General features: G+C 41.9%; 4 protein-coding genes across 13 annotated transcripts in view; 3 read left to right on the forward strand and 1 right to left on the reverse strand.

The window, feature by feature from the left end:
- Window positions 1-15,502, forward strand: part of slc8a1b (solute carrier family 8 member 1b) — a 211,994-nt gene extending 196,492 nt beyond the window's left edge. For both annotated transcript variants that reach the window (XM_049600990.1, XM_049600989.1), the window contains exons 10-11: window positions 7,894-7,997; window positions 8,198-15,502. In XM_049600990.1, the coding sequence (XP_049456947.1) occupies window positions 7,894-7,997; window positions 8,198-8,470 (377 nt within the window). In that variant the 3' untranslated portion in view covers window positions 8,471-15,502. The remainder of the gene's footprint in view (window positions 1-7,893; window positions 7,998-8,197) is intronic.
- Window positions 15,503-33,691: 18,189 nt separating this feature from the next.
- LOC125903828 (uncharacterized) lies at window positions 33,692-39,110 on the reverse strand. Of its 2 annotated transcripts, none has more exons than XM_049600994.1 (7): window positions 38,956-39,110; window positions 38,420-38,667; window positions 37,284-37,478; window positions 36,886-37,052; window positions 36,607-36,756; window positions 35,079-35,251; window positions 33,692-34,992 (listed from the first exon to the last, which is right to left on the reverse strand). In XM_049600994.1, exons 2-7 carry the CDS (start codon window positions 38,603-38,605, stop codon window positions 34,550-34,552), a joined length of 1,314 nt encoding a protein of 437 aa, XP_049456951.1. In that variant the 5' UTR covers window positions 38,606-38,667; window positions 38,956-39,110; the 3' UTR covers window positions 33,692-34,549. The 2 variants fall into 2 exon arrangements, with proteins under 2 accessions (XP_049456951.1, XP_049456950.1); XM_049600993.1 differs by having other exon boundaries at window positions 36,886-37,055.
- Window positions 39,111-50,402: 11,292 nt separating this feature from the next.
- thumpd2 (THUMP domain containing 2) lies at window positions 50,403-57,983 on the forward strand. Of its 2 annotated transcripts, XM_049600991.1 has the most exons (11): window positions 50,403-50,613; window positions 52,762-52,900; window positions 53,129-53,653; window positions 53,795-53,931; window positions 54,096-54,173; window positions 54,338-54,390; window positions 54,627-54,714; window positions 55,093-55,164; window positions 56,258-56,372; window positions 57,110-57,230; window positions 57,517-57,983. In XM_049600991.1, the coding sequence occupies exons 1-11, from the start codon at window positions 50,503-50,505 to the stop codon at window positions 57,857-57,859; spliced, it is 1,782 nt and encodes a 593-aa protein (XP_049456948.1). In that variant the 5' UTR covers window positions 50,403-50,502; the 3' UTR covers window positions 57,860-57,983. The 2 variants fall into 2 exon arrangements, with proteins under 2 accessions (XP_049456948.1, XP_049456949.1); XM_049600992.1 differs by lacking the exon at window positions 55,093-55,164.
- Window positions 57,984-59,921: 1,938 nt separating this feature from the next.
- Window positions 59,922-120,817, forward strand: LOC125903824 (mitogen-activated protein kinase kinase kinase kinase 3-like). Of its 7 annotated transcripts, XM_049600981.1 has the most exons (36): window positions 59,922-60,149; window positions 78,870-78,927; window positions 80,148-80,238; window positions 80,448-80,512; window positions 80,681-80,736; window positions 82,126-82,173; window positions 82,576-82,618; window positions 82,848-82,920; window positions 84,049-84,180; window positions 85,171-85,233; window positions 85,388-85,469; window positions 85,971-86,087; window positions 86,536-86,610; window positions 90,353-90,431; window positions 90,585-90,643; window positions 94,736-94,798; window positions 97,890-97,942; window positions 98,330-98,368; window positions 101,046-101,120; window positions 103,675-103,726; window positions 103,855-104,242; window positions 106,674-106,786; window positions 107,518-107,559; window positions 108,303-108,387; window positions 108,492-108,571; window positions 108,696-108,756; window positions 108,923-109,040; window positions 109,538-109,596; window positions 109,813-109,916; window positions 110,305-110,476; window positions 110,577-110,645; window positions 110,731-110,823; window positions 110,984-111,054; window positions 113,008-113,063; window positions 113,160-113,207; window positions 114,754-120,817. In XM_049600981.1, the coding sequence occupies exons 1-36, from the start codon at window positions 60,051-60,053 to the stop codon at window positions 114,839-114,841; spliced, it is 3,069 nt and encodes a 1,022-aa protein (XP_049456938.1). In that variant the 5' UTR covers window positions 59,922-60,050; the 3' UTR covers window positions 114,842-120,817. The 7 variants fall into 7 exon arrangements, with proteins under 7 accessions (XP_049456938.1, XP_049456939.1, XP_049456941.1 ...); XM_049600982.1 differs by lacking the exon at window positions 113,160-113,207; XM_049600984.1 differs by lacking the exon at window positions 86,536-86,610.
- The last annotated feature ends 2,210 nt before the right edge of the window (window positions 120,818-123,027 follow it).

Raw genomic sequence — 123,027 nt, forward strand, 5'->3', positions numbered from 1 at the left:
ACTCTAGGTCTGAAAGCAGCCTTAACTGTGACTCACAAAACAGTGACTTCACACGTGTGTTGGGTCGGTATGAGAGAAAAAAAAAAAACGGTCCAGTTTTTGTGAAAAACCATATCAAGTCGGTAATACCAGATTTTCTGCACTTGGGGGCACAATTGACTCATTTAAAATAAAAAATGACCATACAGAGTGACTGTAACACGTTGTTTCTTTTATTCCTTACAAATAAATTTGCAGGTTTAGCTTACTCAATCAGTGCAAACAAGGGTTGCCTCCTTCGTCTGGCTCAAAGCCAAAGTGTTGCCATATTAGTGCATTCTTTGATTTCTTCAAGACTAAATTATCCACCATTATCGACACCCCATCACTGTTAAACAAAGTCCAGGCTACAGTGGAGACCCCCTAGCTCAGTCCCCGCCCCACCCCCACCCCGCTCTCTGTCCTGGTCGCTGTGCGCTTGGCGAAGAGGCAGACACACAGATTCGGGCGTACTATAAGCAGAGCGGACTCCGCAAGGAATGTCCGCAGTCATTCGGGCTTCCATAGTCGAGCGCACTTCTGTGTTGTAGTTTCCTGTAAAAAATATCCTCGAAAAATCCCCGCGATGTGAAAAATACATGCCGAGCAGTCTTTTGTGAGACACGGAGTCCGTGCGGTCGTAAAATCTGAGCTTTTCGCGCACAGGGCTTGCGGACGTCCACTTTTGGAACGGGATGACCTCCGAGGAGTCCGCTTCACGTAGCTACATTCCGCCCGAGTATGTTTGGCCACAGGCTGTAAAATGACCTCTGCGGTCCAGTCGGTCTCAAAAAAAAAAAAAAAACCCGGTCCAAGACGGAGTACCAAACCGAATTGGTTTGAATTAAGGGGCTTTAGTCTGTAATGAAATGTCTATGGTTATTAACATTTACATATATTAAATTGTGGGCTTTGGTCTTTTATAAGCACTAGACTTTAGGCGGTACTTCTATATGTCAGTATTCATTTGATTCAGAAAGAAAACATTTAGATTTTGTAATTAAATAAATAGATTAGTTGATGGCAAACTAAGACTTTATTAAAACCCAAAGAGCCCTGCACATTAATGAATTTTTCCCACTTAATTAAACATCTAAAGCAAAAAAACAAGTGCTCCACTTGAGTTTGTTCCCTGCTGTCATGCTGAGAGAGTTTTCTACCATGACTGAGCCAGTGCAGCTCCCAGTCTCTCTGGTGTGTCTTTATATGTTGAACTTTGTTAGAGGAAACAGTGCAGTCTGCAGACAGCAGCATGGATCATCCTCTAAACGTGAAAAATGAGTGGCGACTGCAACGGCCGACTAAAAATGTTTTAACCTTGGCCCCGGTCTCCTGCCTCTGCACACACACACACACACATGCAGACATACAGCACATGCTTGAATACTAGATGTATAGCATGCAGACACATAAGCAGCTGCGCGACTGTAATTACTTTGAGGAACAGAGTCACACACTTATATAATTGCAGCATATTAAAGCTTGAAATATGCTTTACCCACTGCACACACACACACACACACACACACACACACACACACACACCTGTTCTGTGACCACCATGTGTTATTAACATGGGGCTATTTGTCATGTCAGACTCAGGTGGTCTCTGTCCTCCCATTTAGGGAGCTCTGGGATAAAAGTGATGTATTACATACCATCTTACACACACACACACACACACACACACACAAACATATGCACACATACAGAAAATGTAATATTTGAACACACACACAAACAGAAGTACAGGCTCGCCAGCAGCTGCATTTGCAGACAGACACACACACACACACACACACACAGCTGCTTGAAGCAAAGAAATGCACACACACGTACACGCACACACTGTGTAGAGCTGCAGAATGGAAACAAAGTGGTTCAGCCTTTCTGAGGCTCTCAGCCTTATTAACAGAACCTCCCCTGGCCCCCTCACACACACACACATACGCACACACTCACACACACACACACACACACACAAACACACACACAGACACTCTCCCCCTCACAGAGAAACAGACCTCAAGTTCTGTGGTTATTGCAGTTAATAAAACCCATCCTGTGCTGTGGTTCCATGATGATTAACCTCGTTTATCACAGTTAGCCAGGCCAACTCACACACACACACACACACACACACACAGATAGGAAACAACAGGAGTGGAGCTTTTAAATGCGAATTAGAAACTTAAGAAAGTTAAATTTGTTGTTGGTTTGGGATTCAGGCAAAGCCTCTGAGCCTCATCAGTTTATGAATCCAGAGTATATTTAAAGCAGCCTGTGTATCATTTCATGTTGGCCTCAGAAACTCAATCAATACATTTAAAGTGAGGAAAAGGCACCATGAGACTCTGTGGGGAGGAACAACTGTTATATAAGTATGACAGAAGTACTGTGCGATTAATGCTGGGTCTGGACAGAGGATTTATTATGACACAACAGATATTAAATCTAGACTGACTTTTGCAGAAACAGAAGCAAACTGCAGCAGTGTAAATGACTTCACATGTAAGCATGTTTGATCTTTTCGAAATTTGTGGTGGCAAAACTGTCCCCACACCTCAAGGGCATTAAAGTCATTAAGGGACATTAAAGTGGCATTAAAGTCTTAAGAAGACCAAAATGGAACTACAGACTTCCAGGCACAAATCTTTCTGCTGATCCAAAGAGAACTAGAGACGATGGCAAAGGTGAGCCGGAGGATCATCAGTAGAAACGTGTCTCGCGGATAAGGACACATTTTCTGATTCAGGGAAGAAACCACTACTGATGCATTTGGTTTGACAGAAGCCAAGAAAACATTGGTTCAAAAGACTTAGCTCTCGTATTATTGTGCAGCAGCAGTACAGCCTTTATACGCAGCTGGTCTCTAGAGGTTGAAGAGGACAGGGCGGTAAAAGACATCAGGAGCCAGTGATCATATAAACTGAAATCACAGTGTGGACTTGAATTAAACAGGGAGGGAATTTAGCAAATTTCAATCTTATAAAGGCATTCATCAAGGAAGTATGGCAGACAGATGAACAAAAAAGCAAACTGGACATTGTGATGTTTTTTGTTTGTTTTGTTCGTCAACTGATTGATCAGTAATCAAGTAATCATTCGTTGCATAAAGCTGTCCTTTTAGGTCAGCATGATACTCAGCCAGTCATTGTTAGTGTGTAATGGTACCCAGCGGCGTCAGGGAAAAACGCTGCGGGACAACAACATAAGTTAAGGTGGCGAAAGTCCGAGCAGGGTGGGAAGGGGTGGTGATGGATGGGTTCAGCAACCACCTACTTTGACCCAGGAGGCCAGTGTTCGCTTCCCATATAATTGTAAAGCCCAATCCTGTTCTTATATAAACCCAACCACGTGCTTTTGTTGCCTGAACATAACCATGTGCGTTTGTTGTTAAAGGAAAAAAAATGTCAATGCACGGTGTCTTGCCGACGTAGTGCGTTTATTTAGAAAGAGACTGTATGCAAACTGTACATTTCTTGTGAAAAAGGAGGTGTATTTTGAAAACACACCATGCATGTAACAGGCTGAGGTTGACATGGCGTCCCAAAACGTCCACAGCCAACGCACCCAGGGTACCTTGCACACCATATTTCGACATGGAACGTCCATGACCAAGCTTCAGTATGTGGCGAGGTCGGAGTGAGAATGTGTTGTGTTCACAAACATTGATCAAACTCCCCTTGGTCAAAATACAAAATCAGAAGCTTCCCCAACTCGCAAAACCAGTCACAGTTGCGTCAGTCGTCCAACACTTTGATGTACCCTCCTGAGACCCTGACCTTATACGTCATTCTACTTAACTCAGACCTGTTGTCCTCATTCGTGGACACTTCTTTGTGCCATCTAGTGGTAGTGAGAGCTCAATACACTAATCCATGTAAAAACAAGATGGCAGCCATCTCTGTCAAGTCAGTCTGCAGCCGATCCAGACAGAAAAATGGACAAAACCTGATCAGATTTTATGGTTGAAACTTGATTATTTATGATTAATAATGTTTGTAGTTTGATATGGCAACACAGTTGACCAATTTTAGCAACAGTTAAAAGATGAGACGTTGTTAATTAGAACATACTTGTTTACAGACATTGGGATTTTATTGTTTCTCATTTGGGGACATTGGGACTTTACTGTCATTGACAATGTTTAGTTTTTTATACTTGTCAGGTCCTACTGATCCCAAATAGCTAGGAGAAATTAAAAATGCATACCAAACAAAAGTTCAGGTCTCAGGAGGCTAGAGCAAAATGTCTCACACAAACTTCTATGAGAGTGTTTTCAGTATTCAATTTTCAGAGAAGACAATTTCTTAACATTTTTAACCCTCTTAACTGATGTCTAGCATCACCATTTGCTCAGTTTTCCCCTGGCCAAAAACTTGATCCATAACGAAGTATCACACCAACTAAGGGCCACATTTCCTTGCAATGTCCTGTGGATATTTGTAATCCCAAGAGTATGGATCCTAACGTTTCTGATGAGCCCTGATCTTTTCTCTATCGCCACCGCCAGGCAAAAATGTCTCCATGCAGAGAGACTGCCAGAGTGCCTTGAGCACATTAGTGCCCTCCTGTGAGTCCTTCCATTTTAAAAGGCAAGAGGGAAAAGGGAGCAGAAAAGACACAAATGAGAGGTGGAGGGAGAGGATGTAGAGCAGACAGATGAGGCAGAGAGAAAGAGAGACCCTGGTTGATTGACAGTAAGGAAAAGGAAAAGGGCAGAAAACTCTCCAGGGAGGCATACTCTCACAGAAGGAGCTGCAGCGTGAAACCTGTTTCACACACGGACGCACACACACGCGCACCGCTACCGAACATGCAAGCACCCACGCACTCACCCACTCAATCAGGCACACAAGCACTCAAAGACCAATTGATGCACGCAGACTCACACAGGCATCTGCCAGCTGGTGGAGGCATGGCGTCAGATTGGAGCCAGGTGGCGTCGTTCACTGCCACACACAGACTGTGCACATGTATGTACTGCACACATGCAGGCACACAGAAATAGTGCCTTGATAGACACACACATACACACACACTTAAGCTAAGCAGGCCTGTCCTTTAAGCTTTAAGGTGTGTTGGAAGATTTATCTTTGCTGGACTCTTTCTTTTGGTCCGTTGCCTCACCCTCCTCCGTCCTCTTCCGGTCCTCCCATCATCCTTTTTTCCTCCGCCAGTTTGGCTGCCACTTCAAGAAAGCCCTTCCTTGTGTTTCCTCTCCATGTTTATCTCCTTTCACTGTATCTGGCAGATTAAAGCAGGAGGACATGAATGACTAACGAAGGGAAGATGGCAGGAAAATTAGTACGAGATAACAGCGCTAACTGACCATTTGGCTATTTGCTCAGTCTTTGTGCTCTCAGCGAAGAGCCTATTGTTGAGATTTGGCACTGCTCCTTTCAGTACCCCAAGGAAAATTGCCCCTTTGGAGCTGCTGTAGTTTGGCAAACATGAAACCAGGAGAAAAAAAATGGGACTAAGCAGCACAATGCTGGTCCTCCATCAGGCCAAGATTTGTTTGCCCCTGCAAACTGAGATCCAGCCTTGTAAATTATTGATCTTGGACCAGATTCAGCCTGTTCTGGCTGCCAGCAACAGAACGCTATAACAGGATTAAAGATTGTGGTTTCTAATTTAAGGTTCCCCGTCTAAATGTGGAAAACAGGATTTGCACAGTGTTCTGTATTAATAATTATAAGTGTTCCGCATTCATCAAAAGCATCCTTCTCTGTCAGCGAGTTCTTGTGTAACTCACAAATGGCTGCATGTCGGAGTCAGGAGTTCAACTCCAAGTGTAAATCTGTTTGCACCGTTGAACATTCAGTCAGTAACACTTAATTTACACTGAATGCACATATTGTATTCTGAAGGGCACAGCACTGTGACTCTGCCAAGGGCTCATCTCTCTGTAGCCTTAACTTTCCAAGTCAACACTGTAGTGGTTAAATGACAGAACAGTTATATAACTGTAGTAGTAAAGTTTGGTCTGATGGTTTGAAAGGTTTTAAAGGTCACAATTTCACAGAATTAAATCTGTTTTCCATTACAGATATTATTGCCATACAAATTAGCATAGCAACCTGGACTTTATTTTTTAATTATTCAAAACTTTCCGACTTAAATTATCAACTTCAAAGAGCACAATGTGTTCCTATGCTTAGCGCAGAAATAGTTAGATATCAAGGTGTGTGTGTGGGTAGAAACTTAGGTTGGTGTAGTCATTGTTCATGTAAAGGATGCTGTAGGACTTTAGTTTACTAGTAATATGGGAAAGGATTACTTACTTGCTTTTTATGTTGAAGAACTGCCAAAATATCTAAAACAAGCCCACTCTCTCTGTTAGTCTTGTTTGCAGATGATCTAATCTAATCTTACCAGAGAAAAAAACAACCACAGGGGAATGTAATCTCATCCCTACTCGTCATATTTGGCCACTTGGGCTGATTTAAATCAGTGGTTCTTAAATCCAGGTGTGCCGTGGGATTTTGTGATAACAGCAGATTATTATTACTGCAATATTCAACTGGGCCCATAGAGCCCGGTCTCACTCCAAAGTCATCGAAATCCAGCGCCTGGGCAGTGACTTGCGGCATCAGAAACCAATGAAAAAAGGTGTCCTTTAATGTCGGCATGATAACGCAGCTGGTAGCTGTTATAGTTTAACGGTGCCCAGTGGTGTGAGGGGGAAACGCAAACTGACAAGGACAAAAGTTAAGGCGGTAAAAGTCCGGCTAGGCCAGGCAGGAGGGGTGGTGGATGAGTCCAAAAAAACACCGACCTTCACCTGAGAAAGCAGTTTTTGTAAGATTATAAAGCCAAACCCTGTTCTTTTTTTCCCCAAACCTAACCATGTGTTTTTGCTGCTTAAACCTAACCACGTTGTTGTTAGTTGTTGGAGGAATTTTGAGTTTATTTTGAAAGTCACTGTATGTAAACGTTAAATTTCCTGTGAAAACGGAAGTGTATTTTAAAAGGAGGCAATCCATGTCGCAGGCACAACTTGACACGGTGTCCCAGAACATCAAGAACCAACATACCCAGGGTACCTTGCACGTCATAGGAGAGATAAGAGTGATAACACATGTTATAGAGTCTATTGTGCACAGATATAAACAGGTGTGCCTTTGGATTTTGACTTGCCCTTTGGTGTGCCTTGGGCACAAAAAAGTTTGAAAACCACTGACTCAAATAATGCCAGGGGTGGGCAGCCTTTTGCATTGTATCTTGACGTAAAAAGGGTTGACTATAAGAAAGGGTTGGCGGTTACGCTTAGGCACCAAAACTACTTGGTTATGATGAGGAAGAGGTTGTGGTTGATGATAGTCATGTGTGGCAACTCATGAAAGGGGTTGGCAGTTAGGTTTACTCATCAAAATTATTTGCTTATGGTTATTCACAAGTCGCTATAAAACACCCAGCTTTGAGTGGCACAAACGCCACAACCAGTGTTGTTTGTTGGTCTCGAGCACCGGTGTCCAGGGGCAAAGTCTCCTGTTTGTAAGACCAATCCACCTCCCCTCCTGCCCACCCTGAGCAGACGTTCATGCTCTTTAAACTACGTCGGTTGCTCTGAGCATCTGATAATGCAGTGCAATGCAATAATGCAGATGGGTTTACATTGGAGTTGATAAAAAGCACAGACGATTGACGGCGCCCCTGACGTCACTATAATGATGCCGGTGGCCGAGACAATGCCTAAGTAGTGTATTCTGACACCCTAGGAGAGACCAGGCTGCACTAGCTAAAATGGTTCCCCTCATATTTTCAGTAAGGCAGGGCACCTTTAATGAGCATCCATTGAGTAACGTGTTGATGGAAAATGCAAAGTGTGCCCAAATTTGATCTCCCTTCTTTTCTTTCCCTGCCCAGATACCTTTGCCAGCAAGGTCGCTGCAACCCAGGATCAGTATGCAGATGCATCCATTGGTAATGTGACAGGCTCCAATGCTGTCAATGTTTTCCTGGGCATTGGGGTGAGTCCAGCTCATTTAAACATGATTGATTGATTCATAACTTGTGTAAAGGCAATGGTGCTTGTCATAGTGCCATAGAAGGAATTACTATAATTTATTTGTATTAATGTATATATGTTATTTCTTAGGTGGTATTCTTTAATGCTTCCACCATTATAAACAGTCATGTTATTCAGTTTGATTCTGCTGGTGCTTGACAGGTGGCGTGGTCCATCGCTGCCATCTACCACAATAGCAAGGGGAACGAATTCAGGGTGGATCCGGGCACACTGGCCTTCTCCGTCACGCTCTTCACCATCTTTGCCTTTATCGCCGTCGCCACGCTGATGTACCGACGGCGGCCGGAGATCGGTGGAGAACTGGGAGGGCCCCGGACATCGAAGGTTCTTACCACCATGCTGTTCATCAGCCTGTGGCTCCTCTACATCCTCTTCTCCTCACTGGAGGCCTACTGCCACATCCAGGGCTTCTAAGATGACGGGAGATGCCGAAGAGAAGGGTGGGACAGAGAGAGAACATGAAGGAAGAAACCAAGGGGAGGTGGATGAATGGAAGGATTTCGAAATTAAGGCTGTCTCATTGATCTATCACTCCCTCCCTTTACGCAATAGGTTGAATGACGGATAAATAGATGGATGTACAGATGAAGAAAATGGAGGACGCATTAAAGCATCTAAATACAGAACGGAAGGAAATACGGATGCATGGAAGGACAACAAAAATTATAGGAGCTAGAGAGATAGCTCAGAAGATGGAACGAAGGAATATGTTTTTTGTCTTGATTTATAAATCCAAACCAATCAAGTTGTCTTAAACCCATCCGCGTTTTAAATCCATAAAACAAATCCCCAAACATACATGAAATCAAAATGAGTTTTAACAAAACAAGGGAGTTAAAACACACCAACACAACACCATATGTCCTCAGATGTGTGGCTTCAACAACAACACTCCCATTAGTCCCCCCTCAGTTGGAGTAGTGCGACTCCCACGTCCAGCTACAGTAACAGGCGAAGAAACAGAAAAGGACAGAATAACTGTATCAGTATGTTCATGCATGACCAGACGATACTGAAAACCACAATCAGAAGAAACCGGATGTATTGCCACAACTGTTTAATGACAACAAACTGTGTGCGTGCTGGTGTGTGACTGTGTGTTTCTGTGCTCGTGTGTTGTGGGAAGATGGTCAAGTACTGTGAAGAAAAAAAAACGCCTCTCGTTTCGCTGTCGCTGCGTGAGACGGAATATGCTTTCGTATTCAAGGTCTTTTTGACTCTCCCAGCCTGTAGAAATGCCGAGTGAGACTCTTTCGCGGGAGGGCGCGTTCAATGAAATGAAACGTTCTGGACGTCACTTAGGTGAGAAATGTAAATACAAAGAGCTGAACGTACATTACAGCTCCACTGTTTTCCTTCTGAATGTCTTGGTTACGCCATGCGCTCCTGAACGGGCCCTCTTTCTGTTGCTTTATACAGTAGATGTAAATGATTTAAGGTCTAATTTGAATCAAGAAGGGGTTAGCGTGCTTTTACCTTTAATAAGGCCGTGTCTGAGAGGACAAAATGGCCGCTCTACCGTTAAAAACTGTTAGAGATTATCATTGCATAAATATCTAGGTTAATCTTATGTGTGTTTTCGTTTTGGTTTTTTTTAACTGTGGAATCTGGTTTTCCACCAATGAAATTACCACCATCGTGTGTCAATCGTAACATTGCAATAGACTTTGAAAACGTAGGTACCGCCCTCTGTGAAACCTCATCGGCTGTCTGTTTCTTTACTGCCTCTGTTAACGTTTTTCTCACTTTGATGCCGCTTTCCTGTAGGTTCTCTCATTATCCCTGTGTGTCTTAAACACCTCCCCCTTGGCTGGTCAGTGGACCAATCAAAATCCTCAAGGGCTTTGTAAGAAACAACTAACACTAATCCCTAACCCTGACCCTTGATTCATAATTCTTCACATAGATTGGTCTTTAGGGGGCTATTTAACAAGGATTTGCATTCCTTGACATTACACACCAACTGCTCAGATGTTAGGAATTTCCCTCAAGGGAAATAACAAGACAACATGTCAGCTTCATTGAGTGCAGACTTTGTCAAAACAAGGATCCAGAGTTACCTAAATATCAGCAAAACCAACCCGATGATCCCAAGTTCTCGATCGGACAAGGATTCAACTTTTCTTGGAGTCTTTCCCACTTCATTACAAAGATCGCCTATAAATTGCGGTCAGCCTTATTTCAAATTAAACCATCCATGCAACATTTTTCAACGGGCCGCCTCCTCTCTGCTTCTTAAATAAACTACCCTTTAGGCATCATGATCATGAAGGCCTTAACCCAAAGGAAGCAATGACATATATTGTTCTTTATTCAAGGGCAAGTGTTTGCTTTTGACTGAAGAACTATAATTTAAACTATGTGATTCACTTCTTCATACTGGCCTTGGAAATCAACCATTGAAACTTTGCATTCAGCCAGTTTTGAGTCTTAACAAAGGAGCCATCAGATGAAGGAATAGTCAAATTATTTGCTGCTGGTGGAGAAGTAGGCTTACCAACTGATATAGGTAAATAAGTATCATCTTACTTAGGGTGCATTCGACAACCAGACTCTGTTTAACAAGCTCACAGAGGTTTGGAGACAATTATTTGTGTAAAAAATAGCAGTATAAGATATTTTTTTTTACAATCTATTCGATTGGCTACCCAGCCCCCAGAAACTGCCCCCCTTTAGGACCTGTATCACAAAGTGAGTTCAGCTTGGTCATGCTTTCTTTTGGTCACACTGGCAGTTTTGCATAACCAGTCTTAAGCGGGATTTATACTTGTGCGTCAGACCTTATGCCGTAGCCTACGCATTTATACTTGTGTGGTGTTGTGTCTTTGTCACTCTGCAGTTACACCTCCAAAACACTAGTTGGCAACAAAGGTTTCTGTGAAGTGCTGTAAAGTTTAGTTGAAAACACACATGCGTGTTCAAAACACACATTAAACACACATTAAACATGGCTTAATAGAGACAAACGCAAGTACACAAATCAGCTTCGCTATAACTCACAGCATTCACAGACAAACACTTGTCTTTATCTGGACACATTTTCCCCACAAATACGACATGCTAATGTTATTAGCACAAGCCTATGGCAGTTTACATTGTATAAATTAGGCTAGCAGCTAGCAAACTTTTTCTCTACTCCTATGAAACCAGAGACAACAGCAACATTTAACAAAGGTAATGGTACAAAATTTGGCTCCATTACAACTCACAAGGTGCACTGACAAAACAACTGTCTTATACTAAGTTTGTTTTCCAAACATACAACATGCTAACATTATTAGCACAAGCCTATGGCATTTTACATTGTATAAATTAGCCTAGCGACTAGCAGAGATTTCTTCTGCTCATATGAAGCCAGGATAAATCACACACAAGACTTAAAATGCTATTTTTGTGGAGGCTTTATTGTCTTCTCAATTTATTGTTTCTTATCTGTGAAATTAAAGTAAATAAAAGCTTCGTTTCCACTGAGGGAAATGGTGTCAGCTTACAAAAGTAGACAGGAGGTCTGCGTCGCCACGACACGTAGTTAAAGTTCTGGGGAGGCGCACATAAGGCTACGGCGTAGGGTACGGCATCGATTCAACACAGAAGTATAAATTCCGCCTTAGATAACCAAGTGGCTCTATCAAGATGGAGTTCATACCTATAACATGCAACATTAACAGCTTAAAAGGAGCATGTTTAGTGTGAGGTGATATGCATTCATGTGAATCATTATTAGATTGGGTATGCAAAAAGATTTTCTACTTGTGCTATCAGAAGTAGAGTGCAAAGAATAGCAACATTTGAACAATGAGGAGTTTCAGCACAAGTGTTTCAGCTACAGATGAAGAGTCCTGTTATAAAGCCAGAGCGAATGTTTCCTTCCTCTCTGATATAAGACATTATGGAAAGCAAAGTGATTCTTCTGGTGTGTAAACATTTCACACTGTGCTCATTATTACTTGTGCTTTAGTCTATTTAAGGCGCCTGTAGGAGTGATGATGACTGTGTTTGTCAAGGTGATGCTCATTAGTTGCGCAGCATGAGTTACCATTTTTGATCTAGCCCGATCAAAAGCAAACTATTCCTAACACCAGAATACCTTGGTTAAGCTCAAAGTGTATCTGACTAATCTCACTTTATGATACAGGCAGTAACAGGATAATTGAAGTATAACAACACACATTGTCTCAGCCCTCTATGAAATGAGCTTGAATTTGACCAAAAGTCTGCATGCATGATAGGACAGACGTTTCCATCCAGAACACTGCGATGGCCTCATAGGCAGCTAAAGGGTTTTGAAAACACTAGGTGTGCTGTTTCAGGACATGAGCTACCAAACATGATCTCACGTAACGGCCAAGCTTCTTTGAAAACCCTTGTCAAGTGCTGAGCTAGCTAAACATGTATCAATGAAACTGCAAAAGCAACTGATCGACAAACTGACACTTACCAGACGCTCACTGGCTGAGAATCTTCTTTCAGGATTCAGTCACAGACAAGACACATATCCTGAGAATATTTCTGGGTGTATTTTTAGCCAAATGGGGCGGGAAACACAAAAGTGGCTCAAAATCTTGTCCTGAAGTATGTGTAGAATATAAATCTTCCATCCTATCTTGACTGTCAGAGAGGTTTACACTTCAGACTGTTAACTATTTTACTCCAAAACTGCAGAGATCTCAACGTTCAGAGAACTTACTGTATAAATAGGCATTCTAAAAAGTCCATAGTTTGTTGAATGGCACTATATGCATCTGAATTGGCCAGAATTTTCCTGCTGATGTTGTGTTTTTTTACTTGATGTATAATATAATAAGTAATATTTTAAATGTCATCTGTAAAGTAAGTAGTCTGGGCTAGATGTAATCCATTTAAAACTTGGCAAAAAAAAATCTTGTCACAGACAGCTTTCAACCCCTGTGAGAGAGTAGAGCTGAGCAGAGCCCTGGATTGGATGAGTTTGGCAAATCCGCAGCATCTTGAGGAGAACTTGTATTAAATTATTTAAATATACATAAATGTTCCAGTTTTTGTGACCTGGCATATATTAGTGATTCACCAAATGATGCACCTTGAATAGTAAGCACTCCGGAATACAAATCTCAGTAGGTGATGCGACACAGAGGTCAAGCAGCAAGTCTTGCATACTGAAATCTGGCCAAACTCACAACTCTAATGCTCCGACTTCTGTTTGCAGCACAATTTGGGAACAGCTTTTAAACAGCCACTTGCATTTGCCAAACTGTGCCCAATGCACTGCTCTCCGCTAGAGTAGCTGTTCTCCTGTGAAGGCCTTGGAGTGGCAGTTTACCCCTGTTTTGCCAAAGGGAAATCTTTCTATCAGAAACTTAGTATTTGCAGTCCGACCTGTAAAGGGTTTTCTAACCAATGGAGCTTTCTTAAAACACCAAATATTATTCATATTTCATTAACACTTTAAAAGGAGACTTGATGTTGTTTTAACCTAACCAGAATCTTTCTATTTGAATTTGTATGCATTTGTCTCTTCACTGGCATGAAGCTTAAGGTTTATACACTGTAAAAAAGTTATGCTAGCTTGTGCAAAAGAAAAAAAGAAAAAAAAGTAGAAAAAGGATAAAAAGAAATAACATTGTGGAAGCTGTTTGCATCACTTTTTGAGTAACTTCAACAGGGTGTAAATTATCTTTGATATCGCTAAATCGTGTTGGATTTACTGAAAACGTGCCTGCTGCCTAATCTGTCAGAGTGAACTCGCGCAGGAATGAAAAGCTTGCAGTAACGTAGTTGTTTGCATCAAAATTAGTTTGCCGCACAAATTTTTCCAGAAGCTAACATTTTTCATTAACGAGGAAGTTAGTTCTTTTTGCTACGCCAGCCTCGTCGCACCGCCTCTCTCAGTGTATCTACCTTGACTTTAAAGCTAGTCTGACGTGACGCTGATGGCAAATTAACGACAGCTGTTCAAAGCCACACAGGGTTCGGACCAAGGTGGGAAGCTAAAGTCGGCTAACACAATGTTAGCAAGTCTGATTGCTTTACCTGCCACGATTGTAAGTACCAGGTTGTTTCTTTGAAAGCAACTTCACCAGGCATAAAAAATCACATTTGAATTTAGCTTCCTCCCTTGGTTTGGACTTCTGAGGTTTGAAGGGTCAAAGGTTAGCCAGGCCAACGCTGTAAATAAAATACTAAGAGCAAGCTAGGAGTAGAAAACGAGCTACAGTAGACCTTTTTTATTCTCCTGTGGCGGGGTTTGAAGACGTGGGCAGGGGTTTTAAATGAAGGAAACGCATTGCACTGGTTCTTGTCGCTTATGTGAAACGGCTACTATGTTGTTTCGTCGAAAACACTAACAGAGTTGCTTCTGATGTAAACAACGACAACAGATTTTGTTTTTTGACTGATGTACACAATAATAATGTTGTACCTGATGTAAAAAAAAAAAAAAAAATACAACAGTGGTGAATCAGTTGTGAATCATTTACGATGTTGCTTCTGATGTGAAGATTGATCGTGCGTTCTCCGTTGCGTCGTTCACTTCTTAACCGACTGTCTGTCTGACAGACTGAGGAATAAAATGAATGCAACACCAAACAGACAGACCAACGAAAGTAAGGACAAACACCCCCTGCTGGTACAGAGCCGAGCGGCGTCGTGCTGAGATGTCGCTGCGGCAATTAATGTACTGTTGGGAAAAACTTTACCAGAGCTATTCTCTACCCTTAAAGTAACATTTAACGATGTAAACGGATGATAAAGAGAGGAAGGAGGAGAAGGAAGACGAGGAGGAAGAAGATGAACATTAAAGGAAAAAAACAAGAAGTTACAGCCATACATTGATTTCTGGGTCAGAGAGATTGAAATGGACTTCTCCTGCCCAGCATGTGTATTGTTATAGTGTCTATCTGTCCCTCTGTGTCTCTCCCTCCTCTTTCTGTCTCTCTGCTGCCAAAGCAACCAAAACTGGCGGCGATCCTTTCGTTCTGTCTTTTCTTCCCTTCTCCCCGACTCCCTTTTTGCCTCCCGTCTCCCTATGCCATGTTTTCCATATTTTGGAATGTCAATGTGCTACTTGTTGACACTGTGCATGAATGATAACATGTCTGTATATAGTTATAGAGAATCGTATCCCATTCCCCCGGTGTTGACAAAAAAATGGTTTGAATGTTGTACAGATTCTGGTTTTCTGCTCATCTTTTATTCTGTTCAGTTACATTTTTTTTTTAATGTACGTAGAGCTTAAAAACAGTATGTTTTTAATTTAAAACGAAGACGTAACTTGCACATTGATTAATTAATTAATTAATTAAGGGGTTGTTTGTTTGATTGTTTTTGTTAAAAAGGCAATATCTGCTGTTATTGAATGAGAGCTGAGATCTTAAAGGAGTTATGTATCTTAAATAAATAATCTATACGGAAGCTGCATGGATTATTTGTACGAAGAAAAAAAAAAAAAAAAAAGACACTGCTTGCTACTTCTAATACCGTGACTGTATTCTCTGACAGAGGGCGAGGAATACTGTATGTACATCTAAAGGTTATTTTGTCATTAAAGAAATAATAATAATAATAATAATAATATTGTGTATATACTGTACAGTGTTATAAGTGAGGTGGACGACGTGGCCATCATGCTAACCGTAGAGAATTAATTCTACATATTTATTTAAAGGAAAACACTCACTACACTCAAGAATGACATATATTGCCTTTTTGGAGAAGTTTGCTTAAAGTTTCTCGCTCCTCTCACTCATCCTCTTTCTTCTTCTCTGGATGGTTTATCCATTTGTTTCCCGTCCATCTCTCCCTGTGGTCTTTTTTTTTTTCTATCGAAGGGGTGGTTTCTATTTCAGACGGGTTTCTTATTCTGAGTCATTGTCACTCTTTCCGTCTGTCTGGCTGCTTATCCCGCTGACTCAACAGTATCTCCAAACCAGCTTGTATTCACCTGTCTTCGTACGCGTATATCCATCTATGGTCGAGTACAATATATCTGCCCGTGTCCCCATCTGTCTCGCAAAGGATCATTTGTCTCTACTTGACTCACCATCTGTTTGATTCAGAGCCGTCTGTCGCTTTCCTTGCTCGCTAAATCCACGTCTTTGCATCTTTCTTTCCTTTATCCCTTCTTTGCTTCCTCCACCTCCACACTTTTCCCCCTCCATCCGCCCTTCTCTCCGCTCTCACAGGGTGTACTTTCATGTTTGTCAGTTTGATTTGGTGTGTTTTTTAAACCGGAACAGTAACCGCAACAGTTATAATGTTGATAATAATAATGAAGATAATATTTTGCTTTATTTTTTTTGTTATGTTTTGGTTTTTTTGCCGCTGTCCTCTGTGTGTGCGTGCGTGTGTTTTAATTTAGTTTATTTCTATTAATTTTTTGTTGAACACCAACTGATCGGAGGAAAGTTGTTGTATGTGTGTTGCCACTAACTGTGACTGCTCTCCATGGTACTTCTGATAAAACCAATAAAAGTTTGGGATACCCTGTTTCAGAGACCCTGCGACTCCACTGCCTTTCTAAAGTGTGTCCGTGAGTGTGTGTATGTGTGTGTGTGCATTACATTCAATCTTTAATGCACAGCTTTAATATGAATGCTTAATTATTATGCAAATTGCCATTAGAGCTAACATTTCCATTTAGTGGAAGTAAATGGGCAACCAGCTCTTTTGTGTGTCGCTGCCTCTTCCTCTATCTCACACTCAACCTGCCGCACGAACAAACATCCATTTTCTTTTATATGTTCAGACTATCGACGCTGTAAATGACATTTGTCTGAATGGCTGACATCTCATTAACTGTCGTCTGACTTGTTTTGTCATTGTGTCAGAGATGGAAGCAGCGGCTGCGTCGCTGTGATTAATTCTGTCTGTTTTTTCATGCGTCATGTGGAAAAAATAATGAATGTGCATTGTCTCCGTTTGTGCTGCTGCTGCTGCTGCTGCTGCTTCTCCCTTTAACACACACTGTACACTCGACAATCTTTTGTCTGAGCAAATTCACAGCAGATAAATTATTACTTTGTACTAAAAGAAAAGCTTCTTTTAACCTACCAAAAGGAAGAACATTAAAGAGAATTAAATGTTTGACTAATGGACTAATTTAATCTGCTATCTACATCGGAGCAGATTTAAATGAACTGAACAGAGGACAATGAGGCTCTTGCACAGCTTCAGTTCTCAGCAGCACCTACTGTGTTATTTAGTTTGTCACATATTTGGAGTGTTACAGGGTGAAAGATTTGTTGATCCTAACAAATCATTCATTTCTACTGTACGCAGTGTGAAACAATTAGGTAATGGTGTGCAATGACCTGTTACCTTCTGGTGCATTCATGAGTCCAATCTGATGCTCTACTCTAAAATGAGAGCGCTGTTGTTTGACGTAACGAAGCGTTCTATTTATAAATAAATTACCAAACCATCAAGTTAATCACACGTTCACACCGCTTGACACTCTGGATAACCAAGAAGTACATTCCTACAGCACTCTGAATTTCCTAACACTCCAGTATGAGCCAGAGTGCACACCTGCACTCGGAGCGAGTATTTCCAAACACATCCTCTGTTTTATTCTGGTTAACACTGGTGTGTCTGTGTGTGGAGTCAAGAAAGACAGACACGCACAGCTCAGTCGCCAGAAAAGAAATGTTAGCATGGTACGTTTCTGCCAACACATTCTCACTCCGACCTCGTCATATATTGACATATGGTCATGGACTTTCCACGTCCAGATACGACATGCAAGGTACCCTGGGTGCGTTGGTTATTGATGTTCTGGGACACCGTGTCAACTTCTGCCTGTTACATGCATTGTCTTCTTTCAAAATACACTTCTGTTTTCACAGGAAATGTAATGTTTACATACAGTCTCTTTCAAAATAAATGCACTACGTCGGTACAACACCACAAATTGACAGGTTTCTTTCCTCCAACAACTAATGCACGTGGTTAGGTTCAGGAAAAAAGAACAAGGTATGGCTTTATAATCTTATGGGACGTGAGCACCCAGGTGAAAGTTGGTGTTTGTTGGACCCATGCACCACCCCTCCCACCCACCATACTGGGACACCTCAATTTTCATTCTTGTCATGCTGTGTTTCCCCCTGACGCCACTGGGTACCATTAAATTGCCTCCATTAAAGGACGTCTTTTTCGTCTGTGTCTGACACCACAAGTCACCGCCCAAGCACTGGATTTCGACAACTTCGGAGTGAGACCACAAATATGTTACCGTTGCATATTTCATTCACATCATCAATGTTTCTAAGGAGACATACTATATGAGCTGACTGTGTCATCTGGAGGTGGAGGGGGTGGTGGATGGTGTGTCACTTAGGTGAGACACCTGAACTAATATTTGTTTCAACCTGGGCCCTATTTTCCGATCTACTTTTGTCTAAATGAGTGATAGGATGTTCGATATTTGACCTTTCTCCAGTACGAAGCTAGGGCTGACCTGCCTGCAGCCCGTGAGCGTGCGCTATATTAAATAATAGGGCACTCAGACAGCGTCAAACAACGTGAAAATACGTCTACTAAAAGTGCATTTTTTTCACACAGATAGGCTCGGATTGTTAGTATAATTATCCGACAACATAACGGAAAGGAGAAATGAACGTCTGTGTTTACCTTTAGCTGGATTTGGACATGTTCCTCTGCCTGTTGCTGCTCTCTCTCTCTCTCTCTCTCTCTCTCTCTCTCTCCTCATTCAAATGGCTCATCCAGATCCAGTTGGTCAAAATCGGGTAAAAATTCTGCCATGTTTGTTGAGGCAAGTCAAAACACTCACTCAGAGAGTGAAAGTCTGGCTCTGAAATCTCACATCTTGCGAGATTTGAGTTGTTGCAGGAAGTTACCGCTGGAGTGAGCTTACAAACACGAGGAGTTACTCTGTTTGGAGTAGTCATGGCTGAATTTTTACCCGATTTTGACCAGCTGTATCTGGATGAGCCGCCCGTATTTATTTGAACACGGAGTACACAGACGTATTTTCACGTTGTTTGACGCTGTCTGAGTGCCCTATTATTTAATATAGCGCATGGGCTGCAGACAGGTCAGCCCTAGCTTCGTACTGGAGAAATGTCAAATACTGAACATCCTATCACTCATTTAGACAAAAGTAGATCGGAAAATAGGGCCCAGGTTGAAAAAACATTACTTCCCCTTTAAGCCAGAACATGATCTTTTCCTAACCTTTCCATAACCAAGTGGTTTTTGTGCCTAAACCTAACCACACGTTAACCACAGCATTGATTAAACATAACATTTCAACACTGCAAATGTAATGTATTCAGGGTTTGCAGAAACGTACAATGCCAACTTTTCTTTCTGGTGACTGGGTCGGAAACACAGCGGATGGTGGGAGTGCACAAGGTGAAGCAATACAAGGACAAACATATCAGTTTGCAGTATGCTGACTGCATCATGTCATTTTCATATTGACTAAAGATGCTTGATCATAAAGTTTAATTTCTAATAGACAGATTTATATATTAGGCCTGTGTCTAACATGCAAAAATGGCTCCAGACCTGACCCGACTATCTCAAGTGCAAATATTTCCAGTCCCTCTCTCTCACTGTTGTCCAGTATTCACTCCCATTTTATCCCTTCAGTCCACAGACTTATCCTAAAAAACTGGCTCTGGCTTACAAGATGTTTGACATTTTTCACTCTTTTTCTTCGACTCAAGTACCGCACAGTCAGGGTAACGTATTATTTGTGCTGTGAGCACCTGGTCTGGTTCAGAGACGTCTGCAGGATGAACAAAGCGTGACGTTAGCTCAGGCAGAGCACTGACGTCACACGTGCATTAGCTGATTGGCATCACCTGTTTTCTTCATGCTTCATAATCACCGGTGCACACACAGCTCAGTGGTTACCGCCTGACGTGTAACGTCTTCTCATATTCATACAGGTGTATGGCATGGTAATTAAAACCTGACACTTCTCACTGTTACTATGCTGATGCCTCTCACTGCCGCAGCTCCCTCTACCTCTCCAACCTCCTTATGTGCTATATTTGCCTGCCATTGTTGACTTAGATTTACGTGTTTAAAGGAGGGATTAGTTCTTCCACAGAATCCTCATTGCTGACTTGATTTGAAAAATCTAATCATGTTACGGTTAACTATAAATGGTCAATCCTTTGACGTCAGTGTCAAAATTGGCAGACGCGGAGAGAAGCAACAGAACGCTGTGGTACTCTCTCGCTGGACAGAGTCAGGCTGACCTTTCCAAGCCTTTGATTTAAACAAGAGCGCACTTCTAGTTGACCTTCCTGGTGAAGCGGAGGGTCAAAGTGGAGTTAGGCTGTGAAAATTACAACCTGCAAAGCTTTTAAACCAAATGGTATGGATGGAAAGGTCCCTGCTGGTCAGTAGGAAGCCTTTACCGCCATATAACATCTGACTGATGGATGAGTAGTGTTCGGTTGTTCTACGTCTCCCATGCTGCCACTGTGATAGATCGTGCCTTTTTCTCTGTGTGCAGAGTGACACAATTAAATCCCCCTCCTGTTTTTTATTTATTATAAACAAGTTCGTCTTTTGCGTTTAAGGTGTAAGAGAATCTGGACTGCTTACTGAATGTGTCTGTATGTGTCTGTAAAGAGACTATCTGTTGCAGTGTTTTATGCTGTTGCTGCTTGTGTACAGGTGTCTGCCTCGACACCTTTCATTGCCTGCCCGCTGCTGTGTCTGTCTCAAATCTCATTATGCTGTCACATTTGATTTCTAGACGGGCACTTGTCTGGACGGCCTCTGCTTGCAGGTTAGCATGCTGGGAAATTAGTGTGAATTTATGTCTGTATGTGTGCGCGTGCTGCTCCTGAATACTGAGTAATGCTTAAACTGTCAGAAAAGTCTGTGCCGGCTGTCAGACTGTGCACAGCCACTTAGAGAGAGACAGCAGGACCAGCCTTGATTTTCTCTCCACTGTTCGCTCCTCTTTGTTTTAGCTGTCTGTCAGGGCTCAGCACAAAGCCTATACATTAAGAATAAAAGTTCAGAAGTAGTTTTTTGAAAGAAGCTTTTGATATCCAGCCATACAAACTGTATGGGTATATCATTTAAGATAGAAGTGAAGCTATTTCTGCCCCTCTGGTTTCCTTGATAGCATTTCAAAGGTAACATTGTCGGACTGAGATGTTTCTCCTCTGGGACTGGTCCACCATTTGTCATTTTTTTGACAATGTTTTTGACTTTTATTGTAGTTCACAGAAATATCATGCAGGGACCAAATAGCCTGGCAACCAGATGAATCTTACAGCTCATGTTGTATTTGCTCTGGAAGATGCATCCTGTTCAAGCAGCAACCTCAAGGCTAAATAATGAAACTATCTTGGAAGTACCAAAAACTGCAGTTCCTTGAATGGCCACTTGAGGCTGGCTCTAGAAGCAGGCACGCCCCATAGATAACCACGTTAAAATGCCCAATTTTAAAACAGAAATAAACGTGTTTACAGCCTGGTACAGAAAACGGTTTTGGTCTATTTCAAATTTTAACATTTATGAACACTGTCCATATACATTTATTAAGGCTTAAAGTTACACATATTTACGCTGCAGTCTATAAGTCAGATCCACCCCTTGCTTCTCTACAGCTCCACCTATCTATCCATCCATCCATTTTCATCCGCTTATCTGGGGCGGGGTCACAGGTGCAGCAGGACAAGCAAAGCACCCCAGACATCCCTCTCCCCAGCAACACTTTCCAGCTCCTCCTGGGGGACCTCGAGGTGTTCCCAGGCCAGATAAGGTATGTAAACCCTCCAGCGTGTTCTGGGTCTGCCCCAGGGCCTCCTACCAGTGGGACGTGCCCAGAGCACCTGTAGTGGGAGGCGCCTAGGAGACATCTTGATCAGTCGCCTGAACCACCTCAACTGAGCAATAACCACTGAGATGGTTGCAGCTGATATGGAACTTCCTGTTGAAGTACTATTTTCAACTTCTGATGGCGAAAACGGCAACATTCGTTCACAGACATATCAATGTTGTCATTTTAAATTTGTCTGCTACATCATGATTGGTTGTAGGTCTATCCAATTGCACCCACAGGTATTTCCATCTACTGTAAATAACGCCGCTTGGAAATGGAAAATGTACTGAGAGGTTCCAGACTAATTCACATTGTGGATCTGGGGGCATGTGCAAGCCTCATTTCCACACCCACAATTAGCCATAAATGAATGTAGAAACTCCCTGAAACATCAGATTGCGTCCGCTCCACCATTCATTACACCCGTCAATGAGAAGAACAGCAAAGTAGACGTGCAGTGCTATTTTACCCATTGTGACGCATCAGTGAGGTTCTCCAAGAGCTCCAGAACAGCTGTCGTTAAACATGATCATTACGCACAGCTGTACGCCAGTTACTCTTGTCTGTCCCGCCCTCTGTGTGTTTGTTTCCTTCCTCCTATCTGTGTAGGATACTTAGAGACTGTGCTGTTTTACCTGAAGCTAGATGAGGATTAACATCATTTTCATTTCTGTGTGTCCAGAATGGGTTCAGCCTTGCTTAGCACAAAGACTGGAAACATGCTGACGTAACACAGTAATGGAAAGTGCTTCTCTGTGTGGGTCGATTTTTATTTTATCTTCATGTGTGTCTGTTAATGCCACTCTTCCACCGGTATCCTTCACAAGCCTAACATTAAAAAAGTAATCTTCTAGAGAGTGTGGACGCTACCCTGTCTACATCTAGAGTATAACAGAGAAAGTGCACACAGACTCGTTATGTCTCAATATGTCAATCCAACATTGATTCACAGTCTAGACATTCACTTGGTTCATACATTTCTTTATTCTTTATGCCTTATTTCTGTCTCTGAATCAGACAGTATTCGGTCCTGTCTCAGAAGCCGAGGATGACAGCATGTACAGCGCTGGAATAACAATGACTGTACACCAGACTTACACAGACTTCTTAATAGAAATATACTGTCAAACAGCCAGGAGAGGTCTGATGCATATTTAATTTAGAGTTCTGGTGGTGACAGTGTCCTAATGGGCCAAAAGTATTATTTTATCAAGTTCATTATTAAAACTGAAAACCTGCATCAAACTCTACACATACTTATTGCATAGTGATTAGATTTGATCTGAGTGTTGCTTAACTGCTCTAAATTTCTTGGCATGTTTAAAACAAATAGTTAAAGTCCTTAATCTTGCTTTTTGGGTAACAGGGGTATGAAACACAGATGTAGACTGGCTCATTGTAGATGGAAGAACATCAAACTGCTACGGCAGATACTCTAGAGCAGCTAGATTTGTCCAGCCTGATGGTTGAGGATGCAAGACACTATAGACCCTTTTACTGTTAGTAAACAGTATGTGGTTTTTTTGGTGGGCGGGGCTTAGCTGGAGGCAAAATAATTCTCCACAGACATTAGCTAGTGTTAGCTAGCAAGTTCTGTTGGCTTGTTTTAGACAGGAGGATGCAAGTGGTCTTCAGAAATACTCTTTCTAAATGCCGGAGTGGCTGTGGCACAAACTGGAAGATGTGTAAATTCAGAGCACTGCCTGAATGTACTGTTCGGATAACCAGATCAATGCACTCATGGAGTGGCACAACGCACTCTAGGCACTCTGTCTCGGGAGACGGAGCAGCAGAGCGCCGAGCAGAGTGAATGTGGGATTAACTTAACCGTTCGTTAATTCATGTAGTAATATAGCGCACTGTTTCTTCGACCAACAGGGCACTCATTTTCGTGTAGAGTATCAGACTGAATTTATGAACGTACCATGTCAGGTCACTCACTCTCCGGGACTGCGAGTGTTACTTTAATAAGTAAACACTGACCAACAGGACCAGACTGGCCGACCCGTATGCTCTCACTCAGTGGATGGATGATGTCACAGGATTGCCAAAGGTGGGATGGCCGCCTTTGTGGTTGATTATTATGCCAATCTTACGAAGGAGGACAACACTTGAACAGTGTCCTAGGTTCCTATGTTTTGCTATTGAAGCTAACATTAGCTAATGTGCTAAAAAGTTAGCATTATGGAGATATCCAATATTCCTCTTAATACTTCCCCAATTTCTAATTAGGTGGACATGTTAACTTAACTAACACTTAATACACATAATATGTTTCATCCCTCTGGGGGTGTTGGATAATATCTGGAACATTATTTAAATCTTACCTGCCTAGTTAAAGATTGTGTCTGTCCATGAAAGAAAGTGCATCCTCATCAGCCCTTAGTAGGTGGTGTCCCACAGGGCGCTATTCTTGGTCCCATTGTGTTCTGTGTCTAAGATTACATAATTTCTTGTTTTGAAATCTGTCCTAATTGTTATGCTGGTGATGCACAGCATGTTAAAACATGTATCTCTTATCGTTGGCATTTTCCTGAATTGATTATCCTCTTGTTGAATTACCCAGCTGTCCCACATCCTGTAGATCAAGTGGCATTTATGTGGTAGTAATGTTAGGCCTGTTGAATAAAGAGAGAGGGGAGGGCAATGTCTGGATGTCTGGGAAGGCCGGGGGTTAGGTTTTAGTAATGGCACTGTCACGTCTTCCTTCTGTGCCTGCGTGTGTGTGTGTGTGTGTGTGTGTGTGTGTGTGTGCGTGTGTGTTTAAAGCCATGTTAGAGCAGGTGTTTCACACACATGGCACGGATTGAAATTGAATGTCAGGCAAATACCAGAGCATGAACCCTCCCCCAGTACTGGCGGGGGTTAGAAAGCATCTCAGCCGTTATAACTGCCATTGTTAATGCAGTAGAATATTCAGACCACATTTATCTCATTTATTTATTATTGTTTATTTTTGATTTGCATCTAGAGCTGCCCAGAGTATTATGGCGTGGATTCAAATGTAGCAGATTTATCAGCTAAACATTCATTCTGTGAACTCTACTCCAGCGTGGTAAAACAAAAATAGGTTTCAAGATTAGTAATGCTGTTTATGCCAAGTTCCTACCCTACCTATGTTATGTAACTTAAAGATAGTAAAATCAGGAGAGAAAATTAGTCATCCTCAGCATTTGCTGTGTTATGGTTTCAGAATAATGAAGACATTTGGAGAACAATCAGATACAAGACAGGATGTTTTTTTCCAAGGCAATGATCATGTTTTTTCCAAATGATGCACATATTTGTAGGCATTTTATTATCTCAAATGGCTTGGGAAATACTGCATATAGCTGCTGTAAATAAGGGGAAAAAATTCCAGAGGGAGCATGTCCCCTGACTTCCCTAAACTTGAGCTGAGCCCTGAACGTTTACAACGTCTGGGTCCACCTCTGCTGCCTAGAGAGTGCGCTACAGTTGGGATTTAAACAACCCTGAACTACATTTAATTATTATAAATCCATGACCCATGATAGACTACATATACAAATTTTAAATAGTTATGACATTTATTGTATTTAGTCTGTGTGAGCCTTGCTGAAATGCACTAAATAAGCCTTGTGTTTATCAACTACTAAAATAAGGGATCCGGTCTTTTATTATTATTTTCTGAGTGATGGAAAAAACTACTATAGTATCATTAGAAAGCCATCACCCAAAGAGCTTTAGCATGATTAAGCTGTCTATGTGGAGTAAGGAAGACTTCAGAATGGTAGTTGAGAAGAGGGATTATTTTGTCTCCTTGATGGTGCAATTAACACGTTACAGTCTGCCAAAAGTTACTGCATTCACAAGTGACATTGTTAGAAAATCAGAGCCAAAAAAATAAAGTTATAGAGAGTATAATGTGATTTTGGCAGCCGATTTTTAGACGTCCACGAACACCCCAACGGTCCCTGCTCACAGCTGACAATAATGGACCTTTGATAAATAAATAGTTCACTGTGATAGATTGTCCATCTGAAGCGAGTTCCACGTCAGTGAAAGTTAAATAAATTGAATCCTAGCGCTGCCTTTGAAGGTGGGGAATCAATCTAAGAGCCTGTATGGCTCTGCAGTCATGTAAAATGTATGCAATTTGGAGTTAATGGGCTAAAACGTGCAAAAACCACCGGTATGGTGCTTTAACACTGAAGTCTTATTCCACTCTTGAAGCTGCACTAATCAATATTTTATATAATGATGATTGATCAAGTGACGTATAATGAGTAAGATGACACTCATAGTGACAAACCCATAAGATGATATAAGGTGATAATGTGTCAGATGTGTTTTCACCTTGTTCCATTGTCTCTAAGTGGCCAAACATCAATCGAAGCTGGGGTATGTAGTTTTCTGGAAAGGACAAGAAAAGGCATAATATGAATGTAGAGTGCACCAGGGATGAGTCCGAAAACATGGAAATGAGTTAGCATTTTTTTTTTTTTGTCTCAAATCGATTGTTTTTTTAAGTTAGATGCCTGAAATAAGGTCTGATACAAGTTTAAGAGATTTTTACCTTTTGTTTTATGACCTAAAATTCGTCAGTTAATACCCCACGCATGAATTTTGAAGCTTTTGGTTGTCTTGAAAAAGGCGGTTGCTAACAAGTGGGGAAATGAAACTACAGAACATCATCACGCCAAACATGGATGTACAGTCTCTTTGCAGTGGTGACCTTAAGTAATGCAACCATGGTGTCATTTGTTTACAGCCTAATGTTAGCTTTTTACTTCTGGTGATTGCATTTAGGCTTCAAAAATCATAAAAGTGATTTGTGGAGATTATCTTATTAGACAGAACATGTAAGTGTCATATACATTTCTTTGCCACAGAGCTTATTTTCTGCAATAATAACGCTAACTTTAGGGTTGGCCGACAGAAAAACCATCATCCCTGGAGCACTCTATAAACCCTCCTTCTACAGCTCTCCCCCCTCTGTCCTAAGCCCCTCCCACCAAATGAGTGCAGGCATATGCATGCGCTTCATAGAGTAACCCAGTGTTTCCCAGACATTGATATGTGCAATATTATTTCATTAAAGACCTCAGATGTGACAAGAATTAGCTAGCTACCACACCCCACAGTAGTCTGCTTCACCATGGAGAAGGTTGTGGCTCCAGAAACCGACCTCGAACTCAACAGTGACAATGGCTTGGTGGTTAGTGGCAGCGCCAGGTCTAACCTGGGTAACAGTAGCAATAGAGTCGGGGGCTGGCTGAGTTCAAGTTGCTGCAGACCCTGACTGGGGGTCCGTCTCTGGGGCTGCTGCCTGCTCTCCTACCTGCGAGGCGGTCTGTTGCGGCAGGGAGTGAAGTGGAGGACACACTGTGATTCAAGGCTCTTGCTAGCTACATCAACATGACCTTGAATTGGCCGCAGCTGTGAGCCTTTGGCTTTGATTAACAAAAGCTAAACTATTAGCAACATTTTCTCTCCATCTCTGAAAAATGTTACTGATGCTACAATACTGAAGCACGCTTTATTTAACTTAAATTAAGTCTGTCTTCCTTTGTTTTGAGTTGCTTTGCACTGTAGGCAGTTGTTGCCATGCTGGATTCTCTGCCTTTGAATTAGGCTTTCACCATCGGAAGGGACGTGCACGTGCATATGCATTTGTAGAACAGTCAATAGGAACGCCTTCTGTCTGAAATGACTTGTGATTGGCCAAAGTCTCCCGTCACAGGCTAGATATTGTAAAACCTGAGGACAGAGCCAAGAAGAGGAGCAGAAGTCTGGTTTTCTCTCAGACCACTTGAATTACAACATTTTCAAAGGTTATTATGGAAATTTTTCACAATGAAGTCAACATAAAACTGCCTACTGCAGCTTTACTGTGAAGCCATATTGTCAGGCAGGTTCTTAGTATGAGTAATGGGGTCCTACATGGACACACTATGTTCTGCCAGAGTTTGAACAGTTTTGATTATTCCTGTGTTTCCTTTTATCTCTGTGCTCTTGTCACTGGTTTAAATTCACCAGGGCTTGGTCAGGAAAAGGTGATGTCACATCCGTTCAGTGCACCAATCACAATTTAGCAACATTTGAATCAGAATCTGCTGGTCACTGCCGATCAAATCTGACATTTGACATTTCTTATTTAGTCTTGAATGTCAGATTTAAGATCCCAGCATCCATTATTCTGCTCACGCCTTCCTCTCTACCTCCCTCCATCCTGCTCTTCCTGTCTTTACATCTGATCTTCTTCTCTAACTCATTCTCTCCTTCCCTCAGGCTGTCACCCTCTCACCTCCCTCTTCCGTCGCTCCTTCCTCTCTTCAACCTCTCCGCCTCTTTCCGTCCCTTCATTTCTGTCTGGACTGCTCCTGTGCCCTCTCCTCTCCCTACATTCACAGCTCTTTCAATCTCTCGCTCTGTTTCTCGTCTTCCACCCTCTCTCTTGCCAGAAGTTGATGACCAAGTCCGCCTCTCTTTGACTTGCACGCACCCACACACAAGCACACACACAGTACTAAAACACAACTGAGTTTACACATCTACATCTACATCAGCTGACACAAACACACACACAATGCTCACACACACTCTCGACAGCACGGGTTACTCTGTGTCAGCGACTGTTCTCTGCTGAGAGGCTGTGGGCGGCGTGATGATGTCGAGTTACTGTGGCGATTTTCTGTTGCCGCGGAGATGCTCTCACGACAACAGACGAGCATGGCGTACAAACACAGACGCGCGCACCTACAACCGCACGCACACCTACTCAGGTCCAGAGAGGGGAGACGGGAAAAGCAACATGTCAACATGCTCTCAATTACACACACAGTCACACACATATAGAAGCAGACACTGAGGCTCTTCACTACACCTGTGTGTCCACCCACATAAACACAGGCCAGCAGCCAGTGTTACTTTAATAAGGACACTCTGAGCCTCCTCTGGTTTTAGTTTAGATGTGGGAGTCACCTTTTGACCTTTTGTCCACACGTGTCCCACCAAAGTGAGGAAGAGGACGAGGGAAAGAGAGGAACAAGTGACAGCAGCATCATGCAGAGCAATCTACATCCTAAAAATTGAAGGAAGAAGAATCTTCTCTTTATATCAAATAATGGGGTTCTTTTGTGACGTCTTTTGTGATTTGATTTTTCTTTCTTTTGTGTTTGTGTATAAAGACTCTTGTTTCTAGTTGAATGTTGCATTTTGGTTAAGTGGTAGAATTATGTTGTTTTGTAATCATTATTACCTCCGCCAAGGAGGTTATGTTTTCGCTGACATTGGTCTGTTTGTCTGTTTGATTATCTGCAAAATAACTCAAAAAGTTATGAATGGATTTTGATGAAATTTTCAGGAAAGGTGGATAATGGGACAAGGAACAGATGATTAAAATTTTGGTGGTGATCAGTTGAAGCAAAGTGGATAAAATGATAAACTAGAAAAGCACTCAGAGAGTGCAGACCTCCGCCAAGTAGGTGATATTCCCTCCCCCTCTGCATCAGATTTTGCAGCCTGCTTCACAACTAGGTTATTTGCATCACTATCATTATTAGGTTATATATGCCTATTTGCCTGGCAAATTAGCACCTGTGAGCCTGTGCGCAGGGCAAAACAATTTGAAGGTCATGGCAGCTTGAGCCTGTCAGCCTGTGCTCAGGGTGACGCACACTTTGAGTTACAGACACAAATCTTCTCACGCATTTGCGGATCTCACATGGCAGAAGAGTAGCAAAAATCATGTGTACAAAGAGAGCCAATTGAGAGGCCCGACTGAGTTACAGTAAAGCTGAAGACATAGCTATTTACAAATCTGTCTACAGATTTACAGATCTCTGTACACATTTGCAGATCATTGTACAGATTTACAGATTGCAATACACTTGCAAATCTGAATACAGATTTTTTTTACACATTTACATTTCTGATTATGCACACACAGATTCTATATACACATTTGTAGATTTTTGTACGCATTCACAAACTTTATTACGCTTTTACAAATTATTTTACGTACACATGTACAAATCTGATTCCGCACACACAGATTGAGATACGCATTTGCAGCTACTTTGCTACCAAAATGGCCCCATATTCTAGAATGGTTTCATCTCATCGTGAATCATTGGTCTGAACTGGGCTTTAAGATATTAGACTTTAGATTCAAGGTTTGTTCCATAAAATGCTGTTTTTAGTCTGTATAGATGTGTACAGACCAGCCAGGTCACACCGCTGCAACTTTTCTCTGCAAAGTCTCGTCGCAAATCATTGGTCTGACCTGGGTCTAATGTGTAGTGGAATAGGTTTTAAAAGTAACCCTCCCATTACTGCTGACAGCATCAACAAGAAAACTGCGTCTCCATCAGGCAAAAACTACCACCTGAATAATGCAGAAAAAAATGTCTCACAGTTGAACCTAATTGCTGACCCTGCCTTAAACCCTTGCTAAGCAAACACATGGTAAGAACTTTCTGCGTACAATATAGTGAGTTACATTTTGTGTTAGTTGTTACAACATGATCACTTTCTGACCTCACCCATTTCGAATCGAGCTTTTCCGTCATGTTCACTTTTATCAGAGAGCATAAGAACATGGTTTTATGAACCATTGCGGAGACAGGAGCCCTCAGCCATCTGTGTTACAGTGTTTCTTAGATCGATATAATCGGCCTTTTTCAGTTGAAATATGTTGAAATTTTCTCTGACGTGACGTCCTATACTTGGGTATGAAAGTGAGCATTTTACTGGGCTATAAATCAATCTGAGCTGAGCTGAGTTGCTGAGAAAAAAGAGACAGTATATGCTGCAAGAAAACCACAGAAACACAGATATTCCAGTGAGAGGGATTTTAAAAATGTGGACGAGTAGCTGGAGAAAGAGCTGTTTCTAAAGATCAAAGACAGAGAGTAGAGAGGAGATTAAAAATGCAAAAAGAAAAATTAACATGAGCAGAAACAGAGAGAATGAGTGCCAGTGATGCAATTTTATACGCTGCAGTTTGGTGTATGTGATTTCCATGTAGTGTTTTTCATCAGTGTGTGTACAGAGCCGGTCAGACTTACAGTACATTGGATAATAAAGTCACACTAATCTGATGGCTAGTTGGAGAAAAGGAAAAAAGGAGAGAGGGAGGAAGAGAATAAAAGAGCGCGAGAGTAATAACACCAATCAGACGGCATTAGCAGAGCAGAGACCAGTAATTGGAGCTGTGAAGTGTGACTCATCGACAGCTAGCGAGACCTGACACACACACACACACACACACACATAGAAAAACCATCAACCACTTTCCCTCTTTCTTTCTCTGCTGCAATCATTATTATCTTCTATTTGTCTAAGTAACTCACACACCTTCCTTTTTATGCACACTTAAACACACACACCCATAGCCACTCTGCCATTTTAATCCACTCTCAATATTTTGCACACCACCTGTTTTCTTTCTCTGATCTATACATACAGACATGCATGCAATCAAACATACTGCACCAACACAGACATATACGCACACACACTCTACTTTCCCGGCTTGACATTCACACAGTGCTGCCAGCGACGGCAATAACAGCTCCTTCCTGTGCCACTCGCCCACCTGCTGCATCGCGCACCATATTCCTGAGAGAGAAAGCATCTTTTCAACCTTTCTGAGTGAGAAACACTTAACAAAAAGTGCCATCTCTCCTGTGAGTGTCACTCAAAATGCCCCCTTTTTCAGCGGGCGTTTTCTTTCACATACATAAAGGAAATGGTCCTGTGCAGGTGGCGGACAGGTCATTGTGCTTGTGACCTTTCAGTATCAGTTTGGTAACATCAGAAAGTCTGAAAAGTCTGAGAAAGCAGCTGACGTTACTTAGATGTGGGGGTAAAAAATCAGTCCTGCATGAAAAGTCAAACCTTTAGAAAAGGCAGCTCACTGTGTGACTCTTTATTAGCATGAGCATAAATATGTGTCCTGATTTACAGGCTCAGGTTTGCACAAAGATAAGACATATGTGTTACAGTAGCAATCAGTAACCATAGAAACGTGTTTGCCATGGCTACGTGGCTGCAGAGCTGTGACTACAGACCTTGTAATACGCACCATCAAATATGATGATCCATTTCCAAATATGGATTTAAGGTTTGGAGGGGGATCTCTCTGGGGAAAATGAATTTAATTTGCACGTTATCATCTCTGTCGCAGGCTGTGCTAAGTGCATTTCTCCCTTTATTGGCACTGGGGCCATCACTCTGTGTATCCAAAGTCAAGGCGAGGCTGAAGTGTGCACATGCATGATTTATCACCAGGAACAGCTTTGATGATTTACCTAAACTTTTGGATTGACTCTGCCTGGGTGATCAGTGTCCAATCAGAAATCTTGAATTCGCAAACCTTTCACTTGATCTTTTTCTAAGAAATTCTCATTGATAATTGTTAGTGCCTTTCAACTGTATGGTGAATAACTTGTTGCCTGGTTGTTGTCTCCTCCTGAGATTTCATTGATTATTTAATTAAGGGGAGCCGTACAATAGCATGCCCCAGGAATGAGTCCCAAAACAGCCTATTCTCATTCCCAAGTCGTCACATATTGCTGTTGTCAGGGTCTTTCACATCTACATATTACACGCTAGGTATCTACAAAAGCACATTGTTATGTTTATGGAGCCCGGTCTCACTCCGCAGTCGTTGAAATCCGGCATTTGGGCAGTGATTTGCGGCGTCAGGAACCAATGAAAAAAGGCCTCCTTTAACTTAAGCATGGTACGCGGCCGGTTGTCGTTATAGTTACACAGCGCCCAGCAGAGTCAGGAAGAAATGCAACGGGACAAGGATGAAAGTTAAGGCGGCAAAAGTCAGACTGGGGTGGGCGGGATGGGTCCAGCAAACACCAACTTTCACCTGAGAGCACGGTGTTTGCGTCCTGTAAGATTCTAAAGCCAAACCCTGCTCTTTTTTCCTAAACCAAACCATGTGTTTTTGTTGTTGAAGGGAAAAAAAAACGTCAATTCATGGTCTTGTACTGACAAAATGTGTTTATTTTGAAAGAGACTGTATTACATTTCCTCAGAAAACGGAAATGTATCTTGAAAGAAGAGAACTTGATACGGCGTCCCAGAACGTCAACAACCATTGCACCCAGGGTATATTGCACATCGTATGTGGGCGTGGAAAGTCCATGACCCAAACACCAATATGTGATGAGGTCGGAGTGAGAATGTGTTGGTTTCGGCAACAGAAGCATGTGATTAGGTTTAGGAAAAAAACATCATGGTTTGGCTCTACATTCATACAGGAAGCAACGCCAGCCTCCCAGGTGAAAGTCCAGGGTTTGTTAGACCCATCCAGCAACTGTAGTGTAGTTCATTAATAGACTAACATTTAGGCTTCAGAACTCATAAAAGAGGTGTTCATTTGTGATGATTATCTTGCTGAACAAAACGTGTAAGTACAATTAATGTCAGTTTGCGACAGAGCTTATTTTCTGCAACAATCCAAAAGGGAACATCCCACTAGCTATTTGACGAGGGAAACCAGGGCGACACTAACTGTTGGCCTACAGAAAAAGGTCATCTTTGGAGCACTCTATAAGCATCTGTTCTGTCAGATTCTTTCTAGATTTTTTTTTCTGCAACTTTTTTCATGTTACTTTGTATTGTATTGATCAAATATACCATAGTTGCGCGGCCCACAGAAACATTCTGTGCAGCCCCCGAACGTGACGAAATGCACCTTAATGTGTTCATCAGTATGTGATCATCGCAGTTAACATGCTAGAGCACTGATGGGTGTGGTGGAGTGTGTATGAAGAGTGTTGGAGTCACAGAAAATGAGAAGGCAGGTTGTACAAAAGAAAAGACAAAATTTGCAAATGTGCACATACTGTATTCTTTTATTAGCTCTTGTTCTTCTTTGTAATAAATACAATGAATATGAAGATCATCATAACTTCTTTTTTTTCTTCTTTGCGGTGGTGTTGGGGGGGGGGGCAAGGGAAGCTTGCCCGGGGCACTGAATGTGTTAGGTCAGGCACTGCTCACGAGTGTTGTAGGAATTATGTTCTGTCATCAGTGCTAGTGCTGTTAGCCACAGTTAGCGATTTCAGTCAACAACTTGCAACTGCACTTTACCTGTGTGCCCTCAATTGTATGTTGACACCTATAGTTGCCCACTAATCGACTCCAGTCTGCATGTTTAAGTACAGGCTGTTACATCGTGTGTGAGTAGGTTAAAGCCGTGTAGCAGGTGGCACCATGTATGGTAGCCTCAGCCACCGGTGTATGAATGTGTGTATGAATGTGTGAATGTGACTCGTAGTGTAAAAAGTGTGTTCAGAAGATTATAAAGGTGCTATACTAGTGCAAGTCTATTTACCATTTAAACTGCCACTGGTGTGGTCAAAACTCTGAGAGCCTCTGAGGGTTGAGTTACCTTAATAAGCACCCAAATACTTTTCTTACAACTTACATTTATTGACTGACTAATATGTGGAAGTGAAATGTCCATGAAAAAAACCTTCACCCTGTGAAACACACTCAACAGAAATAACACTGAAATCCAGAGTTCTTATTCAACCAAGGCTGACACTTTGTGGGATAGCATTGCAGACAAACTAGCATTCAGCTTCTATCTAGCAGTGAGGTACGCTCTCTGAGTAAATTACAAACATTGCGAAACTCCTTCATGCCTCTGAGTTTGTTTCTCTTCAGTACAGGACGCACACCTTGTGATTGCTGCTGTCTACTCACGGCTTTTATGTGCTTGTTGCACTGTGATTGCGGCTCTCATCCGGCTGCGTCTCCGCAATACTCAGTTGCAATCTTTCATCTCTCTGCTCGCATTCCTCCCTCTCATCTCGTCTTCCTCTGCTTTCTGTCTTGTCCTGATTATCCTCTTTGTCCACTCTTTGTTCTCTGTCAGTGCTCGGCGCCCGGTCTTTCAGATGCACTCCACCACCTTCCTCTATCACATTTCTCACCCCTGTCTTGTTTGTACATCCCGGCTGGGTTCTTAGTGTTCTCAGATTGTCACTTGCCTTGATAAAGTAGTTCCTCAGCTCTGCCACAGGTCCGTTATCAGAGAACAGGTGGTGCAGGTATGCCTGGACATACTGATCTGAGGTGATAAGGTCCAAGTTAATGGAGGGGGACACAGTTGCAGAGGTGGTTTCGGGCCTGGAGACTCTCCATCTTCTCTCTGTTAAAGTTCAGTGTAGTTTAGTTTAATGCAGCTTGAGAAAGAAAGACAAAAGAAGTTTTCTTGGCTACTTCAAAAGAGTCTACCTGTGTCTGTCTTCATGGCAGATAAAGGGATGGTCACACTCTTTCCTGTCTCTCTGTCCATCACAGTGAGTCCCGTCATGGATCCATCTTCTGGCACCTCACTGGAGGGGTCACATGATGCCAGAAGATCTCCTCGACATTTCACCACGCACACTGTATTAGACTTATAACGCCTGTAATGAAGAGATGGAAGGGTTACAGGATACAACAGAAAACATTTTGGTGTCTAGTGGTCAAAAATCCATAGATGAAATACCGTTTTGGCTTTCATGTTTTATTTTCCTACTTTACTCACATGCTGTTGATTCTGTCATGATTGAAGATATTGCAGCGGCTCTAAATGTAAGCTCATAGTTTAGTGCTCGACTTTCCTGACAGTCTGATGTGCAATTTTTGGTGTTTACGCTGTCATCTTTGGAGCAGGCTGGAGAGCTTGTCTCATAGCAGACAGTCGAGCCCTGTGTGGCTGTGGTTTCCACTGTCAGTGTGCTTTATTAGGCTCCTGCTTTCACTGAAGTGCTGTGTGTTTGCAGACTGACAACACGGTCTCAACATCTTGAGTGTTTTGTAGTTGGACTGAGAGCTGTGTAGTACGGCTCCTGTACAGGTTTTCCACCTACAGTCTCCAGCTTCAAAACATCGTCAGATAAAAACAGACTCAGTGGCACTGTGAGTGGCTCATGCAATGTTATTTGTTGCTGCATGTTTTGATATTAAAAAATAAATAATAATAAGTTGTTACAGCTTTTTTTAAAACTTGTTTTCTTAAGGCCCAGACATCAAAGAAATAGTTGCGACGAAACCAACTGTTGGCTCATGTCACCTGTGTCTAAGCCAAAAAGTTAGGTTTGAAGACACCGCGAACACGACAGCTAACTGCTAATTAACATGTACGTTCTGCACCTACATGAGAGGAAATAACTCTTCATACCAGCAGGTGGCAGTTGTCAGTCAGAAAGGGAAACTGGAAGACGGACAGCATGGATTCAAGATGCTAGTTAGCTAGTTAGCACATTAATAACAATTCAATGGCGGCAGAAAAAAGGATATTTACCGTGTGCTAGCGATAATACCAACAATTATGAATCGTTTCTGCTAAGTTTCTTTAGAACTCATGCCCTCTTGAGTTTGGTCGTTGTTGTTTTCCTCTTGCTGTTTCTCTTCTTGTGCACTTAGTTGAACTGCCAATCAGAGTGAATTCATTCACCGACAGGCTCCGCTATCTCTGATGCTGAATCAACATGCTGGACCGGCCGAAAAACAGCCGACAAGGGCCGACTAGTGACAGATGCTCACTGACAAATGACTGTCAGCATGGTGTGTCTCTTAGACACTGACATCTCAGCCAGACAGGATGAAAATAAAAAACTTAATCAAGCTTACTTATCATGTCTCGGCCACATGGTAACCAACAAATACCATTCCCAACTTGTAGCCCACTTTGTAGCCCCACTAGTGACCCCACGTGATCACCTGATAAGACCTTCCACTTTGGTTGACTGTTAGATTCCTGCAGGTACTTAATTACCTGTAAGCAGGTATGATCTGTGTGAGGTCTTCCTTGTACTGCTCCAGTGAAGCCCTTGCAGCCAGGGGCTCAGCCTGACCCTCGAGACGAGCCAGGTGAACCAACATCTGGGTGTGAAAAGCCGCTCCACTTGCCCAGTGCCTCAGAGACCTGGAGGAATGGACAGTGTAAGACAAATCAAACAACTCATGACCATAGTTGTGTAACCACTGCACTGTGTCTATACTGAATGATACCATCCTCTACTCCACTGTGCTCACCTCTGTTGTATTCTCTCACCTGGAGTCACAGTCTCCTCCCAGCAGAGAGGTCTTCAGCTGGGTGAGGATGAGGCTGAGCTGGGCCTCGAGTCTGATGGAGTCCTGGATCAGCTTGTTTTTGTCATTCAAGTTGATCCTAATTCGCTTCAGGTACTCCTCCATCACCTCCTGGAGCTCCCAGACTCTCTGCTGGAGGTATACATGAATGCATGGAAACTGGAGTAGGTCCATAACTGTCTTAAATTTTCTGTGTCATCACTTTCTGGTTGCACTCAAAATCAAGACTTATAACAGTATTCTTTAGTGAGCTTGTTAAAAAAGTTGGCTGAAATGGCTCAGTAGATACACACAGGAATTTATTTCACCAAGCACTTACTTTTATAAATCCCCCTCATTATTTTCTATCAGAGGACTTACCTGGCATGACGATGACCCCGCTGACTTCCCTTTCACAGCTGATGACTGCTTCGATGATGTGTAGGCCATATCCATCACTATAGTGATCGCCAATCCCACCAAACCGGCCAGACGTGGCTCATCTGAGAAGGACGACAATCGGCTGATCAGATCCTTCAGATACGTTGGCGCCTTGTGCCCAATGTCACCTTGCAGCTGGGTAAGAAGAAATGAACAGATATTATTTGTGCTTAAGTGGTAACAAAATTCTGGCATACTGCTTCTTACCATCTGTCTCAATAAAATAAAAACGCCAGGTGAGAAGATTTCTCTTTCTCCTTTTTAAGAACACTGTTAAACTCCATTTTGTCATCATCATATTGTTCCCTATGGCCACTGTATTGATTTGTCGCCTTTTTACAATCCCCAACGGGAGCACATTCCTAATACTGAGTGGTGCTTCATTTTGCACAATCGCTCTTTCTTAACTGTCTCAAGGCAACACCATCTTTCTTTCCCCCTCCTGTTCATCTCCATCTGCGCTGCATGACTGAACAGATTTAAAGGTGGAATCAATGAGCAATTCAGCCGCTCAGTCTATTTCAGCAGGAACAGATCACCTCGTGTTTTGTTGTCATGTCTCCAAAATGTTTTGCTCATACGCAGCACTGGCATCAGTCATAAACATTGTCACACTTTCTTTCAAGTCTTAAAGAGACAGTTCACCATAAAATTAAGTAGCACATATTTTTTCTCTTCCTTGTAGTGATATTAATCAGTCTAGTTTGTTTTGGTGTGAGCTACCATGTGATGTCTGCTGTAACACTGTGCAGAGGGAAGCATGCACCACTAGCTAGCACCACTGACAATGAAACTCCCCACAACAAGGTCTGTGGATTATCTTGAGTAACCGAGTCATGATTTCTGAAAAGAGACATTGCTGTTGAGTTTTTCAGATGTACTTTTTTGTTTCTTTGAGCACCACAAGCCGAGTGCCATCTAGTGTCATTATATTGGAGAGAGGGCAGACATCTCTACGGCCTATATCTTCAACACTCGGCAACTCACACAAAAGCAATTTAGATTGATAAATAGCACTACAGATTGGAGTCAAAATATGTATTTTTGATTTTTGGGTGAACTGTCCCTTTAATAACCTTTCGTAGTTGTTCCTGGAGGCTGGTCCTGGAGTCAAAGCTCTCATCGTGATTGGCTAGGAGGAAAGGGTGGACGACTCCGAGGTCAGGCACAGCACCACCTTCCAACATGGCATCGTAGAGGAGAGAACCAATTATGTCCTTCAGCTGAGAAGGCTCTTCTTCTGATGAAAACAGCTGGCCCATGATGATGAGTGTATGTGTGTTGTGAGATACCAGAAAATATTCTTAATTTAAGGCAGCAGTATCTGAGGAAGAGCAGAAACAAGGGAGAGTACTAAATGGCAGATAATACAGTACAAAAACAAACAGCTTTCAATAACTGGTGCCAGTAGTGAATCAGATACTCAGGTAACAGTAAGAGTGCAATTATAGTCTCATTTCTTCTTATTTTACATGACTAGGAACACAATATCATATACCATGACTTTAAGGGTTTGAAATCAAGTTGTAAAAGTATTTAAAGTCTACACAAGTCAAGACATATGCATATATTTAATGAATCACATCAGCAAGACGTAACATTTTCCAAATACCTCCAAAATAGCACCCTAACATTTCACACTAACGTCCCAGCAGCAGTTCAGTCACATCTAATCTCTCTGTTACTGCAGTGACTTGTGTTTTCTGCAGCTGGCCTCTCCTCTTCCTCCTCGTCCACCCCGCCTTCTGCAGTCAAGAGATTAACCAAGACAACACAGCAGCAGGATGTAGCTCAGCAGTAAATCTAGACCTCCCCCTAGCTGCCAGCACCGTGAAATGCAACCCCTGTGAGTGCTGGGGACAGTTTGTCACGTCCTCAAGGCCAAGGGCGCCAGGCTGTCTCGGGTTTTGTCCCAGTAATCTCCAACTTTTTTGTTGCCTTTCTGCTGTTGGTGCCCGGAGAATTAAAAACCTATGAGAATAGTTATTTTGCACTCTTTCGTGTAGTGCTATCTTTAAGTGAAAGCATAATAGTGAAATTAAACTAATCCTCCTTGTGCTTAGGGGACTCCCTGGAAGAATCCAGAGGTCCTTGGGAATGAAAGTAATAGCTACAAACTCTTTATGGCGGTGTTAAACATTGAAAAAATAGGCCAAGGGCTTTCAGCTTTTTTATTTAGCTAAATGGAACAGTGGCCTTGGTGGTGGTGCGATGTTGACTTTTTTTTACTTGATAAAATATGGGGCAAGGGGATTTGGGATTTTATGTAGTGTGAGAGATGTTCTTTGTTAACTGGGACAAGGGCTTGTGCACAGTCAGGCCTCAGAGTGCTGTGTGTATTACAGCTGTAGGTAAATGAAATGACCCACATTGTGTGTGTTGGAGCTCAGTGGATGACTTGCCAGTTAATCACTTAGATTAAACCTGCTGGACTTTCCTCCTCATACTCAACTGTTTTTCATAATCAGTGTCTCAGTTATCAGAAGGATTTCATACAGTTATTTTATCGCCTTTCCATTTTTGTGTTCAGTGATGTGATGTCATCATGCCAAACACTATATCATTTATGCTGATGTCTAAAGGAGTGGAGGCCACACCGAACACTTTTTATAGGATTTAGCCTCTCTCATAATAACATATCATGACAATTTCATGTAATTACAATTCTTTAAAGCAGCTCTAATCAATGTTCTTATAATGGGGATGGCCTATTGCTCAGACAGCCCAAAATTCAAAAGCAACAGTAGTCCGAAAAATGTTCCAATGGATCAAAATACCCATTTCTCAGACAGCCCATTATCCCAAAAACAAATGACTATTGCTATGAAGTCCTGTTTCTACGAAAATACACACTCCCTGTAGTTAGACAACCCAGTCCCCAGAAAAATGTTTTGCATTGTATGCTTATGTAAATCACAGATACACATTTGTATATTATTATATTGCAAATACACAAAAACTTTCAACAACGCTGTGGTCAATGTGTGGTTAGGTTTAGGCACAAAAACCCACATTTGGTGGCACAAGAGCCGCTGGAAAAGCAGCGATGGGTTGATGAAAAACACCCAGGTACGGTGGCCCAAACACCACTGGGAAACAGAAACTAAGCAAGAAGTGTGTGTTTTCAAAGAAAATGCACTTCGGAGTGATGGGCAATTGTTTTCAAGATAATGGGCTGTCAGAGAAATAGGCTTTTGGTCCAATGGGACACTTAATGGACTAATGGGGATTTGGAATTTTGGGCAGTCAGTACAATGGTTTGGCACTTTTATATTAACATTGACTGAAATGTCTATATGTAATCTAAAAGGAAATTGTCATCCGTCTTTTTTCTGTTCTGCTTGAATCTATAGAGCATTTTAGCATCTCTCAGTTCATTGTGATAAACCCACTGTACACTATGTCGAGCACCAGACCTCCAAAATTTGCAATTTGATACTCCAGTTAACAAGGCGGAGTAGTTAGCAGCTTAATAGTCAGATATTTTCCTTCAATAGGTGGTGGAGACCAAACCAGAGCTGGAAGGAGAGTGAATGTTGACCTTATATTCATCAGGTGGCCGGATTCATGACTCTGAATGCTTATGTTGCTTCATACCTGCTGCATGCATCAATAAACAGCAGTTTCCAGCATTAGCCATGCCAGCTGTAAAGGTGATAGCATGTTAAGTACACTGGGTAGGACTTCAGCTTTCAGTTTGCAAACAGCATCTTTATCCAGCTAAATTCTCAGCTCAATGGCTTATACTTCACAAACGACCATTCTTAGTCCACCAGTTAGTGAGCCAAGCTGCACGTTCATCTGTGTTTTAGTTCAGTGGGTGGGACTGGGAGCACTGGGAGAGACATTGCATGCTCAATAATTTGTTCACATTCATGTTCATGTTCAATAATTAGTACACAGGGGGCGTGAGTCCTACTTGACATGCTGAGTCGCTCAAACCCGTCCCTCTAGGACCAAGTGCAAGGATTCAACATTCACTTTGCAAATGGCATCTTCAACTAACTCTCAATTCACTAATTAGCGAGCCGCACTGACCGTTCAGCCGTGTTTTTGTTCAAAGAGTGGGACTACACGCAGTCAAAGTTCTAGTCAGGAACTGAACAATTTGGTGAACAAGCCTTTTGAATAAAACTTTTTAATGAATGGATTCTAGTGATTCAGTACATTGAAAGCACTTGCTTTGCCCATCACTGATGTCAGTGTTGTGTCAACAACTTGTTACGCTGCCCCCAAGTTTTATTACTCAAGCAAAGCACTCAAAAGAAGGTCACACATCAAGCTGTGTCAAAGGTGTAGGGATGACATTGCTGACCGAACCCACAAACTGTTCCCCTCTCAGGTTTTACAAGAATATTGGACTGAAGTAGGCTAAATTATAGACATCATATTTCAACGCACACTCTCTTCAGAGTGCAGGAGCATTTATTTCAGGGCAGGACAGCTCAGTATTTATCTCACCAATCAGATAAGTACCTCTTCAGAATTGTAAGAGCAGCACTTAAGCAGATAACTGAACTTGGCAGGAACCAACTGAGCCACAAGTGGGAAAATGAGCCTTTTACACAGACGATGTTTTGACATGAAATGCACAGGTGTAAATCATAATATTAATGATCCATTTAGCTTCTTCAGTTTCAGGGTCCTGGAATGAAGGTGATAACACGTAGGATTAGGAGTTTGGTTAAATCCTTTGAATTAATGTGATATATAGCTTATATAAAAAAAGACCTTCTCCACCTAATTCCTGAGGGCGCTACTGTCAAAATGATTATGGGTGCAACTTGCAGTGAGATAGTGCAGGTCACAGTAAGCCACTTAATTGCACTGACTCTCAATGGTTAGCTTCAGAGGCTAATCTTGGTGGCTAACAGCCAATGGCACTTCTTTTTTATAGTAATTTGCCTTTATCTCAGCAAATACTGCTTTGTTTTTCTGATGTTAAATTAGCTTGTTCTAAAATGTCCTTGTGAGGCTCTGCTACCTGTTGCGCTGTCCCTGTCTGTAACATTACTAACAACCATACTAAGCTAAATGTTTTGCTTTAACTACAGTGTTGAACATGCAGCCATATTCACGGCATGTTGCTCGGCTTTAAAAAAAAATGCACTGTCCCTGACTGAAACAATACAGGACGTAATTAATCCCACATTTTCATGCACACCCTACTCTAATGCAAACACCCACGTTTTCACATGCTTGGTATGACATGAGAAATAATAAAACCAGGATTTGCTGAAGAGAGTAACACCTAGAATGACAGGTCTGTCACCTCATGTCAGTTCATGATATCCTTGTCTCTCCCTGTCTGACTGCATTCTCAGCCTACGTCAGAAAATCAGCTCAGCAGCATTCTTTGAATTATGAGTTTAGTCCTCTAGGCTGAGGATGTTTTATTGATTTACATCTTTTATATCATATAAAAAGAATGCCTGAAGTTACTTCTTTTAGTACTACCCTTTAACATTGTCTGTTGGTTTGGTAATCTGAGCCTTAAAAAAGTTGGATGAAGTGGTCAAGTTGTGCTGTAAGATCACTGGTGTCCCTCAGGGACATTAAAGTTTACCTTACCTTACCTTACCTTATCCTACCATACCATACCATACCATACCTTATCTTACCTTACCCACTCGTTCTGCGAAAGAGGATTAGCATACTGTTAGCATATTTATACCACCCAGTGATGGCAGTGTCGGCAGCCGGAATCGAGCCAGCTGATTCATCCCGATTCTGAGTTGTCATTCGTACCGAGTCTCAGCTGAGTCAAGCGAATGGATGCGGCCCTGCTAATTTCATCCGGCATGCCGAGTTTGGGCTGATGCTGGGCCAGGTCATTTTTGATTACGGCTCAGCGATGGCAGTGTCAGCAGCCGGAATTGAGCCAGCTGATTTGGCCCGAGTCTTGAGCATCATTCATGCTGAGTCTCAGTCGGCAAACTGGACCCAGCCTGGCTAATTTCATCCGGCATGCCGAGTTCAGGCAGATTTATGGCCAGGTCATTTTGGCTACCTGTGCATTGGGAAATGCTGACTCTGAGTCACAGAAGTCAAGCCCATATTCACACAAGTTATAATAGAGGCAAGGAATAAGGTGGATACCCTGAGAATTAACAGTAAACACTGGAATTATTGTAATTAATTAAAAGAGACTATATTTTGAGATGGAGGGAACTTGGTGGGCTCACTTGTTTATAGTAGGTATACCAAGGTGTCACAGTGAATTTGACAATGATATGTTGATGTTTAAAAAATTCAAGGAGGTGAAGCTTTACACAGCAGGCTCGAAAGAAACCACACATGCACCAGCACACACGCGTTTCCTCCTTCTCCCCATACATCTTCCTCTCCCTCCAGTCTGCTCTCCATCTTCCTGCTCTTCCCTGTCTCTCCTGGTATTGCTGATTTTGATAGCTTCTGTCAGTTTGATGCCGTGTTTACTGGTTGAGCTCTGCTGCTGGAGTGTGTGTCTCTCTCCCTCTTTCTCTGTCTGTCTCACTCTTACTTTCACCCTCACTCTCTCCATGGATGCTTGGCCTTGTTGACACACTTCACACTCCTCTGAGAGCAGTAAATATTTAAATGTGCTCACGTCACACGCATATACACACACATCAGCACTCTGAAGTGGGCACGGATGCACACATATACGCGGTTAAGTGGTGAAAATTTGTCGCTCCCTCCCTCTTTCGCTTTCACTCTGATTTTTTCGCTCTGTCTCTTTGTAAAGGTCTCATTACCATCTGAGAGTGAAGTGAAGATGAAAGAGAAGAAAGCAGAGGGGAGGGCGGCAAAGAGATGATGACAGTAGTGAGAGAAAGGAAAAGAAAAAAGAAAAGGAATAAAAGATAAAGTAAAGGTGATGGTGATAGACGAGAGGAGTTGGAGGAAAATGGCAGATTGACTCAACCTACCTTACACACACACGCACACATAGTCTGGCCTTTTAAATGACAGCCCTCTTGAAACCTCGCTGAATATTAATCATCACACACAGAATGTGTAATTTAAGAGATAATGCCACTTGAAACGCAGCTCTAATTTTCAATTAGAAAAGAGATGATTCAGGGAGTGGACCCTGTGACATTTACATCTGTGTGAGTGTGGGTTCAAGTGCCTGTATACACTGTGTGTGCATGTGTGTGTGTAGATCAGCATCTGAGTACAGTCAAAGACAAAGGAAAGTTCCTGTATGTGTGGGCGTCTATGTCCATGTCAGAAATCCACTGACTAAAGACCCTGCTCTCATTCATAGCATTTGTTTCAATGTCTCATATCCATATCCTATAGTGAGACATCTCACTCATGCTACTCTGAGAACCAGGGTTATGCAAGTAACCTAAAGTTTTGTTGTTTGGACCAAAGTTTTTAGCGCTTAGCTGGAAATAGCACCAAACCTTGAGTGTAAATTATGCAGTCTTTGTGATATATTTTTAATTGTGTGATCAAACTCAGTTCTTTGCCATTCACAAGTTAGTTTGGTCTTGCTTTCAGCCACATCTCTTAGCCCTCCGCATGTGGTCTCAAAGGGACAGTTCCACCCCCAAATCAAAAATACATATTTTTTCCTCTTACCTGCGGTGCTATTTGTCGGTCTAGATTGTTTTGGTTTTAGTTGCACAGTGTTGGAGATATTGGCCATAGAAATGTCTGCTTTCTCTCCAGTATAATGGATCTAGATGGCACTCAACTTGTGGTGCTCAAAGTGCCAAAAAATACATTTGAAGAACTCAACAGCTATGTCTCTTTCCAGAGATCATGACTGGGTACTTGTGAGTAGTTTCATGTTGGGACTATTTTCTTTCACCCACCGTGCAGAACCAAGTGAGCATTTACTGCTAGCTCACCTAGCTAACATGATTTCTGAAAAGGGACAGTGCTGTTGAGTTTTTAAAATGTTTTTTGTTTGTTTGTTTGTTTGTTTTTGGCACTTTGAGCACTACAAGCCGAGTGCCATCTAAATCCATTATATAGTGTCCGCATGGGGTGACGTTTTTCTGTAGGATGACGCAGAAGTTAGTGTTGCCCTGGTTCCCTCGTCACAAAGCCTATGGGATTTTCCATTGGATTTTAGATTATTGACGAAATAAATTCTATGGCAAACACATGTTTATGATATTTTCTTCAGCAAGATGATCTCATGACATGAGCAATAGTTTAGGGAGTCAGCACATGATTAAGAGCCGCACAGGAAAATTGCAGCTGCGAGTTGTCCTCTGAAATCGCTAACTGTGGCTAACAGTACTAGCATTGATGACAGAACATAATTCCTACAAAACTCATGGGTTGCAGTGCTGGGCCTAACACATTTGGTGCCCTAGGCAAGCTTCCTTTGCTTCCCATTTTAAGACACATGAAGGCTTCAAAGTTCATGAGTGGAATATTTACTGACATATTTTAAGTTGTAGAACAAAACATGAAAGTCTCTTAAGCTTGAGTTAACCACAGACCTTATTATCAGGCATTGAAACAAAAACCCATTGACTTTGAGACAAGGGAACCAGAAGTGCTAAAATGCTAACTTATTTCCAGGTTTCATTCCTGGCTCTGTTGGAGAGAAGGCAGACATCTCCACGGCCGATAACACTCCTAAACTCACATCAAGACAGTTTTTACTGATAAATAGCGTTAAATGTAAAAAAGTAAAATACTTGTTTATGGGGTGAGCTGTCCCTTTAAGTAATGAATTTCAGCCAAATGATAACTTGTGCACAGAAAATTCTGACTACTGGTCTCCCCTCACCCCACCCTTGTGTATTTAACATTTTACAGGCGACATTTATGCTATTGAACAAAAGTATATGGACACTCGAGGCTACTGGGATGCTCTCTCCCTTGTGTTGTAACTGCAAAATACATTTCTGGCTACTGAGCTGCTCTGACTCCCACAGATGTTTGTAATAATTTAAGCACCACTTAGTTTTCACCTCTTTTTCCTCAAAACAGGAACAGTTTGTTCTTTTTTCAAGCAGAGTTTTGTCACGTTAAGGTGAAATGTGTGTTTGTGAGTCTGCTTTTGTGAATCATCACACACAGAACTTTAAGAATATGCACTTTCATCTGGCATGGTTTGCAATTTTACCTTCACTGTTTGCATTATTGTCCCTTTCGAAACTCTGCCTAAAATCTACATTAATGCTTTGCAGCCAGTGCTGCAGTAATTGGTTCAAACTTGAAGAAGTTGTAAAACAAAGCTTATGTTTTCTGCGCCCCTCCGTAATGCCCACTATTCATGTATTTATCCTCTCCCCTCCGGTTCTTTTTCCCTCTCCTCTGTGCCTCTTTCCCCTCATCATCATCTCTCTTCCATCCTCCATCTTCTTTACCCCCCTCCCTCCCTGCGACCATTTATGGAGTGTGGAGGAGAATAAAAACAAGTTTAATGTACAGTAATACATCATGCCATGGCTGGTGTGCCAAGCGGCATCCATTTTGTGAAGCTGTTGTGTTCACTTAGCAGCAGTGAGGCTAATTATTGCAAATGGCAGCTGTTGAAAGGAGTATTAATGTGTCCTTTCTACATGGATACGTCCAGTATTATGGGCTGATGAGAGTAGTCACGGGCTAAAGTTTAAAGAGAATGAGAATGACAAAGAAACGACGTAAACTGGATTGTGTGTTGTTGGGTAAAAGCCCCATAAATCTAACTGTATTAATTTTAATTAAAGCTGTCACCGACTAAAGGATCTGCAATCATCATCCGTCTTGAGGCCCAATAATATTTATATGTGGAGCATTTTGATGTAACAGCTTTCTGACTGTGAGAGATTGTTATTATGTGACCCACAGTGTGTCCAGAAGCGTGTTTTCTACTGTTGTTGTGAGATCTATTTGATATTCCAAAGAAGAGAAATCTCACTTCATGTCTTTTTTTTGTTGTTGTTTTTCTAGATAAAGACATTATGGGCTAAATGGATAATGGAAGGCATTTTTCATATAAATGTAATGGAGCAAAAAAGTAAACTTGCATGACAGATTATGTTTTCGCTGTGTGGGGATTCTAATGACACAGTCTGAGCACTACTCATGAAATATTGCCCACACTAGGTCAGGAACAAGGAGAAAAATCACAACTCAAGATAATTCTTGAAGGCTTCATCTCTAGCAATACAGCAGTGACTCCATGGGGGGCAATGTCAGTCTGTCTCCTGGTCCACTTTGGTCCAGACTGAAGTATCTCAGCTACCACTGGCTGGATTGGATAGACATTAATTGTGCTGACTTTGGTGATCAGACTGTGACTTTTCATCTTGTGCCACCATGAGGTTGACGTTTGGGTTTCTAAGTTAAATGACTTCACAGCTATTTGGTCATCATTGCTGGACCAGTAATAAAATTACTGACTGACTTACAGATGAGGCTCAGCATGAGTCCATCAGGAAGACTTTCTTTATGCTTCATCCATTCACAATTCTCTCCATCCTGGTGTTCTCTCTTCTAGTTATCCAATTAAACCTCGCCACGATATCTATCAGCCAATCAAGGTGCTTCTGTCAAATTTGAAATCTGTTCCCCCCTCTGCTGCTGTTAGCTGTCATTTTAGGTAGAACCATCATGCCCTCCTCCACCCTGTTCACCTCCAGCCATTGTATGCAGAGTCCACCACGAGCTCACCGAAAACCCATTCCCCTTCTCATCCCTATCAACAGCACTTCTTCATCTTCTTCTGTATCTTCATCCCACCACCTGTACCACCACCAGCATCTAAGGGAGGTTCCCTATTCTACTATGCCTTCATCACCCTCCTCAAATACACCTTGATGGGGTCTAATTGCCAAAGACGTCACATTTCCTGCTTATGTGCACAAGTGTTGAATATTCTTTTCACTAAGGATGAGTCTCTCTTGACTGAATGAATGAATCCATCGGCAAACTCTTAATTCTTGTAAATAAGTTATTATGCTCTACTCAACAGAAGTGTCACTTCTCCTAGGAACCAGATAAAACTTTTGTGATTATCATTGTGTCATGGCACCATAACTACCTGTAGTGACTTTGCCGAGAGACACAGAAGTCTACCTGCAGCCCCTTATGAACTACATAACCGTGCAAAGGTGATCGGAGAGGAGTGCTTATGAAGCACGTCATAAACATTGTCAAATGCAATGGCAAAGAAAAATGCTGCATGCTAGTCTTTGTCTAAGGGTCTCATGAGACTTTTCATTCAATGGGACACACTATAAGGGGTAAAATGACAAAGTGTTGCGCTATTTGAGAACGCACATTTCGGCTTCTGATGTCCCAGGTTTGTTGGATCAGGCCAGTAATGGCTTAATGTTGTGGCTTTTGTTATAGTTCAACTTTTTTATGCATTGGAACTCATAAATAAATGTTACAGTCATGCAAGTCTTTTTAAAAAATCCTGATTTATGGTGGGTTTGAGTTTGGATTCGATTTTAAGGGGCGACTGGTAATCAGACATCAAATGTCAATTACTCATTTGGAAATTAAACATTCGCTCCCCGAGCCTTTTCTTGAACTTGATTGGGTGTGTTTGGATATCAATACATGGCAATAAAAAAATGGGCTAATGAATCTTGTGAAAATTAAATCCCCTTCAAATCAAATTGAGGCATATGACATCAATCTAAAGTAATACCCTTGTTCACTGGTTGTTATATAAACATATCATAATTCTTCACATTGTCTTGAGCATTCACGACACTGTGGCAGGCCGCACCAGTCTGTCAGCGTTTGAGGGTTTTATGACACAAGGCAACAGGCAGAACACTGTTCATCAAATAAAGTAAAAGGATTAAATATGTTTGGGGGTCATTAAAATGTCAGAGAGTGAAAAGAGGGAGATTAAAAAGTGTTAGAGAGAGTGTGGCGGGGCAGGAGGAGAGACGGAGATAAGAGAGATTTAGAGAGTGAAGTGCTGGATGCAGATAGAAGGAGGATCTCCCTGGAAGATAGAGAGAAAAAGTGAGAGTTGTGTGAAAGCACTTTTTCTCCTTCAGGGTTTATGAGAGGTTCCCTCAAAGCTTTAGAGGAACACCTGTTTAGAGCTGCCTCCAGGTAAAACACTGCAGCAGAGGTGTATGTATAGCATTTGTCAAAAACTGGTGTGTATTAAATGAGCGTATATGTGCATGCACTTACATATTTGCAGCTAGTTGTCTTGTTGCAAGTGTGTCTGAATACCTAATGTGTGCAGCATGTGTGAGGCATTTGGGTATTAAGTATGTATGTGTGTGCTGATAAGAGCTCTCACTCCATTCCATCTTCCATCCATCCATCCATCCATCCATCCATCCATTTTCATCCGCTTATCCAAGGCCAGGTTGTAGGGGGAGCAGGCCAAGCAAAGCACCCCAGACATCCCTCTCCCCAGCAATGCTTTCCTCCTGAGGGACCCCAAGGTGTTCCCAGGCCAGATAAGACATGTAATCCCTCAAGCGTGTCCTGGGTCTGCCCCGGGGCCTCCTACCAGTGGAAGGTACCCAAAACACCTGTAATGCAAGGCGCCTAGGAGGCATCCTAATCAGGTGCCCGAACCAAAAAGGTGCAGCGGCTCTATTCTCAACTCCCTCTGGATGTCCAAGCTCCTCGGCCTATCTCTAAGGCTGTGCCCAGCCACCCCACAGAGGAGACTCATTTCGACCGCTTGTATCTGCAATCTCATTGGTTCGGTCACTACCCAGAGCTCATGACCATAGGTGAGGGTTGGGACGTAGATTGACCACTAAATCGAAAGCTTTACCTTTTCACCACGACAGTCTGGTGCAGTGCCCACATCACTGCAGACGCCGTGCCAAACCAACATTTCACTTCCATTCGTGTATTAAAATTCATCACAAAGTGGAGGCAGAGAGGTTGGTGAATGTGTTGCTTTATTACTTCAATAGGCCATTATTATAAGGAATATTAATAAGAACAAGTCCGACACTTTATTACATTCATACTGTGATAAATGTTACAATTAATGCGGGTTAATTATGTGTATGAAACAGTTTCCAGTTTGTTCCATCAGTGAGTTTTTCCATTGTATAAGAGAGACCCCTGCCGACCAAGACGGGTCACTGCATTCTGATGACGTACTTCCGTTTCCGGTGTAAACAAACGAGCCAATATGGCGACTTTCACAGTGAAATAGGAGGCATGGCAAATTTCTACTGTCAGATATGAGTGTTAGTTGACACTGGACATGTTATAAAACACAATGGCTGAACCGAGGAGTGATGGGAGTTTCGTTCGCTACTACTGCACCGCCGGAAACGGGATGGAGACGTTTTTAATGGACGAGGTGAAGCGGAAGCTGGCAGCTGAAGATGTGAGTGAAGAGACAAACCCACAGTCACACCGGGTGTGCAACACTTCATTCACCATAGTTTAGTTTTACTGGTTTAATAGACAGATGTGAAGACGCCCTTTGTGTTGTGCCTGTGCTTTGAACCAGTTCGAGACAAAAACCTAGACTTAACTAACTTGTTAGCAGTGGTGGTAAGCAACTCAGTGCATGTATTCAACATGCAATACTTTATTGCCGTGTCATTGTAGTCGATTGGAATTAGTTTCAGTGAGAAATGAATAGATAAAATAAGTGAAATCCGAACCATTAAAAAGAATAAAACAATAAACACAGCAACACCTGTGGGGGGATTAGCAGCAACATCAGCCCACAGATAAAGTGCATAATAAAAATACAGTTTGCAGCCTCATGGCCTAAAGGGCTGGATCCATAGTGTTAAGGAGCTCTGGTTTGTGTACTGTTCTGGCATCTGGTTGTTCTGGTCTTAATGCTTCTCAGTCTTTTGTGAGAGGGGAGAAAATTAAGAGGCAGCTGGGTGGGAAGGGTCCTTTAAAATCTTAAGGCCTTTCTTTTGTAGCCTGGCCTTGTAGGTTTTTCTGGGGCCCTATTCACAGACGTGCTGAGAACACTCTCAGAGAGCTCCTAACTTAGTCTAAACAGTTTTAGTAAGGAGTCTTAGCTTAGGAGTGATTTAGGAAAGTTCTCTGAGCAAGGAAGGGACAGAATCTTTTATCTTAATGAGAAGGTGTGATTGACCCCAATGTTATGTGTTGCGCTTGCTTTTGATGTGATTGGTTGTCCTTTAATGAGCCTGCAAGGTGTTTCCACACCCAGTGGAAATAAAATGAACTGCAGACTGTGAAAATGTTGGCATAGATAGATAGATAGATAGATAGATAGATAGATAGATAGATAGATAGATAGATAGATACTTTATTCATCCTGAGGGAAATTCATATCTTCCAGCAGTATCCACAGATTGACCACAGATCTTTTAAGATAAAAGATCGGGAAAAATAACACTTTAAAAAAGGCATGCAGTAAATACTACTAGTAAATAAATGTTAGTGTGATCACTCTGCTGGGGCCGTATTCACAAAGCTTCCTAGTGCTAAGAGTTGCGCCTTGTGACAAACTTCTAGGAAGAGTCTTTGAAATGTGACATTTTCTTAAAATTTCCTCTTATGGTTGAGACTAGGTCCTTGACAAGATAAAAGTTATTCACAAAGTGTCTTAGACCTTAAAAGAGCTCCTAAGGTGAGGAGGACTTTTAAGAGATTCTTCATCAGAGGAGAAAATGGTGGAAACACAGAGAGGTCGGAGAAATATTCTCCAAACACTGGATGACAGTGAGTAAATGAAATGCTGCAGATCAGATCATGCAGGAATAATATTTGTGGCTGATGTCATTAGGGATACACACACATTTCCCACCTAAGGCCATCACACCAGAAACAATATGATCACAACACTGAGATATTTGGAAAATGGGAAAACTGCAACAGTGCAGCAGTGTTGACTTGAGTCTGTCTCAACCTTCCATCAGCAGAGTGACAATGACAACACTTTCACAGTCAGCAGTTCACTTCATTTCCAACTGGGTGTCCCCACCTTGCAGGCTCACAAAAGGGTGTGTCTGTGACAACCAATCACATCTGTTAAAATAATGCATCGCACCTAGCAACAGGGTCAACTACACCTCCTCACTAAGATAGAGTGATCCTGATACATCTCATCTCATAATCAATTTTATTATTTGTTTTTTTTGCCTCACCAGTTGCCACACTTGGTAAATATTTGGGATTTGTTATGTGGAATAGCACCTCTGCTCTTTTCTCTAAAGATTCATGTTGAATTTCAGAAAAGTGCATTATTTTTCATGATGTTAGTGGAGGTGATTTTGTTTCAGGTGAAGTGGACCCTGTCTACTATAAAACACTGAGGGAAACTGAGAAGTATCATCACCTGATTTATTTATTTTTTTATTGTAAATAAGGATATCAGTGTCCACCTCAACAATCTAGTACCGGTTCAATATCAGATTTCAGTGTTTAAGATATTTTGAGACAAGACCGTTACCAAAGAGGCATAAATATGTAATTGGCCTCTTGGCTCCAGAGTGAAGTCTTTACACACTGACCTGCCCTTCTTGTTGTTGTGTGTGTCCAGGTGTGTCAGATGCCAGGTAAGGTGTTGTTCAGCTCCTCAGCAGGGATCAACAGGGTCAGTGAGCTGAAGGCTGCAGAGAGACTCTTCCTCCTGTTGAAGCAAGACTCACCTGTGCGGCTGTCTGCCCACATCAGCCCAGGTACCAGCCTCACTCATTAAATACACAGATACATGTAGTATAAAACATGAGGAATATCATGCCAGATATTAATGAGATGCTCAGATCATCTAGGATGTCTTGTTTTACTTAATATAATTGAAAAGTGATTTTTTTAACAGATGAATAACGTAGAAGTAAAAGTAATGGCATCATAATAATGATTAACTGATACTGACTTTTATGTTGTGTCCTCCATAACACTCATAGCAAAAGCAGCCTCTGTGCTGCAGTCCCGACTCTTGGGTGACAGCAATCAGTGGACCAGTGCTGTAATGACATGGAGCCGCCTGCAGGGGGAGCTGGCAGCCAGAAGGACTACTGCCAAACCACAGAGCACCACTCTGGGAATGACAAGGAAGAGGGAGGGGGACAGAGGGAGTGAAGAGCCTCAGAGTGAGACAGTAAGGAGAGGGGGAACGTCGAGCAGAGAAACCTGTGGAGGTGAAGCCCAGACACTGGAGAAAAAGAGGAAGAGGGATGATGAAGACAAAAATGCAAAGAAAGAGGGAACATCTGGGAGAGAAAGAAAGAGACGGGATGATGAAGAGGGGAGGAGGATGGTTATGGAGTTTAGTAGCTGTGGACAAAATGGAAAAGAAGGAATCACATCAGAAACAGGTTTGTGTGGCAGAGGATCAGTGTGTGCCCAAGCAACACCAGGACCAGACCACAGTGTGGACAGAAGCTGCAGGAGGATGGATGGCACGGCTGAGGACTCAACTGTGGAACATGGTAATAACATTTTTTCTTTTTCAGCTTCAATTCAACATGTATTAATTACACTTACTTTTAAAGCTTTTCATTGCTGTTTGCTGATTTTATTTTCCTGTTGCTTTCCATTTACTTTGTTGTGTCTTCCTCCTTGTAATAAAGACAAGACTACTGAGGGAGGAGATAACACACTACTGCAGCTCAGGAGGATCAACCCAGAGCCTTTGTCTCCTGTGTCGGTCTCTTTTAGGATCAGCTGCAAGTGTACTGGATCTTTGTCCAGATTCTTCAGCACACAGGTATGTAGTGGAAGTTAAACTGCACATAACAAAGCAGAGGACAGTCAGAATGTTATCCATGACAGGTGTGTGTATAGATTAAGAATGAATAAAAGACATGGAACGAAAATAACTGTGTATAGTCTTGAGAGGAATATTGTGTTTGCATGCTGTGGCTAATACAGGAGGTGAGCAGAGTGATTGGAGTAGGTCTGAGCAGACTGCTGGGCTGGAGGGTTGACCTGAAGGATCCACAGCTGGAGGTGAACGATTTTTACTGTGTTCCTGATTATGTTCTTTATGTCTTTATGAGCATAAGTGGTGATATCAAAGTTATATATTATATTTAATTACAGTAACTGCTCCCTGTGCTCTCCTGCCTTCCCTTTCAAATGTAACATCATTGGTTGTTTGCTCTTGTCTGCAGGTGAATGTGTATCTGAGTGATGACCACTGCCTGCTGGGGATCCCACTAACCAGGTTATTGACAGACACACTCTTCTCTTCATTTAACATCCATGCAGTTTTCTGGGAGGGGCCATCATTCCCCTTAAAGATGCAGACTTTGAATAACAATGCCAGACATGATTTTTAATACAAATCTCAGAAGCACTGGATGTAGACGCTGTTGTGGGGTATACATGTGTTTCTTATCGCAGCTTTAATTAATTTGATAAGCAGTCATAAATCATGGGCCTCCTGTCTCTTTCCTTCAGGTTACCTCTGGCTAACCGGAGCTACATTAAAACCACAGGACTGAGGTCGACTGTAGCCTGGGCTATGACCTCACTGGCTCAGATACAGGTAGCCTGCTAATGTATTCTTTATTTATGGTTTCTACATTTGTGACCTCTGGCTTTTGTTTATGTGCTGTATGCAACTCAAAGGGTATTATTAAACAATGTAAGCATGGGCTTTCCTTTGGTCTTTGTTGTCGAGAGAGATTTTGTGATTCACAGCTTTTGTTTGTTTGACCAATCCCCTAAAAGACTAGACTCGTTAAATGTGACCATTGAGCTGTGAAGCTGCCTCAGTAAAGCTGTCCTCATTGTAAATATGTTTGCTGTCTGTGTGCTAAAGCATTTTAGTGTACAGTAGTCAGACTGTGATGTGATGCTGCCCCTCAGTCACAGTATGCAGTTAACCAACTGTATGTACTGTACATTATCTCCTGTTTCCCAGCCAGGCTTCTGTGTGGTCGACCCGATGTGTGGGGTGGGAACCATCTTAATAGAAGCAGCACAGGAACACAAGGTCAGGACAGAGATCTACACAGAGCTCCTCAGGAGTCCTGTATGTCTCTCAAGTGTAGATGTGAAGTTTTGAGGTTTTTGAATTGGACAAAACATATGAAGCATTTTAAAAATGGTTCATTCCTGGTGCACATGGCTGCATATTTTATACAGTTATTGACCGGTTCTCTGTTGTTTAGATATAAACTAATACAGTAATATTTTCTGGTCGCAATTGGTGCACATTTTCAGTTGTTTTCTGTGATTTAATACATTTTGTTTATTGATTACTTTTCATTTGACAACTCATCCCTGTTCAATTAAAATATGTAGGTTTTTGTTTTAAAAAATAAGTATCAAGATTTATACATTGCGTGTACTATTTAGTAATAGTAGGGATCACCCGACATGTTTTTTTCAGAGCCAGTACCGATACCGATTATTATGAAACAGAGATACTGATAGCCGATATTTACAACCGATATATGTCTGCTGTAAAAATCATTGATGACATAGAATTGAAAAAATAAACACTGACAAAGCACTACATTCATATGCAATTAAGCATATATTTATTCTGAGAACTTCTCCATTGAAACAGTACAGGTTATTATAACAGCACTCATAAAAACAGTAACTGAGGAAACGCTATCATGAGTAAGGAAACACCAGAGGCAGGATAAAAACTCAGAATAAAGAACGAAATAAGTAACAAAGTTGAAGAATATGCCAGCTGAATAAAAACAGATTAATAAAAATAGATAAATAAATAAATACAAAATTTAAAAAATAAAATGAAACACAATAAAATAATAATAAAATAAAGGAGAGCTCAATTAAAATCCAGGCTAAAAAGGTAGGTCTTGAGTTGGCTCTTAAGAGCCTAGAGTGGTACAGTAGGTGCAGGCAGTGAGAAGCACGCCAGGGCAAAACAGCTCAGCTAAGGAAAATAAAACAGTATATCAGCATATCGGTGGAAAAAATCACAGATACCAATGACCCTAAAAATTTATTTAGGAATCGGCCAGGCCGATTATCTGTCGACCTCTAATTAATAGCATGCAGTATGAACACCTTTACTATAATCTGATGTGTCACTCTCAATGGTTCTTCAGGCTGCCTTTTTCCTGGGTACAGACATTGATGATGGACAGCTGCAGAAGGCCGATGAAAACGTAGCATTTGCAGAGCTGGGAAACAGGATACACCTGCTGAAAGCTTCGTCTATGAGTAAGAAACCTGCACTGAATGATCACTGGAATAATGTTAAATATATGTGATCAAACCTTTTACATTAATGTCATGATCATATCCAGAGAGACCTCCCGTGGGTGCCTCAGTAAAATCAATTTCTAGGTGGGAGTTGTATGGTAATGTTGACAGTGCATGGTAAAAATATCCCTGTGTCCCTAAATTAATGATAATTGGTTACAGATGTCACACTTTTATCATCATATGCATGCCATGTTCAGGAATGTAAAGCATGCCTACCTCTGTGTGTTCCAGTGTATATTAGTTTGTACATGAAATTATAGATATGAAATTGCATCATTTATTGTTTTGAAATATGAAACACATTGGCTCAGAAAAATATATTGCCTTTTTATTACATTTGGCTGTGTTTTTAAATAACTGTCACATAAACATAAAGATAGCTCAAATTAAAACACATTGTGAGCGCTGTTAAAGCGTTCTCAGCATGATAAATTTGTCACACTGTTACAAATGGAGTCATTAATCCCTCAGAGGTAATGAATCGTGAATCTCAGGTGATGAAGCATTGCACTTAATCCACATCTAGCTTTTAGAAATTGCTTTTATTTAGCTTTTATTTAGTTGTGGGGATCCAGCGCAGCATGTTTTGGATGGGACTCAGTGAGTGGGAGGTGAGAGTGAACCCTGCTGTCATGTATTAAATTACCTCTTGGCTTGCCTGTCCTCCTCTGTGTGTGTGTGTGTGTGTGCAGTGCTGCCTCTGCCCAGTGCCAGTGTCGATGCTGTAGTCTGTGACCTGCCATTTGGCAAGAAGTTTGGCACCAAAACAAACATGGCTGCCAACCTGCCACTCATCCTCACTGAGATGGAGAGGTTTGTCCCAATGTGTGCCTGTTTCTATCGTTTCTTTTAGAACTGTTCAGTGAATCAGAAAATGGTACCAGTTTTTCTGTGTGTGTGTTTGTGTACCGTGCAGAATTCTTACCCTGTGAGTCCAGTTGCACATCAGAGTAGATCCTTAATTGTGTACAATGTAAATACTACATTCTGTCCTGTTACATTTAAAGTAAAATGAACACCTTTTAATTTGTTTGTAGACAAAAACATTGTCTATCCAAAAGAAAATGGTTCCAACTATAATCGTTGTTTGTGTGTTTAGAGTCCTCTGTATTGGCGGTTGCCTGGTTCTCCTACTGAGCCCCCAGTTATCCTGTCTCCTGAAAAAACTCCTGGCACAGAAAGACACCGGACCAGCGTTTCACCAGGGAACAAAGCCTCAAACCGGGATACGGGGCTGCCCATCTCCTTCTCCAACAAAGCAGCCGACATCCCAAATCCACCGGGAGGTCAAATCCCCACCTACCCAAGAAACGGACTCTCAGTCTGGGCTGCAGCACAATCTGCTTCCTTCTCTCTCCTCCCTGAAGCACCAGGCAACTTTTAGAGTCAGCTTAGGTGCGATAGATGGACTCATCCATAAATATGTCAAGATGGACTCTTGATCAGTGATGGTGGATGTTACATTTCTAAGTAATTAGTTGTCATGAAAATTAAGTCATTACAATGAAATGCTACACATTACTGGAACTACTTTGTAAGTCTGTTTGTTACCTCGCTGTTTTTCAATTGTAAATAATATGAAGGAATATATTTTTTGAAACAATGGTGAATTTTGAGTTTTGTGAGCTTTAAAATTTGTGTGAGCTGTGGATTAGAAGTTTTACCATTCGAGAAGTAAACCCTTTATCCACCTTCCTATCCTACCCCAGGTAGCCAAAATGACCTGGCCCAGAATCGTCCAGAACTCGGCATGCTGGATGAAATTAGGCAGGCTGCGTCTGGTTGCCTGACTTGGCATGAATGACGCCCCAGAATCAGGCCAAATCAACTGGCCTGTCTCCGGCTGCCGACACTGTCATCACTGGCCGTTATCGAAAATGACGTGGCCCAGCATTGGGCCAAACTCGGCATGCTAGATAAAATTAATTGGGACGCCTCTAGTTGCCTGACATGGCTAAGACTCGGCATGAATGACGCCCCAGAATTGGGCCAAATCAGCTGGCCTGTCTCTGGCTTCCGACACAGCCATCACTGGGCTGTTATCAAAAATGACGTGGCCCTGCTTCAGGCCAAACTCAGCATGCCGGAAGAAGTAAGGTGGGCCACATTCGGTCGACCCAGATTTTGCTACCACCAGCGGGCCAGAGCCTGTTTGGTGTCATCTGCTGTTTCATCCGGCAGCCGTGTCTCAGCCGGAATAGGCCTGTGTTTACAATGCTTAATCAGGCCCAGATTTGGCAACAATCAATCATCAATCATCAATTCGTCGAATAGGATCATATCTATGATACCTACATCTGGGCTAGATTTGGTAAAAATGAACAGGCCCAAAGCTGGCTCACACTTGGCAGCATGGAGCCCGAACACAGCCGAGTCAGCCGGCACTCAGCCATAATTGGGCCGAGTTCTACGGCTGCCTGGGACATACACATTTACATTTGAATCATCTTAGCTGCATTTGAGGGAACTTGACTTGCTCTGTAGGTCTTGGAGTAGTTATGTTCTTCAGAGTGTCATCAAATTCAACAAATAGACCAAACCAGAAATGTTCCAGCTTGTCTCAGAACTGTGCTATCTGTCCTGTCAGTAGCACTCAGCCCCAGGCCCACTGGTCCCTACTTAAGATGCAAATATATAATTACACTTACAAAAAGGCCTCAGTAATTTCCTGAGGAGTTTGGCACTGTGGTCTTTAGCAAACATCAGTCAAACAGGAGTTAATAGCTGGTCTTCTAATCAATACATATTTGGTGCTCTTGAGAGAACTAACGACACTGATACGATGTGTGCCCATGTTCATGCTCAAGATGCAACACGTCAGTGCAACAGTGTGATGAATTTTCAATATTTTTGGACGTCTATCAGGCAGGAAAAAAAAGTTATATTAGGCTTTTGCAACATACATTTATTAGTATGATCAGTTCATTGTCAGTTTGGGTCTTTTGTTGACCAAAATTATAGAATATTAGCAGCCTTAGCCTGTAAGGAGACTGAAGCGACAACAGTGAAGTTTTCTGTAACAGGAGTTTTGTTTTGCCTGTAACACAGACCCCATTAGCTGAATCACAATGTTGCCATCTGCTGCTGTTTAGCCCTGCTTAGCCCAGTTTACACAGAAGGGCCAGACAAGGCCACACGGGGCTTATGTTTTCATTCATTTCCCTCTTAGATGTAAACTTCCTATGTTTTGCTGCCTGTGCAGATTAGAAAACGTGGCTTCACCTTTGCTGTATGGATCCAATGGTGCTGGGATGTAATACAATCAATATAGGTGTGGGTTAGAATCAGGTGTGTGGTGTTTTATTGCCTGACTTTTTAATTTAACCCGCACAAACAAATTAACACGTGTTTTCTTTGTGGTATTTTATAATAGTTTTATTACCACAGTTTTGTCTTGAAATTAGCCGCAATGTTAAATTGTAGCTCCATCTCCCCAGTCAGACCACACTCCATGGAGAGGGTACGCCATGATGTCCATTGCGCATGCTCAATGCGCAGTGGAAGCCATGTTGGAGCTACAGTGGACTCGGACTGGGATTTTCTGACGCCGTATGTTTTTCCTAAAATATCTGTTCCCATACATTGTTGGAGTTCGTCAACCGTGCGCTATCGGCGCCGTAATCGGCAGTGGAAATGATGAACTCCAGTGTCGACCTGTCCCGGCGGAATCCGCAGGAGGATTTCGAGCTGATCCAGCGGATAGGAAGCGGCACATACGGCGATGTGTACAAGGTAAAACTGCAGTGAGGGGAAGGAGCCACACACTTCCATTATCGGACACACACTGGTTAGACGTGTATAGCTTGCCTTTGCAGCCCTTCAGTGTTGTCATAACAGTAGAAAACAAATTATGTGGCCATTATGAGCACCTTTGGGAAATACGTGCCTGTTCGTGTCGATGTTTACTGATGCAGCAGCTAATCTGCTGCCCTTGCACCAAATTCCATTATCGGACACCTAGCCAAGATGATGTTTGATGACTGTTATTGTTTTGGCCTTTCTCCTCGGCTGTCTGCTGACATTATAGACACCCAAGTTATCCACAAAGAATGCCAGTCACTAGTTAAACTAATTGGTTGCCGATAAATTATCAGTAAGCTAAGCTAACGTTAAGTTTAACCTTTAGTCGGAACTCGAGCGCTTAGCTTTAACGTTACGTTACGGTAAATCTGATGTTTGTCGAGCAGAAATCAGTTTGTGGCTGCTCTACAAGTGTGGGTCGTTGTAAAGAATTAACGTATGCTACAGCTACATATTCACACGATTTGGACTGTGGCCATTATCTAAATATTAAGCTAAATATTAACCGTTAAAATTAATGAACGACTGACTGAGACGCGTCCAGTAAAATACGTTTAGCTAGCTGTCCGAGAACGGACGCAGCTAGCTTGATAGCATCAAGAAGCTAACTAGGCTTTTCGCTGATTTGTGACAAAATAACAACAAGCAGTGATTTGTTACCTGTGTGGGAGCACAAACTAAAGCAGAGATAACTTAGTTAAGTCACTATTAACCGTAATGCTGCATAGCTTTTGCTGAATTTCCCCAAACTGTCCCGGTTTTGTCCTGATAGATTGACAGCTGCCTGCCTGGAAATCCAGTTTGGCTAAAGCGCTCAGGGCAGAGCAAGCTACAACAACAACAACCATCATTTCAACACTATTTATTGCTATTATTCACGTTTTAACACCAGTAAAAGCTAACAATTAACTATTAAAGAACTGGGGTGTTCATTTCTTTGTAGACTGTATGATTTATGTCACCGGTATAGCTGTTATCTGTGGTCCTACACTTCCAAGGCCCTGATCTGGGAGCAGGGAGCCTGCATCCTAAACAGGAGGCAGTTCCTGAAGTACAACCCAGCTCCACCACAGTCACTGGGTATCACCATGTTTATGATATGCTGCATAGAATAATTGCAGTCTTAATCACATAACACAATTTAGTACAATACAACATACAGCAAGGCTTCCACAGCTCATGCAAAATTTATATGATCACAGAAAACTGAAGTAATGCTGCAGGACATAAAAACAAATTCACCCATGCAGGATGGGGTTACTGTAAATCCACTGCTGCAACGCCTGCACCATTGGGACAACTCCCACTGTCATCCCTGGGCTAATGAGCTACAATCATTATTTTATTTGACCTTAAATATGAACTTATTGTCTCATACGTGAAGTATAATCTAAACAAAAGACAAAGATCTTTATGTGCACAGTTGCGCTCAGGAACGTTACCATCAGCCTTAGAGACTGGATGGTTTAATGCCACCCCAGAGGACAGAATTTGTTTGTTGTGTAATTTAGGTGAAGTTGAGAAAGAGGTTCACTTTTTGTTTTCCTGTCCTGTAGATGACAACATAAGGAATGTACTTTTCAGTAAGATGACCTCTACCTATCTTTATTTCTTTTGGCTGGATGATCATGTAAAATTTGAGTTTTGTTCCAGAAAGGGAGCCTTTTTGTGGCTGAATTTCTTCGCCAGGCCTTGGATAGAAGGCAGAGTGTTCTGTTTCTGGACTGAGTAGCATGTATTTTTTGATTGTTACTGCAGCGTTGGTGTAATGGTGTCTTGTAAACCCATGAGGGTTGGAAAAACTTAATTGACACCAGGGCTGGGCAATACTTAACCTCCTGAGACCCTGCATCCTCCAATGAGGACATCACATTTTTGGTGTCCTGCACTTTATGCTTAATTCTGCTTAACTCAGACCTGTTGTCCTCATTTGTGGACACTTTTCTGTCCTATCTTGTGGTAATAAGAGCAAAATACACTAATCGATGTAAAAACAAGATGGCAGCCATATCTGCCAAGTCAGTCTGCAGCTGATCCTGACACTTGTTTATTTATGATTAATAATGTTTGTAGTTTGATATGGCAACTAATTTGTCCAATTTTAGCAACAGTTACAAGCTAAGACGTTGTTAATTAGGAAGTAGTTGTTTGAGAAACATTGGGAATTTATCATCAGCTTGTTGAAAGACAATGGGACTTTATTATCATTGACAATGTTTACTTGTTGTTTTTTTGTACTTATCAGATCCTACTGATCCCAAATAGCTTGGAGAAATTAAAAATGCATACCAAACAAAAGTTTGGGCCTCAGGAGGATATAGATACTATATCAATATCATAATATTAGACTACATACCACCTTAGATTTGCAATATCGTGTTGTCCTTGTCTGGTTTTGAAGGCTGAGTTACAGTAAAATTATGTAATTTCCTGGACTTTCCAGACTGCCCTATTTTTTGCCTTTGCCTACTTAGTCATTATGTCCATACTGCTGATGATTATCAGAACACCGTGTAAATTTCTTGGGAAAGCACCAAAAGTCAACTCTACAGCATCGTCGAAATATCAGGTATTTGGTCATAAATATAGTGATATTTGATTTTCTCCACATAGCCCAGTCCTATTTCACACCATATCAGATAAAAATACCATAAAGCAGGGTTGGAATTTAACTTTTTTGTGTGGTTTCCAAAATTTACCAGCCTTTCAGTGGATAATTGTTGTTTTTTTGTCTGGTGAGTGAAGCAAATCTAGCAGCTACTCGCTTATTTCACCTGCATCTGGCTGTTGGCTGGTGCTAATTTCCAACCCTGCCATACAGTGTAATAAATTCAAGAGAAGCACACTATGAGTTCACATTGATACCTCATCCTTGATGGGTTTGAGACCTTATCTTGTATCACCCTCACCCAGTTGATTTGCACATCAGCTCTCTATTTCAGGCAGGTTATGCAAGTTAAACATATACAGTCGTAGCTCTGTCGTTGTTTGTGTTGCAGCCACTCTGTAGAGGTATTTAATTTCACCGATGTGTGTGGGAGAGGCTTTTGGCAGACTGGAGATTCATTAAACACTGTAATAGGACGAGATAATGTTTGGTTAACCTCTAGGCTCTTTGTGGTAATTACAGGAATATAGATGTATGCTAAAGACTGGAGACGTGAAATGTATCCAGTCTGTTTTCAAGGTATAGCTGCCACAAAAGTATATCAAAAACACTGCTGTCTTTCGTATTTTTTTTTTTTTTTACCCTTTTTTTTTTTTCAACAGAAAAGCTAATCTTGTTTGTTTCTAATTTCGGTTCAGTATCTTGCCTTGTTGCAGACACATATGTCTGACAGGATCTCTTCAGCAGCTCAGTGCAAACTGGCCTGCGTCACAAACAGTGTGCTGCTGATTAACAAAAACCTTTTATCTATTTTACATTACATGACAGAATTATAAGTAAGGGATCCCCAACTTTGCACACAGCTGATGCATCCATTCATAAAGCTGATACACTGTAGAGAATACAGTTATTTTGAAGCTGTTTTGGGGTTTTGTTGAAGGACAGTCAGGGGCTCAAACCTGAAACCTCTGGATTAAAGGATGTCCTGCTAAGCACCAGGGCACTTGGTAAACCTCATTGATGCCTATATTTGGTTCTAGTGCTCTGTGAAAATCTGTGGCTTGGATAGGAATGTTTGAGGAGGAAACAAAGTGTGAAGTCGAGCTAGGTTGTTTTCTCCTGTGTTTGTGGCCTCGTTGTGTGTATTAGTTGGAAAGTGAAGAGGGAGATTTGGCTGATAGTGAGGCTGGCCATCTGACCACGGGATCACATGGTTGGTTGAAGAAAATTCATGACGCAGATTCAGTTGTTTCGTTCTGGACTGTATCCTTACCAGGAAGTAAAATACCTCAACAGCTTTGATCATTCAGTAGCAACGAAACTCTCCATTTGAACACAGACTAATGAAATTCTTCAGGTGCTCCTTGAGGCAGGGTGAGGCACGGCTGACTTCTGCAGACACCCTTGAAGCTGTAGTAAAACATTTAGGGTTGTGTGTACTGTGTATGTTTCACACTGTAATGATTATTACTGCGCTCACATTCCCAGAATGATTCCTAAAATTCTTCACAATACCAGTTTGACTTCTCGTCGTACAGTCCTGTTTGAATAACACCACCTAGACGTGTTCACATGTGAGTTACCATTCCTGCACACAAATCATTAGCTGTGTGTCAATATTGGAGGAAAGCCACCCCACTCCAGTCGTATTGGAGGTGACGGCGCTGAGCGATTTCCAATTTTTCAACGTGTATTAGGCTGCTTCTCACGTTTGTTTGGGGCTTGTAATGCCAGCGGTTTGAGTCATTTAAAAGTCCACACTGAAAATTCCTGTAACATGAAACCATTAAACTGCAAACAGCATGCGTATGTTTACCAATCTGACCAGTGTGTGACGCTTGAAACCAAGAAAACAACAGAGAACAGTAGGGAAGCGAAATATCTGGCGTTAATGAGGTTTCTGTGTACGGCCCGCGCGCTCAGTGATGTTTAAGATTTGTATTGATTTGTCGATTTATGTGGGGGAAGTAGAGACGAGACAGTGCTCTTCTTTTGCAGTCCCACTTGTCATTTACACTGCTTCAAAAGCGCTCTGATAAACGCCAGTATCGGCTCAATACGCTCCTCTGTGGACATGAAAACCTGCGTCAGGGGTGCTGCTGCTGTAATAGCTTCCCCTCAATCTCTGCGCTTCAGAAGATGTGACACAGTATTTACCAATACACAGGATCTGATGCAACTTATGTTGTTTAAATAGGAAGAGTGGCTCGTTTTCTCAAGGTGGCGGTGGCAGAGGATTGAGGAAGTGGAGGCAGGCAACAGCCTTCAGTCGGGATAGAGATCAGTTAATGACAAATCAATTTCGGTAGCAGTGTGGGCTCTAAAAACATGCCAGCCATCTGGTATTTTTGGACTCACATGTATGGGGAAAGCAACGCTACCAGTTTGTGCCTGCTCACTGTTTGTTTTTTTGTTTTTTTACTGTTTTGAGTGAGTTTATCAGCACATGTCCCAAAGCTGACATGGCTATTTGAGGCATGTAATCAGTAAAAATAAAATAACATGATAAAACAGTATATTTGGCCACATTATAGGAAGAATTTCCTTTTCAGATCCCCTTAAAGGCATTGAAATCTTACTGATTCAAGCCAAGGATAAAAGGCCTTCATCACTAGTCCATGACTGAAGCTATAAAGTGTCTTTCTGTGTACACATTCACGCTTCTAATGTATTTAATACGAAACTGATGAACCTAACAGTGATAGATGTGGTGACTAGCGATTTCCTCTGGCCAGCCTCAGTGTGTGTGTGTGGCACAGCTGGGCAGCCGTGGCCCAGGAATGCAGGAATCTTCACTTCCTCCGTATGTGTGTGTGTCCGTGTCCTATTGTTTCACACTGGTCTAGCAGCCTTCAGCACAACACACACAAAACCAGATGATTGTATCGTCACATGCATAGACACACATGCACAGATGGCCGCAGAGTCACAATTAAAAGCTGCTGGCCCAGAACCATCCTGTTTTTGTCACTGTTCCTCCAGTTGTCTGGATATACAGACCTCAGCCTGCGTTCACAATAGCTCCGAAGCAAAGCGAGGTTCCTGAAATCCTCTTTGGTCTCAGATCGGAAATTTAGTCCCCATCCTGGCAGTCTGGTTTCTGTTCGCCCAGTATAATTAATGTACTGTGCAGGAATTTGTCTCTGTGCCGCTGGTGCTGTGACATATTGATGAGTTGCATAGTTACACAGTAGTTAATGACACGGTGTAGTGGCGAGAGACAAAACCAGATGTACTGGTAAAAATAGCCCTCTGAAGTCATTTAATATTCAGCCACTGTACTTTGAGGCAGCAGGGTATTACGTTCAGTTTCTGTGTTAATGTTACAAAATGAAACAACATTCAGAGAGTATCTAGCCACGGTATCATGTCTTATTTCCGAGTGAAAGAGGATAGGCAGGCAGGATATAACGTTGGGAGGAATTAGATTTGATCATTGAAAAGTGGGCGTGTCATAACAGCGAGGCCCTGATGGTTAGAGAGAGATGAAGTCCATCATATGCACCATGTAACATTAGCTTCTGGAGCAGTCCACTGTAAAATGCCTTGCACATAATCTGGAGCATCACAGGCGCCAGTTTCCTCAAAGTAAATTAATTCTAGCCAGCAGGCCTGTGACCATGACAGTTTGGGAACGCAAAGACACACTGACGTAGCATGCTGTTGCTAACGAGCATACATAACCTTAGTTCTGTGAGGCTAAAAGTTGCAGATTAATTGATGGGTGGATGTCATGATATTATTGGTTGAAACTTGTCGGTACTAGCTTACATACGAAGAAACTGTTTTTCTGTGTATATTTTTTGTATTTTTTGACAAATAGGTGCACAATATGGCTGGGGATGTGATCTAAAAGAGTTGAAAAGGCATGCAGGATTGTTGGTTACTGATTGTTAATGTGCTCGTCAGCAAAAGTGAATGCCAACCCCAGACCCCCCTCATTTGGTGTTTCACCTCACTATAGCCCTTTTTAAACAGGAATTGTGCAAATTTGCAGAAAATCCCAATCAGTGTTTTTTCAGCATTGGCAGTATAAAAACAAAATCGGGGAGTGCAGCTAAATGCTGCCTACCTACTTTTGTTTATACAGAATGCGCCTTTTTCGGGGCAATGGGGGGTGTGAGCAAGTAACAAAACGTGTAGCTCAGCTTGTGATGTATACAGTGACGTGGGAGGGAAGCCGCGGCTGGTCAGTCCTTCAGCGATTCTCTTGTAAGTTGGCGCGTCCTTCACCGTCCCCGTCATCTCAATTCTTTGTCTCCCCAGTTGCTCAAGGCACCTCGGATGAACTCACCAATCCAGCTGTGTGTGTCTAAATGCTCGCAGCTTGCCGGCAAAACGGCCCAACATTCGCAGAAAATCGGGCAGTGTGAAAGGGGTTTATATTTGCGTTTTGGGGTGTGTCTCCTTGGACGCTTGCTGCTAATGGTGTGGCGCCTGAGGCCTGTACTACGAAACAGAATTTGAAGTTAGCAAGGTAACTTAAGGGATAACTCTGGGTTTTCAGTACTATGAAGCTGGTTCTCTTTTTACCGGGATAAATCACAGTGATAACTTATGCTGAACAGCTAACCTCCTCCAGAGCAGGTTATGTTCAGAGTATCAGATCACAGCCTGTCAACATCCAGACCTCTGACCAATCAGATCACTGACTAAGAAAGTATCCATGGACAAAAGTCCAGAGTGACAGGTAAAAAAAGATTAACCTATATGTTGTTAGAGGTCAGTAGTAATAGTAGGTCATTTCATTGTTCCAGAGCTCTATTTCCACAGGTTGTAAAACAGAGCTTCTAAGAAATGGAGAGATCGTTTACACACTAAACACATGATTTTAGCAGAATTTTAACTTTTGCAAAATTTATTTTAGGCTGTATTGACAGTGCTGCTGTTTTACACTCAAAATAACACGAGACATCTGTGTGATGAGAGCTGGGAAAAAAATATATTTTATGAAAACAAATAATCCACACACTGTTACTGGGCTCCATTTATTATAAATTCAGTCAGCTTGACCTCAACAGTCCTTAACTAGGATACTTTTACACCCTGTACTTCAGTAGCAGAAACAGTCTGGTGTTTTATGTGACATATTCATCATCATCCATGTCAAAAACAAAGAATACTCTATACTAATGCCACCTAAAGCCTAATGGTACCTACACATGGATAGTATTTTCAGTATTTCTACATTTCCGTGATAAGATTACAGAGTATGTTTTATGACCTTTTACTGTCTCCAGAAGCTTTGCAGCTTTGCTTCGCTACCATTTTATCTCATATGATTTACAGCAGTCTGCTTCATTCATGGTTCTGATGATGTCGCTCATAATGAACAGCTCCGCCTCTTTCACATGAACGCGCTCATGGCTGGACAGAAAAACCCACAGTTGACTGAACAAGTTGATAACCAGCTTTGTAGTGCCGGTTTTGAAAGTTCTGCACAGTTGGCTGTACCTTTAAAGGCCCAGAAACAGGGAACTCAAATAGCCCCCAATCAAGTACTGATGTTAAGTGTAGACTGAACTCAAGGTCGCACAGATGCATTCACAGCCAATAGTTATATATTCCATAGTCAGTCCTCTTCATAGCCTGTCAGAGGTGACATGACAATCTCCTGCTCAAAGCCCTTAATGTATTTTGGCTAACAAACGGCCAAGCCAACATTATCTTCAGCCAGGGCTTAACCAGCTATTTAAAGTACAGTTTATCCATGTTAATATTGTTAAATACAAGACCCAGAAGTATGTATTTGCTCCTTTGTTTTTTTACTGTACGAAGTGATTAACAAAATGTCTTCAAGGATAAGCAGCTGGTTTGCAAAATATCTCCAGTGCAGATGGTGAATTGTGTGACACTTCTCTGCAGGGTGGGTCCACACAAAAGGAATAATGGTGTGACAGGTGAAGAAGTCTGTGGGCCTTCCCCTGCAAACACACATTTACAGCTCTGTGTTGCTGCTTTTAAACTGGAAACGCTTCACTCAGCAGGTTTTACTCCTCTGAATTAGAGGAGCTGCTACTGTCAGTCACCAGGGTCTGAATCCCTGCATTGTAAGTGCAATAATGCGTAGAAATCTTTATGGATGAGGACATGTCCATTTTGGCTGACACCCAAATCAATTAGAGAGTCTGCCTCATCACTGGTAACCAGGTAGTGATTAAGTCTTTGTGGCTTGTTTTGAGCACCTTGGTGTTCATACCTCTGCCGGGGTATAACTCTGCTGCTGCTGCTGCTGAACTGAGAAATCTTGGCACCATGTTAGCACAAGTGCCAATTCCTATTTTGAGATTGTGCCCTCATGTGATGGAGTTGTGAGTGCTCAAACCTGACTTGGACTAAATAATTGTGTATAACCAGCTGAATGCTTTTGAGGAAACATTTACATGAACACTGAAGGGTGGCAGGGATATTTATGTGTGTTGTTTGGCCTGTCGCTGCTCGTGATGTGGGAAAAAAATGTGTTTCCCCACTTCTGACTCTTCTGTAACAGCAACTACGCACTGTACGTGCATTTGTACACACACGCTGTTTGGGTGGGTCAGAGTAGCAGCAGTGTGTGAAGTGTGTGGTATGTGACTTCACAGGCCAACACCAAATGTGGATGCCACTGGCACAGAGGGAGAATTAGTCACATTCATCAAATGCAACTTTGGTAGAGCGTAAGATTACTTGGTTGTTGAATCACTAACCTCAAACTTGTTTCAAGTATGTTCTCAAATTATGTAGCATAATTTAAAAGAGCCGGGTGATGAGTTCAAGTTGTTTCAGGATTCACTTTCAAACTAACCAGCAGTAGCGCTGTGATTTTTTTTTCTGTCTTGCCTCTGGCATTGATTTCACTCATTCCATATCAGTTTTTTGCTGTCAGCCCAGTTGAGCTGTATTGGAAACAAATGCCATAATGCTGCAACTGGCAACACTTGCTTTAAGAAAGAAGGATCTCAGTAGTGAATGCTGGGTTCAATGACTCCACTGGGTGGATGATTTCGCAGTGTATGGAAGAAGGCGTTGAGAGCTTAAAGGTAAAGCTGCTTTGCTGAATTAAAGTGTCCCTAAGAGGTTTTGGATGACTGTGTTTTGTGAGTGTTTTGCTTGAGCGAGTGGTTATTTTGTTGGAAGACAGGTGTGCTAATTAAAAATGCTTCACTGCATTTTCGCCTCACCTGTTCCCCTCCTGGGGCCATGTGTCACTAATGGTTGAGCTGTGTGGCTGTTAAGGCTGAGCTCTGTTGGAAAAACAAGTGGCAGAGTTGTGCCTTCAGCATTGTGACGAAAAATGACGAATTACGTTTTACACTCAATTTATACTAATTAAAAGATGCTTTTGCAAATAGGTGATAGCCATAAATTGTTGACATTTCAGTTCCTTGGAGGGAATGATAAGATTTATTTTGAATACGAGACCTGGGCGGTGTGCTCACTGGGAAGTACAAAATATAAAAATTGTAAAATGCATGTCAGCATGTGTTACGATGTAATGCCAGTAAGTGAGTAGAAAGCTAGCAAAACACCAAAGTTGCATGGTTATTTTAAAGGTCAGAGAGGCATGGTTGTGATTGGAAGGTCACCGGTTTAAAGCCTCAAATCTCTCTGAAAAATCTTGTTGGAGGAAGTGAATAAACAACTCCTGCAGTAGTTACTGCCTCAGGCCTTAACACCCCGACCCACTGTGGTGGAGCTGCTCTGTGGCTCTCAGCAGAAGGCTCTGGCTGCTTCTACACATGTAAGTGAGTGTGAATAACCCCCCGGCAGTTGTTAGAAGTAAAAACCGTTAGTGAACTTGTCTGTTTAAATAAGGGCTTGAAAATGTCAAGAGACAGACTGATGATGAGACGGTAAGTGAGCGTGAGATCAGAATCACAACGGAAAGTTGAGCAGGGAAGTTTTCCAAGTCGTCCCACATAATGTGTGACACCGTCACAGGAGAGAAGGTAACCAGGATGAGAGAGACATTAATGAGCTTGCTAAAATTTCATTCATAGAGTTTATCATAGGGTGTTCTGAAAGATTTCTCGGAACCAAGGTAAACGACCTTATTAAACCCACCAAATCTGCTTTTCAGACATTTTATTACATCCTTCCCCAATGAAAGTGAAAACATTTTGGTTAAATTGAAAGTTTAATCTCTAATTTGAAGTGTCCGTAATGAATTTAAACCAATTTCTTAAGTTTTTATTGTTTAATCTGTCAAAATATGTCTGGCATGGACTCAATATGTACTTAGTCTCGCCACCAGACAATCAGAGATCTCCGCCTTCTGATAGTCTGGGGACACTCCTTTCTAAAGTGTGTTTAACACACCGGCGAAAACGGCCGGCAACAAAGCAACACCTCTTGCATTTTTGAAAAGGACACGCCTTCTCGGAAATGTGCGCTCCCCCTTTTCTCGTCCGCAAGGAAACAAACACACAGAGAGCTTGAAAATGGATGCCGAGAGATTAAACTCCGTTTTATCAAATGTGTGTTCATCCGTGAAGAAAATATTTTTTTCCAGCAGATGTCTTAGTTACAACATGATTGAGCTAACTGGAGTAGTTTCATGTCGTATCCGACAACAGGAGGCTTTTAACAGATGACATTCTGATGTTAACTTTGCTGCTGTTAGCTGTCCCTGTCAGCTGCAGCCACTGATGCTTTCTAGACATCGTGATTTCCCAAAACTGAATAAATGCCACACATAGCAACACAAAACTGCTTTGCTAGCTCAATCATGTTGTAGCTAAGATATCCGCTGAAAAAAAAAAAAATTTCACGGACGGTTTAATGAGTTATTACCTATTACACACACCGCTAACGGCTAAGAAATAGTAATGTTTGTTCAATCATTGTGTTTATAGACTTTACAAACATCGGATTAGTCTAAAAGGTGATACAGTGATGTGAAAAATGTGAGATATATGTGCATATATATATATATATATATATATATATATATATATATATATATATATATATATATATGAGTCATGGCCTTGTAAAAGATTATGTTTGTTGTCTTTTAGTTGACGAGAATGTGTCGCCGCAAACGCGACAAACATCCACTAACTTTGACGGCGTTTTCTGCAAGCGCGGCTGAGCCATTTTGTACCACTACACGTGTTTCTAGTGGGACTATGTTTACAAGCACAAGAGTTCAGCAAGCCACCGAAGGAGTGCCCTGCAAATTTACTATTGGTTTTGCAACGTAGGGAGTTTTTTTAAACTCTGAAATTGTATCTGCCCATCTAAACACAAAATCAGGGAGAAAGTCATCAGTCTTTAGTTAAGCAAAGCGTCTAAAGACTGACTTGTGAGTCTAATATGTACCTAACGTACCCTTTATGCCCATAAGTCAAAAAAATCATGTATGTGATTCATTTAGATTAATTAATCAGAGAGCATGTCATTAATTAGATTTTTTTTTTTTTAAATCGCTGTATCTAACAAAGTTTATGAAATAGTGAAAAGTTGCATGTTGCAGTATCACAACAAACCATCCAGAGTATGACTGAGGATATCGGTCAGTTTATTCTGCATAATTCCAAAAAACAAACAAAAAAAACAAGTGAAAGTCCTCACTGACTCCCATCACCAGCAGGTCATCAGAGAGTAAGTGGGTGAATCCTCAGACATGAACCTGTGACCTGAGGTGACTCATCTCTGCTACAAGGACCACTAACCTGAGGTGACCCCTGACCTTATCAGACGAGTCACCCGCCAGGAGTCATCCTCACAAGACCAGATTAACTGTAAATGATACGAGAGTGTGTCAGAGCTGTTGTGAAGGAACACTCGTGCAAAGTGCAATAAGCCAGCGACCTAAGAACGAAACCAAACGATGTCCCCGTTTGTGTGTTCTTACAGTAGGTGATGGATTACAGCTCCCGCTGAGTGGGATGATTAGCATGTTGAGGTGTTTTGTGCTTGGGCTGGTCTTGTTTGTTTTTCATGGTCAGAGAGAGGAGAGAGTGAAATGCCACACTGATCCTCCACTGAGCGGGCCATATGCTGAGTATATGACACACACACACACACACACACACACACACACACACACACACACACACTCTCTCTCTCTCTCACGCAGCCTAATAGAGGTGTTAATGATGGATATGAGCTAAGTCTCTCCGTTACTGTGTTACAGTAGTAGAAGCCCACACCAAGCTTGTGCTCATCTGGCAATACGATGCATGGAAACAACTCCCTGCTCCTGCCTTCTAAATTGGCTGGTCGCTTTTTAAGATAATTTTCATTTTTTAAATTTATTATAAGTTCCTAAACAACCGTAGGCCTCTTTGTAAAAGGAAAAATACTTGCCTCGCTGTATTGTTTCGGTATCAATACAAATACTCTGTTGCTGAATTGACAGAAGTATCAATAAATAAATATATTTTTTTTTAAGAATAGTGAGCTCTGTTCCCAACATGGCATCCTTAATCACTTTCCTGTTGCCCTGTGTCACGGTCACGCCCAGTCATCTGTGCCTCAACATGTAACAGTCACCCTCCCAGGCTTTGTCAGTGTACTGGTATTCTCATCAGTCATACATTCACATGGCATTTCAGCTGTTAGATTTGGAGTTGTCACCCAGAATAAATCAAAATGAGCAGAATAACTTTTGTTTTTACAACCATTAAATGTAACTAATAAGAAACAGCTTTCTATTCAGTGGTTTGTTTGTTTGATGATTTGGTAGATCAGTGTTTGTTCAGTTATCGCTTTATCACTTAATAGATGTTTCTGAAATGTCGAGAATGATAGATTGTCTGCCGTGTTATGGCATTTTTAATATTGCGTTTATTTATTTGTACAAGAAAACTGATTGGATTTAATGGACTGGAGCATTTTAGGAATTGCACTGATTGGCGCAGAAGTTGAGTTTGGATAAGGGTAGTCTCTATACAGACTCTACATTCAGTGAATGTAAAGTCTGTAGGCAAACCCCGGAGATCTTGCCTCCGGAAGAAGAGTGGAAGAGCTCTGGTTTTCGTTTGTAGGCTGTTTGTAGTCCACGTGATATTGACCAATCACGTTTGAGCCAGCTGCAGTTGTTGCCAGGTTAAACGGTCCGTGCAGTGAACTAACAAGGTGGAACGTAATTGGCGTCTCTGCAAGCTCTGAATCCATCGCAATGGTTCAGCATATTTACTTATATATAAACGGAAGTCGGAAACGGAAATTCGCCTCCTCCGCCCAAATCAAACCGGAATGCCAAAAAACCAGAGGCCTGCCCCCAGAGGCTGTATTGCCGTCTGCCAGAAGTCAGACGCTGAACACAGCCGATGGGTTCCGAGAATGGGATAAGGATAAAAATTTGTGATCGTATTCATTAGCACTAGGGTTGTAACGATATACTGTGAGAGCATATATCATGGTATGAAAATTTATTGTTATTATACCACGTGCATGAAGAATCTGCTCAGTTGCCTGTCAGACTACTTTAATTTAAAAATAGAGGGTTTGTAGGGTGCTTTCAGACCTAGAGTCGTCTTGCTTTGGTCTGAATCAGGGACAGCAGCATAAAAATCCAGGAAGTAAAGCAAACGTTGAAGAAGAGTACACTTGCAAGATAAATGTGACACTTTATAATGTCACAATGGAGGGACAACTACGCAGGTTAATTTTAGCGCTGCTCATCGTGGACTATATTGCTGTCATTGTTCATTTTAGTCAAACCATACAGTTTGAAAACGAGGCGCGGCTCCAACTAGAAAACAATGTTTTGATGCATTGGATGTGCTGAATGTGCATATTAAGGCAGTACAGGAGGAGGTGCACATTAATAATCCTCCAGGACTGGAACATGCTCATGTTTAACCCAAACAATGTGTCATGTGACTGCAGTTGGTTCAGATCCAGGTCGGAACACCTTCTCACCACAAACGAACCGCACCAGACTTCATTTGTAACCGGACCGAGACCACCTCTTCAAGAAGGTCTCTGTCTGGTTGTTTTGGTGCGCACCTGAGTGTGATTGCTGTGTTCACACCTGCACAAACGCCCTGCACTTAGGGGGCAAAGAAACTTGAGTTCAATTGAACCAAACCAAACAGGGCAAGGTTCATTCAACCAAAAAAAACCTTTTGTTGTAACTGATGATTATATTAGTATTTTCACCATATACTATATGAAACCCTGATATTTTCTGAGATATCGTACTGTGAAAATCTCAGCCACCATTATTAGCACACGAGTGCAGGTAATGTGATTTGTTTCTTTGCTAGTTAGTCATTGATCAAACTTGCAACCCTTGGGTCACACTAGACGGCATGTTTCAGTCGAGTCGAGTCAGGCTGTGTGTTGTTGCCACTAACTGTGGCACCGAACGCTATGAGTCATCTCTGCTCTGTCTGCTGACTAAAGACACACTGTCTCTACTCTCCACTCGGCTTCTGTCTTTGCGTCTCTTTGTATCTCCTCCCTCCCGCTGCAGCTTTGTGTTGGCGTGGGTCGGCCTCTTGTCGTTCCCCTTTGCCTCTGTTCTTGTTCTTCACTTGATCTTCCTCTTGAGACAGTCTTTTGCCTTCCTGTTAGACAAAACCAAAAAAAAATCTGCTCTTGCCTTTTAATATCACTGATTCATTTTGATAGTGCAGTTGTTTTTCTTGTGGTTATCCTTGAGTTCTTTGTTTTATTGTGTCTTCTCTTGGCTGTTGTGTTTCTGCAGTGCTCTTGTGTGGGCAGTACTGCCTTGTTAGTGAAATCTGAGGTTCTGTTGGTGCCATTTTTTCTTTTTCCCTCAAGCCATGGTGGCTATCACTGCTTGTGCTGACTAAGCAGTACAGTCTGCACATAATGCATCATCCTATAACTGAGAACTTAAATGGAGTTTGACATTTCTCAAAACTTCTCATGATGATACTGCAGTAGGTTAGGTGCAGTGATGAAGCCAGTGCTGCAAGCCTTCCTTTAATTAAAGCTAAAGTTTGTCCTTCTAATGTACAGCACGTTTGATTTTTAAGCATTTATCTGGTATTTTTGTTGTATTTCTTTTTTTAGTATAGAGCTTACAGGAAATGAGGAAGAGAGAGATGGTGGATGACATGCAACAAAGGTCTGTGGCTGGACTCAAACAAGAGACATTGGGTGTACATATTGAGCGTTTCAGACCTCTAGGTCAGAGGTTCTCAGTTGTTTTTCAGCCAAGGACCCCTTACAAGATACTGTAGAGCAGTGGTTCCCGACTGGTCCAGCCACAGGGTTCAGATTTCAGATTTAGTTCAAGGTCCATATTCAGCGTCATACGTGTGTTGTCATGTCATCGAGCTGGTTTGCTGTCTATCTCAAGTAGCTGTCCATTACTCCTCACTCTACAGCAGGAAACATCTCAGAATAAAAGCTCTGTGCCGGACCGTCCGTGACCCATACACTGCTGTAGAAAATATAGCGGGAAGTGGACCCACTCGTGTACGTCCTTTGGAATGATTTGACTTAGCCTTTTTTTTTATGCTTCTGTAGTCTTAATTATTTGAAAAAGCAAAACACGAGAAATGTGTAAGAGATATTAGACATGTATTAAAAGTATCTGCAGCATCTCAGCACAGAATACCCACATAACAATGCAGCTGACTTCAGTTCAGTTAGCTGCAGGTAACACTGTACCTAAACAAAATATAAAAGGCAGATCAAGAGATAAGGGCTAATTTGAAGTGCATTTCAGAACACACACATTTCAAAAGAGGTGTGAAGTCAAGTGTTTTACTCTAAGAGCTTACATAGGCTAAATGAAAGGCAGGTTCAGATTGTTTTCAAATAGAATACAATGTGTTGAATGATTTCATGTCATGATAATTTAAATAATTGAATTAGAGAACGTTTCATGGACGTTTTGGTATAGTGCCACAGAGAATCACTGCCCTGGGCAAGAGGGATAAGCGCCCCCAGCACTTTTTAATCATCAGTTGGTTTCAAGATACATCTCTAGGATGCACTGAGATGCATCACCAGTGATGTTCCCAGGGTCAGAGGGGGTTTCAGGTCTTTCAACATCAGACCCCCTCACCCAGGTGACCCATCCGGGGTTGATCAAGTCCCAGCAACAGCAATCCACAGCTCACCCTCTTTACCTAAAGCCACCGAATGGCTTTCTCTGCGGCTTCAGTAATGGAGACCCCTCGACTGACTTGAGATTCTTCAAGTCAAGCAGCCGATTCTTTTTTGTTTTTGTCAGTCACTATGCAATGTATTTCTGGCAGTGTTGCGGTGCCCACTGGTGTTGCTGCAGAGTGAGCACTCCTCGCTCTCATGCTGCTCTTCAGTACAGGCAGCTGCGGACCCAGACCTACAGTGAGTCAGAGTGAGACAAAGGCAGCTGCCTGGAGGAACAGATGCATTGCCCTGTCAGGCCCCGAGATAACGTCATCTTCTGCCTTCTGCTTAGAAGTGGTGAATTTACAGCTCACAGCAACTTCATGTGAAAGTTTCCGGCTTTTGTTTGATGTGTAGCGTCAGCACATTTCAATCCCTCGTTAGCATAGTTAGAACTTAGTAGAGCTCTCTTGGCTACTGACTGTATTACATGAGGGTAGCTGTCACCCTAAACGTCTTGGCGAACCCTGTTTAAACTCTCAGTCAGGTGCAGCCCTACATATATTCTAAGTAGTTTTAGTCTTGTCTTTATCGAGATGAAGTCACTTAGTACAAACGTCTAAGAACGGAAATTGAAATGCTCCTTATATTTTTTTATTTGCAGAAAATCTCTGTCCTCGTGTGATAATATCAAAATGGAATTGATTCAAATACCAGTGGCTTTTTTATATTCTTATAAAAGAGTTTATCCTCCACCTGTCCAATAAAGTGAACAGGCCAGAATGTGAAATGTCATGTTTTCCCCTCTAATGTAAAAATAAATAAATATGCAGGTGAGGCAGCAGCCAGCATCAGGGTGGATGGGGGCGTCTCTGTATCTGTTGGTCTCTGCTCTGACACCACAAGTGTTTGAGGCATGACACATAACTTCAGGATGTTCATGGTGTTGAAGCTCTTATTTTGTGTCAAAAGCTGAAAGTCTTGGTTCTATCAGTTCACTTTAAGTGTCTTTCTCTCTCACACACACACACGCTCTCTCATTCTCACACACATACTTCTGCAATGTCACACACTCGCACATTCTTGGCCTGAGAGAAGCAATTCATGTCCCCTCTGAAAGGCCATCTTTTATTCATGTGTATTTCATATAGAATTCCCCTCCCGCCTCGCCAGCGCTGCTGCTAAATGTAAACACAGCTCAGCTATTTATAGACAATCAGCCCCAGTATCCTGCACAAATCCCGCTTTACGACAAATGTCAGCTTTTCAGGAATACAGGAAAAACCATCTTGATTTCCTGTTGAAGTCGACACATTCCTCCGTCACCCCGCCTTATCTGACCGTGGGTTGTGAATGAGCTGTGAATGAGCTATGCATGAATTGTGGTATTTGGAATTTGCTTTGAATTGGCTGGGGATAACACATTGAATAATTAGCATTCTTGCTAGTTGTATTAGAAACATAGCATTCGTAATTCAGGACAAATACATCAGTGTGTTTCTGATGCTGATTCTGCATTTAAAAGCATCAGATGTGTCGATAAGATAAAGGATGAGGGATTCTGTGTCTGACAAATGGATTATAGGTTTTTGTAAAGGGGATTCAGCCTCTCCAAATTCAAGTATTAGTTACACTTTTCCATCGTACCTGCTGTTTCTCCTGTGCACATGTCTCCATCATAGCTGTATGACCTTTTCCACAGGGGGCTGCGTTAATGAGAGGATGGAATATGATCCAGGGAGGCCACTTTGAGCAACAGATCCATGAGTTTGACGGTTAAATACTAGTTAAAACTAGTTTACACCACCAGGTGGACGGGATTTTACAAGTTATCACAGCTGCAATCAGTTTCTTTCATGTCAGGCGGCATTCATGTTATCTGATTATCAACACACATTGTTTGATGATGCCGCATTGCATTGTGGCAAAAGTTGAGCCACGTTCAGCTTCTTTGCTGGATTGTCAGATTTCCTAAACATCATGTAAACCTGGTGTCTGTAACTCAATAACTCATGTCCTCTCTTCCCCTCCTATAGGCTCGTAATGTCAACACAGGAGAGCTGGCTGCTATCAAAGTCATCAAACTGGAACCGGGTGAGTTATCTCATCTTTCTTTACCCTCCTTTATCTCCCCTTTTGCTGATCTATCTTCCCGACATCAACCTTTATCTCAATCACCCTCTATTCTCTTCTTTTTCCTTTCTCCTGTCCCCCCTACTTTTTTTTATTTAGCGTTTCTTTCCTTCATCAGGCTCCTTTTCATAAACCTCTTTCCTACACTCAAGTGCTGCATGGTTTCCTTCTTCCGCTCTTCCAGTAAAGAAAGGAAAACATAAGAAAAAAAGCTTAACGAGTCACAGGAAGTGGGGGAATGTATCATCGCGCTGTTGCTAAATATTTGAGGTCTTCAAGTGTGGAAATTAAAAAAGGAAAATAGGTTGAAATCTGCTCTGCTGCTCTCATCTTTTTGCACTGGCTCCATGAGTCTGCCACCATATTTTAGCCACACACACACACTGACACAAACACAAATCCAAAGAATAAACCCACCTCTCCTCTTCTCTGTTGCTATGTAAATAATGACAACCATGTCAAGCCTGAAAGGAGGAGTGTGTGGGATTTTGTGGCATCTAGCGGTGAGGATTGCAGATTGCAGCCAGCTGAACTTTTCTTATGTGCCAAGCACGAACTCTCGCTTAGGATTCATTCACTGTTTATTGTTCAGGAGGTTTTCCCACTCTTTATTATCTGCCAAGGTTTCTTCTTCTCCAAATGGGCCGCTTGCCCGGCAGCATTTGCTCACCTTTTTTCAGTGATAACTTAAAGATCCAGGTGTTCAGGAGGTTTTTACAGGGAGCCAAACTAGTTCTCTTCCTCTCCAAAATAATCAGACGCAATAATTTAAACCAGTAAAACCACTGGATAAAGCAATTTCAGCTTACAAATCAGTGTTGTTTTGACGCTGCACGTTGTGGAGGAGTTGCTAAATACAGTGGCCGATGGGGGGAAAGCGAGAACACAAAAGGCCCTATCTAGAGCCAGTGTTTGGTTTGTTCATTATGGGCTACTGTAGAAACATGGTGGTGTGATATGGCAATCTTTGTGCACCAGGACCCACTACGTATGTAAATTTTAATGTATCGAAAACAGGACGATTCTTATTGTCAGGTGATTATACACTTAAGAAAACATACTTATTATATTAAATTCCATTTCTATCACTAAATCTACCTAAGTTGTACACACTGGACCTTTATGTTACCAGTTTATCACTATGAAAATAATTTGTGTGTGTGTACACATGTTGTCTCTAGGTGAGGACTTTGCTGTCGTCCAGCAGGAGATTATAATGATGAAGGACTGTAAACACTCCAACATCGTAGCCTATTTTGGCAGTTATCTCCGGTAAGTGTGTGTGTATGATATGTGTGTGTCAAATGTATGATGATATTAAAGCTTTGTACTATAGCATGCACGCCTCTTTGTTTGTCAGAGAGAGAAACGAGAGACGAGCTAGTGTGTGTGTGTGAGACAGTCAGAGCCAGATGGGTGAGGGCACAGTCCTGGCTTGTATGAGTGAAGATGTACTGACTGTTCTCTGTGTGTGCGTGCAGGAGAGATAAGTTATGGATCAGTATGGAGTACTGTGGAGGAGGTTCACTGCAGGATATCTATCATGGTGAGAACAACCTGCACCCAAACACACACACACACACACACACACACACACACACACACACACACACACACACTTGATGTTAACTGTGGTGTTTTACCTTTTGTCACTCTGTGATATCCATCTCTCTGTTTTCCTTTCCTTTGTCTGCATCTTGTTTCACTCCTCCAGTAACCGGGCCTTTGTCAGAGTCACAGATAGCCTACATGTCACGGGAGACCCTGCAGGTAATGTTTGCAGTATATTAATTGTCAGTGTAATTATATTTTTGACGAAATTAATGGCCATGTCTTGAGAGATTAAATGTCTGCTCAGCTTGAACTTCTTCATTTTCTTTTCCTGTAAAATGATAAAAACATGGACACCAAAATCATTAACAAGCTCAACTGTTCACTGGCTCTAGAGCTTCATGCTAATACATTAGCATTGATTCCACTGAGTGAGACTTAGCTACTTGCTGTACATAGTTAAAGTCAGTAGGGCTGTCCCCAAACAGTCGACCAAACGTTAGTCGACCAGAAAGGTTATTAGTTGGCAAAATGCAGGAAAAACAAAAAGTGAAACTCTGTTAGGAGATGCACCTTATCAAAATAAATCAAAACCTATATGACTGGACCATGTTGGGAATTTAATTTGAAAGGACAGACACAGGAAGTGTCCACACTCAGCAGTCAGACAGGAGTCAGGTTAATTTCCAGGACTGGTACCTGCGGTTATTCCACAGGCTAGTTAATAACATGTCGGGCAGGAAATCCAAAGTGTGGGATCATTTTGAGAAGGTGAAGGACGAACCCAAGGTGATATGTAAACTCATCTTCATTGGTCGACTACAAACATGACGTATCATCTGAAACATGGAAGTAGCTACATGCCCATTAGCCCACAGCGTCATTAACAGGCGGCTTGCTCAGTGTGTGACGTGCACTTGGAGATAAAATATAGGCCTATATTAATGAAGGTTCATTAGTACGGTTTTGTATTTCTCTGTAATGTAGCACAGTGTTAACAATGTTACTGATACTATTCTTTCTCACACCTTCAACTCAAACCACCGCAATATATCATTTAATAATTGAATTGATATTGTAAATGTGCAGGCGACTAGTCGACTAATGACCCTAAACGACTAGGAGTAGTCTTAGTTGGGGGCAGCCCTAAAAGTCAGAAAACTACCATGAGCTATTAAAGAAATTAGATTTGTATGTTACAGTCCAAAGACCAAACTGTGCTCTACATGTGCATTTTAAAATTTAGATATCATCCATTCAAACTGAAACATAAATTAGATGTAAACAAATATTGAAACCAAACTGTCACTATTCCCCAAAGCACCACAGCTGCATAAAATTAGAGAGGAAACACTGCAGAGTTTAGCATTGTACACTGGAGCCAGTCATCTATCAGAGACACACACAATGTGCCAACTGTAAGTTGAGCCAATCTCCCAAACATCTGATTTTCATTTAACCAGCAGTTGCATATCTAAATATCTTCTTTGACAAATATTTCAAAATTGAGCTGTGTTCTGTTTTTCAGTGCTCTGTTGTCATTTTGATCTCTGCTTATGTTTTTCCTGCAAGCGCCTGTAACACCAACTGCTGTTATTCTGTTTACAGGGTTTGTACTACCTACACAATAAAGGCAAAATGCACAGAGACATCAAGGTGAGTTTGGAGAACACTGTATGAAATATGCATGTCAGCAAAACTTTAAATTATTAAGGCCTTTCCGAGTCACTTCCTGTTTGAATATTGCTAGCGTAGTTCAGCACAATGGCAACACAGACGCCTCAAACATCACCTCTACATTAATTTAACATGTTAATGAGGAGAAGAGCACACAGTGATGTTGAAATGATAATTGATCTTTAAACTATTGCTGCGACACAGCTTGTGGTGTTTGTGTCAGGGGAATGATTATTGATTCATAGCTACAGGCTGTGTTGATCAATGACAAACCACTTTGCAGCAAACATCGCTGCTGTGCGCCTCTCAAGTTAATTTGAATTGACCTGAAATGTGAAACTTGTGTTGGATGCTGATGCGCTGCGTGTTTGTCTCTGACAGGGAGCCAACATCCTCCTGACAGACAATGGCTATGTTAAACTAGGTGAGTGGAACACGCAGAGCTCCTGCAATCACCTTCTGCTTCAGGAGACTGAGTCTGAACGGCCTCATTTGCTGACTTGGTTTCCTTCTCTCTCTCTTCTCCGTCCTCCCCGTCATACAATCATTTCTGTTCCCACTCTCCCACTTTTTATTTATTTCTTCCTGATCACATTCTCCCTTTCTTCATCCTCCCTTCCTCCTCCCTGCTGTACCCCTTTCTCTCTCCATAGCTGACTTTGGTGTATCAGCCCAGATCACAGCAACTCTAGCCAAGAGGAAGTCGTTCATCGGAACTCCGTACTGGTTAGTTGTTTGTTTTTCCTCCATCAGCTCCCTTGATATTGTGTATGGATATCCATGCAGGCAGAACAACTGTATAAAAATCCGACTTCCTACTGGATGTTAGAGCCCTTTGATCAGTTGGGGAGAATGTGAGAATTCAGTAAATCATCTGACGTCAGGTAATATGAAGGAGTTTGCCTAAAGCTACTTCACATTACACAACTTTTAAATCATCAGATCGCTCTACTGTTCACACTGCACAACTCAATGTGTTGTAATCGTGAGTCTTGAAGTCATTGTGGTTTTCACGCAACATGACTAACCAGCGACACATGGTCACACAGTACAAGCACTGCAAGGCCTTTCACCAGTAGGAATCCTCAATGTCAAGTGGTGCAAGGGTCAGACCACCACTTTGGGCTGGTGGGGGAGTTTCTTACTAGAAAATCTCAAAGTCAAAAATTGATAAAGCACGGTTCCAAGTAAGTAATTATGCTAATAACTTACAGAAACATTGCATACAGTGTCAAATATACAGGCTCACACACCTTTCGAAGCACTGCTGCACCACTTGTCTGTGTTCTTAACCCATGTCTTGCGCTCTCATTAGCTGTAGCTTCCTGACAAAGTCCCCAACGGGTCCACATGTTTAGCATGTTAGATATCTGGAGAGCATCTATGATGCATCAGTGAGCCCCTCAGCTTGTATCTTTGAACAGTTCATATAGCGCTGGAGCACCGAATTGCGACGCCAAATTCCGTCTAATTGGGGCTTTTGTCTGAGAGCTCCGAAAACTGTCAGTGAGCGGGAAAACGGCTAAAATGATACAGTGTGAACCAGGTATAATTGGTCATACAACAGGGACGTACCACAGTGTGTTTCCTACATGTTTCATGTATTTATTGCTTTAGCTGACGATTTCTAGGGCAGCTGTAGAAGAATCAGACTCCTTCACAAAACCCTAACAAACCAAAGCATTTTTGGGTCTCATACTGCAGAAAATTCACATTTTGTTCATGTGTGTAGCTGTTAAACTTGATTTGGTACTTGGTAAAAAACAATACAAGACTTTTTACTCCCATTCTTTCCCTTTTTCTTGTTTTATTCTTAGTATTTCTCATGCCCTCATTCTCTCTGTCTCTCCACAGGATGGCTCCAGAGGTAGCAGCAGTAGAGAGGAAAGGAGGTTACAACCAGCTGTGTGATATCTGGGCTGTGGGCATTACTGCAATAGAGCTGGCTGAGCTACAGCCGCCCATGTTTGACCTGCACCCCATGAGGTAGAGGAGTCTGTGTCTGTGTGTGTGTGTGTGTGTGTGTGTGTGTGTGTCTGTCTGTCTGTCTGTCTGTCTGTCTGTCTGTCTGTGTGTAATACCTGGTTGGGTTGTGATAGTGCAATACTAGCAGAGTGGAAATGCAGCTGATGTATTTTTGTGTGCACGTTTTGTAATTAATAACATGGTTATCGTAGATTAGCTGGGCTAACCGCTAGCTGTTAGCTGTTAGCGGTGTCTGTAATAACTCAGTAACTCAATAAATGGTCCATGAAAAAAATACTTTTTCCAGCAGATATCTTAGTTACCTTTGTAACTTAACTATCTTAGTTATCTTTGTGTTGCTATGTGTGGCATTTATTCAGTTTTGGGGAAATCACAATGTCTAGAAAGCATCAGTGGCTGCAGCTGACAGGGAGAGCAAACAGCAGCAAAGCTAACATCAGGACGTCATCTGTTAAAAGCCACCCGTTGTCGGATACGACATGAAACTAGTTAGCTGAATCATGTTGTAACTAAGACGTACGCTGGGAAATTTTTTTTTTTTCACAGACCATTTGAGTTACTGAGTTATTACAGACACCGCTAACGGCTAACAGCTAACGGTTAGCCCAGCTAATCTACGATAACCATGTTATTAATTACAAAACGTGCACACAGAAATAGTAATGTTTGTTCAATCATTGTGTTTATAGACTTTACAAACATCAGATTAGTCTAAACGGTGATATAGTGACGTGAAAAATGTGAGATATATGATGTGGCTAAACTCTGCTGGTTTTCTTCCCAGAAGTATTTGTAAACAACAAGGCGTTTCCCTCTATAGTATTTTAACGTGTCGTATAAAGTAACATGGAATAGGCAGATGTATATGCATCAGTGGTAGCTTTTATCTTATAATCTTGTCATAAACCAGCATAGTTTGAGGCTCTTACACCATTATGTGTTAGTTCTCTGCTGTAAAGACTTAATCTTTGTCTCTCTCCTTTTCTTCAGGGCTCTCTTCTTAATGACCAAGAGTAATTTCCAGCCTCCCAAGTTGAAAGATAAAGTCAAGTGGTAAGAGACCACCCTGTACATGATATCGTTTTGTACTCACTATACATGAAGATACATTTACTACAGATGCAACACCATACTCGCTTGTTACCGACCAAAAGATAAACCTATTTTCTTTTTCTCTCTGTCTTGCCCTCTTTCTTCTGAACGACAGGACAAATAACTTCCACCATTTTGTCAAACTCGCCCTCACCAAGAACCCAAAGAAGAGGCCCACAGCTGAGAAACTGCTGCAGGTGAGCAATGAAATACTAGTCCATGTAGTTACCCATCCCAGCTGTACTGGTATTTATGGATACACACTACAGAGTAAACCATTTCCACAATAAACTATACAAAGCATGAATTACTACAGTGGTTTATTAGATATAAAATATGGGTCATACACACCAGGTGTGTGCTTCTACTGATAAAAACTTTATTGTTTAATACATAAACATAAAGATGTAAACAACAGAAGCCAGTAATAAAATCCATCTGTGATAATATTTAATTACAGGGTGTTGGCTGTTAAATACATTCTCACTAAAGCCACAGTGATTAGTCATTGATTAATAGGCCGGTCAATAGATGGTAATTTACTGAATGAAAGCTCTGATAAGTAGCTGGTCAGCAAAACACCAAACATCTGTCACAGCCTGTCACACTAGAACACGTTAATACCTTTGTGTTTAAATATCGGTCAGACTGAGTGTGAACACATGAATAATGAAGTCTCCCTCTTGGCTTTCTTCCAGCACCCTTTTGTGTCGCAGCCTCTCAGCAGGACGCTGGCGATAGAACTGCTGGACAAAGCCAACAACCCCGACCACAGCACCTTCAATGACTTTGACGACGATGACCCTGAGCCAGAGGTAACCTTTGACCTTCTCAGGTTTTGCTTTTCAGACGTGTCATGAAGCTTGCAGACGGGTCAGCAGAGTAGTGATTATGTTTTTGCTGGATCTCGCTCCTTTTCCTTCCCTTCAAATGGTGCCCTTCTCTCTCCTCATTTGTTCCTTAAATTCCTCCCTCATCAACCGCCATTCACCCTCCACAACCTCAGTCCCTTTTTTCCCCGGCACATGTGACTCATCTTTCTGCTCTTTGTCCTTCTCCCTCTTTCCCTTCCTCGCCTCCTCTGTGCTCTGTTTGCTCTCCTTGGCTTTTATCTTCTCTTTTCGTCTGCTCTTCTTCCTCTTTCCTCTTCTCTTCCTCCTTGTAGCACTTCTCCTTTCTCTCTACCTTTCTCTTCTTCTTTCCCCCTTCCCTTTTCTCTGCTATCTTTCTGTCTCCACCCCCCACCCTCTACCTCCTCCTCAGTTTAAGTACAGGGGTCATTTCCTACCCATAAGCCCCGGTGCTCGACGTGCACCCCGTTTTGCGGCCCGTAGGAAGGTACCAGTTTGGGCTGCGGTGTCTGCAGTGATGTCATTCTAACACAAACGATACTGTCATTTGTTTTTTCACTTGGAGGACGACCACAGAACTGAACAAACAGATTTCCATTCACTTCAGTGTCTCCTGCTGTCATGGAAACTGCCGTCGGCATGCGACTTATCAGAGCCTTGATGGATTACTGTGGCAGTTGAATAATTAGTTCACCATGTCAGTGAGCACTTGTGTTTAATGTCACTGATTTTCTGTTTATATGCATTTTTTAAATATAATTATACAATTAAAACTATATAGTTTTCACAGTTTTCATAGTTTTAAAACATTTAATTTACTTACACATGGATGCATTTTTGGCCTTTTGAAGAACGCTGCCATTGTTTTATGGCTGTTGTAGTGTTTTTTTTTTGTTGTTGCTAGTTTTCACTTTGGGAAATACACTTATTCACTTTCTCGCCAAGAGCCAGACGAGATGATTGATACCACTCTCATGTATATGGGGGAAACAGTCGGACTCTGTCCAAAGGGAACAAGATCTGCCTTATAGCGCCTCTAAAGCTCACTAATTAACGCAACATTTTTCATCTGTATAAAACCTAATGTGTAAAAACAACCAATTTTGTTCTCTTTGACAGAGCCAGGCTAGCTGTTTCCGGCCTCTATCCAATGCTAAGCCAACCACCTGCTGGCTATAGACTGAATCATGTTTGTTGACAGAAGCTTCCAGATAGAAAACCCTCGCATCACGTACATGAAATGAAATGGTGCTGAGCAAATGCTGCCTCAGTGAGTTTGTTTTTAGGCACCTAAAAAAGGCCCACTTAAAACAATCAGTATCACTTTAAATGTATGCTATATTTAGAATATTTTCACCGCTTTATCTTGCCATCAGTCAGCTCTTTGTAAAAGGGTACTGAAGCTTTTATCTCAAAGACACCATTGACGAAAACAGTCATTTTACTAAGCAGAATATGAGAGTCCTGATCTGCTCCTGCCTTGATTGGTTTAAGCTGTAAGGTAATGTGGAGAAAATATTCTAAATATAGCGCACATTTAAACTGATATAGATTTCTTTTTCCTTGTGAGCATTTTTAGGTGGCTGAAATATGTTTTTGTGCAGCCCCATGTCCACAGCAGTACATTGCTTAACTTCCGGGCTGGTAGACTTAGGACGCATTTACACTGCCGCTATTTAGTCCGTTTTAAACAAACCCTGGTCCGCTTCCACGGATAGTTCAGTTCGTTTGGAGTGGTGTGAATGCTCATTCGAACTCTGGTGTGGACCAAACGAGCGAACCCTGGTCCGCTTGAAAACTGGGGGTCTCGGTTCACTTGCCAGTGAGCCCTGGTGCGGTTTGCCTACAGTGGGAAATGCAAACGGACTATCCAGCAAACCAAAGAGAGGAAGTGACATAGAACGCAGTGCATTTTGGGTAGAAAAAAACAAAGCCAACAGCGCAAACCGGGGGAAGCAGAGGTTAAAAAAGAAAAAGTTGGAAAATGTCTCGTGGGCAGATGTGGAGTAGTGAGGAGGTGCAGGCGCTTATTGATATATGGTTAAAGGACTATATATCGCAGTTTCTTGTGGCTACCCACAATGGATTTCCGTTTTCAGTCCTGGCCAGTCGATGAGCCGCGTTTTCTTCTTCCTCATGCTTTTTTTTGTCCTGGTCAGTGGTCGTTTAGAGCAGTACCGCCCCCAAATGAGCAGCTGTTGTAACTGCGTGGCGTTGTCCAGGCGGTTTGGTTTGATTTTAAAAGTGCAGTGTGAAAGTGAACCGAAACAAATGAAGGTATGAAATTTTTCGGCATTCCCTGCCCAATCGAAACGATTCCCCCAGACTATCCTGGTGTGAATGCGCCCTTAGTTTATCAAAGATCGTAGCAAAGCAACACAGTACATGAAAGAACACCAGGTATGTCTGACCATCATGTTTTAACACTGTATCTTTAAATGTTACAGTTACAGCTGAAAATGACAACAAAAATTACAAACACGTATCTCTGCAATTCAAGTCAGTTGCCAGGTGTTCACCTGGAAGTGATTTTTATTGTTAGCGGGACGTTCAGTAATTTGGTCTATAGCTTCATATTTAACATACACACAAGAGTGGTCTCAATCTTCCCGTCTAACTCTCGCAGGACAGTGAATAAACAATATTTCCCAATATTTCAAATTATTCCTTTATTTCACCTATATGGCTGTAAGAAATACGATAGTTTTGTAGTGACGCACACTGACCACACTAAAAAAATAACCCATGCCCACTTCCATGACAACATTATTGCCATCTTGGCTGAACCATAGGAGATCACTGAACATCAGCTCTTTTCATTGTAGTTCTGTGGCCGCGGCCGGCTGATAAAGAAATGGCTCGGTTCATGAAGATGGCTACCAAAACGTGACATCATCACACTCTTTAGCATAATGCATCCAGACCACAGTCAGATTAGGTTGTATTTGCTACAAATAGTTGTATTTCAACAAATAGTGTTGAAGGAGAGAAATTACACGCACATCAAGTAGCTGTAAGAAGTACAAAACAGTGTAAATGAAGAAAAAACACCTGCACGCTAACTCCATGCCACAGAAGTTGGAGAAAGACAATATTTCGATAACACTTGGATGGTGTAAGTGTGCAGGCATTAGCTTTTCTTCAAACAAACAGTGTTGACATTGTGGTTTGATAGTTACCTATTAGCTGAAGGAACTTTTACTTTAGGGAAAATATTTGAACATCTGTGAAAGTGAAAGTAAATTTTCCCGTCTGTTGCTCTGAGCATCTTAAAATAGACAGTGAGCATTGTTTTACCCAGCTCTGATTAAAAGATCAAAACTCATCTCTAGATTTGGCAGTTGGGAAACACAGGATACAGGATGCATTTTGCAAGGGGTGGGGAGTTCTCAGATATGTCACTTATGGCAGCCATCTTCATCTTCCTTTGCCATTACAGTTACTAACCATGAGTTCTGTGTTATGGTGATGATTACACCTATAAACGGTGGTTTTAAAGTGACTGGTCTGTTTCGGATGTGGTTTTGATTGATGCGTTTTTGTCTTGGTTTGTTTTTTGCCGGTGCGTTACAAGCATGGTTTGAGGTTGCTGTGGTTCTTAGCTTGTCTACAAGGATAAGTTTACATCATAAGATTAAATACGAGAGACATGAAGTCAAGGAGAATTTGCTGCTGTGGTTTCATTCGTGAATGACCAGTTTGTACGCACACAGTGGCCATGAAACACCAGAGGGGACTCCAGCTACTAGTATCACATACAGTAGTTGACTCAATACATTTTAATGGACACGACATTGGTTACAGTGCAGATTATTAGCTAGTGTGCAGTGCCAAGACTGTCGGGGTCAGCTGTTTGCCACATGGGTCACCTACATTAAAACATATGTCATCAAAGTAAGTATGGACATCCTCTAACATCCTCTAGCATTTATATAAAGAGGCTATGTGACCTTACAGGGACTCGTGAGGACAGATTTAAGGGGAAACATTGATGTCGTTGCCAGGGAAGGTTTGTGTTTCCCGTCGACTGTGTTGCTATGTTTTGGTTGTCTGGTTGCAGAGTGCGGCTGGCTGTTTTGCTGTGTCATCAAATCCCACCCACAGGAAATAGCAGAAGGATTTTTTTAAGGCCTATTGTAATCTTCTCAAGGACTGTGTAAACTACTACACTGTGTATGTTCTTTGAGCAGCGTTTTGACTCTGTGTGTGTGCGCTCTCTTTCCTGATAGTCTCCGGTCTCTGTTCCTCATCGTATTCGTTCCACCAGCAGGAGCGCCAGGGAGGGAAAGACGCTGTCGGAGATTAACTGTGAGTTCATACACAAGGTCGAAGTGAACAAAACAGAAGCCACCAGCACTGCCTAACTGTTTGTGTGCACAGTATTCTACAATCTCATGCCTTTGCCTCTGTGTTATCTCTCTTTGACCTCCTCCTTTCTCTCTCTGACGTTCTCTTTCTCAGTTGGTCAGGTGAAGTTTGATCCTCCCCTGAGAAAGGAGACGGAGCCTCATCATGAGCCGGTGAGTTGTTAGCCGTGGCATATGTTTGAATGAGTGTGTGTGAGGGAGTGAGAGTATGTTTGTGTCACTTCACCAGTATCAGCATGGCTGATCCTCACCAGCTCACAGGAAGCACCCCGACCAATCCCCAATCCCACTGAGTGTCTGGCCTCACTTTTCGGGTCAGGGTTAGGAGCTTAGATGCCCAGATGGAGGTCAGAGAAGAAGCTCTGCTCCTTGGCTTTGCAGTACTCAAGCTGAATGCTACAGGCGTCTGATCAGGATGCTTTTCTTTGGGGAAATTCTGGGCATGTTGAAATTGGAAGAGACCCTTGGATGGAACCAGAGTATGCTGGAGGGATAATGTGTCCCACCTGGCCTGGATTGCCTCGTGATCCCTCTGTGAATGCTGGACAACGTGGCTGCAGTGAGAGAACATCTGCTGCCTGCCACCATGACTCAGACCTGGATATGCAGCAGAAAGTAGACATATGGATGTATTTGCATCAAGGAGTATCTGTCTCCCTTTTGTCTTTGGCACGGTGGTAACACTGACTGACAGCCTTCGACACGGACACTAGAACTGTGAAGCACTGCAGAGATTAGCCTTCTTACAATAGTGCCTCCTGATTTTCATGGATGGATGGACACATATCTACCAGCTTAGACAGAACTGTAGGGGCTGGTGTGTCTGTGCATACTGTTAGCGTGAAAATGGTTAATTTAAATAGGCTGGATTTTGGCATTATTGTCAGCACTGACCTTGATAAGATGTGTATTGTTTGAGCTGTGGCTGCTCTGTGCTAAGTTGATTTTTCTAGAAACTGGCCCTGCTATTGCCCATCACTTTAAGGCCCAATCCCATTTTGTGTTTTTGAGTTTCCCTTTGTCCCTCAGAACAGAGTGACAGGGGGTAGTGGTTGAAATCTTACCCTATGAAATGGCACAATCCTTCAAGACCCTGATACGTTATCATCATCGATGGTGTTTAGGTAAAGAGATGCGACCAAGGCAATGATGATATGATCACAATGACATTTACCATTTATCTGATTGGGATAGAAAAGCATGGACACTTGCTATTTGTTCACAACTTGAGTTTTACACTATCAGTCAAACAAGTCTTCAAATAAATGAGATCACCGCTTTATTGCCAGACCATTAGCAGTGCTCTGTAGGCGTACATTAGCAACCCATACTCCTACGTACCCTGCCAGTCTGTACCTACCTAATATCACTTATTAGGGGAGTGGTAACAAGTTCAGCAACTTCGCTGGTGGACCTGATTTCATTTGGGCGTCAAAACAGAGGAATGCAACATGGAAATGTGTCACATTGTGGGACTGTCATATATGAATCAGCAGCAACAAATTTAAGGTTAGCTAGCTCATTAGTTTCGGAGACATCAGCATACTACTACCGTTTTTGTTGTTGTTAAGCTTGTTAGAAATAAAAGGACCATAGGACATTGAAATGACAAACTAAAATTCAATGGAAATTTTTAAATCTTCAAATCGATATCCAATCGAAGAAAATACATTTTTGAATTTCTTTTATTGCTTGTGCAGCCATCTTGCCAGGAATTTCTTGTAACACTCGGTTTGGAGTTTGCCTCTGAAAAATCTCTGTTCGTTGGACCATGTAGCTGTTACACTTTGCCGAGCCCCTCTGTCCCAACAAGAATTAGGACACCCTACAACTAAGCGTGAGACATAGATTGTGTATTAAAGATGGATGACATGACAGCTCCCCAAAAGTGAAGCCAGAACATCTCAATTGCAGGTCATAAACCCTGTCCCCTCCAGGTTAGCGGATAGATCATGTGCCAAACTTAAAGATCAAAGTACATATCAAATTACTTTCTTCCCCAAAAATGGTGTCTGTCATTTTAGGTAGTTCTTATCACGTTATGTTCAAGTGTTTGGCTTTCTTTAAAGTTTGGTTCAATAATTTATTTGATGCTATAAAAAGAGGGTTTGAAATTGTGATTGACAGCTGTGTGTGCCAATCGGTGTGCTCGCAATCAGTGGGGCTGCTCATGATTGGTCAGGTGGTTGCATAGGTGGGAACTCAATGCCACTGAGATTGCTACTGAGCAGACGCTCTAGTGCAAAATGGCAGCAGCTGTAACCGGGATGTTTTGGTTTTATTTTGTACAGTGCGATTAAGTGGAGACGCCTCACCATCTTAATATACAGACTATGGCGTGGGGCACGAAGGGGCACAGGCTAGGTGGTAGGGGTAAGGGCTGTATTGGGATGAAGCCTTAGAACTGCTGAATGAAGTGTTTGCTTGTGGACCAATGGGATGGTGCAGGGTTCACACACAGTCACAGTGTCTTGTTGAAGTCCTTTGCTCCCGCACTCCCTCCCACTTTTCCTGTCCTTCCTTTGCAACTTGCACTTTTTCCACGAACTCCCTTTTATATTCCGCCTCCATTTAAAGTGAGAAAATCGATCATAAAATAATCATTTTTTCCTCTCTCTCTCCGTCTATTTATCCATTAGCTTGGACTCATGTCAGGAAACATAGTCACCAGTGTAGGTCTTTACAACATTCATATACATTCATGTCTTTGTCCTTCAGTTCCTACCCTCTCATTGAAAGCAATATAATAACCTGGGATCTCTCTCTGTCGTGCTGACCACTGATTTTTAGCTCTCCAGCATCCATTCATTCAGGAATATGGTGCTATGTGTAGCATTGTAAACTCAATAAATCATTACCACATTTTAATATAATATTATTAACATGATTACTGATTAGCAGCAGCATTTTGTGGCATCGTCGCTCAAAGGAGACTCTGGCAAATGCAGATGGGGCAAGGACTCCATGGCTGGAGTAGATTTCAGCATGTTTAACCTCCTGTGTCATACTAAACAAAAAAACAAACACACCCATAGCAACACTCTGGAACCTGGATTAAGGTAACATATGGTCTTAATTCAAAGAAATACCAACAAGAAAACCACTGGAATAAGACGGAGGCTACTAATTGTTTCATTTGTTCACTGAAGGAGGCAACAAAAAGCTATCAGTATTTATTTTGTATTTTTTAAGCTTCATGTAGCATGTTTGTATGATATATTAATGTCTTAATTTATGGTTGATGCTACAGTGGATGGTCCCGAGGAATGGGGGAAGGGTGTGTTACGAGTAGCAGCTGCATGAAATGCCCGGAAAAAAATGACCGCAGCTCCACATCCAGGGGCATGTGGACGCTGGAGGGAGGCCGACAGAGGGCTGATAGCCATGGGCACAAACCCTGCTGACCTCCATCCCTCCTTCTGGTTCTCTGGCGGAGGAGCAGAGCACAGCCTTGGTCAGTGGGGCTGGCTGGAGGCTGCTGAGGGGCGGTGCAATAAATTCAGGCGGCTGAGAGTCAAACCAGGGCTTGTGGAACATGCTGGAGGCTTTACTGAGGCTGGAGAGGCAGTCATGGCAGATGAGAGGAGCGCCAGAGCCCGGAGAGCATATTGGACAACCAGAGGGAGGGCGAGAGGTCTGTGGGGTTCGTGCCTGTGGCCCAGTGCCTGCTGTCGGCTGTCCTCCAGTGTCCACACACCCCTGGATGTGGAGCCTCCAGCATGCTCTGCAGGCCCTGGATCTCCTCTCAGCCACTGTGACTGCTTTTCAGCCCCGCTAAAATATGTTTTTTGACAAATTAAACTATCCACAATGATGGCAGCAACTTCTGCGCTGCCTTGCCCTATCATGGACAATTGATGACGTAACAACCAATCACAGCAGGGCAAACAGAAGAGCATCTGCCCCCCGTCCCTCCAGACCATCCACTCTAACACCAACCTCCATTAATGTCTCTCCTCCTCAGTTTTGCTGATTTTTAACACCCATCTCCACCAGTTTACTCCCTCCCTCCCTCCCTCAAGTTATACCCCGATTCATCCCCTTCTTCTCCTCAGATTAATATTACATTATCTCCCTCCTTCTCTGTCTTGCTGACCCACAGACTTCAGAGCACATTTTGGCCTTAATCCATTTTTCATCCATCATCCTCTCTCTTGCATCCGTGTCTCCGCCCCTCCCCGTTCCCTCCATCAGTCCAGGTTAATGTATTAACTGAGGTCTCTCTCGCTCTGTCTTGCTGACCAGTGTGAATCTGAGCCCTATCTGGACTGTGTTGAGGAGCTCTACTATACCGCGAGATCTAATCTGGTAGTACTCCTTCTATCTGTCTCTCTCTCTCTTTCGGCCTCTCCCTCTGTCAACCTACAGCACATTGGCCTTTTTTATATATCTACTCTGTTTTCATTTCTTTAACCTTTTGCCTTATTTTTTTTATACCGCCCTCTTAACTCTCTCCATATTTCGCTTTGATTTTTAATCCGTTCTTGAAGGACAAGTCCTTGTCCTTCCTTTTGGCTTTCTTGCTTTCTGGGCCCTCGCTGTCTCATTTATTTATTTATTTATTTATTTATTTATTTATTTATTTATTTATTTATTTTCCAGAGTGCTGGCTGTTTTGGCTGCTCCATGTCCAACATGTATTTTTGTTCACTTTCACAGTTTTATTCCATCTATTCTGGTCCGTCCATCTGTTACTGCTCATTTTGTTCTTCTTGTTCCAGCCTTGGCTTTTGCCTCACTAACTGGTGTTGTGGTTGTCATGGTGATAAGGGTCCTCTGTGATGTTGTTGTTCTTTTCGTTGTTTTCAGACATGTGTACAATACACACACACACACACACACACACACACTCAAACATTGCAGTCAGTCAAATCAAAATTTGTGTCCAATATAACACACACACAAACAGACGAAGGTCAGGTAGTGATGCAGCGCCCTGCTCAAGGCCACTTGGGTTTGGACACAGGCATTCCTGCTCACAAAAGATAATCCCTTTTACACTAAAATCCATAAACATACACACATGACCTTTAATGTTTGCTGTATTGTACCTAATATTCGTTTCTTTCTGCAGAATGTGTGTCTCTCTTCTGTACTACTGCTTAAGTGTTCTCTAACCTCTTGCGTCCTGTAGTTGACCAGAGCAGTGAGGCCTCTTTCATGTGTGTGTGCGTCTGTATGATGTCTGTCTGTTAGTCTGCAGTATGTGTGTTTCCCTCTGCATGCTTGTTGTATTATGTCATTATCTTTAAAAATGCTGTGACACAATGCTGCATTCACATTGTGGCTTCATAGAAGAGATGTGAATCCAAGATTTCAGTCGTTTCAGTCGGAGAATGGTGCGAAACTCAGCCAGTGTACCTGGTTTAAAAGGTGCAGGAACATAAAACTATATGAAGAGTGAATCTTCAATGCGTGTAGAAGACACATAGACATACCTGACTTCACAGTGAAGATTCATTGCATAGAATCTTCAAGCAGTAAACTGGGAGCCACTGTAACAGTGGTTTCCAATGACTCCAGGGGTCGGAATCCTCCCTATGGGGTCCCGAAATCTATTAGGGGTCCAGTGAACAGCAATTATCCAAGCATGGTAGCGACTGTAACTCAGTATTGCAGGGCTGTCAGGCTCTGGATATCTCCATTTGCCAAAGACAGATACTCAGGGGCGAATTGACAAAAGGATTGTGTGGCTTTTGCATTCGCTAAACCTCCACAAACAAGACAAAGCACGTGCAAAGGGTGAAATGCACTCCTAATTGCGCTGCCAAGCAAAAACAGAGTGCTCCTTTGCTATTTGCACATATTTAAATCAGGTACATACATACATTTGGCGCAAAATTGGCACCTTTCTATGCAAATTAGCTTCATTGCAGTTCCACTTCATAAAGGTCAGCGCTAATAGCCACAGGCAGTGACAGTGGAATTATTTGCATCTTCAGAGAGTTGGTGATAACTGGAGTGCATTTATAAGGGGTGTCAAACCCAGACTTTCCAGTGATCATGGCAGCCAGCGTTCAGCACTTGTAGCTTGCAGTCTGAAAATTTCAGTTGTCTTTCTCTCTGCGATTATTTGACCTCCTGAGTTCTTGGCGCAAAGGCAACATGCATGTTCCGCCACAGGTGCAGGAAGGGCAAATTGCACTCTGTGGGCATGTTTGTGCTGTAATATCATTAGCGCAATATTTTTTTGTGAATCAGATTTTGAGATGGGGTAGATAGTGGTTTCCAGGTGATGTGCAATCATGGTGCTCTCAGCGGCTGCAATCCATTGTGAATTTACCTGTCAGTATTTATTTTTTTATTTATTAGGAGTTTGTAAGGTAATGTCTTTTTTTTTAAGTGCCTCTCCAAAACCAAAACACAAGAGTGTTTATCTGCTCTAACACACCTCCAAGATGTGACTGTTAGCATGGCTGGCGAATTATTTAATAGAGTGCTTCTTTCAAGAAATAATGAGCACATCAACAAACTAGGTTACATTAATTTGTGGAGTTACAGGTTACATTAAAAAAGCCCTTGTCATTTCCCAATTAGATTTTAGGCTATCTTTATTAGCTAGCTATAAAATGTGCTAGCTATAGCTGAAATTCCAGCTGGAATTTTGTAATGTTTTCTTTCTCAAGCTTTTTCTGAATTTTTGATTTTTTTTTTTTTTTCTTGTGACATACTGGATACTTTTTGTGCCCAAAAATGAGTCCACATGCTGTAGACGCCATGACATGTGATGACAGGTCATGAGACGTTTCCTGCTTTTACCACAGGACAAAAAGGTCAAGGAAAAACGGGTTAAGAACCAATTTTTGTGTCATACAAACTGAGCAGATATGTAAAAATTAAAAAACAAAAACAGCAGGATGACTGCAGGTCTATACGTGTGTCAACCTGCTATCCTTGTTGCTCTTTCTAATAATGAAAAAGAAGGAGTTCATTGGTTGCTTTACTCCAATTTTGTTTTGGCTAAATTATTCTGTTACCCACCTTGCAACTGAAATTCCATTTCAGGAATTTTTTTTTATTGTATCTGCAAATCTGTCAAACATCTTCTTTATCAGAACAATGAAGACAAATGAGAATTGCTGCCGTGGCTCACATCTTGTTAATAATATATAGATTTTTTTAGGCCACAATGTGAACTCAGCAAGAGTCAAATCTATGCACTTAGTTAGCCATATGTTCACTGTGTACATCTGTGTATCTATTAAACTTAAATTATTATATCTAGCAGTCTAGCAGCCCTGCAATACTTTGACTCCTGAACAGGGCTTCAGTTGTAGTCACTATTTCAGTCAGTGTGGTTTATTGTGGCACTTGAGAAATCAAATACAGTAGCACATTTTAAATGAAGCAGTTCTGAAGTGTTATGTCACAGTATTAATGTCAGTTGTTTGTCTTCTAGGACTTGCAGCTGGAGTATGGACACGATTCACCAAGTCTGCTGGGAGGAAACAAGTGAGTCATTTGCTTTCCTTTTTTTTTGGTGATGTTTATCTCTTTCTGTTCTTGCACCTCCGTCTCTTTATCTCTGCTACCTCTTCTTCTTTCATCTGCAGTTGCAGTTAGTCCACAACCTTTAGGGGAGGTTGACTAACAGGGAGAGCCAGGATGTGAGATAGGGCAGGTTTTCTGTCGGCTGTAGGTTTGATGATTTATTCATGATTGCAGCTGGAGGATGTTCTGTAAGCTGTGTGTGTTTGTGTGCTTTCAAGTGTGCTTTGTAAGCAGAAAGCTCAGGTTCAGATCAGGGTAAAGTGTTCCTCAAGCATGTAGATTTCATTCTCATTTATCTCCATCATATTCTCTCATTTGTACTTTTCTCTTCGCTCGTCTGACAAACAGGAGTCTTCTCAAATCTGTGGAGGAGGAGCTACAGCAGAGGTAAGTCAGACCCCTCTCATATCCTGATCCACTCAGGACCTCTTGATTTGCCGTTTTTCTAACCACGCCCACCCATCAGCCAATCATTGTTAATGGCAGGACTAATCGGGCCAATCACACGCAACTAACGCTGTTGTTAATGACTCCAGGCTGTCACTGCTCTGAGCATTTTGGATTCCTCTGGGTTTTATTTTCCCTCTGCGGCTTGCTTCACGCTTTGATGTCATCAGGAGACGGCTGTGCTTCATAGGGGCTTCCTGCAGAGCATGGCTCACTCACTCACACACACACACACACACGCACTCACACTCTCATGTGTGCGCTCACACACACACACATGCGCACGTACAGTGTATACAGTACAGTCAAAGCTGCAGTGGGTGTCTAGCAATGTTAATGGCCAGTCTCTGGAGTCCAGTCTGTTTTCTCTTGCCCAAAGATAATTATAATCACAGTGCTTTGCTATTTTCTATGAGACAATCTGATGCGACCAATGCGCTGCAAATCCTCATGTTGTGAAAAGGTCTGCTAAATTAATGTTTTATATATAACCTAGATATGTTGAATTAACAGAGTTCTGAAAGACTGTTTGACCACACACTTAAAATGTAGTGTCTTTAGTTTGACTTGCTCCCAGTTTTGTCTCCTTTAGTGGACAGAGGTAGTCGTAGAGTTGACAACAGTGATCTTGTTCCAGTCTTTGAGGTTATAGCTTCATTACAGCTCCTGTCACTAGTTAACAGACCTGGGTAAAATGCAGTTTATGGTTTATTTTAGTGAATAGAAGAGTCAGTTTGACCAAGAATTTCTCTAGTTTCTGGTTTTATCACGGCAGGTTTTTAAATCTACTTCCTGTATCTAAATACATGAAAAGGGTTAGTGTTATGTATGTGGCTTAGAGTTGGTTCTAGCTGGATGGCATAAATGTATCCCAACATAAACAGCCCTTGTTAATACTGTAAATTCTCAAATAAAACCAGTATTCTAATACTGGCATGGATAGCGCCTACACACTCTGTGCCACAAAGGTTTTAATCAAGACAACAGAAAAAATGTTCAGAGGTCAAAAAGTTTGGACCTTAAAAAGATCCGTGTAGGATCAAAATGTCTCCATTAAACTTTTGTGGCATGGAGTAAGTGTGCAGGCATTACTTTTTTCCTTCATTGACTTCTACTTTGCCATTCTTTAGATCAAGTGAAAGCTACTCTCTGTGAAACACAACACTTCCTGTGCAGATGTTTCAAATTAAAAACCTTCCAGTGGCTCAGAAGGCCAAGACTTTTAATTTTAAACATCGACAGGAAGTGTTGAAATAAATGGCAAGGTAGACGCAATGGCACTCATCTTTTGAGGGATATCAGTATTTCGATTCGGTTTATTTTCAAACTCAAATCTAAAACAGGGAGATGTCTCACTAACCCATGTTAAAATATTCTCAAACAGAAAATCAGTATATCCCTGTTTCCACCAAATACTTTCAGTATGGTACCTTTGGAACCAACAGTAACCCTTCAGACATGGTACCCTAGAGTTTCCACCACAAACAGTACTCTTAAATGTGGGCGGGGTTGTTGTCACTCACTGCTCCGTCCAGCACTCACTTTATTTCCTCCTTTATCGGTTTGCACCTTGTTCATCGTCCACAGAACGAGGCTGCACGCCGACAATTTAAGAACAAAATAGAACAGGCTGCAGTGAGAGTCTCTCTCCATGGGATGTTTAAAAATAGCAGCTTTGTGCATCTAGTCCTTCTCAGGCAAGCTCAGGGGGTTAGTGTTGCTGTAGCCCACAGGAACGACGCTCCACAACGCTTTTTTTTTTTTGTCTGAATGAGGATTGGAACAGTGGTTACATGAGCCTCAAAACCAGACACAACTCAGCCCTGAGCAGAGTGACTGTCCTCTACTGACCAATCAGACTGTAGTGTTCACAGCTCCACCTTTTAGTACCAGATCTGTGTGCTAGGTACCCCAACAGAAGGGGGACCAAACATGGGGACGGGACAGAACGGTTCCATTGGTACCATCCACAACTTTTAACTGTGGAAACGGGAAAAAAGCGTACTGAACTGAACTCTATTGTACCGTACTGCTCGGTGGAAACAGGGCTCATGTCTCTGATGTGAACCAGTTTGAAATAATGAGCTAAATAAATATTTGAGAATTTACAGGATATGAATTGTGTTTAGGTTCCTGTGAATTAACTGAGAGAACCCGTAGAGTTAAAGTCTACTGTGTAGGACGTTGTGTAGATCTGTAAGGACTGTATAGATTTGAACAGTACAGGTGAGTGTCAGCAGCATGTTGTTGCCATGTTGTTCAGGTAGGAATGATTGGACATGTAGTGATCTAATGATTTGTCAGCAGACTGGGAGTCTTCTTTTGTGTTTGGATCTGTTCAGTCCTTTCAGATCTGCCCAGGGTTCAAGGGTTAGAGGTAGTTTGTGGACCAAGCTTCACTCAGATCTCCCTCCCCTCTCCCTCCTTCCTCTATCCTGTCTTGCCTCTTCCTCCTCCTGTTGTCATCTCCTACCTCCTTTGCTTGCTCCCTTAATCTCCCTCCCTCCTTTACCCTCCCTGCCTCAACTTTCTATTTCTACTCTCTTCCTCCTCTTCTCTCACCCGTCCCTTCTCCTTTCTTACCTCCTCCCCTCCTTATCTTCACCTCCTCTCCCAGGGGCCATGTGGCACACTTAGGGGATGATGATGATGAGGATGATGATGGTGCAGATGATGATGAAACTCACACTCAGTAAGTTCTCTCCCAGTCTTAGAAGCCCGGAAGCCTCTCCCTCCCTGTCTTGGTCTTTCCCCATTCCTCTGTCTTTTCCTAGAGGAAAGGATGAGGAAGAGGAGTAAGACAAGGCGGAAAGCTTCCTGTCTTTGCCACAGTTTCATCAACGCATTTCTATGCAGCACACCCCGCCATCACGCCACATATGCCACCTGTGTTTGTGTGTGTTTACAGCCTGTTTTCTTTGCCATTGTTGCTGTCTTTGTGAAGTGTACTAGCTACTAACAGTAACCCTAACCCCCAAACTCACCTGATGGCAGATAACAGAGAAAGTTTGGTGTTCATCTTTCCGTTATTTCAACATTTTACCTTCGTAGATATGCACGGACAGCGGAAAACTTCTGCTATGTGTAGGGCTAAACACCACAGCATCAAAAAGGATATTGTAGCTACATGTTAACTGAGCTATATGTGAAATTCTGGAACATCGTATCTTAAATTTGCACCGAAACCTTAGCTGTTATTCGATGCTTCAAATACGAGGTCTTGGTTTAGTTTCAGTGCTCAGATGACTGGTCCTCGTGGCCTTGTCTTTCTGTCTGTTGTCTTGTTTTGTTCTCCACTTGCAACACCATCTGTGTGCCTCCTTGCTGTGTGTGTGTGCGCGAACGTGTGCGTGTGCATTCACGCTGTCCTCTCCTGCCTCTATAAAACTGTATATCTGGCGTCCGGCCTCATCCCTCATTGTGTAAGAGCCAAATGTGTGCGGCGGACCAGAGCGTTCCTTCAAGACATATATTTTCCACTGCAGTCAGAAAGGCCTCAGTACTTAGCACAAACACACACACAGAGCACAATGAATACAAAAATAGAAAGGACCCGAATTCCTAAATGGGCTGCGATCAATAGCAGTGTAAAGTGGAATCAGAGCAGCATTTCCTGGCTGGAAGCATCTTGAATAAGCTGATGTTTTAAGGCTCAAATCACTTGTGACATCACTAAATGAACCACTGGAGGTTTAAACCTACACTTTGAAATTTCCAGTATCAGGCCCTGATCACGCAGAAAGCATTTTGCAGGTTGCAAAGATGAAGTTTTTTCAACTCGAGGCGTTCAGAGCACTCCGGCAAAAACTCCAAATGTGTCGCAACTCAAAAAAACACGAGCAAAACGCTGCTAAAACACGTTGTGTTCAGGGCTTTAGTCTGTCTCCAGGAAAACAGTTGTGGAACGAGTTTCTAGGATCAGTCAACCGTGTTACAACTCAGCTGCTTTCTTTTGAGATGCGTCTTTGCTATCTTCCCCAGTTTCTGCACCCTTGGGTGTTTTCTTCAGCTTCCTTACACACCCTCCTGAAGGAGGCTCTTTGCCATTTGCCACCCACCACCCACCAATCACCACCATGCCACATTTTCCAACATGCCAACACAGTGTTTGCATTCTACCCTGAACATGCTCAGTCACAGACATGGATGTGTAAACTGTGTCAGCCACTGATAAGGCTTTACTGATACAGTTTACATTATATAATATAAGTCATATTTCTGTTGACTACCATTCAACTGATTCACTGACTTTGTTTACATGCACACTCTTTTGAGAATTTTGAATAATAATAATAATAATAATAATTTGAATGATCCCTTTAGCATTTTCTGATTAAGACTAAAAAGTGTGCATGTAAACACTTAAGTCACTGCGATTCACTGTTATTGGTGTTCCTGTATTTGTGCTCACTGTGATTGGCCCTCAGCCTTTTCTGTTTTGATTTGTGTGCTCTGATTGGTTCTTTATCTGTCAGTCATTAACACGTAGCTCAATTTATCTTATATATCTTAAAGGCAAAATGGATAAAGTCTCTGCAGATACAGTGCTGCTCTGTAGTCAAAATCATTCTCTCCATATCATTCTCTTTAACAAGGCATAATTTATAGAAACTAAATTTGAAGTATTTCCAACAGAGAGTTATGTAGCACTTTGAGCACCACTGGCTGTAAACCTTTAGTGTTTCAAAGTCAGCACTGCTGTTCTCAGAGACTTTACACATGCTGCATGTGTAGTTGTTCTTAATTATCGCTAGTGATTCAGTCTCAGTTTGTATGTAGTGGTCAGGCTGTTAAAGCAGCTCCCTTGTGTCTGTCTGTCAAATGGTGTCGGGCTGTGGTTGTACTTGTCATTTCAGGGTTTCTTTTAACATCTAATCACTCCATTAAATAATCTAGTCTGGTCTGGGTGCACAGAAAATGTCATGTCTTCATTTCAAAATTTAAAACTAGATTTTAACAGCTTGTCTGTACTTATTTGTCTATGTGTGATCCAGTCTGTTTACCAAGAACTGTGTAAAGAAACTAAAACTAAGATTTAAGAATGAGTTTAGATACTAAAATATGTGATTTTATGAAATCTGTGCTTGATGGTCAAAGCGAAAAATGGATTAAAATGGCAAGTTTAACCATAGCCAGTGACTCGATATTGTTTTCAGTGCAACTTTGTTTGTAATAAACAGCAGGTTTGAGTGTATTTTACGTGTTGTGTGAAGCAGAATGTCAAAGTTTCTCCTCTTATTCTTCAGTAAATCAAGTACTATCATGAGGCCAAAGGTCCCGCCTCCACTTCCTCCCAAGGTATGAACACCTGAATGCATCCATCAGCCACAGTCATTTGAGGATTTGTTTTAGTAAAGTCTGTTTAATGTCAGTGAAATCAGGAGGTGCCTGGTTTTAAATTAAAAGTTGGCCGTTTTTCCCTTCAGCCGAAGTCGATCTGCTCGTCCCAGCCCCCGCAGCAGCAGCAACAGCTAAAACACGACGATAGCCATTCACACAGCGAGGACGACGGCGGAGGCGGAGGGACCATCAAGCGCTGCCCAGTCCCAGAGACGCCGAGCCCCGCCAAGCCCGCCTCCAATGTCCCCCCGCGGCCCCCGCCCCCGAAGCTGCCACCCCACCGCCGCAGCAGCCTAGGTAACGAGAGCCCGAAGCGCACGGACGTCGAAAACTCTGCCCCAGAGGATGATGGGAGCTTTAGGCATTTCTGGGAGTGGCTCCACACGCCTCACACAGAGGAGGAGCTGGAGGAGGCTTGGGAGGTGCTGAAGGAGGTGAAAGAGGAGCAGGAAAAAGAGGAGATAAAGGATAAGAGTAAGAGCAGCCACTTGGTAGATTGGTAGTGTCCGCAGACCCTGTTGTCCCCTTCGACTGGTTGTGTGGTCTCCCATTAGTCAGTCCTCGTAGTCTGATTTCTTTGTTCCATGAGTCCATTAATAACAGTGCTTTGAAATCTTTTGTTTGTAGCTCCTTCCGTCCATCAGCTCCTGCTCAGTTTAAGTGTTTGTCTTTTTTTTTGTTTTGTTTTGTTTTGTGAAGCCTGATTGGTTGTTTAACCCAATCAATCAAAAGCTAGTAGTCTGCTACCACTACCCCTCGCTTCCTAGGAGGAAGAACGAAGAGGAGAAAACATTGTCCTGGCAACGAAGCATGATAGTGATGTTTGGTGTTTGTTTCTCTGTTTTTTAATTTCAGTCATTAGATTAAATTTGGTCTTTCTTGTTCCTGTTGGCAGCTTTATAAATGTGAAGTCTAAAATCTCAGCTAACTTAATCAAACTTAAGGAAACACTTACATCAGAGCACTAGTTTAACAATTTAGGGCTGTCCCCCCCCCCCCATAGTTAACCAGAAAGGTCATTAGTCGGCAAGATTGGTCGCTTAGTCACAGAAAAAAATAACTCCATTAGGAGCTGCACCTTCTCAAAATTAATCAAAACCTATATGACTGGACCATGTGGGAATTTACTTTGAAAGGACCGACACAGGAAGTGTCCATGCTCAGCAGTCAGACAGGAGTCAGGTTAATTTCCAGGGCTGGTACCTGCGGTTATTCCACAGGCTAGTTAATAACATGTCGGGCAGGAAATCCAAAGTGTGGGATCATTTTGAGAAGGTGAAGGACGAACCCAAGGTGATACGTAAACTCATCTTCATTGGTCGACTACAAACATGACGTATCATCTGAAACATGGAAGTAGCTACATGCCCATTAGCCCACAGCGTCATTAACAGGCGGCTCGCTCAGTGTGTGACGTGCACTTGGAGATAAAATATAGGCCTATATTAATGAAGGTTCATTAGTACGGTTTGTATTTCTCTGTAATGTAGCACAGTGTTAACAATGTTACTGATACTATTCTTTCTCACACCTTCAACTCAAACCACCACAATATATCATTTATAATTAAATTAATATCGTAAACATGTGGCTGACTAGTTGACTAATGACCCTAAATGACGACTATTGGTCAACCAGGAAAATTCTTCATTGAGGGCAGCCCTAAAACAATTACATTCACTTTGAGGCAGGTTTTTTGTCCCTGACAACAACAGACCAGAACATGAGAGATGGAAGCTGAACAGGAACTGAAACACCAAAGCAGAAACAAACTAGTTTTAACTTAGTAAGGACACTTCTGAGGGAATGTACTTAAAATCCAGTATGATTGGTGTATTTGGAATATTCAAAGCATCCCCAGACTGTGCGTCAGATCAAGATACATCAAGATATTTTAGTTTATATTTTCATTACACTGAAGGAGAAAGCCAGTTCATGATAGCCACAGTTCAGTAAAATCTGTCTTTAATTGCCATAATAATCTTGGTACTAAAGTTAACCGAAGTTTGTTAGTTTTGTTCACCTGTTTGCTCCCTAGATAAATCGAAAGAAGGTGGGTCATATTATAACAAGTTGGCTGAGGTTGACAGAGCTGTATTTGAGTTCCAGCTCTTCTTATTTGTGCTCTGGATGTTTTACAAAGTATTTTAGAACCAACTTTCTCTCCAGAGATGTTAACCGTGGTGTTAGGTTATGTTTGATTAGGAAACAGATTGGAAAACCTGGATAAATTAAACAAAATTAACATTAAACAAAGATGAGAAACACAGTTATGCTGGATTGCTCCTTTAAGGCTTCAGCTGGCACACATTGCTTTATGTGTGCATATGTGTGAGTGCTGTTCTCTCATGAATGGACATGTTTTTTTTTAATAGCTGCTGCATAAAGGTCTGATTATGTTTCTATTTTATCAGCCAACTTGTACTGTTTTTAACAGAGTAGGAGTTGCAGATTTGTAGCTTATTTGCCAGAGTATTGGAGTGGTAGAGGAAACAAACCTGTGAGTCATTAGTGACCAGTGTTGCTGACTATCTCGCAGGTTGTATGTGGTGCATTAACACCTTCCCTTCGCTCATGACTATATTTGATCCTCTGTATTCTTCCTGCTAGTCTGCTCCCTCCTTCCCTCCCTCTCTGCTCCCAGTAGTCTGTTTGTTACTGTTTCAGTTTAACTCTGTGTCTCCAGTCCTGCAGGTTAGATCGCATTCATTGGGGAAAAAAAAAAAACATGTATGAGAAGGTGTCAGTGTGATTGCAGTTTTTTTTTCCATTCACCTTTTGCCTTAAACACACAGCTGCATAATCACATGCTCTCTCTGTGACTCACACACATACACACACACACACACATTTACTCTCTCCTAGTGTGTCCGTCACACATTAAGGTGTGTTTATGTTGTTGCAGGGAATGGGTTGAACACAGCGCCACACGGTGGTGGGGAGAGGGAAAGTCCAGCAGACAGACAGTCCACCATGCCCCCTAGTGTCCCCATACGGAAAGACAAGAAGGATGTCCCGGTAAGCTGAGTAGGCTCTGCAGCAGTGGCTTGATGAAGTTCATGTGTGTCCAGATGTTGGATGTTTCACCAGATTTGCTCTCAATAATGATTGTAAATAACAGGCATAATGTTCTGGCACTCTGTCGAATGTGATTGGCTGTGTTTTGTCACATCCTTTTCGTTGCACGAGCAGCTCCTGGTCAGTCAGGGTGCCTTTGGAAACAATGGGTGGGACTTAATCACCTTCTAATGCTTATTGATACGTTCTGTGGCTGTGCACCTATTTGTTCTGTGCTGTCTGGTGCAGGTTCCCCTCACGCACACCTGGCGTACATAGCACTACAGCAACAAGCACGTAGCATGTAATTTCACACGTGTGTTGGGATAGAATTGTCTGGAAATCCCACCTTCCGGCTCAAATCTGATCAAACCTCTGATGCCTCTGTAGTGTCTGCAGTGCCTGGCACATATACACATTGTCCAGGGCATCTGTGATGCATCTCTGCAGCTCTGCGGAAGCTTTTCTGCAGAATTATGAATTAGGCATAAGACAAAGTTGTTTACAAACCCCAAATTTGCAAGAAATGTTTACCATCTGCAGGAATCAATGTTGCTGTTAGAAACCTAGGGAGTGTGTCTTAATGTGCATCTATAGCTTCATTATTTCCGATATGTAAGATCGCTCTAAGTGTATTAGGATCATTTATAATCCAGTGTTGACTGACTTTGTTGTGTATCTGTCTGTCACAGAAGCCAATCAGTAATGGCCTCCCCCCGACACCCAAAGTCCACGTAAGTAACTGTCTCTTTTTGCTCTTTTTGGAGATTCTGTCAGTAGCACCAAAGGCTTCAAGGAATGATTTTCAGTCTTTGTTAACTGCCCTGTCTGTAAAATGATGTAAGCATGTCATAACTTGGGTGTGATTTTAGACACTGATTTTAACTTCCAGAAGCTCTGTCTTTTATCAGCTCAGAAATATAACCAAAGTTAGATGCTTCTTGTCTCAGTCAGACTCTGAAAACCTGGTTCATGCTTTTATTTCCAGTAGGCTGAAAACTGTATCACACTTTTTGCTGGACTGACAAAGCAGACATCAAATTAACTCCAGCTTATTCAGAATGCAGCAGCCAGAGTTTGAACAAAAACAAAAATGATGTATCTTAAGCACATTGAGTTTACGCTTGTCGTATGAAATGTGCTGTATAAATGAAGTTGACTTGGCACTTTTAGAAAACATTTTGAGTGGTACTGTGCAGGGGAACAGACATTTTGATATGGAAAGTCAACTTCACGAGGACATACCATCATATTTAATCACCTGTTTCACATCTTTGTTGCATTACACAGTATTTTCCAGCTGGTTTACTCTGTAGCAAACCAGTCAGGTGTTTAAACAGAACTATTCACACCTCCTGAAAGCTCAACAACCCTGGAAGGAATATCTATATTTCGCTCAATGAGGTGTTCACTGCAGAAATGTCAGCTAATCATCTGACTTCGTCATTTGCATCACATCATTTTCTCCCTTTCGCAGATGGGTGCGTGTTTCTCCAAGGTGTTCAACGGCTGCCCTCTGAAGATCCACTGTGCCACCTCCTGGATCAACCCCGACACCAGAGGTACCCAACAGGACACCAGACACACTTACATCCTGAATCAAACCATCTGTCAGTGATTCTTCAGTGTTGTCTAATGTGAACTGTTGCTTGTTTTTGTGTTTCAGACCAGTATTTGATATTCGGAGCTGAAGAGGGAATCTACACGTTAAACCTTAATGAGCTGCATGAGACCTCGATGGAACAGGTGGGACAGGAGATCACGCATCGTCTTACATCAAAAAAAATTGTGACAATTTATTGAAGCTTGTTTTGTTATGGTGCTCATTCGCTGCATCTTTCTTCTCTGTCTGTCTTGTATCTGTCTGCAGCTCTTTCCCCGGCGGTGTACCTGGCTATATGTCATGAACAATTGTCTTCTTTCCATATCTGGTGAGCGATGACACGTCTGCGTGATTGAATTGTTTTTAAGTTATACAAATAGTTTTCTGTTGTTTGCAGCAGGTTTAGGTCATGTACTTTTTCATTCTTTACTTATGGTTTCATCTTATCTGTTCTTTTTTCTTATTCTATTGTCGTCTGTTTTATTCCACTCCAGGAAAAGCCTCTCAGCTGTACTCCCACACTCTGAGCGGCCTGTTCGAACAGGCCAGACAGTTACAGAAGTTACCAGTAGCCATTCCCACACACAAGCTGCCTGATAAGATGATTCCCAGGTAACTCTCCGAGCAGGAAGTCAAACATATCAGTCATGTAAATAATAAAAGTGTATCAGAAGGAATAAGAAATCCTTTTTACAGATCTGTCTTTAGTCATAGAAAATTGGACTATCTTGTAATGAAAACAGAACATGTCAGTTTAGCCCCGTTTCCACCAAGCACTTTGCAGGTTACTAAAAAAACTCTCCACGGTATGAACAGTGGTTACATGAGCCTCTACTGACCAGTCAGACTGCAGTGTTCACAGCTCCACCTTTTAGTACCAGATCTGTGTGCTAGGTACCCCAACAGAGGGGGGACCGAACATGGGGACGGTACAGAATGGTTCATTGGTACCATCCACAACTTTTTACAGTGGAAACAGAATGAAAGAGTACTGAACTGAACTGCTTGGTGGAAACAGGGCTTTTGAACCATCTGTGCCACATGATGTGAACCTCGACACAAAAAGCCTGCTTTGAGTGGCTCTGATTCCTTCCTCTGTCTGTTTACAGGAAGTTTGCGGTGTCCACTAAAATTCCAGACACTAAAGGGTGCCAAAAGTGCTGCGTAGGTGAGTTTTAGTGAAGGGTGATTTTTATTTTTTGTGACTCAAAGTAGTGCTTCTTTCATGGCTCTGCAATAACGCAAGCACCAGGCTGACTCTGTTTAACTGGACTTCTTTTCACAAGACACAAAGATGTCAGGGGTAGTTATGAGTTTAAGATTCAAAGTGGACCAAGATAGGAAATTATTAAAGTTTTTTATCGCTGTTGTTGTTTCTGTGCAGTTCGTAACCCGTACACAGGCCACAAGTATCTGTGTGGAGCCTTTCAGTCTAGTGTCATGCTGCTGGAGTGGGTGGAGTCCATGCAGAAGTTCATGCTCATCAAGGTCAGGTTACGCTCTTTGAAACCTCCCATTTGTGTTTCCTGACCTCCTGTTGTAGCTCATTTTATTACAGAGTACACACATGCAGCACATTTTTAAAGGTTGGTTTATTGTCTTCTGAGGTTAAAACATTGAAGGATGTTTAGATATAAACTGTTTTTTTAATTTAAATGTATTTAAAGATAGTACTAGATACAGATAAACTTGGATCGTTCGTATATGTTGCACTGTTATAATGTTACTGTCTAAATCAGTACAGTTTATTTCTCTAACAGAACATATTGCTGACTTCCTTTTGTGGGAGATAACGTCGTCCTCTGTCTTCAGAGATAACAGACAATAAAAAGGCAATTTCCCTCTCTCACCTACTGTCTCTTCCTCTGCTCAACAGAACATCGACTTCCCATTACCGTGTCCGTTGGAGGTCTTTGAGATGTTGGTGGTCCCGGAGCAGACGTACCCTCTGATCTGTGTGGCCGTCAGTAAAGGCACCGAACTCAACCAGGTGGTCCGGTTCGGCACCGTCAACCCCAACTCTACCTCCTCCTGGTTCACAGAAGCAGGTGAGTGCAGTGTGACCAGTTCTGTTCCAGTTTGTTAACTAACAGCGCTTGATGTGCTCTGAGAACTAAAACAACTCTGCCCGTGTATTTCTCCCTGCAGACACACCACAGACGTGTGTGATCCACGTCACACAGCTAGAGAGAGACACTATCTTAGTCTGCCTCGACAGTAAGTAACACAGTCATGTTTTTACACGTCTGTGCATTTGCACTGTGCAGTTTTTCACTCCGTCTCTCCTTCTCTCTCATTACAGGGTGTATAAAGATCGTGAACCTCCAGGGCAGGTTGAAATCCAGCAGGAAGTTGTCAGCTGAGCTCACCTTCAACTTCCAGATTGAATCCACGGGTAAAGGAAAAAGAGCCACACAAAAATACAACTCATGACATAGATGTAGAGACCAAAATATCTTTCATTCACTGAAAGAATGAGTGATATTTCATACTTGACTCTACATGCTTATCCTCTAGTGGAGACAGTCCTTCTTATTGTTTCTGTTTCTCTGCAGTTTGTCTCCAAGACAGTGTACTGGCCTTCTGGAAGCACGGCATGCAGGGACGCAGTTTCAAGACCAATGAGGTGAGATCGATGTGGAGTGTTTCTGTGTGTGTCTGCCTGTGTTAGAGGAACATGCACAGTAGATGGAACCTTCAGACCGTATAATGAGCTTCACTCTCACGCATCATGGCAGGATGTTATTTAACCTCACAATATAACAGGATTTTGATTACCATTGTTGTCGCAGCTGAATTACTAGAAAGTGAGTGATGCACGATATTAGATTAACAGTGTAGGCAGAGATGTCAGACCTGCGAAGCTGTGAAATTAAAGGGGAACTTTTACATTTTTCAACATGGACCCTATTTTCCGATGTTAATGTGTCTAAGTGACTAATGGAGAACAATATTTGAAACTGGTCCAGTAACGAGCGAGAGCGCTGCAGCTGACAGCAGTGAAACAGGCTGCAACATAACCACTGACAACATTCGTGCACCGTCCATCTCTCCACTTAAAGAGCTTGTTTTTGCCACTGACAGGCTCAAATTGTTGTTATAAATGTTTGAAGACATTATGGAAAGGATCCTTACAGAGATAGGCCTTTTTTGTTTAAGCGTAAGATCATTTTTGTTTAACCAGAAACAGCCCCAAAATCACAATTGACAAACTCACCAGACTCTATTTGAATAAACAGTCATTTAAGAGTGTATAGAGCCAGCATGTTTTCTCGTCTCACTAGGGGAATTATGGGTTTATTTTAATCAAACCAGAGTTGGTTCATGTTGGAACAATGAAAAGACAAACCAACAGTGTTTGTGAGTTTTATGTTGTAGTTTTTTTTTTACTTTGATTGAAGTGTGTTTTATGATGATAAAATTACTGTTTGTTTTAGAGGAGTCTGGTGGGTGTAGCGATGGTGATTTCGGGGCTGTTTCTGGTTAAACAAAAAGGATCTTACTCTTTAACAAAAAGGTCAATTTCTGTAGGAATCCTTTCCATAATGTTGTTAGACACTTAAGCAGAAAACACACTGATGCTGGCAAGGCGCGTCATGTGACACGCATTAAGTGCTGCCCCTAGCACACACAGGACGCGTCGTACTGCAGCTCATTAACATATGACCATACAAAGTTATGACTACTTTTACTAGAGCTGTACTTCCTTCATATTTGCATTATCTTAAAATCTCGTTAGGACAGCCCCTAATTACAACTTGATTCCTCACCTGAAGAGCCAGTGTCCAGAGCTATGACTCTCCAGGCAATATCTTTTTGGCCATTGCCTTTATATTGACGGGATTTGGGGTCATTTAGCTTGTGATGTTCCTCAACCTCTCTTCATCTATCTTCATCACACACAAGACAGCAACAGCTACAGAGTTCTCTTTGTGCATCAGTGGTGAGGAGAGGAGTTGAGCTGACACAAGAGCAGAAAAAAATAGATGTTGGGGGAGCTGGTGTGTACAAGCAGAAAGCAAGTGGGAGAAGTGCGATTAATGCAGGGGCGATGAGGCTGGAAATAAGACAGTGGCGTGAAGTGTCGTGGTGCAGTGCATCCAGGTGTGCCAACACGTATAGCCACCGCCGATGTGGGGTTGTACATCGACATAAATAGGGGCGTATTCGACACACAGCATTCGCCACCAGTGTTTTTGACCTCTATAATGACAAGCTGAGCCTGTCAGGGGCAAAAACAAGCAATTTTTAGTGGATATAAATTGACACTGCGCTATTGCCCCGAAAGGTTACATTGCAAACTGTTTGGTTGCTGCCATCTGCAATGCTCTCACTCAATACTGGACCAGTTGTTCCCATTACTCACTTAGAAACAAAAACATGGGAAAATAGGGTCCAGGTTGAAAAATACTGAAGTTACCCTTTAAGCCTATATTAGCTATTTTTTTATCATGACTTATATAATGTCCCTATTTAATTTGAAAGATACTTAAAATGTGGTCAGCATCCTACATTTAAACTGGTGTCTCCCGTCAAGCTCTGACCTCTGTCTGTTTTTCTCTCTTTATACACTCATCAGATCACCCAGGAGATCTCTGACAGCACACGCATCTTCAGACTACTGGGATCAGACAGGTGAGAACACACACACACCTTCTCACTTATATACATCACACACACACACAGGTTTAGGTCTCTGTTAACACCCTCTCTGATGTCTCATCACTGAAGACGTTCTGACCGAAGAGATCCAGAGGAAAGAGGTCGCACTCGGCCCAGGTACACCCACTGCTCGCTGGCCACTGCCAGCTCAAATCACTGTCTCTTTCTGTTGGGACTCTAGAGGTCTGCTTGTTGACAGATGTCACTGATCAGGAGCATTAACACCGTGTGAGAGGAGGAGAGAGTGTGTCTGAGGAAATTCACTTTAATGGGGATATAACCTGTGGAGTCACAACAGCATAGACACCAAAATCATCCTTGTCTGGGCTGATGCTGCACGCTAACACTGGTTTTAACTGACAGGAGGAAAGAAGCAATATCACAAAATTAAAACAAAGCAGTTGCAGCAGCTCGTAAAGGAATTTGTATATTAATTACTCACCCTGTGTCACGTTGAACTCGAGAAGAAAATGTGTCTTTCATGCCTCCGAGATGAACAGAGAATCTGAAAGAAAGAACTGAGAGCATTCTAGAGGGGGGCGCATTTACCAACTCCTGCAGTGTAATGCAAGTCTCATCTAGCGCCCTTTTTTTTTACACCACATGTCACATTCACCCATTCACACACTGGTGGCCAAGGCAACAATTCAAGGTGGCACCTGCTTCTCGGTAACCATTTGCTCGCACTCACACACCGATGGAACAGCCATCGGGAGCAATTTGGGGTTCAGTATCTTGCCCAAGGATACATCAACACTTGGACTGGAGGAGCTGCGGATGTAACTGCAGAGCCACAGCCACCTGTGTGTGTGCTCAGTACTTCCCAAACACACGCATTTTTGCCAGAACCTTACATTTAAAACACTTCTGTATAAACAAATTTTGAGGTTATTGTGGAAATGCATGTGTTTGGGAAGTACTGAGCATATGACTGGATAAATGAGACTTTGATTATATTGCAGAAGTTGTGTGAGAGTTTGTAAAAGGATCTTTTAATAGTTTTGTTGTCAAACATGGTTACCGATGACTCGGTTTTTGGATTCTTGGTTCACCATTGAGGCATGCGCTCACAAATTCACCATAACACATGGTGAGTAATTGATATACATTGATATATTTTTTGGGTGAAGTACACCTTTAAGTGTGTCATGGACTGATAAAGCCTGCACGAATATAATAGTTTTGACCTACAGAGAATGATTCTTGGATGGTTTTGGTGTTTATTGTGTTGTTACCGAGCAGCTGAGTCCCTCTGAGTTATGATGTGTGAATGTGTGAGCCTTTGGGTCCCTTTAAAACAGTATTAACAGCTTTCTCTCAGTTTTCCTCAGGGTAAACAGTGTACTGTGTGAAGGGTTTACTGTTGGAGCAAGTCATCTCCCTCTGCTGCCTTTTTCCAAATAACAGGGCTTTTACAGGCTTGGACCATATCCTGTGTGGGCTGCTGGCTGGCTCTAACATATTGCTACAATAAATCCTGGGCCTTTACTATGTCGTCATACTTTATTTTACTCAGCGTTGTGTTTATTTGTGCCAGAAGCAGGCTGGCTCTGGGATTTAACAGTGACATAAAGACTGATTCATGTTTTGTTACCTGCTTGAATCTAAACTGGGCCTTCTGTGTGTGTGTGTGCTTGTGTTTTTGGCTCTGTTTGTCTTGCAGGGTGGTGGTGCTGGAGAGCAGGCCTACAGACAACCCCACAGCCCACAGCAACCTCTACATCCTGGCAGGCCACGAAAACAGCTACTGAGACACACACAGACACACACATGCACATAAACACACTCTCTAAACAGCCTACCACTAATGCAAACAAGGGAGTGAGCGACCGGGAGACACACTCAGCCCCAACCTTACCGCTAACCCACCCACCAGACCTCCTATGTAACTGGGAGACGAGCCGTTCATGGGTGCAGATGTGGATTCCCAGTTGTTTATAAATGCATCGCAGTGTTATATGTGTATTAGTTAAGCGTGTTGTAGTAGGGCGGCAGGTTGTGGAGCCGTTCCCGCTGTTAAAACCACTGGTCCCAGGCCAGTTTGGGTTGAGATAGCTGCGGGAATCTGCACCTTAGTCGAGCGACTTCAACCCAGAATCCTTCCTGACACCATCCCACCTTTCCCTGCATACTGCACACTGGGAAAACCGCATCCAGCACAGAAGTCTGACGCCAACACTACTTCTACTACTAGTTCTACACATACTACTACTACTGCTACTCACGCTAAAGCTTCACAGAAGAGCCATCTTGCACAGAAAACCTTTCATCGTCCTTCCCTCTGTCTCCCTTTTTTTTAAACTACACCTTTATTTATTGTGGCATGATGTAACTTTAACAACCAGGATGGCTTTCCTGTTTTATTTGTTTTTTAAAAAAGAAAAGAAAAAAAAAAAAGAAAACCGACTAAAAAGCTTCGCCACCTCTGCTAGCATCGAACTCCAGTACCCGTCACCACACCACACAAGTGCTTAATTGACCTCTATTTAATTGTTGTAAATATAAATGTAGTATTTTTTTGACAGAGACGAACACTAAAAAGACTGGTCATGTAGATAGGCGTGTGTATAGTTGCTCTGAGACAAACAGAGAGAGACAGGCACGGAGGAGTGACGGGGCGGTTAATTCACTTCCTGGTTCCCTGATCACGTGACGAGGGCAAGGAAGCAGAGAGCCCTGCGGTCTCCTCAGGTGGACAGCTTTAGCAATCCGATATTACTCGAATAATCCAGAGCTCAGGATCGAACCGAGCGAAACACAGGAAGCAGCACCGATTGGTCATTTTAATTTTGCATGCGCCACCATCAAAACTTCCTGCTCGTTCGCACCATAGCAACAGTCGTCAGGGCAACAGAGGTTACAAATTCTGCTCATTTTAAGTTTTTCCAGCCGTCATTTTAACGCTGTTTTAATCAGAAAGCTTTTTTTACTTTGCTATTTTTTTTATTTTTATGGAACCACTGGTGTTAAAAATTTGCACAGAGACAAAGGTATTTGATAAACAAATGTGATGTCATTATAATATATGACCTTGTGTGTATGCACAGTGTGTGTGCGCGTGTGTATGTGTGTGTGCGTAGGCATAGAATATGCACATACAAGTGCGTCATGTACAGATCTTGGCTTTAACAAGTGACAGTGGTGTTTATCAAGAGAAGGCCACCTGACAAGAGCAACAACAGATATTAAAAAACAATTTTAAAAAAGCTGGATTTACACAGAAGGAAAAAATATTTATATTTATTCAGTCGAGCTGGTTTGTATTAAATGTTAGCATTAAAATTAGCTTCTGTGGAATGTGGTTTGACATATTTCACCATGAATAACCAGGAACTATCTAAATAATTAGTGTCCGGAAACCCCTCCTTGTGGTACTCCGAAGAGGACAAAACAAACACTACAACTTGTTTTAAAATACTGCTTGAAGAATATCTATCAAGAGAAGACAGAATCACATTTGGGCCAAATTGAATGCAAATACAGAGCCAATGCTTCCCGTTCTTAGCTGGCTTCTGTTCTGCTAGTCACTATAACAAAATGGCTTCTCTCACTGAAAGCTTCTGTGTACATCCAATCATTTAATCCTTTTAGTCATATTCGGAGAAGTGTTTTAACTTCGGCCTTCATCGCTGTGACTTCTTTAAAGGCCGACATCTGTATAAGAGATCACTACATGCATGTAGATGTGCACCGTGTGGTGTATAGGAGCGTCTACATGCGGCAGTACACTACCAGTCTTTACAAGCTGTGACACTAGAGGTTGCTTCAGAGGACATGAACACTAGTTTAGCTGGATTTAACCGAGGCACCATCACTGAACCTGAGATCTTACAGAGCTGAAACGTTTCGGTTCATGTGTCAGGTTTTCCATTCAGTTCTTCATTCTCTCTCTCTAAAGAGTACAGCTGATACCTAAACCAGCCACAAAATTAACAAGTTGGAAAGGTTAAAAGCTGCTCCTCACACGCAGCATTAAGTGATGTCATCACATCAATGAAAAATTAAATACCATTAATATGATGATAAAGAATTTATTACCACTATAGCCACATACCTCTGAATTTAATGGGCAGTGTGGTCGGGGTGTAAATTACCAGTGTCATCATGATGCAGTATTATATCGATTCTTTGGACAACGATACGATAATTGCCGATATTACAAAGTCTGTCACGATACGATTTCGATTCGTGATTGATATGAGACTATATTAAATACCCATCTAACACAATCAGTCACAAAGGAAGCTGCCATCCATTCTCTTTTGCTTTTGGCCATAAAAGATAAAAACAACGCATATATAAATAACTGTAGCCGCTTAAGTGCAGTGACGCTAACGTTAAACTGACTGAAGTTAACCTTCAGGGCTTTCAATCGTTTTCCGAAAACTTCTCAGACTTCTCCCAGCAGCTATAAAACATGGATTGACGACAACAGTGTTTAACATAAGTATCTCAGCTCAGTAATAACTGTCAAGGTTCATGGACAAAACAATTGTTTTTGCTGATCACCCATTATTAGCTTTAGCATGTTAACATTGCATAAGTTAGCCTAGTGGCTAGCGGACTTTTTCCTCTACTTATAGCCATGCAGATTACATGTAACGTTATTTTTCTCAATCACCACTGGTTTAAGTCACCGGGAAGTTAGTGAAGTGAGATGGCCGTCCAGGCAGGTATCGTTATGTCGTGTTTTATCTCGTAACACCATTGTTTACGTACGGCATGTGCTTTGTCTGTTGACACTGCTGATGTATTCCCGAGTAAATCTCTTTTCTCTTGGCTGCTCGCCATCTGCCTGCCGCTGTTTAACAGTGACACAGACTTTCAGAATAAAAGCGCACCCTAAAGATGACGATATAGATCGGTGTTTTCACTTTGTATCGATGATACAGGACCGTTGATCATCGAATTGATATATCGATCCAAATCGATGGATTGTTACACCCCTAAAATGTGGTATGTTATAAAACATGACTAAAGATTTAACATGTCATCAGTCACTACAAACATAACTGAAACCCAACAATGCCAATCTTTTAAGAATTAAGGCTGGCTGTGGAGTAAATGGAAGATTTACTAATGGATGAGAACATTTCAGCTCTGTATGGATGTGTCACTGAATGTTACTAAGGTGGTTTTAAAGGGACGTGTAACCATGTTGAAGGACTGACAGTTTAAGAAAATGATGTGTCAAAAAGTGGAAATCTCAACCTTTTTTGGTCACTTATCCAACATGGCAGCATGTCCGTCAGTGACAGGAATCACACCAACATCCCTCCGCACACTTCACTATGTTTTCATGGGGTTTTAAACTGATCCACTCACTGGATTCCAGCTCCTGATGCTGTATTGCTCTGTTGTGGTGAAGTAGCTGAAACACGCATATTCTAGTTCAGTGCAGAGAGCTTGAATCCACTGTGAGGATTTAAATTATTTGTGTGCTTTTTTAAAACACTTCAGCTCAATTTTCTTCTATAAAATGCCCACGGAGTGTTGCGCTGGAAAACACGTTAGAAATATGAATCATGCGAGACATGAAGACAACACATTTAATTGTCAGTTTGGAGTGGAAAATGCCATAGAAGCCATAGAAGAGAGGGGGTTAACTCATTTCTAGGGCAGGACATTTGCTTAAACCAGGATTTAAACTGTTATTCAGAGCGTAGTACAGTTAGTTCGGAGTTTTGCTTTGAAATACCGTCAAAGTGAACAACATCCCCAAGTTAGCAATTGAGCCCAAATCATGCTAATACATATGTGTCGAGCCAAAACTAGGGCTGCCTCCAAATAAGAATTTTCCCTGTCGACCAGTAGTTGTCATTTAGGGCCATTAGTCGACTAGTCGCCCACATGTTTTTGATATTAATTAAATCATTAAATTATATATTTTGCTGTCAGTAAAGCAATAATGATTGTGCTAAGTGGCTAATGGGCATGTAGCTACTTCCATGTTTCAGATGATACGTCATGTTTGTAGTCGACCAATGAAGATGAGTTTACATATCACCTTGGGTTCGTCCTTCACCTTCTCAAAATGATCCCACACTTTGGATTTCCTGCCCGACATGTTATTAACTAGCCTGTGGAATAACCGCAGGTACCAGCCCTGGAAATTAACCTGACTCCTGTCTGACTGCTGAGCGTGGACACTTCCTGTGTCTGTCCTTTCAAATGAATTCCCACATGGTCCAGTTATATAGGTTTTGAGTGACTGTGACAAGGTGCAGCTCCTAATAGAGTTTTTTTCTTTCTGCGACTAAGCAACCAATGAAATCTTGCCGACTAAAGACCTTTCTGGTCGACTAACGTTTGGTCGACTGTCAGGGGGCAGCCCTAGCCAACACCCATTAATACACAAGTGTCGTAGTTTCATTGCTGCAGCCAAGTTTTATTCACACAATCAGGTTATTTAACAAAAATGTTTTTGTGTCAGTTGTTCATTTAGTGTCAAAGATCTATCAGCTCTGCCAAGTATACTTAATAGCCTCACATTGACGTTGTCAGCCATCAATCCTAATAATAACTTTTCATATTTAGGCGCAATTCCTCTGATTTAATTGACTCCTTTCTTCTTCATTGTTGATGTCAAAGAACGTATATTTTACATTTTTAAATTGAATGCCAAAATAGATTGTTAAACATTTTCATGGCCAAGTTTAGATAGTCTACCTCGTGGGATGTCCTAAGTGGAAAAAAAAAAAAAAGTCTGATTTGAAAGACAGCCATCAACAGCATATGAGGTTAGTGTTCAACACGACATCTCTGAGCGTCTTCTTAAATCCACTTCGTCCTCTCAGCTGACGTATATAAATGATCAGAAGTTGTTTGACTGTTTCTAAAACACATGAAAACAAAGTGAATGAGAGATTCCACTCAAAGCAACCTAAGGTTTTGCTTTTGTTTTATTTTTAAGTATTCTTCATTTTCTGAAATATCCAGTTGCTTTGATTTTAATTTTATTTTATCTCAAGCTTAAGAAAACTTAAACCGTGAAGCTGCACGTCTAAAATCGTGAACAGTCTACATAGATACAAGCAATTCTTAAAATCTCATACCTTTTTTTTTTGATGTGGGGCTCATGACTTTTAATTTTGGGGAAACTGTCTTGTTCACAGAATAACCAAGTTTCTGTAGGTTTGAATGATGCTTCCAAGACTCATGTTTCTGCTGTCATAGACACAATTTAATCTGCAGTATAATCCGTTAAAGCAGGTGCCAACTCGGCCTCCATTGTGCTGAAATGTTACAAGTCCATTTATGTTTTTATGACCTCAGTTTCTCCTGGGTCAAATCATATGTGAGAATAACTCATGGGGGTTGTTTTAAGATGATGTGGACACCAGATGTGTGGATTATTCTGAATGAGACAGCCACAGACTAGAGAAGTAAATTGGCGTTAGGATTGCCTGTTCTGTCTGGCTCTCATCTGCAGTATCTGGTGCTCTGAGCAGATTAAACGAAACACCGATGGGTTATTTGCTGAAGCAGTTTGATCCCCAGGTCTCCTCCAAATATAAAGCGAAACTCAATAGGTCTCCTCTGTTCTGTCGCTATTGCATCACCTTTGTCTTTTGTTTTCATAATGCAATGCACACGTTATGAACTGTATATAGTGTAAAATAAAAATGGGTTTGTTTTACATACTGTATAATTGCCTATATTTTGTTTCAGAAGTGTAACAGATTTATGAGATGACAGGTTAACACATTAAAAAGAAGGAACTCAAACATTCAGTGTCTTATGGTGGTTATTTCTGACGGGGAGCAGAGACATTTTGGCGTCACGGTGGAAAAGGTACAAGTGTTAATGAATGTAAAGATGGCTGAATTATGTCCTGCTATTGTACATTGTGGCTCACTGCTATACTCACTGTCATGGTTTACAGGGACACTAGAATAGAACGGCTCTTACCGTAATATTATTAGTAACATTTTTGTTTTCTAAAGAGCGTCTTGTTTTTCTATGATGTCACTGATCCACCTGCTGAAAAACGGTCCAGTCAGTCCAGAGCTTCATTATTATAACATGTTAGATATCCGGAGGGTCGCCATTTCAAGTACCTGTCCAGACTAAGTATGGAGTATGGGCTAGTAGCTGGAGAGGTGCCAGTTCGCCTCCTAGGCACTGCCGAGGTGCCCTTGAGCAAGGCAACGAACCCCGCAGTTGCTCAGGGCATCTGTCCAAGACGGCTCCCTCGCTCTGACGTGTGTATTTAATGCATGTATAGGTCCTGTTTGTGCAGGTGTGTGTATTTCAGGCCTGTGTGTACATAACAACAGAGTGACAAAATCTAATTTTGCCCTCAGGGATTAATAAAGTATTTCTTCTTCTTCTACTACTCTAATTTATTTTAATCCCACTGTGTTGTTGTTGTTGTTGTTGTTGTTGTTGTTGATGAGGGGAAATGTGGTTGTTTTTGTCTTTTATGAGCGGCTGGACAGCTGAATTTCTATTTCTTTTTCTATTTTATTTTCATTGATCATTCATCTCCATCTTGTCCTTTTTTCTTTTAATTTTAATCTATATCCTCTACTACTACTTCTACTTATTCTTCATTATCTTCTTCTACTACTACGCTCTACTACTTGTTCTTAATCTACTAATTTTTCTTTGCTATTTTTTCTTCTACTTTCTCTACTTCCTCTACTACTTATTCTTCATCTTCTCCTATCACTACTTCTTCATCTACTACTTCTACCACTTATTCTTCTACTACCACTACTTCTTCCTCTTCTACCACTTCTTCTTCTACTTATTCTTCATTATCTTCTTTTTCTACCACTACTACTACTTCTACGCTCTACTACTTGTTCTTAATCTTCTACTAATTTTTCTTTGCTATTTTTTCTTCTACTTTCTCTACTTCCTCTACTACTTATTCTTCTTCATCTTCTCCTACCACTACTTCTTCTTCTACTACTTCATCTTTTTCTACTACCACTACTTCTTCTACTACCACTTCTTCCTCTTCTACCACTTCTTCTTCTACTTATTCTTCATTATCTTCTTTTTCTACCACTACTACTACTTCTACTTCTACGCTCTACTACTTGTTCTTAATCTACTAATTTTTCTTTGCTATTTTTTCTTCTACTTTCTCTACTTCCTCTACTACTTATTCTTCTTCATCTTCTCCTACCACTACTTCTTCATCTACTACTTCATCTTTTTCTACTACCACTACTTCTTCTTCTGCTACTTCTTCTTCTTCTACCACTTCTTCTTCTGCTACTACCACCATTAGGCTACTTATTCTTCTACTACTACTTCTTCGTCTTCTTCTACTACTTCTATTCATTCTTCTTCTTCTATTACTACTTCTACTACTTCTTCTTCTACTTTTTCTTATACAACTTATTCTTCTACCCATAGACATATATACATAGACGCCGCATTGACTGCCGCTGCCAATCAGAGCCGACGTCCTCGCCGGCCGCCATCTTGGATGGGTCTCGCTTCGCCTCCACAGTGCATTCACTTCTATTGAGGAAGGAGCTGTATGCACAAGTAAAATAGAATAACTCGCTGAATTTTCAACTGATTTTCACGCGGTTTGGTTTGTTACAAACGGCACACATGTAGTTATGATACAGGATGCTTTCGTACATTAAAAATGTGGGATTTCATGCTTTAATACTTTCTGCAGACAGCAACATGTATCTATCTATCTATCTATCTATGTAGCATATTATGTATAGCATAATATGTAGATCTGAGGTTTGCTCAAACTGTCAGCTCCTTTAAATCAGGGTTAAAAACACTATTGTTTACTGAAGCGTACTCTTAGATTAAATACTTACCTGCTGTATTCTACTGCCCGTACTTTTTAACTACACACTGCTGATTTATGCCTTTTATTATTCTACTTCTTTTCTTATCCTGACGGTTCAATGTATTGAGCCTGTTTTTATTTTATGTTACTGTATTTTATTATTAT

Source organism: Epinephelus fuscoguttatus, linkage group LG16, assembly GCF_011397635.1.
Source record: "Epinephelus fuscoguttatus linkage group LG16, E.fuscoguttatus.final_Chr_v1".
Taxonomy (NCBI): Eukaryota; Metazoa; Chordata; class Actinopteri; order Perciformes; family Serranidae; genus Epinephelus; species Epinephelus fuscoguttatus.

What these genes read in the sequence shown, in the direction of transcription:
- LOC125903828 (XM_049600993.1), bottom strand. Translation starts at nt 38,605, where the DNA reads ATGGGCCAGCTGTTTTCATCAGAAGAAGAGCCTTCTCAGCTGAAGGAC. An exon ending in GGAGGAGACTGTGACTCCAG is followed by an intron (nt 36,757 to 36,885) that starts GTGAGAGAATAC and finishes CCATTCCTCCAG; the next exon opens with GTCTCTGAGGCACTGGGCAA. An exon ending in CAGATCATACCTGCTTACAG is followed by an intron (nt 35,252 to 36,606) that starts GTAATTAAGTAC and finishes TCTTCATTACAG; the next exon opens with GCGTTATAAGTCTAATACAG.
- thumpd2 (XM_049600991.1), top strand. Translation starts at nt 50,503, where the DNA reads ATGGCTGAACCGAGGAGTGATGGGAGTTTCGTTCGCTACTACTGCACC. An exon ending in GGAAGCTGGCAGCTGAAGAT is followed by an intron (nt 50,614 to 52,761) that starts GTGAGTGAAGAG and finishes GTGTGTGTCCAG; the next exon opens with GTGTGTCAGATGCCAGGTAA. An exon ending in GTCTGCCCACATCAGCCCAG is followed by an intron (nt 52,901 to 53,128) that starts GTACCAGCCTCA and finishes TAACACTCATAG; the next exon opens with CAAAAGCAGCCTCTGTGCTG.
- LOC125903824 (XM_049600981.1), top strand. Translation starts at nt 60,051, where the DNA reads ATGATGAACTCCAGTGTCGACCTGTCCCGGCGGAATCCGCAGGAGGAT. An exon ending in TATTTTGGCAGTTATCTCCG is followed by an intron (nt 80,239 to 80,447) that starts GTAAGTGTGTGT and finishes GTGTGCGTGCAG; the next exon opens with GAGAGATAAGTTATGGATCA. An exon ending in GATCAACCCCGACACCAGAG is followed by an intron (nt 108,388 to 108,491) that starts GTACCCAACAGG and finishes TTTGTGTTTCAG; the next exon opens with ACCAGTATTTGATATTCGGA.